Consider the following 144,179-nt stretch of genomic DNA (forward strand, 5'->3'; position numbering starts at 1 on the left):
AGTACAGTGGTGCAATCTCAGCTCACCACAATCTCTGCCTCCTGAGTTCAAGTGACTCTCCTGCTTCAGCCTCCCGAGTAGCTGGGATTACAGGCATGGCTAATTTTGTGTTTTTAGTAGAGAAAAATACACGCCTGTTGTATTTTTAGTAGAGACAGTATTTCATCATGTAAGTCAGGCTGGTCTCGAACTCCCAACCTCAGGTGTTCCACCCGCCCCAGGCTCCCACAGGGCTGGGATTACAGGCATGAGCCACTGTGCCTGGCCCACCTACACTTTTTGTGCTTATCCAAATTGTTCCTCCTCTGTAAAGACTTCCAGACCACATCATTCCAGAGTCACTTCTCCCTCTTCTGAATTTCTTTGAAGTACACGCTCTGCAATATTTGGAAACTGATAATTTATTTTATGATTGATCTTACCAATTGTTTTGAACCTTTCTATAATAGAAAGACTTTATCCTATATTTATTTGTGAGCCCAGCAATGTCTTATAATTGGGAGGAGGACAACATACACTTGTTGCTTATTATTAATTTATGAAAGAAGTGATGAGAAAAAAAAAGGAATAACAATAACAGTTAACATTTACTGAGTGTGTTAGTCTGTTTTCACGCTGCTGATAGAGAAATACCGAGACTGGGAAGAAAAAGCGGTTTAATTGGACTCAGAGTTCCACATGACTGGGGAAGCCTCTGAATCATGGCGGGAGGTAAAAGGTACTTCTTACATAGTGGTGGCAAGAGAAAATGAGAAAGATGCAAAAGCGGAAACCCAAGATAAAACCATCAGATCTCATAAAACTTATTCACTACCATGAGAACAGTATGGGGGAACCGCCCACATAATTCAAATTCTCTCTCACTACCTCCCTCTGACAACACGTGGGAATTATGAGAGTATAATTCAAGATGAGATTTGGGTGGGGACACAGAGTCAAGCTATATCACTATGTGTTTACCTATCTGTCAGATACTTACTGTTCAAGCTACTGTTTGCATAGTATTAGTTTTGTTTTGTTTTGTTTTTTTGAGATGGAGTCTGCCTCTGTAGCCCAGGCTGGAGTGCAGTGGCTGGATCTCGGCTTACTGCAACCTCCTAGGTCCTGGTTCAAGCAATTATCCTGCCTCAGCCTCTCAAGTAGCTAGGATTACAGGCACATACCACCATGCCCAGCTAATTTTTGTATTTTTAGTAGAGATAGGGTTTCACCATGTTTGCCAGGCTGGTCTTGAACTCCTGACCTCGTGATCTGCCCGCCTCAGCCTCCCAAAGTGCTGGGATTACATATATTGTACCATTCAATCTCCATATTCTATGAGAGCAGATATTCTTACTATCTTTATCTTGCAAATGAAGGATATAAGGCACTGAGGGGTGGAACATGCCCACCGTGGTCTGGTCCTGCAGCTAGTCAGTGGGGGAGCATTTGAACTCAGCCAAACAATTGACCCTAGCACCATATGCCTAACAGCTATAGGTTGGTACAGATAATTGTTTTGATGAGTTTTCGACCCCCACAAAACAAATATCTCAGGCATGCTGTGGTTTGAGAAACCTACCAGTGTTCAAAAGGAAGCATGTTCTCCAAGAAAAATTTTCTTCTCTACCCCACTGATTCCTCCCCATTACCCCACCCACCCCCAGGGTTGAGTTCAGGCTTCTGATGAATCCTGGCAGTTCTGCCCTACCTGAAAATCTGGTTTAACTGATTTGAACCACCTCAACCACTGTCTTATCAGTCTTGTTTCTAAACCTTGGGGCAAATACAAATAGCTGAGTCCTGCCTGTTCCCATTTGTTTGTGGTAAAGGACATAAAAATATCAATATTAACAAAAGGTAGGTAGAAAACCTCAACGTTTAAGATAATAAAACACTAAAATATATAAAACATTTTGCATAAGGCAAACTATTTTGACTCAATAAAACCAACTGCCAGGATAACCTCAACTTAAAAAAAAAAAGCAAACATTTATTTGGTTGAAAAATACCTGTCTATTTCCTGCAATACCAGATTATATCAGGAACTCCAAAGCCATCATTTTTGCTCATCTCACTTTGACCTATTCCCTAAAATGCACATAAGGAACTTAGAATATTCCAAAAAGCATAGTAGCAATCATTAACTATTTCCGTCTTAAAGATGGAACTATTTTAGGCTCCAAAAAAAACACACAGAGAAAGTGAAGCAAAATGGTAGCCATAATATATGGTTGCCAGAAAAGCCTCTAAAAAATTAGCTGCATTAAATGAATTGATCTCTCTAACCCTTCTTGAGGGGATATCTAGGACATTCATAACTTATAAGATAATTAATTATGAAATAATCCATCTAGGAGTTCCTCTATATTCACATAAAAAATTAACATTAATAGTGATAGTGTTCCCTCCCACGGCACCTGCCCCTGACTGTCTTAGTTAATTAAAGCTTACACAGTGGCGTTAGCCTTGGGCAATCCTTTGAATCGTACACTGTGCCATCATCCTCTGCACTCAGAGATGTTGTGCTGACGGTTTTATTTCCCTGATGAACTGAAGTGATTGAACCAAAGAATGCAGAACAAGCAGCCTTCATTCACCCTGATGTTTCCCCTCGCAGTCCGTCCTTGGGTGAAGATATACCTATTCTCTCTGCCCGGATTGAAAGTAAGAACCTGTAATAGGACTGTCTAACAGGAATACTGGTTGAAGTGATGACTCAGGGAGAGGTCTTGAGATACAATTTTAGAGCAAATATTTAAGTTTATGGTTAAATTGTACATTATGTTGTCAATTTTCTGGATGGTTAAACTGATGGCAAAGTTGCATTGGGAAAGAAGAGAAAAGGGAGGGAGGAGGGAGTAGAGAGGGAGGGAAGGATGGAGGAAGGGCCTCACAAAATGAGGGTTGCTGATGACCAGAATTCTCAGACTTTATTCCCATCATGGTTGTAATCAGCACATTGAGGCAGTGAGCCTCCCAAGCCAAGTCTATCCTCCAGAATTTAACAAGAAAGTCAGGAAAGGTCACATCTGCAACAAAATCTAAAAATCAAAAAAGGTGGTAGTGAAGGTGATATGGGTGGAAGGAGAGAAAGATTAACCATTTATCTAAGAGGAACCAAGTTAGAAATGTTTTGTAAGTATGGGACCAATGAGGTTAGTATAGTTTCTGACTCTGCTTGGGAAGACCAAACAATAACCATGATTGAGCCACAGTAACCTCCACTGTATCCTACCCAAGTATTGTGAGCTTTCTCAACTCAATTTGGCTGCTAAGCTGTTATCAGGTTCTTTTGGTTAAAGTTGGGTGATACCTGTGGTAATCATTGGTGCTGTTTACAAATATTCAGATTATCATCCTCTGAGACACACGTTCACACTGTACATCCTGGCGCTCACTTGCTGGGTTGAGTTACGTGGCCAGCTCACGTTGAGTTGTGAGGAATCTTTTTACATGACCAAGGCCATACCTGCCAGCACTCTTCCACATGTGCACTGCAAATAGTAATGCTCCAGATTGTGGTTGTTCCATCAGCCTGGGTCACAAAGCAAGATCAGCCATGATACAGAGCAGAGCCTCCAGCCAACCCATGGTGGACATGTTGTGCGAGCCAGAAAATAACGCTTTGTTGCTTTAACCCACAGCAAAACCTACCTCAGCAATTCTCAAAGAGTGGTCCTCAACCAGCAGCAGCAGCATCACCTGGGCCTGAACAATGCAAAGTCTCAACCTCTCACCCAAGACAGATTGACTCAGAAACTCGGGGTTGGGACTGAGCCACCCGTGTTCTAACCAGCAACCCCAGGTGATACTGATGCTGGTGGCTAAAGCTGGAGAGCCAAGGACCTAGTCATTCATCCTTCTGGAGCTACATGTTCCTGCTGCCAATACCGGGTGGTAGATTACAAAGAAAGTGGCTTCACCATTTTACATCCCATCAACAATGTGTGAGGGTTCCAGTTTCTCCCCATCATGCTCATCAACATTTATCCCTGTGTTTTTTTATTGTAGCCATTCTGGTGGGTGTGGAGTCGTATTTCATTGTTGTTTTTATTTGCTTTTCTCTGATGACACGTTATTGAACCTCTTTTCAATGTATACCTTAAATAGTGAAATGTTCATTCAGATCTTATGCTAATTATCTTTTTTATACCTTTTCCAAAACCAAAAATGTGAACCCTCCATGAGGAAAGGAATGATGTTTTTCTACTTCTTTGAACTCCATGTGGCTTCCTGGTAGGTGATAGGGTTGTTCCTGTAAGTGGTCCAAATGCCTAAAAGGATGATGATGATTTAATAGATTAAATGTAAAAAAAGAATTTAATATCTTATCTCATAGGCTCACACACTCAAATGCCCATAGAGGCCATGCTGGTAAGATAAATATGCAACTTGGCTCAATTTTAAAAAAATAGAGAGTGGTGGAGAGTGCATGCCCTACTTTAAAAAGACATCGAAGTTGTTTTAAAAATCATCACTGTGCAGGCCAAGAAAATGCATTTGCCATTGGATTTGACCTGTGGAGATGTCAGATTGACATCCCTTGGTTAGACGTCGCCAGACCCATCCCTTAAACCTAATTCAGGAGAAGTCAAGACACTAACAAGGGTGTGTTTCTTTCTCACTCTGGTGCCATGAGGATCTTCTAGGAGAGGTTCTTCGGTCTTCTCATAGGTCTTCTCTTCTCAAGCTTTCATAGTTCCAAAGCCGGGGACATCTTTCTGAGTGCAACCCTCTTGATATCTGCTACACTTAAAACCCTTCGAAGACTCCTACTGCTCTTTGGATCAACTCTGAATGCTCTAACATGGCCTCTAAGGGGAATTGACCTGAGCCTTTTTGGGTTGTGTTAATGCCCAGCTCACATTGTCAACACTAGCTCTTCGCTTCTGCAATTTCAGCTTCTGTAAGATTCCTCACCCCCTCGCTGACACCTTCAGCTGATAACTCCCACTTAGCCTTCTGTGCTCTCATATGACGCAACCTCCTAAAAACCCCCATAGGATCTCATATTACTCTTGCCAGAGTATATTTCACATTTTATTGTAATTTCATCTTTTCTCGTCGTTTCTCTGCTATTTGAGCATGAGGACTACGGGGATATTATCTATTGTTATATTCTGATATACCAATATATATTGGTATATTCTCAGTGAACAGAGCCTCTGGCCATGGAGAGAAAGATCTATAAGGGACTCTATAGTATCATCTTGAGGAATGGCATTATGGTGAAGCGCCACTAAGCCTGACGAGCAAGGATATAATAAAATCCCCATCTACTGGCCCACCGGGTTGATACATGATTTTCACTCACATTCTCCTCTGAGTTTGAAGCTTGGGAAAAGTTTAACATTTTTTCTGGAATTAGGCTTACTAGAGTAGCTCAGTAAGATATTATCTGGAATCTGGAGATAAAGCTCCAAGCTGTGGAGCCATCCAGCGTGTTGTCTGACAGGTCTTTTCGCTCTGTTTTATGGCTGTGCCTGGTTATCCATTTACTTCCTCCAACAGAGTCCCCAGGGAGTATTAAACACTTACCTGACATACTACTTTTTATGATATGCAAAGTGATGATTACCAAATCAGTTTATGGAACTTAATCCTTGCCTAAGGAAACTCAGGGCTAGTAGTGGTGAAGATCCGTATATGCCAAAAATTTGACTTCATCTTCTTGTTTTAAAGGGCTTAGGGTCATCTGTAAACTGGTAGGGTCATATAAATTCACCTTACTTTTATTTGGGAAAAAAGTCTATGCTTAGGGCTAAAGTTTTTAATATATTTTTTGTTTGTTTGTTTGTTTTTGAGATTGAGTCTCGCTATGTTGCCCAGGCTGGAGTACAGTGGCTCAATCTTGGCTCATTACAACTTCTGCCTCCTGGGTTCAAATGATTCTCTCCTGCCTCAACCTCCCGAGCAGCTGGGAATACAGGTATGCGCCACTACACCTCGCTAATTTTTCTATTTTTGTAGAGATGGAGTTTCACCATGTTGGCCAGGCTGGTCTCAAACTCCTGACCTCAAGTAATCTGCCTGCCTCGGCCTCCCAAAGTGGTGGGATTACAGGCATGAGCCATCATGCCTAGCCTTTAATAATATTTTATTGCTTTGTTTATTTAGCATAGTTAAGGAGTGAGAGGCTTCTTATTTTGTAAATCATTAGGTCATCTTGTGCCAATAAGCAATAAAATACATATTTATCTTTACTTCTCTGCCTTATTAGGATTTTGTAAAAACCACGATCTAATGCTATATTGATGACAGGTTTATCATGAAGAACCCCAAATTTTGCACTGTTATTAAACACACTGATGTGCCCAGAGCCTCCTACTGAGGTGGGTAGGACTAGTTGGTCCTTCACTAAATGGCCCCACCAGACTGCTGCCTTATTTATTTTTCTTTCTAAATTCTGAGGTCTATATTTTAAGGATTCTTCTCCCTCATTCCTGCTGTCAGGTTTGGATCTCTCTCTTCTTTTTGCTGATATGAGACCTCTTTCAGTAATTCACTCCCCATCCCCACTTTCTGATCTGTGGCTTCAGATCTGGAAGCCCATCTTACAATGGGCTGGACAAACAGATCACCGAGCTTGTTAGAACTTAGTGAGTAGGCACAGAGGTACTCTCCTAGGGGTCAAGTAGAAGCAATTCACTGAATGGAACGTGTTATATCTAATTTGGCCAGTTGTTACAATTCTGGACTTTGTTTTTGTGTTCTGTTACAGGCAATTGAAAATATTACGTAAACTCTACTGAAGTAATGTGTTCTTTTGTCATCTCTGAATGCTCAAGGGATACAATTCTAGAATGAATCCCTACTTTCTACTTTTTCAGGCTGTGAGGATGATCATGATGAGAGAGAGAGACAGAAAATGCCATAGGGCTTCATCATAATCCCAGGGCTCAGTTTCATCTTTCAGAAATTTAATCTTTTAGTTTATCCAAAGGTTATTAAATTTTGGAAAATTAAATCACACTAACTGTATTAGTTTCCCACTGCTGCTGTGACAAATTATCACAAACATAATAACTTTAAAAAAATACCTACACATTTATTGTCTTACAGTTCTAGAGGTTAAAAGTCCAAAATCGGACTCACTGGGCTAAAATGAAGGTATCTGCAGGGCTGGCTCCTTCTGGAGGCTCAGGACCCCTTCCTCCATCTTCAAAGCCAGCATTGCAGCATCTTCAGACCCTCTCCAACTATCTGACCCCTGCTTCCATCATCACGTCTCCTTCCCTGACTTTGAGACTCCTGGCTCCCTCTTGTAAAGGCGGCAGTAACTACTTTGAGCCCAAGCCAACAATCCAGGATAATCCACCCATCTCAAGATCCTTAATTCAATCGCACCTGAAAAATCCCTTTTGCCCTATAAGGTAACATATTCACAGATTCTAGGAGTAGGATATGGGCCTCTTTTTTGAGGGGTCGGGGGAAGGGGGCATTATGCAGCCTCTCACACTAACAATGTGCTGATTTAAAAACCAGAATGGCAATTTTTAAGTAATAATTTTAAGATATCTGGTAGGATAACTGGGACTGCCTTTTTTACTTAGGACACTCTCCTGCTGGGGAAAGTGAAGATACCAAATAAGAAATTGCTTGGTGAGCATAGAATTATACCAACAGATACGGACAAGAAACTGTACTATTATAGCTTGGCAAATTATCTTTTGTACTCTACAAATATTTCTACGCAGGTAGGTAGTAGTGGCTATTAGAACTGTTTTTCTGAGTAGTTCTTGAGTTCTTTTATCAATGATACAATGTATTTATGACTTGTTATATCAGCTGATACATTGATACTGATACACGGGCTCTTCGGTTTTCCTCTCACTATATCCCATGGAAACTATGGTTGGTTGTTATGATAATGTTTCCTTGTGTACACATAATGTAATGCGTCTAGTTAAAATTAACTTTACACCTTAAAGGCAGTTGAAGCACCATGGTCAGAATGGATATTCTAGGGTGAATAGTTAGCCTTTAAAGTGAGGAACCAACTCTTCATTTACTTATTACTTCATGTCTCTTGCAATTAAGAGATTTATTAAGTAGCAACTGGGATGTAGGGAATACTTTTTCAGTGGTGAAATGAGTGTTTTTCAAAGTCAGTGACGGGTTAGAAACATTGGATGGGACCCAGTGTCTTAAGTATAGGACCCAGGAAGCCCAGGAGGCTGACACAGTCAGTGTAGCGTTTAAAGTCTAGAGTCATATTAGTCCCGCCTTGCTCTGTTTCATGGAGGATGCTGACAACTCACCAGGACCAGGTCCTGTCTGCAAAATATCCTTTAGTCTGCCTAAGAGTGTAACTTTTAGGTGTGGCGCCGGTCAGAATGCCAGAGAGGAGACTTTCCTGAGCTATGAGAATAGGTCTCATGACTGTTCAGTGCCTGCTTGGTAGTAAATATTTCTACCCTTATCAGCAATTGAAATAAAACAGCTTTGCCACTTCTTAAAAGTAAAAGCCAGGCATGGTGGCTCATGCCTGTAATCCCAGCACTTTGGGAGGCCATGACGGGTGGATCACTTGAGGTCAGGAGTTCAAAACGAGTTTGGCCAACATGGTGAAAACCTGTCTCTACTAAAAATACAAAAAATTAACCAGACATGGTCGTGGACGCCTGTAATACCACATACTCAGGAGGTTGAGGCAGGAGAATCACTTGAACCCAGGAGGAGGTTGCAGTGAGTCAAAATCATGCCACTGCACTCCAGCCCGGGTGACAAGAGGAAGGCTCCATCTCAAAACAAAAAAGTTAAAGATGAAGTTACCGTATCACCCACCTATTCCACTCCTAGGAATTTATCCAAGAGAAATAAAAACATATGTCCATATGAATATGCATAGCAACGTTATTCATTCGTAAGAGCCATTTGGAAATAATTCAAAGGCCAGCAACTGGTGAACAGATGAACAGAATGTGGTATATCCATACAGTGGAATACTGTTCAGAAGCATACACAAATGAAGTATTTAGACACATTACAACATGGAAGAACCTCAAACACATATACCAAGTGAAAGAAGGCAGTCACAAAACCACATATTGTATAATTCCATTTCTATGCAAAGTTCAGAAGAGGCAAATCAATCTATAGAGAGAGAAAGTAGCCCATCAGTTGCCTGAGGCTGGGCATGGGAACAGAGAGTGACTACAGATGGACACAGAGGATGTTTGGGAGACAATAACAATGTTTTCAAATTCGATTGTGCTGAAGGCTGCATAACTCTGCATATTGACTAAAAATAATTTAATTGTATACATAAAGTGAAAGAATTTTATGAAAACAAATTACATCACAATAAAGCTGTTTTCTTAAAAAAAGATAATTACATACTGTGAAACACGATAAATGTCAAACCAATGGTAAAAAATTATAAAATGGTTGGGCACAGTGGTTCATGCCTGTAATCCCAGCACTTTGGGAGGCTGAGATGGGCAGATTGCTTGAACCCAGCAATCTTGAACTCAGCTCAAGACCAGCCTGAGCAACATGGCGAAACCTTATCTCTGTAAAAGAATACAAAAAAATTTAACTGGGTGTGGTGGCATATGCCTATAGTCTCAGTGACTTGGGAGGCTGAGGTAGGAGGATCACCTGAGCCCAGGAAGTTGAGACTGCAGTGAGCCATGATCATGCCACTGCACTCCAGCCTGGGCAACAGGAGTGAGATGCGGTCTCAAAAAAATCAATCAATAAATAAATTAAATGGTATCCAAGTTTTTAATATCATATTATCATGTACCCCTCATTAAAAATGTGAGGGTTGGCCAAGCGCAGTGGCTAACATCTGTAATCTCAGCACTTTGGGAGTCCAAGGAGGGTGGATCACTTAAGATCAGGAGTTCGAGACCAGTCTGGCCAACATAGTGAAATTCTATCTCTTCTAAAAATACAAAAGTTAACCAGGTGTGGGGGTGCATGCCTATAATCCCAGCTACTCGGGAGGCTGAGACAGGAGAATCACTTGAACCAAGGAGGCAGAGGTTGCAGTGAGCTGAGACTGCACACCACTGCACTCCAGCCTGGGCAACAGACTGAATTAGACTGCCAAAAAAAAAAAAAAAAAGATAAGGTTCATCTTTAATATATGTGTGCATTTATTTCTTTACAAATAATAACATAAACTAATGTATTAGTACCTCATATGCAGCTAAAGTAGACCCCAAAAGTAAAATTTTTTTTTTTTTGAAACAGAGTCTCACTCTGTCGCCCAGGCTGGAGTGCAGTGGTGCAATCTCAGCTCACTGCAAGCTCCGCCTCCCAGATTCACGCCATTCTCCTGCCTCAGCCTCCCAAGTAGCTGGGACTACAGGTGCCCGCCACCACGCCCCACTAATTTTTTGTATTTTTAGTGGAGACAGGGTTTCACCACGTTAGCCAGGATGGTCTCGATCTCCTGACCTCGTGATCCGCCTGCCTCGGCCTCCCAAAGTGCTGGGATTACAGGCGTGAGCCACCATGCCCGGCCAGTAAAATTAATTTCAAACATATAAATAGATAATATTTGAATTCAAAAGTATTGATTTGATCACAAGGATTTTAAGAATAAAAGGATGTAGGGATTAGAATTAGTGAGCAAAGTGAACTCCAGAGTAATAAGCATGTGAACGTGGGAAGCCGCCAGAAACGATCCGGACAAGGCCACCCATACATACTCAACCCTCAGAATATTCATCAAATTGAAAATCATGTTCAAAGAGATGCTGTGTTTGCATGATGAGCAATGGACATCAATTGAAATAAACCCAGCTGTTCTGAGGATGGCAAATATTCAGGATCATGGGACTGCAGACCCTCTTAAAAATAAATGTCAACAAGGAGAGTTCAAAAGAAGAAGACAGAGACAGAAAAACTGAAGGAAGGCATCATATGAAGATGAAGCTTCCTATATAATATAATCTGCTTCCAGGTGAGAGGGATTTAGTCACATACTCTGTCTTACCACCTATTGTGACCAAAACGTTCATTATAATAAGGACTGTGCCAGGTTCATCTGGAGTTATAACAGCTATGAAAACTTTAAGTAAGTTTGCTACATCCAGTGGTGTTTGTCTTTAACTCTTTCCCTGAGATTTCATTACAAAAATAATTATTTCTGTGGGCTTTGATGTTTACAATGTGATACATGCAGCGAGTTACAAACTATAAATGAATATAACTAAGGCAGAAGGGTTCTTATTAGTGAGTTATCAGAGACAGATAAAGTTGGATGGGGAATTGAGGGCCATAGATTAAAAAATAGAGAGTTAGGACTTTTTCTCTGTACCCACCATAGAGGCCATTCTATGCTTTTGAGTACAAGGCCATCTGAGCTATGTGGTTTTCAGGGGGATTGATGGAGTGCCACACACAGCACAGACAAGTGTAGGGAGAGCTGAGAGGCAGTATTCTAACTTGTTGGAATTTTAACAGAATACTAAACCAGAGCAGGCTGAAATTGAGGGCCCTGACCAAGATGGCAGCAGGGAGAATAGAAGCAAGAGCACAGTCGAAAGCAAAGAATTTACAGATGGTCGATGGTAATGGAGGAGTTTGTAAATCCTGATGCCAAAGACTCTGCAACACCAGGCCAGACACAGGGCATATTCCACTGAAGTGCACAAAGATAAGCTAATGCTCCACTAGACTGAGCTAAGCTAGATGTGTGGTGGAGGGCTTCAGAGCAGCCCAAGGCTAGGAGCTGTTCCATCCTATTTCTTTATTTACTTATCTATTTATTTATTTTGAGGACAGGGTCTCACTTTGTCTCCCAGGCTGGAGTGCAGTGGCACAATCAGGGCTCACCACAGCCTCAACCTCCTGGGCTCAAGTGATCCTCTCACCTCAGCTTCCTGAGAAGCTAGGATGACAGGCACCTGCCACCACGCCCGGCTAAATTTTTTTTTTTTTTTTAATAGAGACGGAGTTTTGCCATGTTGCTCAGGTTGGTCTCGAATTCCTGGGCTCAAGCGATCTGCCCACCTCGGCCTCCCAAAGTACTAGGATTACAGCCATGAGCCACCGTGCCTGGCCATCCTCCATCCTCTTTAACTGTGCAGTCTTGCCTGTCCTGTCCTGCTTCCTTGCTTCTCAATAGCACTTTTAAAGAGGCAGAGGAAAGAATCGAAGGACATGTCTCTAATTGTTTTTAAGTGGTAAACAAAATCACATTCGTTTGAAACAGGGACTTTCTCTCCATTCATATTTAAGAAATTTGGTAAGGAAGACTCAAGTAAGAATTAAAAGATCCATATAATCCCGTGATTTGAACTTGAGAGTGCTGTGGCTTACAATTGTCTTCAGCCACTCGGGAAGAATCAGGGCCATGTTCTTTCCAGGATCCTGAGACCTGCGTTTTCAGCATGCGCATGGAAGTGATATATAAGAGATTGAAATAAATGCGATAATTCCAACATCTTCTTTTTTAAGCAAATTTTCCATTCATGTATTCCTGTTGTCACTATGGAATCACTCTGGGGAAAGTGTACTTGGAAATCTGTCTTAATATTCCATTTTCTTACCTGAATACATAAAAACCCTGAGGTTTGGATTGTACTAGTAAACCAAACTGAGAAAACAAACATAAAAAAAAAGATATTATTTTCTGGCCGGGCGCAGTGACTCACGCCTCTAATCCCAGCACTTTGGGAGGCCAAGGTAGGCAGATTACTTGAGGTCAGGAGTTCAAGACCAGCCTGGCCAACATGGTGAAACCCGGTCTCTACTAAATTAGCCTGATGTGGTGGTGCATGCCTGTGATCCCAGCGACTCTGGAGGCTAAGGCATAATTGCCTGAACCCAGGAGGCAGAGGCTGCAGGGAGCAAGATCACTGCACTATATTCCAGCCTGGACAACAGAGTGAGACCTTGTCCACAACTGCCCCGCCAAAAAAAAAAAAAAGGCGGCTAATATTTTCTATATTACCTGGTAATAAAATTCAACAATTTAAGATAAAATTATCTACCTGCTTTCTAACACCAACGAATATTCAGGTTAGTTCATGGTAATGGTCATTCAGCCAAATGAAAGCCCTTGCCTTCCTTCATCTCAGTAATCGTCATTGCCAGACATGTAGCTTCCCACTGAATCTATTATAAAGATCACAACACAAAAGTAACCTTCATCTTTCACTTCCTTTATGGAACCCCCTTTTTGTGGGTCAAAAAAAAAATCCTTCTGCTCTGAAGATCAAGAGCAGAAGCCATTCTTCCGGTTCTCAGTCAGGGCACTGTTCAGTCTCCCTAGTTTGGATGGATGGAATGGGATGGATGAAGAGATAGAGAGACATACCAGATGGACAAGGGATGGATGGACAGATGGATACGTTGATGGGTGGATAAAGCAAAAGTAAGAAAATGTTAAGAATTTGTTAAATCCAGTTGGGTGCATATACAGGTATTCATGAGACTATTCTTTCAACTTTGTGTATCTTTAAAATTTTCGTTAAAAAGTTGCAAGAAAAAAAGGTCATTGGTATAAACATAACAAAGACCTTTTTCACAGTATTGCCGTCTTTTCTCCTCCCAAACTACTCACGCCTTCCCGCCGTCTCTTCACCTGATACTACTTCTTCTCTGCCCAGGCAACAAGGCAACAAGGAAGAAAAACAACTTCCTGCCCCTCACTGCGCACATTCAGAAAGTTGTTCTCTGTAGAGAGAACTGGGTTGTCTACGACAAAATTTTTACTAATAATCAACCGTGATTTTTGTTGAAATGTAGACCTCCGCTTGTATTCGTTGCCATTTGAAATTTCCATAGTGCTGTTTCTTCTACACCCTTTATTGCTGAATCCAGAACTCAAGCCAGTCCTTCCCTCCTTATAAGACACACGTTTGTGCACACACACAAACACACACACTCAGTTCCCCCTCCTCCACCCCCACTCGGCTACATGGAGTCAAAGCCCAGCTGGCCCTATTAGAACGGAACAGAAAAGCAATGCAACAGACCACACAAATATTCTAAGACTGGCTCCTTGGAAGGAAATTGAGAATTCATTGACATCTCCCCAGGGAAAAATAAGTGAAATTGTGTCATTCTCAGACACTCACATAATTAAATTAATGTGAAATTAAAATCAAAATGAAATATTCCTCTTCATGTTAAAAGTAGTTCACTTAAGTAGTCCATGTACAATTGGCTGCTCCTGCAGCCCATTATTAAGTGATTTAAAAGATTAATTTTAACACAGATCACAGTTTCCGTGGTTATTATGCTAGCAGTAAGCAAATAAGCATGCTGTCCCAGAAAGAAGCTGATGGTTGCAGGGCAGAAGTATCTTGTCTTGCCACAGGCAGTACAATTGCATTCATACTTCTTGCTTCAGTTTGCAGTGTGCCTATGAGCCTTTAATTCATGAAACATTAGGAGAGGATCTTTTTCAGGAAGTGAGAACCCGAAGTTGACAGACACATAACCTCATCTAGAATGACAACTAACGAGTTCCTAAACCACAAATATTCATTTCAACAATTTGCAACAATCTACCGTGTGCATGCCAAAGCATTCTAGACAGAACAAACAGTAGCAGGCCGGTCTTTGCCCCACAGCACGTTCCTCTAAAAACAGATCCATAATCAAATGCTAAGAAAATATATGTCCTAAACCCTGAAACAAAAAAATGTGAATGCAAACTACACGGGGTAATGTTCCCTCTGGACAGACACCAGTAAATCCAGTTTGCATATGAAAATCGAGGCTGCTTTGCTTCCCTGCACATGATGCTAAAGTGAAGGTCAGCAATCTCTTTGACCCTGAGTTCCAAGAAGATAGGAGACTATCAGTGACAATGAATGACACAGACTGAGTCCTGACCTCAGATGGGAATGGGTGTGGGGAGTGGTGGGCGTGCAGATAGAGGAGGAGGATGAAGGAACAAAGGATTTTGAGCTGCGTCAGCAAACTCTTTCTGTAAAGGGGCAGATAATAAGCATTTTAGGCCTTTGGGCCATATGGTGTCTGTTGCAACAACCCCATTTTGCTGTTGTAGTGCAAAGCTATAAGAGAATGGGTGCAATCATGTTCCAATGAAACGGTATTGATGGACAAACACTAAAACATAAATTTTATATAATTTTCATATGTCATGAAATACTATTCCCCTTTTTCTAACGTTTAAAAATATAAAAATAATTTCTTGCTCACCAACTGTACCATATCAGTCAAGAAGCTGACTTGGCCCATAGCCATAGTTTGCAGACCCCTGATTTAGAGCATCGATTCTCAGACTTCAGCATGCATCCGTCATGGACAGGATGAGAGCAAACACAAATCCTTAGGCCCCACCCCAGAGTTCCTGATCCCACAGGTCTGGGATGAGCCTATCCATATGCATTTCTTACAAGTTCCCGGGTGATACTCATGCTACGAAGAACACAAATGGAGAACTATGGTTTAGAGACAAAGCAACAAGATGGAGAAGGGAGGAAAGAAGTGCCCACGGCCGGGTGTGGTGACTCATGCCTGTAATTTCAGCACTTTGGGAGGCCGACGTGGCCGGATCGCTTGAGGCCAGGAGTTCGAGACGAGCCTGGCCAACACGGTGAAATGCCGGCTCTACTGAAAATACAAAAATTAGTCAGGTATGGTGGTGCATGCCTGTAGTCCAGCTACTCAGGAGGCTGAGGCAGGAGAATCACTTAAACTCAGGAGGTGGAGGTTGCAGGGAGCCAAGATTGTGCCATTGCACTCCAACCTGGACGACAGAGGAAAAAAAAAAAAAAGAAGGGCCCACATTGGCCAGGGTAAGTCAGCAATAATCATTTGTTTGGGCCATGTACAGCTGTTTCATGATCCCCAAGAGAGATTTCATTAAAAACAGCTTGCCTTGTATAAACATAAATAAATAGCTCTTCCTTCATAGTTGATTCTCTTTGGCACAGAAACATGAAAAACCCTATTTATAGTGCCTTTTGCACAGACACACATGAGCATTTAGCCAAATGCATCTTCAGATGGGGCACCCATCATCAATGTCAGAGTAGTAAAAATCTAGGTGAAGTAAATTAACTTTTCCTCCATCTGGGTAAGACTTCTTTAGGTAAATAATGAGTAAAACTTTTAGTCAAAGACACTTCATCTACTAGAAGAGCTGGCGCTGGTAGGTATAGACTACTTAAGTCACCAGGTTTTCCACATAAACAGATTTAAAGTTCTCCTGGGAATTGGTTTTACTCAGAGGTAATCTGACACCCTTCCTAAGGAAACACCCTAATTCTGGCTATTTTACCCCTATCTGTGTATTGCTCTCATGGCAATTGAGTGTTGCTTGTCACCACTTAGCTCCTCAATTCAGCCACAACAGCTGTTTAGTAGGAAGTCTCTTGTCTTTTCATTTACAAGCTTCTCAAGTGAGCATGATTAGAACAAACATGACCTCAATTAAGGATGTTACGTGTGGGGGTTTTTGTTGCGGGTTTTTTTTTTTTCTTCCAGTTTCTTAAATTCTAAGTGGTCTTGATTTGTGTTTGGTGTCATCCAGGTGACCCTCTCTCCTATTCTAGGCTGTTTCAATGTGTTTGCGACAGTTCCATTTCAGAAGTCACATCGATGATAAAATACAGAATACTAATCCTGTCCTTACAAGTGTAATTTGATCTCCAATTCAATCGCTAGTGGTAGGCATCCTCTCTGACAATCTCCCAATAGATGTGCCGGGGTCTTCTGGATTAATCCAAATCATCAGTTGATTTTTAGGGAATATTCAGCCTAGCAGGCAGGCATCCTTAATGCCTTATTACTTGATAAGATATAAAAATACTTCCCAGTTAAATATTTTATCTTAAGCTATCTCAGACTTATTATTAATTCAAGATCCCTTTTACAATTTAGCAGTTATATCTTTTTTTTTTTTTTTTTTTTTTTTTTTTTTTTTTTTTTTTTTGGAGGCAGGATATCTGTATTAGTCCCTTTTCACACTGCTGATAAAGACATACCTGAGAGTCAGGCGTGGTGGCGGCTCACGCCTGTAATCCCAACACTTTGGGAGGCCAAGGTAGGCAGATCACAAGGTCAAGAGATCGAGACCATCCTGGCCAACATGATGAAACCCCCTTTCTACTAAAAATACAAAAATTAGCTGGGTGTGGTGGGCACCTGTAGTCTCAGCTACTTGGGAGGCTGAGGCAGGAGAATCGCTTGAACCCAGGAGGTGGAGGTTGCAGTGAGCCAAGATCGCACCACTGCACTCCAGCCTGGCAACAGAGTCAGGCTCTGTCCCAAAAAAAAATAAGACATCCCCGAGAGTGGGCAATTTACAAAAGAAGGAGGTCTGTTGTTTTGTTTTCTTTGTTTTTCAGATGAAGTTTTGCTCTTTTTGCCCAAGTTGGAGTGCAATGGCGTGATCTCGGCTCACTGCAACCACCTCCCAGGTTCAAGCAATTCTCCTGTCTCAGCCTCCCAAGTAACTGGGATTACAGGTGTGTGCCACCACGCCCGGCTACTTTTTTGTATTTTTAGTAGAAACAGGGTTTCACCATGTTAGAGGCTGGTCTCAAACTCCTGACCTCAGGTAATCCACCTGCCTCGACCTCCCAAAGTGCTGGGATTACAGGCATGAGCCCCTGCGACCGGCTGAAACTCTGATTTTTAAAACCATCAGATCTCGTGAGACCCATTGACTATCACAAGAACAGCATGGGAAGGACCGGCCCCCATGATTCAATCGTCTCCCACTGGGTCCCTCCCACAACACAGGGGAGCTACAAGATGAGATTTGGGTGGGGACACAGAGCCAAACCCTATCAGTCTCTGTTGCTCTGTTGCCCAGGCGATCTCAGCTCACTGCAACCTCCTCCTCCTGGGTTCAAGTGATTCTCATGCCTCAGCCTCCCAAGCAGCGGGAATATAGGCACATGCCACCACTCCCGGCTAATTTTTGTATTTTTAGTAGAGACCAGGTTTTGCCATGTTGACCAGGCTTGTCAAATTCCTGACCTCAGGTGATCTGCCCACCTCGGCCTTCCAGAGTGCTGGGATTACAGGCGCAAACTCAGCCTCAGCAGCTACATCTTGCATGTCCACCCAGCAACTGAATAAACATTCCATATATGCTAATATAGGGCCCGCTTAATAGACTACCACCACTCAGCCATCTGTGTCATATGCTATCATTCTTCCTGACATCTCTGAATTACAAACTCAACCAAGGATTCCAGTAATGAATCTAGAAGGTTCCCTTTTCACATTTTACTCCCTGTATATTCTATAGAAAAAAAAAATGAGGCCTAGAGAATTTAATTGGCACAACAGAACAATAGTTGCAAAGATTATAATCCATTTCTCACTCTCATTCTGCTTATTTGATCCAAGCGAAGAACACTTATCCAATATTCACCCACAGTTCCTCTAGGTTGGGGTGGGAGGAAGTAGGAAGTAAATATTAGTACCAAGGAGAGAGGGAAAAGAATAATACAGATATATATATAATTGTAAATCGTATTTTTATATATAAAGAATATACATAATTTTAAATATTAACACAAGAAAAAGTAAGTATGGAGAAAAATAATCATGCGCATTTCAAAAGAATACAGGAAGTGGAGAGAAAATTACATTCTCTATGAGAATAAAGCAGAAATATTCCCCAAAAGGAGAAAAAACTAAGAGGGAGAAATTACTCATATATTGGTCACATTTATACAGTAACTTTTACACTTTTTTAAAAAGCCAACCCCATTTTTGTTTTCACTGAAAAATAGTATGTGTCCTGCAGTATACACTCAATAAATGTTTGTTGAATTGAATTTAAATTATTTTACTTTGGCAAGGTTATTTCTTTTTCATAGTGCTCAGAGGGAAAATCATTAAATAGATTTTTATTCTGCCTTTCATAAGTGTCTTCATAGTGCTGCCCCAGTAGATTTTTTTCTTTGAAGATTATTATGTTTTGCTTTTCTCTATTATAGCTCCCTTTTCGGCTCCTATACTAACACTGCAAACAAACAGACCTGCTAAATCCTACCATCACATTCCAAAGACTTCAGCAAACATGTCAAGTGTCTTGAATTCCACTAGCTTCTTTAAGAAGCCAGCTGAACTTTGATCTTTGTTAGTATGATGTTGCTGTTGTTTCATTTCAAACACCCCAGGCAAAGAGAAGCAGAGTTCTTGCTTAGACTTCAATTCTGTGTTTGTGCTTATGTGGAGTTTGCAAATGCCTTACTCACCTTTAGAAACAAATCATTCTTTAGAACTCCAATTGGAGAAATCATTGCAATTAGACCTTTCACTGATGTGTAGGCTTAACGATGCACTTACAATCCTATTCGCCTTTAGAATTTTTTTTTAAATACAGCATTAAGTTTCTTCAAAAGTTTACATCAGGCTGGGCGCAGTGGCTCATGCCTATAATCCTAGAAATTTGGAAGGCCGAGATGCGCGGATAATTTGAGGTCAGGAGTTTGAGACCAGCCTGGCCAACATGGTGAAACCTTGTCTCTACTAAAAACACAAAACTTAGCTGGGTGTGGTAGCATATGCCTATAATCCCAGCTATTTGGGAGGCTAAGGCAGGAGAGCCACTTGAACCCAGGAGACGGAGGTTGCAGTGAGCCGAGATCACGCCACTGCACTCCAACCTGGGTGACAGAGTGAGACTCTGTCTCAAAAAAAAAAAAAAAGAAAAAAGTTTAAAACAATAAGTCAAATTTCACGTACTCACCACTTTCCTAAATAAGAATTGTTTTCTCAAAAAGCTTGGGATATATCTTAGGACTCACTCTCGTCCACATTTCACAAAATTATACTAAGCAACAGAATTTCACGCTTAGAAGAGATTTTCTCAGCTTTCTTCTTCTTTTGACCTGTCACATGATCAGGGTGGAGGAAGAGTTAACTAACCCGACCTAGGAGGATTTTCTATTTATTTAAATGCACAGAGTTCTTGCCCTTTGCCAAACAAATGTGCATAATAAGTAAAGTTTAGAATGGGTCAGAGAAACCATCTGGTCTCACCTTCTAAATTTACCAATGAGAAAATTGAGGCCCACAGAGATGGAAATCCTCTCCTGAGTAAAACAGTCAGAATAAGAAAGGAAATCTAATGATTCCCAGATGGTTTTTTTCTTGCACTATAACATCATATTATTCTCCTGCACTCTCATCTTTTTGTTTACCTGTCTCATCTTGCCAACCAGATTGTCTTTAGTTTCCTTCCAAAACTATCTAAATGGCATCATCCATTTCCAGTTGGCAGTAAAAGATTAAAAAGTACCTCCTGGCTGGGCACAGTGGCTCACACCTGTAATCCCAACACTTTGGGAGGCTGAGGTGGGTGAATCACCTGAGGTCAGGAATTCGAGACCAGGCTGGCCAACCTGGTGAAACCCCATTTCTACTAAAAATACAAAAATTAGCTGGATGTGGTGGCAGGTGCCTGTAATCCCAGCTACTTGGGAAGCTTAGGCTTGAACCCAGGAGGTGGAGGGGTGCAGTGAGCCGAGATCATGCCATTGCACTCCAGCTTGGGCAACAAAACGAGACTCCATTGGAAAAAAAAAAAAAACTCCTTTTCTTTAGAAAATTCTATGCCTTTATGGTATCTGTGATGGTTAATTTTATGAGTCAATTTGATTTGGCCATGGGATGCCCAGATAGCTGACTGAATATTATTTCTGGCGCATCTGTGAGGACGTTTCCTGAAGAGATTACCATTTAAATTGGTCAGCTGAGTAAAGCAGATAATCCTCCCCAATGTGGTGGGCCTCATCCAGTCCACTAATGACCTGAACAGAATCAAAGGGTGGAGGAAGATTGGACTCCCTCTCTTCCTTCCTGATTGAGCTGGGACACTGATCTGCTTGCAGTGCTTCTGGTCCTCAGGCCTTTGAACTACACCTCTGGCTTTCCTCGGCCTCCGGCTTGCAGACAGCAGACCTTAGGTCTTCTCAGCCCCCATAGTCACATGAGCCAATACCTTATAACAAATCTCTTTATATTTATATGTTCTGTTTCCCTAGAGAACCCTGGCTAATATAGTACCCATGATGCCTGATGTTGAAAAAAAACTAAGACTCAATACTGATGTTCATCCATACATTGATTCACCAAATATGCACCGCACCCTTGCCCTGTGTAGGGCATTGTTTAAGGCACAGCAGTGAATAAAAATAATAAAATTTCTGGGTTAGGTGCAGTGGCTCATGTCTGTAATCCCAGCAGTTTTGGAAGCCAAAGTGGGAGGATCACTTGAGCCCAGGAGTTTCAGACCAGCCTAGGCAACATAGCAAAACCCTGTCTCTACAAAACAACCAACCAAAAATTAGCCTGTAGTGCCAGCTACTAGAGAGGCTGTTGTGGGAAGATCACTTGCGCCCAGAAGGCTGAGGCTACAGTGAGACCAGATTGCACCACTACACTCTAGCCTGGAGGACAGAGTGAGACCCTGTCAAGAAAAGAAAGAGAGAAAGAGAAATAGAGACAGAAAGAGAGAGAGAGAGAGAGACTTTTATTCTAGGTTTATTCTTTCTTTTTGTTTTGTTTTTTGTTTGTTTGTTTGAGATGGAGTCTCACTCTGTCATCCGGGCTGGAGTGCAGTGGCACGATCTCAGCTCACTGCAACCTCCGCCTCCTGGGTTCAAGCGATTCTCCTGCCTCAGCCTTTCGAGTAGCTGGGATTGCAGGTGCTGACCACTACGCCCAGCTAATTTTTTGTATTTTTAGTAGAGACTAAAAGTTTCACCATGTTGGCCAGGCTGGTCTCTAACTCCTGACCTCATGACTCACCCACCTCCACCTCCTAAAGTGCTGGGATTAAAGGCATGAGCCACCACGCCCGGCCTGTTACTATTATTTAGGTAAAATTCATATAACATACAATTAGTTTTAAAGTGTGCAATTCAGTGGCATTTGGTAAATTCACAATGTCATTCAACTACCCCCCTCTCTAGTTCTAAAATATTTTCATTGCCCCAAAAGAAAACCAAGTACCCACTGGCAATAAAGAAAAGCATGCAATATGAGACCTTTTGTGTTGCATTTTTTTCACTCAGAATGATGTTTTCCAAGTTCACCCATGTTGTAGCATGTATCAGTACTTCTTTTATTTACTACTAAATAATATTCAGTTGCACAGATATACCAAAGTTTGCTTATCAATTCATCCACTGATGAACATTAGACTGTTTTCACGTTTTGGCTATTGTGAATAATGCTCCTGTGAAAAGTCATGCACAGGTATTTATCTGAGTACCTGTTTTCAATGCTCCTATGAAAAGTCACGTACAGCTATTTATCTGAGTACCTGTTTTCAAGTTTATTCTTTTTGCTCCCCCTCCTTAATCCATTTCTGGATCTGTTTATAAGTCATATTCGAAATTTTAAAAGGGGGTTTTAGATGACCCCACAGCAGTGAAGAATCAAATATATTTAAGCCCCTAAATGAGTGCCTGGTACATAAGCAGTATGGCGATTCCTCAAAGAGCCAAAAGCAGAACTGTCATTCGACCCAGGAATCCTATTACTGGGTACATACCCAGAGGAATATAAATCACTCTACTATAAAGGCACATGCACGCGAATGTTCATTGCAGGACTATTCACAATAGCAAAGACGTGGAGTCAACCTAAATGCCCATCAATGATAGACTGGATAAAGAAAATGTGGTACATATACACCATGGAATACTATGTAGCCATTAAAAAAAAATGAGATCATGTCTTTTGTGGAAACATGGATGGAGCTGGAGGTAATTATCCTTAGCAAACTAATGCAGCAACAGAAAACCAAATACCGCATGTTCTCACTTATAAGTAGGAGCTAAATGATAAGAACTTATGAACACAAAGAAGGAAACAACAGACACTGGGGTCTACTTGAGTGTGAAGGGTGGGAGGAGCAAGAGCAGCAGAAAAGATAACTTCTGGGTACTGGGCTTAATACTTGGGTGATGAAATAATCTGTACAACAAACCCTGTGACACCTGTTTACCTATGGAATATCACTTGTACCCCCAAACCTAAAATACAAGTTAAAAAAAAGAGCTCCTCAATAGACGATAGTTGTTATTACCAACAATAACAGTTAACACAGCGCTAAATAGCATACACGTGAATGCACACTCCATAGAGAATTGTTGCAATCTGGAGGCAGGTGTCAGTGGGGACTGGTCCCTTGAATGAAGATTCGTACAGCCTTCGCCCTACAACCAACTGTTCACCTCACACACTCCCTGGTGGTTGACGAAATAGGCTGGACGTTTTTCTCAGCGTTTGTCTCTCTCTCTCTCTCTCTCTCTCTTTTTTTTTTTTTTTTTTTTTTTTCTTTCTTTCTTTAACAGCTGAGTCCTCTGAGCACTTATTACCATGGATCACCAGCAGCAACGGGGCAGGAAGGGAGGCACCAGACTCACCTGCCCCTCAGGTAGATCTTGGAGTCTGCCAGCCTCCAGGGGTTTCCTTCAGACCCGCCTTCTCGCAGATGCGCCTCGGGTCTCTCTTGAGCTTGATCGGCTTCCGTTTCAGGGGTCCTTCCGGGACCTTCCGCCGCAGGAACAGCGGCCTCCCCACTTCCGGTGCGTGTGGTGGTTCGTCTTCCGCTGGCGGGTTTTCAACACGTTTTTGTGCTGCATCTGAGGTGCATCCCAGGCCTTCTCATCCTCCTGCTTGGCCCCTTCCCCCATCTGGCTAGGGAGACACTCATAGAATTGGGCTGGAGCCGCAGTCCCTGGGGTCCGGGCATCCAGTCTGGGCAGGAGGCATCGGGCTGTAAGCCAGCTCTCCCGGAGACTGATGGACATCTTCCTGGGGACCAGCATCTCCTCGAGCTCCAGCTGGGTTCCCTTGCCAGGGAGTGAGGCAGCCCTACCTGAGCCAGTTGGCTGTGTGCTTCCATGGGGCCTGCAGGCGAGGCTGCTCGGCACTCCAGAGACAGGCCAGGGCCGACTGCAGCCTGCCCAGGAAACAGCCCTGAACAGCTGGGAAGTCAGGCGCACCAGGAGTGTGGTCTGTGGGTGGCGGCCCTGGTCTCAGGGGAGCATTCCACTGCCAGGCTCAGGGACTTACGGTAGGTGGTAGGTCGGAGCATTTGTCTCATTTATCTGCCATGTTAGAAAATAATCACTAGTCCCCGCTCCCCAGGTTTGCCAGTGGACTTGCTCTGGGTTTTGCCCTGAAGTTACACAAACGTTGTAAAAAGCAAATGGAAGGAGATTGTTGTCTTTCTGATTGCATAACTTGGCATTAAAGGAATCTCTAATTTATTTGTTTAACACGCAACTGCTGACATCATTGCCTGAAGCACTATCAAGCTGGTCTGATCCCAGCTTGTTCGCCACCCAAAGTCAACACCGTTTAAATGAATTGTGACAATAAAAATTCCATTTCTATCTAGAGCCAAATAGCTGCTCAAATCATACGAAGTATGTGGATGTGGGAGATGCACTGAGCTGGAGTTTAGGAGATCTTGAGATATTCCTAATCTTGCTGTGACTTCTTTTGTGACTTCCAAGAGCCCAAACCCCAGGCTTCATTCTACTTCCTCGTTACATGGAGGTTTTTTTTCCTGATACTGTGTACCTCAACAAAGGTTGCAAAATGTAGCCTGTATTTATTTATGTTATTATTGTCAATTGAGTCAAAATGGTTATAAGTCACTACTTAGTCACAACTAAGGTTGATGTTGATGTTAGGTTTCTACCGTTAACCATACCTTTTTAAAAAATTCTACGAAGGGGTCTTTCATTTATTACAATATTAATTATGTTGGTGAGAGAGAATTGTGACAACTGAATTAACTCTGCTACTTCTTGTTCCTACCAAATGCCAATCTAATACTCTCGCTGCAGTGTCAGTTTTAAGAAAGACATGTTGTCTTCCTTAAACAAACAAAACATTCCTCTTTATAATAAACAAGATCCTTATTCATGTATGTATAATTAGGGCTCCTCCACTTGTCAAAAACTAATTCAAACTCTGTTTTTACTCACTGTATAGCTCTACCTTCTCAATGCATCATTTTCCAGACAGATGAAACCTTTTAGAAAATTTTCCTGAATGGTAAAAGATAAACACAGCAACAAGAGATCTTTGTTATCTCAAAGCTGAGTGACCCAACTGAGTTATCGTCACAGCTTAGGTCAAACTTTAAACAAAACAAATACCATTATAAGCAACATTTCTTTACAAGAAAATATTTCCTAACTTTGCAGCCTTGTTGAACTTGACACAGGACACTGTATCATACAGACAAGCATGCAGTCTTTCACACGAGCCTGTGATGCTACAATTTCCAGCTTGCCATTAGAAGGTGTTTAAGGGCAAGGATTTGTATCTCTGGTGCCTAGTAATTCATAGTCTGATGCTGAATGAATATGGAAATGATCAGTTGCACGATTCATGTTAGCTGCTAAGTAACGAGGTTTGATATATTCCCCTTTCTGGAACTTGAAAACTCTAGGAACAAGTAGTTACCAGTATTGCCCAGACTACCAGGAGTATTTTAATGTATTGTGAGTATTGAGTGGATTTGTTCTGGGGAAAAAAAACAACAACAAATTGTCTGTCTGTCTGTCTTTCTTCTCCACTGAACAAGTTGTTTCCAGGAAGAAACTACGGTAGTACCCCCTTATCCATATTTTTACTTTCTGCTACTTGTTACTCACAGTCAACAACAATCCAAAAATATTACATGGAAAATTCCAGACATAAATAATAATTCCACTGAGAATGGTGTGTGTGAAACAAACTTCCACGCAGTGGAACAAAATTACACTCAGAATGGTATGCGTGAAAATTCCAGTTATGTTTCTATCTTTATGCTGGAATTTTCACACACACCGTTCTGAGTAATGTAAAATCTCATGCCATTCCACTCTGTCCCAAGAGAGACATGACTCATCCCTTTGTCCTATGTTTTCAAGCTGTCTATGCTACCCAGTGGTTCCTCACTTAGCTCAGTTATCAGATTGAAAAAACATAGTATACATAGGGTTTGGTACTATCCGTGGTTTCAGGCACCCACCGGGGTCTTGGAATATATCCCCCTATTGATTAAGGGGAACTACTATACATCTTATCCATTTATATAACTGTACTAGCTAGTAGAGTACCTAGTTCCATAATAATTTGTAAAACTGTTCTGTCATTGTTAAGTCAAATCTTTAAGGAGTTAATCATGAAATAAATAAAGTGGGATGAGGGCTCTACTATGAAAGATAATTACCAGGCGGGATGTCGTGGCTCACGCCTGTAATCCCAGCACTTTGGGAGGCCGACGGAGACAGATCACTTGAGGTCAGGAGTTTGAAACCAGCCTGGCCAACATGGTAAAACCCCGTCTCTACTAAAAATATAAAAATTAGCCAGGTGTAGTGGTGCACACATGTAGTCCCAGCTACTCTGGAGGCTGAGGCAGGAGAATTGCTTGAACCTGGGAGGCGAAGGTTGCAGTGAGCCAAGATTGCACCACCACTCCAGCCTGGGTGACCGAGCAAGATTCCGTCTCAAAAAAAGAAAAAAGACACGTAATGACCTCCCGACTGACAGTTTTGCACGAAGGAGGCTTCATTCCTTTCGAATCCTTAGTTGAAGTCACTCTTTCCCACCCAGTGTAAGTGAAACGGAGAGGACCAGGGAGATTTGGGCCACCCCAATTTAGAAATAGTGAAAGTCTTTCCCGAGTCCTGTCCCCATGACATACACATTCAGAGTCATTATGTCCTCTATTAGTTTTTCAATGGTATGAAAGTTCCTCATTGGAATTCCAACAATTGCCTTTGAAATAATCACATTTCTTTCAAGTGCGAGAGGATCTGCTAGAATTTCTGGAGCAAAGAATGCTGCCTGCTGAAATGTTTTCAGACACCAACTCACCCCTTCAACCATTCTCAGGTGAGCATATTAGACCCATCTCAAGGCAGTCTAGTCCCTCTGGGCCTACTGAAAATGGGTAAGAGCTACAGAGACAGCACACGGGCCCATCCCACACCAGAGATCCCAGAAAGGGAGCAGAGCTCCTTTGGGGTATGCTACTGAGTAGTTTCTGGAAGATAAAAAATTAAATTTTCCTAAAGTTGTGGAATAGTAGAAAGAACACTGGGTGAGAAAGAAAGGAGGGAGCGAGGGAGTTGTGTTTGGAGATCTAACGGTGATAAAACCCTCGTAAGTAAAGCAAAGCAAGAGATTTGATTTCCATTTTACTTATGAGGAAATTGAGCTTCAGACAAGTTGTTTTGTCCAAATCTCACAAATTAGTAGAGCTGAGACTTGAACCCAGGTCTTCTGATTCCTGGTCCCATAGCCTTTCTGCTATGAATACTACAGCATCTTTCTTTCTTCGTTTTACTTAATTGTGTCAATTGAAAGTTTCTGAGAAAGATTTATTGGCACACGGGTGAAATAGCCTGTATGCAGGGACATTTGATGTAGCAGTGTCTGCGATCAAAAGTTTGAACATTTCTCAATAAGGAAATGGCTAAATAAATTATAATACGTAGTCTCTAAAAATATGAGACAGTTTGACGTGCCCTCATATGGCACGATCTTCAAGATACACTGTTAAGTGTAAAATAAGCATGATGCATAACAGCCTGCACAGTATTCACCCAAAGTTCCCAGGGGAGAACAGGAGGATTGCCTCCTGTAAGCTGAACTAGAATCGGCAGCAGCTGCTCTGCTCCACCCTCCCACCCAGCCAAGCTACAAGGCTGTGAAAATCACTCAGTATTGCTTTTGGAGCAGCTCTCTGCAAGTCTGGACTCTGTCTCCTGAATGAGAGGCCTTCCACATAGAACTTCTACATGGAGTAATTTACTCCAGGTAGGTGCCGTAGGATAATGATAAGAAAAGAGGACTTCTCAGCCCCACTACAGAGAAACAATTCAGGGTTTTGAGATGCAGCAGAGAAGAGCAAGTGTACACAAGTCTACGCAGAAACCGTGGGGCCAGAGCAGAAGTGTGGATCTCAGTTTTTAAGTGGCAGTACCAATGGCGACCTCAAGCCTGTGGCTCAAGCTGACAACTGGCTGCTCCACTAAGAGCATGGCAAATTTGCCTCAGGCCTATGGTGAATCATTTGAAATACCCAGAGTTGCAAGGCTGGTGAAGAAGTGATGACCCAAAGCTGAGAGGGATCCAAGGACAAGTCAAGAGAGTGTGACAGCAGTGAGCAAGGACCTCCTGGGATGGCACACCCAGATGCCACGCAGTGACTCAAGGTGGGGACAGTCATCAGGGTAGCCTGGGGTTGACATCTAGGAATAAGGTATTTTGAGTTCCTCCACCCTCCCCCAGTCTGTACAGTTAGACTAGATTGGCATAAAGCTCATGCCACAATGCCCACTCAAAGCTGTTAAAGGATCCCAAAACAATCTCAACCTGAGAATTTGAGGCTACCCAAGGGTAAATTTGGGGTTCTTGAGGTATACATCAAAGGGAATAAAAGGAAGTTATTAGTAGCCAGGGTGACTATGGGACTCTTCCAGGGTTTTTCGGAGCCAGGAACTTCACAAAGGACTTCCTATGAGACTCATGCATTCATTTTTACCAATAGAAACTGTTGACGTATTAAATCATGTTGTACATCATAAATATATACAATTTTTAAAAATAAATAAATAACTCTCTTTGAAAAAGAAACTTGATAGACCAAACAAAATTGCCTGTAAAATATTTCTCGTGATTAATATAATCCTCATGATTAATAGAATCCGTTCTGACTTTCCTATTTCCATGGTTTGATTAAAATGCATGTTTGCTGTGCACACGATAGTAGTTACATTTTACTTGATCAGAATTATCTTTCTTCCATCCTAAATGTGCTCCCAGCTACATCTGAACAGTTTAAAGAGATTTTCAACCCCTGAAGAATACTAACTAGAGCTTTATTTTGTTCATTATGAATTCAACTTTTTAAAAATAAATTATGTATAAACTTTCTTTCCCCTAATATGTCATTTATAACTGAAGACTATATAATCCTTTTGAGAAATACATTGCTGTCCAGGGTTCTATTATTATGGTATATTATCACATTATAGATTATATTACTGTTCTATTATATATGATATGTGATTATATAATATTATTATTGTAATTGAGCTTGAAGTTATGTCTTAATACACGTCTTTGTCCTTAATACATTCTTGATTGGACACAGTTCAGGGATGGGAGAGACTCAGAGATGGGATGAATTTTAAAGACAGATAAGGCTGATATGGCAGACTCAAACCTATGGGCTAGATTGGTCCTACAGAGTGTCACATTTGACCCACATATTTTTAAGTATTACATTAACATACGTATAAAAATGTATAAGTTTCAGGCCTGGGGCGGTGGCTCATACCTGTAATCCCACCACTTTGGAAGGTGGAGCCAGGTAGATCCCTTGAGGTCAGGAGTTCGAGACCATCCTGGCCAACATGGTGAAACTCCCCCTCTACTAAAAATCCAAAAAATCAGCCAGGCATGGTGGTGGGTGCCTGTTATTCCAGCTACTCAGGAGCCTGAGACAGGAGAATTGCTTTAACCGGGGAGGCGGAGGTTGCAGTGAACCGGGATCCTATCACCACACTCCAGCCTGGGCGACGTCTCAAAATTAAAAAAAAAAAAAATTAGAAATTTCACATAAAAATTCAAATTGGGGACTTCTTTTAGGTAGAAGGTCTGGAGACTACAGTCCTCCATTCACTTACAGCAGGCAGAATGGGAAGGGAGCCGCAGCTGGCCCAGAGCACTTTGCCCCAGTCCCCACACAGCCCTACCTGGCTCTGGCAGGCACCGGAAATCTCCACCCCACCCCTAGTAAGGGAGTGTGAGGGCGAATCAGAGCTAGCGATGGAGGTGATCTGGGGATGAAGGCAGTCACGGCTGAGAGTTCTGTGCATGTATACACTGTGCATAGCACCGTGATGTTACCATTTGATGCAGCACCAGAAGGTTCTGCTTAATGTCAAAGATTGCTCGGGGCTTTGCCCCGGTATCTGGGAACTCAAGGATGATCAAAGGAAGAGGAAGAAGGTACTCATAGCAGCATGACCAAGGAGAACAATGAGTGTCTGGTGGGTGAAATGAAAAGACATTGACCTGTGAGTGACCTTGAGCATAATTTAAGCTTCTCTTTGTGATTTGGTCATTTTTATGCATGTCAGATATTTTACTGTGCACCTCCGCACAAGGATGTTTTCAAGAGTTCCTGAGACCTGTGGCACCTCTCGCCTGTGCTTGATGGACTCAGACTCCGTCCTGTCTCCTCTCTCCATGACAACCATTACCGTGCGATAAGCTCGCTGTCTTTCTCAACCACTCCCTTACTTACAGGCATTTCTCAAAGGAGGGTCTGGGAACTCCTGGAGAGCAGCACCTAGGCTCCATGGCAGGGATTTTCTTTGCTGGTTGCACCTTGTTTTCTTTGACTTGTTCCTGGGTTCACATCTCATGAGTTTCCATCAACCTAGTCTCCATCCCCAACCTCCATTCCCAGATAAGAAGGAAACTACATGGTACCCAGTGTATCCATGAAGGGTGCTCTTTGGTCTTCAAAAACTATACTTACCCTGTAGCACTGGTCATAAAAATATATATGTTTTTTGTATTTTTGAAAACAAAAAGCATTTTTTTTTTTTTTTTTTTTTTGAGACGGAGTTTCACTCGTCACCCAGGCTGGAGCGCAGTGGTGTGATCTCAGCTCACTGCAACCTCCACCTCCCAGGCTCTAGCGATTCTCCTGCCTCAGCCTCCCAAGTAGCTAGGACTACTGCCATGTGCCACCACGCCCAGCTAATTTTGATATTTTTTGTAAAGATTGGGTTTCACCATGTTGGCCAGGCTAGTCTCAAACTCCTGATCTCAAGTGATTGACCAGCCTCGGCCTCCCAGAGTACTAGGATTACAGGCATGAGCCACCACGCCCGGCCTAAAAAGCAAATTTTTACTATTGGAAATGTGCATGGCTATGGCTACCAAAATGCTTCAGTTCATAAGTGTTTACAATTTTAACTCCAAATATCTACTTATGAAAGATGCTTCCCCAATTTATGAATAATTCAAGATAACAAATACATTTTCTTTAAGGGCTAGGCGAATTTGTAATAAAAACAACTTAGAAGATTCAATCCTATTTCCATTCTTTCTTCTACTCTTTTTTTTATGGAAAAAATGTAAACTGGTTCTTGTCCAAACTCCCCTTAGCATGGCAATACTTCTTAGACTGCCCTACCTGGCTCCGGCAGGCACCTGAAATCTCCACACCCCACCCCTAGTGAGGGAGTATGAAGGCGAATCAGAGCTAGCGATGGAGGCAATCTAGGGATGCAGGCAGAGTCACGACTGACTTCTAAGAGGTGGCACTTTTTAGACCTCTTAGACTGGGCCCTCAGAAAGGGAGGGAAGAGAGTGACAGCAGCTGCAAATGTCTTCCTGTCCTGCGCTATCAGTTCTTTGACAGGATTGCTGCCATCTCATGTTAATTGTCTACATCTCCAGTATGTTCATTTGCTTTCTACCTATTAATACTTACATGCACATCCACACACATGCAAACGTACATATGCTTTCCACTCATTGTCATTTGTTTGTCCTCATATAAACTTAATCTAAAGTGTGTGTGTCTGAATCAGCAATGTCTCCAACCAATTTCTCTTTACACTTTCTATCTCTAATAAATGTGGACGTATCAGCCATGCCCTTATCTGAACCCATTAGCTACCAGTAATAACCCCTCCCAAACCATATTAGTACTTCCGTAGGAATGTTACCCTCTCAGAGGTCTGATTAACTAGACAAACAAGGCACGGAACTCCAGCCCATATTTCCAACACAAACAGTAGCCGTTTTTTCTGAATTATGACTTTTGCCTTTGAGAATAGTGAATGTAATGTATGAAGACCAAAAGCATTCCTCAAGACAGGGATTTGGTAGCATCTTATTCTGGAAGCATAAGCCATCTTGAACACAGATATGAATGCAGAAGTGAGTTAGGCATTAGTATGGAAACATCAAAGGATTATTAAGTCAGAAGGCATACCTGCCATCACACTCACGTTCTCAGCTGCTTGCTGAGTGCATACTGGGCATATTTATGCCCAGAACTCATGGCTTTCCCCCTTGAAGTAAATCAGGGAAGAGAAAAATTACTTTTCAATAAAATGGCTACCCAGTCAAGAACAAGAAAGGGTTTTTGTTTTTGTTTTTGTTTTGGTGTTTTGTTTGTTTGTTTGTTTTTTGAGATGGAGTTTTGCTCTTGTCGCCCAGGCTGGCATGCAATGGTGCAATCTCAGCTCACTGCAACCTCTACCTCCCAGTTCAAGCAATTCTCCTGCCTCAGCCTCCTGCGTAGCTGGGATTACAGGCACCTGCCACTATGCCCAGCTAATTTTTGTATTTTTAGTAGAGACAGGGTTTTGCCATGTTGGCCAGGCTAGCCTCGAACTCCTGACCTCAGGTGATCCACTCGCCTGGGCCTCCCTAAGTGCTGGAATTACAGGCATGAGCCACCACGCCCGGCCCAAGAAAGGTTTTAAGTCAGATTTAAACTGAGACATGTTTATGTACAGCCATAAATCCATAGAAAGGACATTAGAAAACAGCAGCATAGGCCAGGCGCAGTGGCTCATGCCTGTAATCACAACACTTTGGGAGGCCGAGGCAGGAGGATAACTTCAGGTCAGGAGTTCAAGACCAGCCTGACCAACATGGCAAAACCCCGTCTCTACTAAAAATACAAAAAATACCCGAGTTTGGTGGCCTCCAAGGTTCAAGAGATTATCCTGCCTCAGCCTCCTGAGTAACTGGTACTACAGGCATACACCACCATGCCTAGTGTATTTTTTGTAGAGATGGGGTTTTGCCATGTTGGCCAGGCCGGTCTCAAACTTTGAGCTTAAGCAAACTGCCCACCTCGATCTCCCAAAGTGCTGGGATTACAGGCGTGAGCCACCGTACCCAGCCCACCATGCCATTATTAACTTCAGTGTTGAGCTAGGGCTTCCTAGGTCCTCAAACTCTCTGAGATCAAGAATGGTCCTCTATCCTGGGGGCAAAGATGAATCTTTATGTGAAAACAAAGTGTTCCCAGAGGCAGATAGAGCAGGATTCACAGGATGAGAACTGGGCAGGGGCTGTCTATGCTATGGACAGTGACAGTGCCATCTTCCCATTCTTACATGGAGCCATATCCTTGTAAGGTCCAGTGATCCAACATTCTATATCTAAATCAGTGAGTTCTGCTCTGAATCTAGGTTATTCTTCAGGGGCAGGGATTACATTAGAATTTCTTCTCTTTGAAAAGATAACTCTTTTCAAAGTGATGAAGATTCGCACATACCCCAGCATTCTGTAAGTTCTTCCTTATGAGCAAATCAAAGTTGTGTAGCCTTAATTTAAGCCTATTTCTATTTCAGTCCTATGTGAATAGAGGGAGACAGAGGGAATTATCAACCATTCTTTGGGAAAAAGAAAACAACTCTAAAAGCACCTAAAGATACAAAAGCTGTCATTTAGCTTTATTTTTGGAGGCCAAGTAATATCCATTCAACATTTCACCACTTAAGCCTACCATTATTCAAATATACACAGCAAAGTATAAAGCCTAGAAATATATATATATATAATTTTTTGTGTTTTTTTTTGAGACAGGATCTCACTCTGTTGCCCAGGCTGGAGTGCAGTGGCATGATCTCGGCTCACTGCAACCTCCAGCTCCCAGGTTCAAGTGATTTTCCTGCCTCAGCCTCCTGACTAGCTGGAGCTACAGGCGTGCATCACGACACCCAGCTTACTTTTGTATTTTTTGGTAGAAACTATGTTTCACTGTGTTGGCCAGGCTGGTCTTGAACTCCTGGCTGTAGTGATCCACCTGCCTCGGCCTCTCAAAGTGCTGGGATTACAAGCGTGAGCCACCACGCCCAGCCCTAGAAATAATTTTTAATTACCAGGCTGGAAGAAATTAGATACATACCTATGACATATATTTTAAGAAACAAATAACTTCCAATTACATAGAATAATAATAATAATTTGAAGTCCCCTAAAACCTTACTACTCAATGTGTGGATCAAGGACCAGCAGCATGAATGTCCCTTGGGAGCTTTTTTAGAAGCAAAGCTTAATCCAAACCTACAAAAGCTGCATTTAACAAGAGCTGCAGGTGATTTGTATACATATTAAGTAAATACTCTCAGCTATACGCCAGTCCATTTGCCTCTTCAGTGTACTCAGTAATGATCAAGAACTTTTGAAAATTACATTTATTTCTATCGCAGAAAACTCTCCATCATAGTTCTCATTAGTTCCCTTTAAATATAGTTATTAAATGAAGGTAAGCCACTAATCCCTATCTCTACCCTCCAGCAGCCCTCTCATCTCAAAAAGACGAAATTTTTTTTTTAATTATTTTTTTTATTTTTTTAGACAGAGTCTCTTGCTCTGTTGCCCAGGCTAGAGTGCAGTGGTGCAATCTCGCCTCACTACAACCTCCGCCTCCTGGGTTCAAGCGATTCTCCTGCCTCAGCCTCCTGAGTAGCTGGGATTACAGGTGCGTGCCACCACAAACAGCTAATTTTGTATTTTTAATAGAGACGGGATTTCGCCTTGTTGCCCAGGCTGGTCTCGAACTCGTGATGTCAGGTGATCCGTCCGTCTCAGCCTCCCAAAGAACCGGGATTACAGGCGTGAGCCACGTGCCCAGACAAAAATTATTTTATACTTGGCAAACCTGTTATGACAAACACAGCTGGAATGAGGAATGGTGCAGGCAGCAATGGGCAGCCCACATGTTCAAGAGAAGCCCTGGAGGACTGGGGAGAAGCCTGAAGGCAGAACTACACTGGGGAAAAGTTGAATGTACTGAGTATTTACATCAAATGCACATGTAGTTGGCTGTTCTGCCTCACAAATCATAAAGATCTCTGATTTCTGACCTTGCCTGTTGACGGGGTGCTCACATGGGTTACCAGTTTCTGCGTTTGAGTTGCTGGTTCCCTGGGGGTATGCTCCTTTCTGGGCCCTGCTGGTTTTCAGGCATCTAACCTGTCAAGAAACTATTGCCCCAGGACCCTGATCTTCCTGAGTCCTCAAAGACCACACAAGACTCTCTTTTAACTCTTCCTGTAAACCCAAAACCATCTCAAGGAACAACATGGAGTCATTATCTAAGACAAAAAAGGAGGTCAGGTGCGGTGGCTCACACCTGTAATCCCAGCACTTTGGGAGGCCGGTGCAAGTGGATCACCTGAGGTCAGGAGTTCGAGACCAGCCTGACCAACTGGTGAAATCCTGTCTCTACTAAAATGCAAAAATTAGCCAGGCATGGTGCCACGTGCCTTTAGTCCCAGCTACTCAGGAAGCCGAGACAGGAGAATCGCTTGAACCCGGGAAGTGGAGGCTGCAGTGAGCCAAGATTGCACCACTGTATTCCAGCCTGGGCAACAGAGGGAAGTTCTGTCTCAAAACAAAAAACAAAAAAAAAAAAAAAGCAAAATTCAAGTTAAAAGTATCTTTAGGCTCAACACAACAAAGCTGTGTCTGATTCAACAGCAATACTTGGTGGCCTCCTCTTGCATTTGAGAGAGGCTTACAGGTGGTGTGAAATCTCTCCTAAGTGTGAATTTGTGCCTGCTTTAGAGAATCAGATGATGGGGGAAATCTACAGGAAGAATTGTGATTCTTTCTAATGTCAGAAGGACTTTGAGTGAGTGAACCTGAACTCACTGGTTGGGCAGTGAGATGGTTGGGCAGGTATAAATAACCAACCAACAAGATGGTGGCCTCAAAAAAATCAACCAAGACCAAATCTGGCCCACTGAGAATTACAGACCCCTGCCAGATGCAAATGTTTCCTGGAAGACCAAGTTTATAAGAAAGTACAAATCAAACTAGGTAGATAGCACAACTGCCCAGAATGTCTCCCTAAAATCAAACTCCCAGTTTAAATGAAGCCACTCCCAATGGGAATGTCTTTTAAAAAGTACAACGTTCTTGTAGCATCTTTTTGTATGTGTTGTGTAAATGAAGAATAACAATTTTTAATTACTAAAAAGAAAGAATCCCATTATTTTACATAAGCATGCTCAATAGTACAATTTATAATACAAAGAAAATAATCTGCATAATTTTATAAAATACAAGATTGTTTTATTTTTAAAACATATTCACACAAAATAACAAATTGTGTTGCTACCAAATACAGAATTGGCCTTATTAAGAGAGGAGTCAGAAACGTTCATAAGTAATAATGCAATTTCAGTGATTCTAGGGTGACTCCCACCAATATAACTGTCCCTTCTCAGCAAATCACCCTATTCTTCCCCAGATACATACTTTCTCCTCTGCCCGACCGTTGCCTGAAATTGGACAATTGAGTGTCTTTTATTTTTCCCAGACAAGGTCTTACACTGTCGCCAAGGCTGAAGTACAATGGCGCGATCACGACTCACTGCAGCCTTGACCTCCTAGGCTCAATTGATTCTCCTGCCTCAGCCTCCTGAGGAGCTGGGACTACAGGTATGTGACACTAAGCCTGGCTAGTTTTTTAATTTTTTGAGGAGATGGGGGTCTCACCCAGGCTGATCTCAAATTTCCTGAACTCAAGCAATCCTCCTGCCTCAGTCTCCCAAAGTGCTGGGTTCACAAGCATGGGCCACCTAGCCTGGCCAAAAGTCATTTTTACTTAAAGTTTTTGTCTCCTTGTAAAAGACAAATAGATCTGAAGAGAAAAGACAGTCCTGTTACTTAAGTATATACATCTCAACAGATATTTTGAAACTCTGAGCATGAGGCAATGTTCAAGGTACTGGGGATAAGAGAATGAGGAGGGTCCCTGCCCACAGGTCAGGCACAGCCTAGTGAGGAGACCCTCGTGCTCATGAATCGATGTTGGTAAGTTGATGGTTGCTAGGAAGGAACTGGAGTGAGTGACAGAGGAGCACCGGAGTAGTTACGTGTCAGCACTCCCTAGTCAGGAATGGATAGAATGAGTAGAAACTTATAGACACACAGAGAGCCATAGTGAAGTCAAGAAGGCAGAGGAGACTCATGAAGGAAAGGAGTTCCAGGCATGTTCAAAAGCATAGCAGGAAGAATTGGACGATGGACTGGAAAGTGTCCCATACGGTTGGAATCAAGGGAACAAACCAGGAAGTGAGAAGAGATGGGGCTGCACTTTTTCTTTGATCTCTTACTAGGTTTTAGATACTGTGCTTTAGACCAATGACGTCATTTGATCCTGGTGACAATGCTGTGAGTTGAGCCAGATTATTACTCCCAGTTTACAGATAAGGAAGATAAAGCACAAAGAGGTTATGTAACTTGCCCCAGAGTCTCAGGGCCAGGCTTCAAGCCAGGGGTCTGCTAGCATCTTCTAGTCATGAGAGAGGGAGGGTCAAGAAGCATAAAGCCATGGAATTCTTCAAAAAGATTTGAGGTGACAGAACAATGTGTGCCAACCCGAGTGTAAAGTGCGCCTGCCCACTCGTGCTTGGTTTGAGGGCAGCCTACTGGGTGGATTGACACAAAGTAGGGGACAACTTAGAGAAAATTCAGGGCTTCCTCCTTTGCGCTTATGAAGATAGCATCAACCTCCAAGAAGTTATGACCCAGAGCTGTGTAGGGGTGGAATGCACTTCCCTACCCAGAAGCTTAGAAGGACCTCTCCCCAGGTCTTGTGATTCGAAACCTTTAGCCATTAGGCCAAGGGCTCACCATCCCCCATGGGACTGCGGAAATCGAATCTCTGTGTCCCTTATCTCCCATCACCAAACATCTGGAGTAAACTGACATGAACAAATATCTCGTGCTGCAATACCAGCAAATCTCATAAGGTATCATATGGTTCCTTGCCCCAGATTCAGCCGAGTTCTCTGCTTACCTCCTGAGTGCTGCCACGTCATCCTCTAAAACCGCTGCCTCATCACGTGCAAACTCCTTTTTACCCTCAACCTTGTTTTTGGAGGATCCTTCCCACCTCCTTGCCTTAACTGAAGCCCCTGAGGACATCACTTTGCAACAGGCTTTTCTCTTTTTTTTTTTTTTTTTTTTTTTTTTGAGATGGAGTCTCGCTCTGTCACCCAGGCTGGCGTGCAATGGCACATTCTCGGCTCACTGCAACCTCCACCTCCCAGGTTCAAGCAATTCTGCTGCCTCAGCCCCCCAAGTAGCTGGGATGACAGGCACGCGTCACCATGCCCAGCTAATTTTTGTATTTTTAGTAGAGTCGGGGTTTTGCCATGTTGGCCAGGCTGGTCTCAAACTTCTGACCTCAGGTGATCCACCCGCCTCAGCCTCCCAAAGTGCTGGGATTACAGGAATGAGCCAATTCTGTGTTTTTTACCACCTAAATAAAAGCTCCAACAGCCTGGTTTTCTCTATCTTTTCTGCCCCCTCTGCCATCCAAGCAACTGTCACCCAGCAGTCTGCAAATAACTTTCTCTCCAGTCTCCCTGAGGCCACCCCCATCTGTTCTCTACATTGAACCTAGAATTATCTTTTCTTTTCTCTTATATGCCCTTTCTGTCTGCAGCCCTCCTGTCACTTCTAATCATCCCAAGGATGAAGGGTGGCATCCTCAGCATGGCTTGCAAGGGTCTGCTGGCTCAAACCTCAGCCAGGTGCCCACACTCATCTTTTCCAACTTTGTGTTTTCTCTGTGCATTCCTGCTACTGTGACCTCTCTCAGTTCATCAAGTGTTCCTTGTTTCCTCAGCACACAGGCCCTTTGTCCAGCTGTTCCCTCTGCCTGGACACCTTTCCCCCTCCCCAGGTGGCTCCTGGTTGGGGTTGTGTCTTTTGTGGAACTAGGTTACTGATATGGTTTGGCTGTGTTCTCACCCAAATCTCATCTTGAATTGTAACACCCACAATTCCCACATGTCATGGGAGGAACCTGATGGGAGGTAATTGAATCATGAGGGCAGGTCTTTCCCATGATTTGGTTCTCGTGATAGTGAATAACTTTCATGAGATCTGATGGTTTTAAAAACAGCAGTTTCCTGCACGAGCTCTCTTTTTACTTGCTGCCATCCATGTAAGATGTGACTTGCTCCTTGCCTTCTGCCGTGATTGTGAGACATCCTCAGCCATGTGGAACTGTAAGTCCATTAAAACATTTTCCTGTTTAAATTACCCAGACTTGGGTATATCTTTATTAGCAGCATGGAAACAGACTAATACAGTTACCTTCCTTCTAAGTACATAATTCTGGTTTAATTGTGTATTGTTGGATGATTGTCTAATTGTTACATCCTCTGCTACTGACCTACTCATCTCTTCAAATAAGATGTATTGACAATTACTCCATCCTAGGTGCTGGAAGTAACACTGAATGAAAAAGACAAAAATCACTGTCCTCTGGAGTTTATAGTCTATGGAAGGAGACAGAATAACTAATTATTTAACAAAAAGGTCTCATATCTTGATGACTAGCACTATAAAGGAAATAATTAGGGAATGGGGAGGAGAGCAAGGTATGTATGTGAAAAGGGGTGTGCAGTGGATTGTAATTTAAAATAGGATCATCGGGATGGCCTTGTGAGAATGTGACATTGGAGCAAAGTTATGAGAGGAGGGAGGGAATTTGGAAAAGCTCCAGGGAGAGGGACTAGCAAGCACAAAGGCCCAAAGGTGGCAAGGTGCCTGATTTCCTCTTGGAGGACCGGTCTGCTGGCCCGCCTGGTTAAGCAGAAAGAAAGGAAGAAGATGGAGTCAGAGATAGCAGAGGGAGGTATGGGAAGGAGACCCCGTGGAGATCTTGCAGAGAGGACCAGCTTCATGGGCGTTTCACCTGGACAGTCACAATGGACCCCACACTCAGTCCTGTGTTGGATCTAATGCTCTGCTCTCTTGAAATTCTTAAGAGTTTAAGCAAGGCCCAGCACATTTTGCAGTCAGTCCTGCCTGTAGGACCTAGTGAGTCACTGTTCCTTCTGCCAGGTCTAATCTAGTGGAGACCTTGGCTCTCCCTCTGAACAAGACAGAGAGCCCATTTAAGATTTTGAGCTGAGGAGTAGCATGATCCCACTTATACCTTAGCAAGGTCCTTCTGGCTGCTCTAATGAGAAGAGTTGAGTTTTAGTAGCAAGGGTAGGAGCAGAGAAGTTGGTGAGAAAACTCTTGCAAATAATCGGAATAAGAGATTCCGGTGGCTCACATCTCTAATCCCAGCAATTTAGGAGGCCGAAGAGAGTAGATCACCTGAGGTCAGGAGTTCAAGACCAGTCTGGCCAACATGGTGAAACCCCATCTCTATTAAAAATAAAACAAGACCTGGCGCGGTGGCTCATGCCTGTAATCCTAGCACTTTGGGAGGCCGAGGTGGGCAGAACACGAGATCAGGAGTTAGAGACCAGCCTGGCCAATAGGGTGAAACCTCGTCTCTACTAAAAAGACAAAAATTAGCCAGGCGTGGTGACGCTCTTGTAATCTCAGCTACTCGGGAGGCTGAGGCAGGAGAATCGCTTAAACCTGGGAGGTGGAGGTTGCAGTGATCCAAGATCGCACCACTGTGCTCCAGCCTGGGCAACAGAGCGAGATTCCATCTTAAAAAAAAAAAAAAAAAAATTAGCTGGGCATGGTGGCACACACCTGTAATTCCAACTACTCAAGAGGCTGAGGCAGGAGAATTGCTTGAACCTAGGAGACAGAGGTTGCAGTTAGCCAAGATGGTGCCACTGCACTGCAGCCTGGGCAACAGAGTGATACTCTTCCTCAGAAAAATAAAGAATAAGAGATTCGTTTGACCTGGGCCAGGGTGGCAAGACTGCTTGTATCCTGGTTATGGGGGACATATAGAGTGAACAACCTTTCCTGACACATGGAATATCAAGTATAAGAAAAGATGAGTCGAGGGTGGAGTTAATGACTTGGGGTGAGTATCTGGAGGATGAATTTACCCTCAGATGAACCCTGAAAGGGTGAAGGAGCAAGGTCTGGGGAAATCAGAAGTTCATGTCAGGATATATTACCTCTGAGATGCCTGTGGGTCATCCAAGGGCATCGGCCAAGAGGCAAGTAATGTTTTGGAGTCCACAGTTGAAGTGGGAGTTGTGGGCTCTGGGTCTTTTAATAGACGAATTATAGTTGTACATATTTACTGAGTACAAAACAATGTTATCATTTTTAAATATAATATGAAATTATTAATGAGTGACTTAATTTATCCATCACTTCCAGTATTTGACTTTTTTTGGGGATGAGAGCATTTGAGATTTACTCTTTTAACGGACGGAAATGTGCAGTACTCAGTTGTTAGGGATAGTCACCATGCTATGCAATAGATCTAAAAAAAAAATCAAACTTATTCTGCCTAAGTGACGCTTTGAATCCATTGATTATCACCTCCCTGTTCCCCCCACCCGCTAGTCTCTGATCACCATTGTTCTACTCTCTGCTTCTGAGAACAGTTGTTTCAGTTTTCACGTATAAGTGAGAGCACGTGGTGTTTGTCTTTCTGTGTTTTGCTTATTCCATTTAGCATAATGTTCTCCAATTCTATCCATATCATCACCAATGACAGAACTTCTTCCTTTTATAAGGCTGACTAGTATTCCATCATATATATGCCATATTTTCTTTTTCTTTCCTTTTTTTTTTTTTTTTTTTTTGGAGATAGGGTCTCACTTTTTTTTCCCACTGCAGTGGCACGATCTCAGTTCACTGTAACCTCCACCTCCTAGGCTCAAGTCATCCTCCCACCTCAGCTCCCCAAGTAGCTAGGACCACAGGCATGCACCACCACACGGAGCTAAGTTTTTTGCATTTTTTGTAGAGATGGGGTTTTGCCATGTTGCCCAGGCTGGTCTCAAACTCCTGAGCTCAAGCGATCCGCCCACCTTGGCCTCCGAAAGTGCTAGGATTATAGGCGTGAGCCACCGCACCTGGCCTGCCACATCTTCTTTATCCATTCATTTATCCACTGATGGACCCTTAGGCTAATTCCATATCTTGGCTATTGTGACTAGTGCTGCAATGAATATGGGCATACGGACTTCTCTTCAACATGCTGATTTCAAATTTTGTGGATAACCCAGAAGTGGGATTGCTGGATTATATGATAATTTTATTTTTAGTTTTTTGAGAAACCTCCATGCAATTTTCCATAATGGCTATACTAATTTACACTCACACAAGCAGTGTACAAGGGTTCCCTTCCTCCACATTCTCACTAACACTTGTCATCTTTTGTGTCACTACTAATAGCCATGCTGACAGGTGTGAAGTGATATCTCATTGTGGTTTTAATTTGCATCTCCCTCATGAGCTCTGTTTTTGCTTTTTGTTTTTTAAATAGAGATGGGGTCTCACTGTGTTGCCTCAGCTAGTCTTGAACTTCTGGATTTAAGGGCTCTTCCTACTTTAGCCTCCCAAAATGCTGGGATTACAGGCATGAGCCCCTGAGCCCAGCCGGTTCTGTTTTTATGCTCAACATATTCCTACTTTTGTGGGAATATAGTGCCTGGAAGATAGCAGATGCTTAATAAATATTTGGTGAATGAATGAACGAAGCAATGTAGAACACACTAGGAGAGTTGACATATGGGAAAATGTTATATATACAGAGTGAATAAAAGCTAAACCACAGCTAATCCGTAACATCAGAATTTTCCTTTAAGAGAAATTGCTCATAAAAATTGGTGAGGGAAAAGATGAGATTGCATCACTCATGATTGCTCTCTTGTTTCAGAAGGAAATGAACGTCTTGCTCTTGCATCCATTTAATGAATGCTTGTGTACTAGGCTGTGTGCTAAACACAGCCTTCTATCCTCTCCACAGCCCCTGAGGCAGATATATTCTCCAGTTCTTTTGTTTGTTTGTTTTTTGATATGGAGCTTCGCTCTTGTCACCCAGGCTGGAGTGCAGTGGCATGATCTCGGCTCACTACAACCTCCGCCTCCCGGGTTCAAGCAATTCTCCTGCCTCAGCCTCCCGAATAGCTGGGATTACAGGCGCATGCCACTGGGTCTGGCTAATTTTTGTATTTTTATTAGAGTCAGGCTTCCACCATGTTGGCCAGGCTGGTCTCGAACTCCTGACCTCAAGTGATCCGCCCGCCTCAGCCGCTCAAAGTGCTGGGATTACAGGCATGAGCCACTGAGCCTGGGCTCTCCAGTTCTTGAGTAAACACACCGAGGCTCTGAGAAGAAATCTGTCACCAGGTTACAGAGGTAACTAAGATATGAAGGTGGGGTTCCAACTACTTCGCCTCCCATACATAAAGGCAATTTGTTCTTTTTCCTTGGTTCACATCTTGTTATCTCCATAATCTAATTTGAATATTCTCAGGAAAACAATCTTGGATTTTGACTCCCCCCCTCCCCCTAAAAAGATTGCCATACATTTGTGTTTTCTTTTTCTCCTAAAGGGGGGTTGTTCTCTGTAGGAAAATTTGGATCTCAATTCTGTGGTCCTTGTGACTCTATTTTCAAGGAAACCTTAAGAAATTCCTTCGCAATTGAAGTAGACAGACAGGCCAGAGCTTATGACCCCAGCTTTTTTTTTTTTTTTTTTTTTTTTTGGAACTGAAGCCTCCATTGGAATAGCTGCGGTTCACTGAGTGTATATCACAAGCAATTACTTCCAGGTCTTATTGAAAATCCTCACAGCAACTCTGTTGTTATTATTACCATTTTATTTTTCTAGTGAGGTAAACTTAAAATCAAAGAATGATCCACCAAACCCTGATTCTAGTCCAAGCTTTTTTGTTCAAATCTTGTGAGTCATACTATCCCAGGAGATTCCCAAAGAGGAGCTTCAGGAAACTCTTTCCCTGCCCCTCTACCTTCCTTAAGAACTACTGAATCAGGCCAGACGCAGTGACTCATGCCTCTGACAGCACTTTGAGAGGACGAGGCAGGTGGATCACTTGAGGCCAGGAGTTCGAGACCAGCCTGGCCAACATGGTGAAACCTTGTCTCCACTAAAAATACAAAAATTAGCGAGGTGTGGTGGCGCACACCTGCAGTCCCAGCTACTTGGGAGGCTGAGCAGAGAATTGCTTGAACCCAGGAGGCGGAGGTTGTAGTGAGCCAAGATTGTACCACTGTACTCCAGCCTTGGCAACAGAGCAAGACTCCCTGTCTCCAGAAACAACAACAACAACAACAACAACAAATCAGGATCACAGCTTAGGGGCTGGGATCTCTTTATTGAGACATCCAAGAAAATTCTTATGTAGTCAATTTGTATGACATTTAGGAGCTGATGCCTTGTTTTCTGAAACAGAGTTTCTACTGGTAGAATCTTCAAGATTCTCTTTTAATAAGCACTGTACATCAAGGACTATTTCAAATTACCTCGGATCCTGAATATGGTCTCTCTTAATCTTTATTATTCTTATAGATAAATGAGGGGCGGGGGGAAGTGGAGGAGGAAGATGAGTAAAGTAAAGTTCCAAGTAAATTATATTTGTTCTTCCCAAACAAACGAAGAATGAGGGTTATGCAGTCAGAAAAACTAGCAAGCTTAAAAATGTAAGAACTATACATTTAATGTGTGTAGTTCTGGCCCAATGTAAGTATTTGCCTCAATGTGCAGTGGAAAGAAAGAAGGAAGGAAGGAAGGAAGGAAGGAAGGAAGGAAGGAAGGAAGGAAGGAAGGAAGGAAGGAAGGAAGGAGAAAGGATGGAAGGGAGGGAGAGAGGAAGGAAAGGAAGGAAGGAAGGAAGGAAGGAAGGAAGGAACGAAGGAACGAAGGAAGGAAGGAAGGAAGGAAGGAAGGAAGGAAGGAAGGAAAGAAGGGAGGGAGGGAGGGAGGGAGGGAGGGAAGGAGAGAAGGAAAGAGTGACACTATCACAATAGAAATTATGTACTTGAACAACAACAAAAAAAGAGGAAGTAGGGAACTTGATGGGAAAGACAAAATGTAGAGGAAAGAGAATAAGGGAGGAAATAAACAAAAGACAATAAAGTTATTATGAAGTTCTAATTAGCACCCCAAATGTAAGCAGCTCTTTCTGATTCACTGTAATTAGGATTGTCTTCTATTTAATTGATTTTGATTTTGTCATTTCTATATATACTATAGTGTGTGTGTGTGTGTGTGTGTATGTGTTTTATTTTGTAAAGGTAGATTTTGCTCTGAATGTCAAGGCAATTTCAGCTCCTGAAAGAGAAGGTAACTGAATAGATAGCAAGGAAAATACAGTTTCTATTATTCTCAGCTCTTAAAATTGAAAAAAAAAAAAAAAAAAGAAAGAAACAGAAAGAAAAGAAAAACTCCACCCTCTGGGGAATTTGCATACTAGGCAGACTTGGGTGCACAGCAGTGGGTGGTTCCGGCTGAGAGTTTGTCTATTCTTAGATGTCTGTGCTGAGGCAGAGTGGGATGGAAATTGTTCACTGCTGCTGTAGGACCTTAGAGTCATTTTTTTTAATGGGGTTCAACTGTCAAATCAAATCTCCCAATCTGTGTAAAAGGCTCTTGTAATTACACGTGTCATCTCTTTTCACGACAAAACTCAAAACTGGTTTGTTTCTGAGGTACTGAAACACAGTCTTTCTTCTGCATTAAGAGGATTGCTTTCTTTTTAGAGGGAGAGCTGGGGGAATTTTTTTCCCCCACTTTTTTTGTTAACAAAAGCATGTGACAAGTCAACCGATCTTCCTCAAGGTAAAACAGGGGCCTGTTTTTCTTTGAGTAATTATGTGATGTGCCTGACTTTCAGGTGTGTGACTTTTAAATACAACAAATCAACATTAAAGATTAATTCACTCTGTTACAAGGCAAGAATATTTGTTGTCTAGTCAAACATATTTTCTACTTGAATAAATTCATAGCTTAAAAAGCCAAAAGATAGTGAGATCACCAATAATGAGCCTCTAGTGTTTGCAACTCAGTCTGTAAGATCATTTTTTAAAATTTATCAAAATATATATGTAAGTTTTAAAAACCACACACACATATATATATAAAGTGCTGTCTAAATGATTCATATATATGTGTGTGTGTGTCTATGCATGTGTGTGTTTATTTTTTATTTTTCATTCTTAGACCGTCTCATCCTGTTGCCCAGGATGGAGTACACTGGCATGATCTCAGCTCACTGCAGCCTCCTCCCCAAGAACCTCAAGCTTCAGCCTCCACAGTAGCTGGAATTACATGTGTGCGTCACCATGGCCAGCTAATTTTTGTATTTTTAGTAGAGACAGGGTTTCACCATATTGGCCAGGCTGGTCTCGAACTCCTGACCTCAGGTGATCCACCCGCCTCAGCCTCCCAAAGTGCTGGGAAGTCATGAGCCACCACGCCTGGGCCAAAATATATTTATTTTTAAGCTTTGGTATAAGTTTCTATACCCAGATACTCGGGGAAGCCTGTAGACTACCAATGTTTTGTTTTTATTATCTGAAAGTCTGATTTGGAATTCATGAAATATATGTAAAAATTATATTTAAGATGAGAATTCCTAAGACAACATTTTTATTGAGACCGTTTTAGTCTCTTAAATCCTGGACTATATAAGCAATAAAAATGAAAACAAAACAAAACAAAGTGCCTGTGTTCTCTAAATGATTCTAAATAAGTGCTTATTAACCCATCATTTTTTCATTTAACATTTTAACACATTGACCTCAAGGAGTTTCAATAAAAGGAATGGGTACATTATACAAAGCCATTAAATTATAAATGAATGATATTAATGACAAATTTTTCTGGACCCAGAGGGAAACTCAGGGAAAATATAAAATTACCTTCAAAGACAACAAAATGAAAAATAAATGTGACATATGGACCTTAGGAAAAAATGAAAACCAAGTTCACATGAGATAAAGAGATAGGACCGGGTGTGGTGACTCATGCCTGTAATCCCAACACTTTGGGAGGCCAAGGTGGGCAGAGCACCTGAGCTTAGAAGTTTGAGATCAGCCTGAGCAACATGGCAAAGACCTGTCTCTACCAAAAAGATTATACACAAAATTAGACAGGAATGTTGGCGTGCACCTGTAGTCCCAGTTACTCTGGAGGCTGAGTAACTGGAGGATCACTAGAGCCTGGGAGAAGGTTGCATAGTGCCAAGATTTTGCCACTGCTCTCCAACCTGGGTGAAAGAGTGAGACTCCATCTTAAATACATAAATAAAAATTTTAAAAATAATAAAAAGAGATAAGGAGATACACATGAGATTTTTGCTTGGTTTATTTATTTCAGTGTGTACAGTTGCACTGAGTATTTTTTTTTTATGATCGTAGTTCTTTTTCAAAGTTATTTCCCTTAGAAATGTCCTTAAATATGTATGTGAATGGAAGCATACAGCTTCAGAATGAATAATGCTTTTAATAAAATGAAGATTGAGTGAAACTTGGAGAAATGTACCAAATCAGTGATTCCCCGGACTTTGAGATTTTATACACTACTAATAAATTTTGTCCTTAAAAAGGTTGAGGCTGGGCATGGTGGCTCAGGCCTGTAATTACAACACTTTGGGAAGGATCACTTGAGCCCAGGAGTTGGAGACCAGCCTGGACAACATAGCAAGACCCCAGTTTCTTTAAAAAAAAAAAAATTAGCTGGGCCTGTTGGTACTTGCTTGCAGTCCTAGCTACTCAGAAGGCTAAGGCAAGAGGATCACTTGAGTCCAGGAGTTTGAGGTTGCAGTGAACTATGACTGCACCACTTCACTCTAGCCTGAGTGACAGAGTGAGACTCTTAAAAAAAATTTAAAAACGAACAACAACAACAACAAAAACACAGTAGAAAGCATATAGGATCGTGGTAAGAGATAGCATTTATAAAAAATCAAAGAAATATAACCTCATGAAAAACTCCCTACCTTGCCCTTTAAATTTTTCTGTGAGGAGATAGCATTGAGAAGATACATGACACTCTGGCCAAATAGCACTCTCTGAGCTAAATATTTAAAATATTAACTACTTAGTAAACCAAATCAGTGTCAGTTACAAATCAAGCAAATTGTGCCTCTTTTTATGAGGATAAATGTAAAAGCTCACCTGATTAATCTCACAACTACTAGCGGTACTGCCACTTGGTACATTTTTAAGATTACCTCCTGAGCATCCAGTTTTCATTATTATGCAAATTAGCTAAGACAAAGCTCAAAATAACTCCAGTTACTTTCCCAAATAGCAGAATAGAAATCAAAAGGATGGAGATTTATCCCGTCAATCTGGAGACAAGAAACCGGAAAACACCAAATTGGAAATTTCATAAATAAGTTTTTTTCGTAGATGAAACCTGACTAAAATGTGTTGGTTGTGTATATGCCTTCTATCTATGAAAGAATCACTTAAGATCAGTGTCCTACAGTTAGCTCTGATCATGGACACAAACTAGTATGTGTGTGTTTCAATGAAGACACTGTGTTTCATCATACCATGATGTTTCATTCAAGGAAAATTAAAGTCCCAGGATGCTTTATGAAAACAAACTTCCTGTTAGCAATTCAGTAAGTACCCTTAGCTATGCTGGTACCTAATAATTTACCCAACTTAGGTAAAGAAGTTCCCCAGCTAAAGTATGTTTAGGTCTTGTCAGCACAAGTAGTTGACAACCAAGTCCTTACCGTCCACTAGACCTACATCTTGATTCCAGAAGGGAGATTCTCCAAGAATGGGGAATGATGTTCCTGGAGTGCCAGTGTCGCCTCTGCTTCCATATGGCCAGGAACAGGCTGAAGATGGCCTTCTCTCAGGGTTGAGGCCAGGAAGGGCCACCCTGGGATGCATGGCACATGCCAGCTCTTGGGGACCAGAGTCCATTCCCATCATGCAGAGGCAGCATCAGCTACCGAAAAGGATCTTCAAAGTCGGGGGACAAACCAGGCATCCCTGTACAAGTTCCTGTGGATTCCTCATGGTTTCCTCCTTGCAGTATGCACAAAGGCACCCATAAATGAACGTTAGACCCTGGAACCCTTCATTCTTCATAGAGAAGAGGAACATCCCTGAGTTAGTGAAGCAAATATGTGGTAATTTCCCCAATGGTTCTGACTTGCCTGTTCAGCACAGCCTGTGCGGTCTCTTCTCTTAAATCATTCATGAGGCAAGAACAATCTAGGTTAATCCAAATTAACATGGTACCCGACATTGTTCCCTTCCTGGCTGAGCCAATTACTCCCACACGTACTACATTTTCTGCTGCATATATAACTTCAAACTACAGCTCAAGTTTTTTTCTTCAGTATGGTAAAATTCAGTATCATGAACCATGGCCGGGTTAAAATTCTGATTTAAACATTTTGGTGATTACATTTCTAACACTTTTTAATTGCTTCAACACCTAATAGAGTTAGAAAAAAGAAAAAGAAATATATATAGCTCAGATTTTAATTCTCCTACTCTGCAACTCCAAATACATTCAGAAAAATGTCTGTTTCGTTTATTCAAAAAATAGCAATTTATAGTAATAAATGCTAAACTGGGAGGCTGATTTGATTGTTCTAATCACCAAAAAGCTTAGCTTTTTTTTTTTTTTTTTAAGAAGGGGAAGTGGGAAAGACAGTAAATATATAAAATATTACTTCCACCAAGCACATTTTTCTGCAACAAATGCATGGCATTTAATCCGTAACTATATAAATGTCCCCCATGGTTCACTGAATCTTTTGCCACTCCATCACCATCATCCGGCCCCCCAAGCTATTTTGTATATGCGAGGACACACGGTAATACCCTGGACATTCCCCTTCTTTTTTCTTATGTAAAACAGTTGCCTGGTGGTTACTGTGTTTACAGATTTCTTGTATGCTGTGCTTTCAAGCATTAAGAATTCAAATTTATCTCACTATAGAAACAAGAACCCAAAGTGCCAAAAAGTGATCATAAATGCCAATTGAACCCAACGGGTATAATATTTACATAATACTCACTTTCGCCACTTTTTCTTTCCCAGTGAGGTGAGAGCCAGACTATTATAGGCTACTCTCAAAATACTCAAAGATTTTTTTTTTCCTTTTTTATTTAACCATGTGTAATGTAACCCATAATAGAACCAGGTTTGTCTGAATCCATTGTGTCATTAATGTCCCTTTGAGAATCAATTCCACTGCACTGGCCTTCACACATTCCACAGGACATTTCCTATATCGGAGCTTTCTAAACTATGAAATTGTTATTCATTACTCTGTGAGCTTTGGAGAATCAAGACATGGAAGAGACATCCCATGACGCATCATGGCATCACGACATTAAATTGTCACCGGGTGTGTACCCAAACCAATTAAATGGGACCATGAGATCATAAAAGCTACACCCTTTGGTAGGTAACACAAGGAAGGTCTGGGAAGGTTGGAAGTGACTTAAAAGCCAAACAAGTCACCAGTGGCAAAATCAGGACCGAAATCCGGTCACCATAAAGGCCAGTTCCATGCTTGCTTCCGCATCACTGCTGTCTCATGGCACAATTCTCAGGTCGCCTTTCCTGGCTCTACTATGAATATGATAAAAATAAAAGTAGGGGATGGGATAGAACAGAATAACCATTAGTGGTGCCACAATTTACAAACAGAGGTTTCTGTAAGAACCTGTCATTCATTTTTTCCTAGCCTTCAAGATCAAATCTATTGTCTTTTAATGTAGTTTATTCAAAATCTTTCTTAAGTTGAATAGTCACATTTTTAGAGGGTGCATATGCAGACACAGTAAGTTTTCAGTTTAACTTCTTCTGAGATAGTTTACTGACATTGCCCTAGCTACTTTTTTCAACAAATAATGTTCACAATTTTTTTTAATAGAGGTGGGGTCTCACTATCTTACTCAGGCTGGTCCTCAACTCTTGGGCTCAAGCCATCCACCCACCTCAGCCTCCCAAAAGTGCTGGGATCACAGGTGTGATCCACCGTGACCGGTCTGTTTTTTACTTCTATCCAAATATATTCAAAAAAATGGCCAATACAGTGTTCTGTTCTCTGACAAAGTAGGTATTGAGAGGGACTAGAGAAGTAAAACAAACAAACAAAACACCCAATAGTCTTTATTACTTCTTTTTAATTGTTTAACTTTATTACTGTTGCACCATTTATACAATTACATATAATTTCAATGCATCCATTGTACATTTTTTTGTGTTTTTGTTTTTTTTTTCCATTTTCCAATGAGTGGTGTGTTGGTGTCTGTGACACAGAATGGAAGAGAAACTGGAACTGCAATGAACGCAGACTTTTTTTTTTTTTTTTTTTCATTTCCACTGACCAATAAACAGAACTACAGGTGCACCCAACCACGGACATGCATTAACTCGTCATGAGAAATCTAGGTAGGCTAAGTAGGATGAGAGAATGTTTGTCACTCCCAAAAATATCTGGAGAGGAAGAATGGAGGATTGGCATTGAGATCCATGTGGACAAGCTAAGTGGGCTCTGTCTGAAAGCTGGCATTCATCCACAACATTAAAAAAATATCAAAATAAGAAAGGCTGTAAATTAAAAGGAAAACACAGAAAATACTGCTCTCATAAAGATCTGATTGCCTTGGCACAGGCCCTGTGGGCAGAATCAAACGCATCACTCCCAACTCCCATTGCAGAAGAAAAGCTATTCAACTCTCAGCGGTGGAGGAGTGCATGTGACGGCAGTTTCAGGTACAAACGATGTACTGCACTTTCAGACGCGATCTTGGAAATCCAGGACTTCTTGGTAAAGTTGACTGAAGGTATATTAGATATTTCCCCACAAAAATACTATTTGGATTCTCCCACCCCCTCCCTCCCTTGATGGGACAACATCCTTTATTTTTCCTTGGGCAATACATATCATTACTTCCAATTTGAAACAAGTTAGTATAGGAGAGAGAGAGAGGAGAGATAGGAGAGGAGAGAGAGAGAGGAGACAGAGAGAGAGAGAGTGAGAGAGAGAGAGGAGATTGTTTTAAGTGGTATTATTTTTCCTATAGGCTGTCCTTGTCACTCTTTCACGGCTACGGTTTGATCGGAATTAGCTGCCGGGGCCTCCACCGGCTTGGGCTCTTCTGCGGAGGCTGCGGGGGCCTGGGCCTTGGGTGTGGAACTAGGCGCTTCCGTGGCTGCGGGGGTCTCCTTGGAAGAGGGGGCAGCCTCCGAGCTGCCGGGTTTTGAGTCTGAAGCGGGGGCCCCGTCACTTTTGGTCTCCTGGGCGGCAGGAGCTGCGGGCGCCTCAGTCTTTTTGGGTTCCCCTTCCTCCTTGCTGGGCTCCTCCCCGGCAGCAGGGGCCGCGCTCTCGGCCGGGGCCGCGGCGGCCTCGGCAGCTTTGGGGGCCTCGCCGCCCGCAGCGGGGCCGGGGGCCGCCTGCTCCTGCTCGGGCGCCTTCGGGGGCTCAGCCTTGGCCTCCGCCGCGCCCTCCGTCTTCTCGGGCTCCGCCTTCGGGGCCTCCTCCTTGGCGGCCGCCGCGTCCTTCTCGCCCTCCTTCTCCTCGGCCTTGCCCTCGGCGTCCTGGTCGGGCTTCTCCTTGCCCTCCTTGGCCTCGGCGGGCTCCGCGGCCGCCTGGGGCTCGCTCTCCTTCGGGGTCCCCTCCTCTTCCGTCGCCGCGCCCTCAGCCTTCTTGTCTTTGTCCTTGGCTTTCTCGTCGTTCACATTGTAGCCCTTCTTCTTCTTGCTGAGCTTGCCTCCCATCTTGGAGTTCTGGAAGCAAACACAAAACAAAACAAAACGGGGGTTACTACCCAAGTGTGGGGGCCACAAAAAGCGGTATTTTGCAAAGCATGGGGTTCTGGGCCGGCTGCACTGCACACCCCAAAGGGGTGGCATGGTAAACTGTAGTTACGCACAGTTAAATTCAATTTATTCATGTATTTACTTTTGAGACAGGGTCTCGCTGTGTTACCCAGGCTGGAGTGCCGTGGTGAGAGCTCGTCTCACTGCAGCCTCCACCTCCTGGGCTCAGGGGATCCTCCCGCCTCAGCCTCCTGCACAGCTGGGCCCACAGGTACACCCACCACGCCCGGGTAATCAGTTAAACTATTATATTACACAATTGAAAGTAAAAAAATTAAAAATCAAAAACATTAAGGAGCTCAGTTAAGTGGGTTCTGCCATAATTTTAAATGAGTTTTTAAAACAATGAGTCAAGAAATTAAGGAGCTCAGTTGTGGAGCTTCTAATCATAGCCAGTTGAGGGAATAATAAGCTGAGATCAAAGAATCAGTGATTACAGGCAAAGCTTGTCAACCCTTGAGAGGAGGAGCACTATCGGTTTCTCATCTGCCATCGCATGTCTGATGCAAACACCAAGCCTGGAACAGGTGTGTGCAGCATGGCAGGGGCAGCCATCTTAGACCCAGGCTAGAGCTACAGAAAGGCGTCGCAATTTTAAAATGCTTGCTGGAGAAACTGCACAGCTGTAATAAAGCACAAATCACAGATTTCTAGAAAATAATCTCCAACTACAAACTCTGCTACATATGTGTGTGTTTTGTATCAGCAAACACATCTTCAAACACGTAAGGTAAACAGGATTCAGTCTATCTTCTTACCAAGCAGGGGCAGTTATGAAAACGCCAGTGTCTCCTGCCGGCTGTGTCTGACATAAATTCATTTCAAGGTATTTTCAGCTTAAAAAAAAAATAGTTCCGTAGTAACATAAAATTGTTCTTCATTATCAATTTCCTGGTTAGAATTCAAACTATAAATGCACGTTCAATGGTCATTAACAACCGTCTTGAGGCTGCCGCTTTCATTCTGGCACAAGAAACCCTATTTGTATTTGAATCTTGAATTTCTCTCCACTGAAAACCAAGCATTAAACCAGATAAATAATAAATTTCTTCCAGAACCATGGCCATAGCTAAACAGGCTCTTGGTGTCTTTTTTTTTTCCTTCAAGTCCATTTTTCTGTCACCACACATCCGTGAAAACCCGCTGAAATGTTGCTTTTGCAAAGAAAATTGGTTGCTTTTCCTGGATGAAGTATGGCAGAAATCACATTATACTATCCTCCTTAGTCCCACAAATGAGAAAAGCCCAGGAGAAGGCGTCAGCCTCACCCTAGACCCCAAGGGAGGTTAGAAAGAGCAGGGCGGACCACCTGGTTGTGCCCAGGTCAGGTCCACTGGCAGAACTGTACACATTCCTTTGCCAGCTTTGCAAATATACACATCCCTCATTTAGAAGAGAAAGATTTGCTATTTATTACCTCTTTGGAATCAAGATTCATGACAGTGAAATAACCTACATTTATCTTATTAAAAGTCAAGTTTTGGGTGGAAGAAAATGATTCTTCAGTCAAAATTTTTCTCACCACTTTATATGCTAATGTATCCGGAATGACTTCAGTAGTTGGGGAAAGAGAAAAGCAATAAACTGAAATTTGACTAAAATACTATTCATATTCAAGAAAGGTCTTTATGACTTTACCTAAGATTCTTACATGTCCTCCTTTTTAGAAAAGGGAGGGGCAATTAGTCATAACCTGCTTCAGACAGGCTCTATTGGAGTTCACTTTTGATTATTTCTCCCTCGAAAGGAGAAACAAACATATGCGGCGAAAAATACAATTAAATATACTTTCATCCTCTAAGCAATCACACAGCAGTACATGAAAATATAAAGACATAAACTGGATCAGTATTTTAAACTGTAGTTTATAACTCTTCCATGGAATTCTTGTCATTATGCATGAATGGCCTATACCAAAGATAATTTCAGCTCCGATATTTCAAGATATATTTGGGTCCCTTAGGTTGAGCTAAATAAGAAACAGGAAACCTAACAGGTCTGCCTTTAGGATCTTCTCTCAATCCAGTAATAGAAACCAATACACCAACTTAGAAATTACAGATGCTAAGATAAAGTGCAAACATAGGGGGTACTGTAAGTATAATATGGGTGCTGCTTTCCGACACCCACAGCAATGAAATTCTATACAGCAATCCCCAGAGGTTTAAAGTCATGTTGGGTTACAAACCTAAAATCTGAGTTACTAAAATTGGCTTCTCTGACACACAGTTAAGGCCACATTCTAGTCTTTGTTTTATGCCCAGCTGCGATTTGTTTCTGGGTCAAAAATGAACACACATAATCAAGTTATAAGTAAGAAAATATGTCTCAATCCAGTTTGTTTTTCAAATAAAGTTAACAAACGCCCCTGGTGTTTTGCTAATTTACCTCTACTGGTTATATTGAGGTATCAGAGGGAGGCTCATAGGACCCACCTGAACCCTGAAAAGGCAGGATTATCTCATTATTTCCCAAGACCATATGGGTGAAGACCTTGCCTACAACATCTATTAACTGTTTCCTAGGTATCAAGCACAATCCTACTCACAAATATATTACATACAATATGTAATCTCAACAGCACCATGGAGTAGTATGCTGTTCATTCACCTTCTTCTTTTACCCATAAGGAAATCTTACTAGCTGAGTTCGTGGAGCTGTACTACAAGCAAAGGCCAAGTCCAGCAAAATTCAGTAAGGCAGGAAGGCACCAGAGAGGGGGTAGAAGGAACTCTGCTGAGAAGCCGGCAACGGGGCAAAGCGCTCAGCCCAATAATGTTACACACCTGGGTTACAAGGATGGTGCCACCTGGGTAGCTCAGAAGTTGAGGGAATAAGGAAGAAATTCAGTATTTCGAGTATCCTCTGCCTCTCAACATTTCATCTTCCTATTTGCCAGAGGAGCTTTTTACCAAGAGAAAGCAATGAGCACACAGTTTAATGATTTCATTCCTTTCTTTCTTTCTTTTCTCTTTTTTTTCTTTTAGACAGTCTCGGTCTGTCACCTAGGCCGGAGTACAGCAGCAGTACAATCTGGGCTCACTGCAACCTCCGCCTCCCTGGTTCGAGCAATTCTCCTGCCTCAGCCTCCCGAGTAGCTGAGATTACAGGAGTCTGCCACCACGCCCAGCTAATTTTTGTATCTTTAGCATAGATGAGGTTTCACCATGTTGGCCAGGCTGGTCTTGAACTCCTGACTTCAGATGATCCGCCCACCTCGCCCTCCTGAAGTGCTGGGATTACAGGTGTGAGCCACCATGCCCAGGCGATTTCATTCATTTCTGTTACTTCTAATTTTGAAAGAAATCATTTGGTACAGAAAGTTAGACGTTGGAACTTCTAAGATTAAAATAAAGCAGTTAAAAAAAATATGGCAACAGGTAATCCATGCTGAGAGTCACTAAACCAAAGCTCTACTGAAAGGGCCGAGACTGACTTTGCATTTCTCCACAATTAGGAAATTCACTAGAAACTGAGCAGCACAGCAACAAAATTCAGACCAATGCTGAATGCACTGACCTCAGCTCTACGTGTTTATGTATTAACCAAACACTAAAACTGACCTCTGCTATGACATCTCAGAAAAAAGCAAATTCTGAAGCTATCCTTTAAAGAGCGGGTGTGGTGGCTCACACCTGTAATCCCAGCACTTTAGGAGGCCAAGGTGGGTGGACCACTTGAGGTCAGGAGTTCAAGACCATCATGGCCAACATGGCAAAACCCCGTCTCTACAAAAATTACAAAAATTAGCCAGGCGTGGTGGTGCACACCTATCATCCCAGCTACTCAGGAGGCTTGAACCCGGGAGGCGGAGGTTGCAGTGAGCCGAGATCAGCCACTGCACTCTGACCTGAGCCGCAGAGTAAGACTCTTGTCTCAAAAACAAACAAACAAAAAAGCTGTCCTTTAAAGAAAACTCGATGCCACAAGGGCCAAAATGACAGGCTTACTGATTAATATTGGCATAGAAAATAACCATAAACAGTAGGAGAGAGAGGAATTTCACTGAGTTCAATCTGGTAAATATTGGACAAGAATTGAATTTCAAGGAGACTTTGGACATTGGGTCATGGCAGGGTATAAAAATCGCACCTCCACAGCACACCCACCCAGAATCCTTGGGCAAGTTATTTAATCTCATTGTCCTTTCGTTTTCTTTAAAATAAATTTTTTTTTAAAACGTCAATTTCATGGGAATTTAATGTGAGGCCATGTGAGTACAACATTTTACATTTCCAGGGCCTGCAAAAATGTTAGTTCCTTGCCCCATCATTTAATTTGAAAATTCTTAGGTAATTCTTTGCTTGTAAACTCCAACAGAATAGTTAGAACACAGGTTCCACACACCAAGTTCTAGAATCAGGAGCACCACAATGAAAAGAACATTTAACAGCTTATAAAAATGTTATCAGAAAGATGTTTGGTGTGTGTGTTCCATGCATGCCCCTGCTGGTTCTATTTGCAAAAGAAGTTTTTACAGTTAGTTATCTGTTGTCACCATGCTGTAAAAGTAAAATCTCTATTTCTTCGATCTGAATATTTTACCTACTTAAGATTAATATTTTACCTGTTAAATATGTTAACAGTCCATTCTACCAAGAAATCAGTTTCTACACAGAGATTAAAAACCAGACTAGTTATATCCACTCCTCCCAGTTAGAACGAGTATTGGAGTGATCAGAGAAACAGAAGAGGGGGCTGGTGCGGTTGCTCACGCCTATAATCCCAGTACTTTGGGAGGCCGAGGCGGGCGGATCACCTAAGGTTGGGAGTTCGAGACCAGCCTGACCAACATGAAGAAACCCTATCTCTACTACAAATACAAAAAATTAGCCGAGTGTAGTGGTACATGCCTATAACCCCAGCTACTCGGGAAGCTGAGGCAGGAGAATCGCTTGAACCCGGGAAGTGGAAGTGGTGGTGAGCCGAGATTGCGCCATTGCACTCCAGCCTGGGCAACAAGAGCAAAACTCTTGTCTCAAAAAACAAAAATAAAGAAAGAGAAGAAACGTAATTCCATTTTTTGCTGTCCCCTCACCACCTCTTCATCACTTGCTCCAAGGAAACAAGAGAAAAGTGTTTTGATCACCAAGATGGAAAAGGAATCCCAATACTTTTACTCATTTAATGCCTCAAACTTCATATGTAAAGGGTAAAAACCTGGTCTGCACCTTATCTTGGCTAATAAGCTGAACACACCAGGTTTATGATAGAAGCTAACACTGTCAAATATCATTTTGTTTTGCCACTTCCAACAGAAGAATATTGTTCTTTTATCATATGTCAAATAGCTTAATAAAGATACTAACTTACATCTTTAAAATCCCCCACAACTATCTTGTGACTAGTTTTATTCCCTTCCACCTTATAAAACCAAGCCTCCATCTAATTAATCTCATCTGGCTAGAAACAGATATTCTGGAAGAACTGTGTTAAAGTTCTGCTTTTTGGTGAAGAGAGAAGAGAATGTGCTATTCGAGCACCGTGAGTTGATTAGAGCAACCTGGGCTGGAAAGCAGGAAAATCAGAGGGAGGCCTGGAAAGGTCAGAGGGAGGGTTGGAGGTGATTACTCATCACACCAGCCTGGTCCTTTTTTGCCTACACCTGCCAGGAAACTCAAAAAGCGTTTGCATCCGTGGAATACATACCTATCACCTTCTGAGCCTCACTTCCTATAACTGATGTTAGCTTAGACTACACACTCAGTCCTGACACAAATCTTTCTTTGCTTATTGGCAGCAAATCCTGTTCCCTAATAAATGAAAGCATACATTTATGAACATTCGTGAAACTTCTAAAGACGAGTTTCTCTAACTTCTTTACGCCTAGGAAGGCACATAAAAGAGCAACTTCATCACTAGGTAGGCAAGGTAAGGTGAAGTTTTTTTGTTTGTTTGTTTTTGTCCTCAGAGACAACTACACTTTAGTATCTTCAGAGGACCTGGTTAAAAAATAAATAAAAATAAAGAACGAACATATGGCCTAAAAAATATGTTTTAATTCTTCCTCCAAAGCAAATTAAAATAATTCCGTTGAGTCTTAGAGCTAACAAGTATTTCTTATTTTACAGAAGAAAATCCTATTTATAAGATTAATGTTCAACTTCATAGGAGGAAAAAAATGTGGTCCTATGCATTTCTATAATAGCAAACCAAAAAAAAAGAAAAAAAGTAAATTCGTTCTTACTATTGAGAGCTTAAATTTAATATGAAAATTTCTTTGGGAGAGTAAAGGTGAGAAATAATTTGAAATCTGATGTTATAATGAAGACACTCTGTAATAAAAACAATCTCCTCTACCAAGTTTTCCAATTGCTTGTTCCTTTTTCTCCAGGAAGTCTGTCAGGGAACACAGAAGATACTCCTTATCCATTCAAATCTTCTGCTGTGTTTATTTTGTACACAGAATCCACAGGATGCACTGGGTCCAAATCCCTTCTGTACACGCTTAATAGCTAAGAATTTCACTAAACCACTACAGTTCTTACAAACTATAATAGGATCCCCTCTGTACACACTTAATAGTAAATAATTTCACTAAACAACCATGATTTGGCTGCTGACATGACCAGTTCATCCAGAACTTTCCTAATACGCACTTACATTTTTTCTTACCTTAAACCACTCCAATAGCACAGCCTACCATATTAAAATTCAGCCTTTCGGTTTGAGAAAATAAAGGTGGAAGAGTAGATAGCAAAATGCCATATAAGAAAAAAATAAATTATGAAATATTTTATTTGTAGCCGGGCGCGGTGGCTCAAGCCTGTAATCCCAGCACTTTGGGAAGCTGAGGCGGGTGGATCACGAGGTCAGGAGATCGAGACCATCCTGGCTAACATGGTGAAACCCCGTCTCTACTAAAAATACAAAAAACTAGCCGGGCGTGGTGGCGGGCGCCTGTAGTCCCAGCTACTCGGAGGCTGAGGCGGGAGAATGGCGTGAACCCGGGAGGCGGAGCTTGCAGTGAGCTGAGATCGGGCCACTGCACTCCAGCCTGGGTGACAGTGAGACTCCGTCTCAAAAAAAAAAAAAAAAAAAAGAAATATTTTATTTGTTTGACTTTTGTCAAAAACAAGCCACCTAGCACTCAGTATGAAGTGTGCTACAAATGGTAGGTGTGCTGGGGGTTGGTCTCCACTGTCAACAAACTGCTATGAGACTCAGTGGTCACCCTCTGGATCTCAAATTTCCTAATCAGTAAAATGAAGATACTTAAGGAGCATTCTCTTTCTAGGGGGAAAAATAATTTTATGAATGCTTCTGGCACTAAATAAAATGCAATGCAAGATTTTTTAAAAAGTGGTATTATCAATAGAGTTCAATATATCTGCTAATCACTATCATAAAAACCTATCATCTTACACCCTAAAGATTAAATTGACAACCAGCTGCTATTACTATGATTAGAAGTCTTCATACATCATTTCAATATGTGAAGCTTGCTGAAAATTAGAAATAAAAAAATAATTTTAAAAAGCAAAAAAAAAAAAAGGGCTGGGAGCGGTGGCTCATGCCTGCAATCCCAGCACTTTGGGAGGCCAAGGTGGGAGGATCACAAGGTCAAGAGTTCAAGAGAAGCCTGGCCAACATGGCGAAACCTTGTCTCTACTAAAAATACAAAAATTAGCCAGGAGTAGAGTGCATGTGCTTATAATCCCAGCTATTTGGGAGGCTGAGGCAGGAGAATCGCTTGAAACCAGGAGGTAGAGATTGCAGTGGGCTGAGATGACGCCACTGCACTCCAGCCTGGGGCCTGGCGACAGAGCCAGACTTCGTTTCAAAAAAAAAAAAAAAGCAAAAAAATACAAATAAAAATGGTAACATGACATCCAAATATTTATTAAAGCATAGAATGTTTTTTAACGTTTTCAATTATATTTAGAAAATATTTTCAGAATCATGTGTCAATTCTGTAAGGAATGAGTCAGGATGGAATGGCTCACTGAAGACATCTCAGATAGACTCATAACTGTCAGAAAAGTCAGATTTCATCAGCTTCGCTCACGCAGAACTAGTTCACAGTGCCCTGTTTGTGGAAGACACTCTGTTGTTTCCCCTTTACCTACTTGGATGGGTCATCTGCCAGCCACTGGTGGTCCTGCCTTGCAAGACCTGCCCTGTGCCCAAGCTCTTTGAGCAAGCATGCTTCCTGAAAATAACCAAACCGTCTTTTCCTTTTATGCGATGCTAAGTAATATCAGCCTACAGATACTTTAAATTATCCTTTCAAATACAGTTTAAATCAATCTCACAAGGGCTAATCACAATTCTCGAAAACTAATGTGATATTCAGTTAGTGTCAAGTAGAAATGTTGAGAAAAACAAAGTGCGAAAAGTTCTCAGGCCCAAATTTCTGGCACAATGCAAACACTTACAAAACCAGGCTATATCACCATTTTTGCAGAGCTATCCACAGGCAACATTTTGAAAGATTATGTTTGGAGTTCCTGCATTGGGAAAGAGTTCTAGGTCAGATATAGCCTTTTTTTTTTTTTTTTGAAAGACAGGATCTCGCTGTTGTCACCCAGGCTGGAGTGCAGTGGTGCGATCTCGGCTCACTGCAACTTGCACCTCTTGGTTCAAGTGATTCTCGTGCCTCAGCCTCCTGAGTAGCTGGGATTACCTGTGCACCACCACACCTGGCTAATTTTTGTATTTTTAGTATTTTAGTAGAGATGGGGTTTCACCATGTTGACCAAGCTGGTCTCAAACTCCTGACCTCAGGTGATTCGCTTGCCTCAGACACCCAAAGTGCTGGGATTACAGGCGTGACCCACCATGCCCCGCCCCAGATATAGCTTTTAATGCCAACTTTAGGAGTATCAACAAGGAGGTCACGGTGAATTCAAACACAACAAGCTGAAGATTCATTACTCTTATATGAACAAGAGCAAGAGTGAAAATGAGATAAGGAGGGAGGGAGACAAAACAGAGCAAGCAAGGGAAGGAGAGGTGGGGAAGGAACAGAGATAACGCCTCTCATTTTGAATAAATTCTCTTTTCATCCTCCTTAAAACTGCTTTTTCTGAAAATCTACTCCTCCACCAGACATAATCTTTTTCTGCATTTTTAGCTTATGGAAATTGAAGCCACATATACTGTTTCTTAAACTTCTCTAGCAGGACACTGTCAGAGGCACACCACAGTGAAAATGTCCCGCACTGTAGGATTTAAATCATACCTCCATTCTGCCCCAAAGTGACAGCAACGGTGTATGAATTGGGAATACCAAGCGGGTGGTGTCCCTTGCTCTCTGATGCTACCAGTGGAACCCAATTTGACCCACAACTGCTGTGGCAAGTGGGGTCCCTGAACTGACCTGGTCTTCAGCAGGACTTATTATGTCCTTAATAGAAGACACTTCTACCCCTTGCAGTGACTAAGGGTTCTCAAATCCCTTTGCTGGTATCGAGTGAAAACACATGGGTCAGTCCTGCTGCCTATGCATTCTTTGGGTTTAGGTCAAGACACCTGCAGTATTTAAAGACACATAAAGGCACAACCCTATATATCAGAATGGTATCTAATTAACATTTGGGCTGGAAGTTGTTCTAACAGCTTTCCAACGAAATGTGAGCTTTCTGAGAGCTATCATTTATTACTTCCTTTCTTTAGTCTTTTAAATAGAACACTTATTAAATAGGTTGTTTGGACATAGGAGAGCAAGAAAGGGAGACATGTGGCTCAAAAGGAGTATCAAGTAGGAAAAACAATAGTGTTACCATTACCACCTTTAAGAGGATTTCAGTGCTTTGTGGCACATCTAAGTGATGACATGGCATCAGGCTTCCAAAAGATGCCCTCTAGAGACCAGGGTCATCCAAATAGCTCTCAAGAGCCCTTCTCCATTTTGATGGTAAGCAAAATCATTGGTAATGAAATGTTAATGCTTATCTCAGCCTACATACTTAATTTTAGAAGGTTTGATATGCAGACACTCACCATTTGTGAACTGTTGAAACTTCATTTCAGTAGCACTTTGTTGGTTATATCCATTACTTAATATGTTATCCAAGTCGTTGCATTAAATGGGTTTTTAGATGAAAAATGCAAGTCCCCAATATACCACTGCCCTTCTTCAGAAAATGCAACCTTGCACAATGACACAATTTCCAGGAGTTATCCACCCCCAGGCCAAGGGGGTTACCTGCACTGTGTCCTTCCCATAATTACCACATACTCCACGACATCTCCAATTTGATTTTTCATTAACACGTTTTGGACAACAACATGGTTCTGTAATGTAGTAAGAATCATTAGCATACATTAACGGCTATATAAAATAAGAAAATGATATCAAATTTCTCCATATGATCTGAAAGTTACTATGTTCACTACTTTACATGCCATTCCTACTTACATCTTCTTTCCCTGGATTATTATAATATCTAAGCACTTCCTATATAGGGCAGTTTGAATCATACAAAGGTCCTATCCACTACAAAGTTTTCTACTTTGAAAATGCAAATTTAGATTTATCACCATTTCATCTAGAACCAGCGGAATAAAGTTATTAAGGATGAGATCAGACAGATGATAATGGAGAAGATGGCTCCAAGTCTATAGCAAAACCCAAGATAAATATGCAACAATATGTATCAGAGACTGGAGTGTTATTTCTGGTTTGATTGCAGCTTCCTCATGCAATCAAGACAAGAAGTCATCTCCTTTTCATTCTGTTTCCCTCTTATAACCAGAAAAAAATATATCTGCTTACAAAGATGCAGAGAATGAATCAAAGTTTCATGATAAAGTTCAGTATGTGGCTGCAGCATATTAACTGTGTACCCTTGGACAAGCAACTGTCATCTACTAATTCAGAGCTGCAAATGTTAACAAGGATTATATATCAGCCAATTGACTAACAATTTTTTTTTAAGTAACACATAAACTTACAACTGAGTTGCATCTACATGCAAATCCATCACCAACAAGTTGGGTTTATAATTATGCAAGTGGAAAGAATGTAAGTTATTGGTCAAACCTACCTGAAGCAAATGTTGGAGAGGGAAAAAAATCTTTTTTATATACAGAAAAGAATTTACAAAGAATAAAAAAGCACAACACATACAAAGTATTTTCAATACTATCAGAAGAAAGAAATCTAAAATATTTATGTCCAGCAATTTCTATTTCCAACAAATGACTGGCCCTTTTCTTTTAAAAGGTTGAAATTTTTATTCTAAAAGAGGAAAGTGAAATAAAGGTAATGTAGCCCATGTGTATTTTTAGTATTCCAACCAGTATGTGCTCTGTCGCAGTGACTTGTCAAGTCTTCAGTGCCTGGTGGCCATTTCCATTGTTGAAATTATTGTTGTCGGTGTCTGATTCAGCCAAGGCTCATACTTAGCAATTCTAATAACATCCCCATCATTTAGAGGATGCGGATGTCCTCTGGGGAGAGGACACTATCTTAAGAGCTGCTAACCCATGCCTAAGTTTCTAGGTAAACCTTTGAAATATCATGAGTAAAAACTGAGAGAAAACATTCAAGACAATTTATTACCTTGTCACAATAAAAATGTTCATCAGTGTAAAAAAGTATGATAAAGATATGCAACAAACTTGAGGGAACAAAGTACACATACACAGAGAAACACACACTCACACTTTTACAACCAAATTTTCCCAAAGAGGTGATTCAGAAGAGTTCCATCTACAAAATCAGAAAGTCCCTGATACAAAAGAAGCTGAATCACAAGAAACCCCTCCATTATTCTTCATGAAGCCCAGTCTAGCCCTGCACACACACCGGCACAAGGGTCTTCGGGGATCTTTTGTCAAAAATCCAAAATGCATAAACATCTGAGGTGAGAGATGTTCATTACTTTTATCTTTCCACATTTTATTCAAAAATTGTAATACCAGGTGGGGTGCAGTGGCTCATGCCTGTAATCCCAGGACTTTGGGAGGCCGAGGCAAGAGGATCACTTGAGCCCAGGAGTTTGAGACCAGCCTGGGCAAAATAGTGAGACCCTGTCTCTTTTAAAAAAGGAAAGAAAAGAAATGTTAAAAAAATATATAATACTACTTTGTACCCCATAAAGATACACAATGAGACTCTGTCACAATATAATTTGTAGAAGTCAGTATCCAGAGTGATTTCAATTAGTCCAGAAAAATAGACTTGATCGGGGTCAGGTGCAGGCGGGTCACGAGGTCAGGAGATCGAGACCATTCTGGCTAACATGGTGAAACCCCGTGTCTACTAAAAATACAAAGAATTGGCCAGGCATGGTGGCGGGCGCCTGTAGTCTCAGCTACTCGGGAGGCTGAGGCAGGAGAATGGCGTGAACCTGGGAGGCGGAGCTTGCAGTGAGCTGAGATCGCGCCACTGCACTCCAGCCTGGACGCCAGAGCGAGATTCCCTCTCAAAAAAAAAAAAAAAAGATTTGATCTTAGTGAGAAAATATCTTTTTTGAACTGTGCGCTAGGTGTAAGACGTGACAGGGAACATGAGTGAGTGAAGAGCCTACTCTAGCAAGAGGGAGAAGACATGAAGACAATTAAAATATAAATGAGAGTAAGTCAGACGCTATCAGGAGAAGGAAAAGCAACAGTTTCACCGGAAGAGATGACGATTAGTTGAGATCAGGATCAGAAAGGTTTATAGAGAAGGTAGAGTCTGAGGCAGTAGAAATATAAAAAATACTTATTCATATACACTCAGCATAAGACTGTTTTGATACTTATCTTTACACATATCGACTCATTAGTTATCTCATCAGTTTTACGAGGGAGAAATTATTACTATCCCCACTTTAGCATGAAGAAACTAAGACACATAGCAGGTAAATAACTTACCCAGGATCAACCAACCAGTTATTTGTGGAGGTGTGAGGTGAATACAGGCACTCTGGCTCACTCAACCAGGTTAACATGAAGGTCTCTTAGCCATCATCATAAGTTGCCCTGAAGAACAAATAAGCTTTCTGCAGATGAGGATGCGGAAATACAAAGTGTTTATGTCAAAGGGAACAAAAAGGGCATGTCCAATTGAGATTATCAGAAAACCCTATTGATATTTAAGAGGAAGGAGAGGACTCTCATATACTAGGAGTAAGAAAAGATGGACTCCAAATCTATAAAGATTGCCTCATAGGGAAAATATCTCTACTTAGATGACAGAAAGCAGAAAAACAGCTCTTGTAGGAGTTAGAAAGCAAAAGATTATGTCTCAAAAATCAAAAGAGAAAATTTTACAAAGCAGCTTGGAGGGGGCACATGCTGCTACAAAAAGGTTACGAAAGATGAGAACAGAGATGGCGCAAATTGATCCAGTGAAGGGCTGTCCACAACGGACCTGAGAGTCACTTCGATAAAGGAGTGAAGACACCTGCCTCTTTGAAAGGGCTCACAGACCACAGAAGGTGCCAGAAGAGAAAGCTACAATGGTCCATACCAAAGAGTGTGGTTAATGGCAGAAATGTGCCATTTTGGCAAGACTTTTATTTGTTTACAAGGATTTGCAAGAACTGAAAGTATCTATGGGAAGATGGGATGAGACAAAGGATAAAAATCAAAACTAAAATGGAAAGTTGAGGGAGGAATCTTGACAGGGCAAAGTTCTGGGAGACTCAGAAAGACAAGTCTGGATGGTTGTTGAAGTGGAACACTTTGTTATGCAGATGGGGGAGGAGAGAAGCCAATGAGATCAATTCTAAATCGGATGGTTATTCCAACTCAACATGCTCTCTTTTACATGAATATGGTTAAATCTGAATTATTCCGGAGTAATGGCTCCACACGATCTCCACATAGTAAACGTTAGATCATGTGTCTTTGAAATAGTCCTTTACCTTACAGTGTTTCATTGTGCAGTCACTTACCTTCTTAGTACTCTCTATTACGACACTTAGGATTTCTTAAGTACTGGGAAAAGGGGAGACATTTCAACAACTAAAATGCTGAAGAACTGCCACAGTGACCACTAAACCTGGAGAGGTCTTATTGTGAAACAACGGGTATGCAACAGTAAAGGCAACAGGCTTGCTGCATTATAAATGGTTTTAGGAGCTTCTGAGATAAGGAAATGCACAGTCAGCATCCACATACGTATTCACTACATAAATGTAAAAAAACAAACCTTAATTCTTCTGTCCTTACTATGCAATCTGGTCTTAGTCTTTAGATAAACCATCCATCTTTGGTCATTTATCTAAATAATCATTGCCTAAGCCTTTTAAATTTTATTTATAAAATAGATTTTAAAAAAATTTTTAGAGATGGGGGGTCTCACTATATTTCCGAGCTGGTCTCAAACTCCTGAGCTCAAGCAATCCTCCCACCCTGGTCTCCCAAAGTGCTGGGATTATAGGTGTGAACCACCTGACCAGCCAGGCCTGCTTAACCCTTTTATATTGTTGTATTGTGTTCGAAGTTCTAGCAGTAAAATAGGCTTGCCTGACTTCACTTGAATCTTGACCTAGGGTGTTTCTTCAATATTTATTCAACATAAATCTGAGGCTTCAGAACAAAGATTTTGCTTCATGGGTGTTAATGCACAATGGGTACTTGATAAATATCACAGACTCACTACAGACTGAAACATCTAATTTTCAAATTATAAACTTGTAAGATGAAAGAGTCCATGACTGTAAGTTGGGTTATGTAACTTACCTTTCACTAGCAGTAGAAAAAAATAAATAAGCTAAATTATAATGGAAATTTCCATTGCATTAAATGGGACATGATCAAGTTCCAGGTACCATCCATGACCACAAACTCTCTGCCACTGGGACTCATCACATAATTAAAGACCAGAATGCAGAAATCACTGCAATGATATTGTCAAGATTTTTTTTCTTTTGTTACTATGTGCATATTGTAGAGACCAATTTTTAAAGGTGAATCTCCTAATTGATTCTACAAGATTTAACCATAAAACCCTGACTTGATAATGCTACTTAGAAGTGGCAGATAATAGTTAAGCTTCTCCTTGAATGGGAAGGTTGACTGCATAGACACTAATGCAGAGGGTTTTTCCTTCTTTTATATACATCCTCCCACATGTAGCAAACACTACCACAAAACATACATTATTCATTCTCATCAATAGTCTAATATGCTTTTTAAAGTCTGCTGTGTGTTCGCATTGTTATTTATTTGCACTTAAAGGGTGGTCTTTTCAAAAGCCCCAGTTACTGCCGCCTAACATATGATTTTACATGAATCACCTGCTCTTTTGGTCAATAAAGAGAGTAAGTGAACCACAACCTTCTCAGGAAATGCAAACTGCAGAGATCATTTCTGTTCCATTTCTCTCTTTAATAGACTAGGAAACCAATATATCATATCACCACAACTAACTTAGAATTCTCCAAACAGAACTCAAAATAAGGCACAAGGAAAATATTTAGAGCAGTTGAGATATTTCTGCTGCTGCTTAATGGACTAGACAGACCATGATGGGCTTGCAGCCATTACAGGCTCAATCGATGTGGCCACCTAACAAAGACAGACTGGTGATTAGGGAGAAGAGGGGAGGCCTGCCTACTCCAGAAATAACTGCAATTTATTTCCTGTAATTCCTGTCTCCAAAAATAAAGGGCTAGTTCACACATTTTATGACCACCTAAAATTCTTACATATTGACATTTTAATGTATCAAATTTTTTTGGCACCAACAGCAAATGTAGTATTTTTAGTCCTAAAGCTATTTCATATTTTAATGATTTTCAGTGAAAACCACCCTAAAATCCTTTATGTATGTCCCTGACACACTAAACAAAGAATCTGCTTTTTCCTTTGTCATGTTCAGTACTAACAGGGGTTTGGTAAATGTTTGCTAAATTAATAAAAGAATGTATTCAATCCAAAGATGAATAGTATGCTGATATGGTTTGGCTGTGTCCCCACCCAAATCTCATCTTGAATTGTAACTCCCACAATTCCCATGTGTACTGGAGGAACCCGGTGGGATGTGATTAAATTATGTGGGCAGGTATTTCCTGCACTGTTCTTGTGATGGTGAATGAGTCTCACGAGATTTGATAGTTTTAAAAATGGGAGTTCCCCTGCACAAGTTCTCTTTCTGCCTGCCGCCATCCATGTAAGACATGACTTGCTCCTCCTTGCCTTTCACCTTCCCCCATGATTGTGAGGCCTCCCTAGCCATGTGGAACTATAAGTCCAATAAACCTCTTTGTTTTGTAAATTGCCCAGTCTCGGGTATATCTTTATCAGCAGCATGAAAATGGACTAATACATATGCACTGTGCCATTTCCAGATTCTACTGCCGTGTTGAGTTCAAACAGCATGGTGTGACTTTCAATGACATCTGTCATCTGGCCCCTCCTTATAAATTCAAATCTCCCCAGATTTCTCAAGCAAATGCTTCACCCCAAATTGTCCATGCTCACTTTCTGCTCCACACTTTTGCCTTCTTCAAATTCAAGCCTTTTAGCTACCTAAGAAAACAGGCACTGAGCCACAAGGCAACACCCAAGGTGTGAATCCCAGAGGGCTGTGACATTTAAAAACATAACGGAGGGTATTTGTCCCCACCCGTGGAATTCCAGAGATGATGCATTTCATCCCCAGACTCGAGAATGAAACACAAACTAGAATTCAATACCAACTGCCCCTTACTCATGATGTGACTCAAAACAAAGTCACTTCAACCTCTTTCCAATATTTCTGTATAATGTGTCTAATAGTAGGAGTGAAATTTATGTATATAGGAATCATCTGAGAAGCTTGTTAAAAATACAGATGGGGGGAGTGTTATCTCTTTCCAGAGAGTGGGCTCAGCATGAGTCCTAAGAATCTATTTTCTACCAAGTTGACCAGGTAACACCGAAACAAGCAGTGCAGGGGCCACATGTTGAGAAATACACATACATAGCATTTGCAGTGTCTTTGAATCAATGAATGCTTTTGCATCATCTGTAAAACCTGAAACATGAAAATCCCGAAGACCAGTGTGATTACTGCTGGTTACAAAGCTAAAAACAAGCACGGCAGAAAACCTAGCCAGGTCTAACTGAGAAGTGAGCGTGCACAAAACAGGTGGTGTTGGCCTCAGTGAAATCTCATCAGTATAGAGATGTACTGCCTTTGACCTCTCTTTGCTACCAGAGCCATAAATAAATTAGAATGACCCAGGCTTACTCTCCCTATCAGAATTTCCCCAGCAGCCAACTGCCACCTTGTTAGTACCATAGTTTAGCCAAAGGAGGCAAGATATAAGCAGCCTGTATGGAAAAGCAAGAGCAGTGTGAGCGATTTCAAGAACCCCCCGATGCCAACACCAGGCCCTGAGCAGTCCCCTTGCTACCCCAGATGCTCCTGTCACTGGCGGGGGAAACACAGGAACAGTGCTGTTTGGCTCTGTAAGCTCCCTTCTTACACAACATGAAGCTTCCATTGTTTCAAGGTTTATAGCCTGCCCTGTGAGACAATACTGTTTTCAGAAGCCTCCATTTTAAGTAATTAAAGTTCACATTTCAGAAAACAGGTTTTCCTCTTTTAGTTCAAGCAGAACTTTGATGGCTTGCCAATAAGTTTTGGATCTTGACCCAATATATTCTGTGAAAAAAAGCACATAGGCAAGGGGGTGAGAGACCACGTTCAGCTATGTGACCTGGGGCAGGGAGTCAGCCTCAGTGAACACAACTTTGCCTACAGAAGAAAATAGAAGGGGAGGAGGTTGTTAGCATTAAATAGAATATTTACAGTAAAGGATATAGTTCAGCTCGCCACACACAGTAGGTATTCAGCACATTTTACCTTCCTTTACCTAAAACCATTTCCCAGCTCCATTCATGTAGAATAGAAAGTAACTCTGAATTTCAAGATTAAGTAAAAGATCGGTGGAACCAATTACTATATTCAAAGCAAGTAAACAATAGGAATTGATTCAATTACAACAAAAACAATCACTCTTCTTTTTGTTTTGTTTTTTAATCACTCTTTTTAATATTTAAATTCTAGGTTACAGCCTGCAATATCCATTATATAATCTGTAGGTTCTAAGAACAAGTAAATGTTACTAAATCTCACAATGATAAAAACAGCCTCCTCACACTGGTAAAAGATGAATGCCAACCAGGAATACAAGTGCCTGCATCCACTACAGAAAAATGTCTCCAAGAAACCATCAAAAGGGAAAATGGGCCTTAAAATGTGTTCTAAGTCCCAGGAGAGACTCTGTTTAAAGCAACCTCAGCAGACAGTGTCTCTTCCAAACTATTTCCATCTTACTGGCTTTAGGTTAGGTAGAAAAGTTGTGATGAAGGACCATGTGCCAAATTCTGTTTCACCCAGTTCACCTGTTTGGGGTTCAGTCAAATTATCAGTAAATCTTTTCCCTAGAAATATTTTCTTTTCTCCACCCACAGCTATAAAATCCTATATTCAAACACAAAGTAAAGAATTACTGGAGATCCTTCCTCAACCTTAGCATGCAATTCAGGCCACAAGTCAGCCACCACTATTTTTTTTCCTATAGGCTTAGAGAATCACTCTCCTTAGAAAAGGAGCCAACATCATTCATCGTACATGATTTTTAAAACTTGAATTTTTAAACAATTTCTGTTCAACTTGGGATTGAGTCTCATTACAGCCACTAAACTAGCCGCTGACCTTAAACAAGCCACCGTTAACTTCCCAGGGTTGATTACTTCATTTGTAATACAGATGACTAGAATTGTATCCTTTATGTCTATAATTTATAGTTTTTGCATAAACGTGCAGTAATAATGTATACACACGACTAGATTCTATTGAGCACTCAAATTCACTTATTTATTTGAGAAATGACACAAACATCCAGGCACTGCGCTAGAAGCAGGGCACGCAAACGTCGACTCTGACTGCCCATAGATCTTTCCATTCTACATCATAGAAAAACTATGACTCTTAAAAGGGTCAAAGGTAGCAGAGCCAATGCTAGCCTGTGGGCTAAATTCTGACAGTGTGGCTTAAACAATTTTAACAAGTAAACGACAACAGAAAAATCAATCTATTCTGCAAGAGTTAGAGTAGAAAAGAACTAGGCAGACTCCTAAATCTTTCCTAATGAAGTTTTCTGGACTCTCCTTGGAATGTCCTTCAAATTGCTTGTGCTCTAAGATATGGGCCAAGGTAGAAGCTGCAAAAAAGTGGGGTGAAGGCAAGTCATGTAGATATCAGACAAATGAGGAGCATGTGAAACCTCAGATGTCAACAGGAGGACAACTCAAGATTCCCTCAGCTGGATGCAAATTCCTTCTGATTCAAAGGCCAAGTTTCTACCCTACACACTCAGCCCATGCCTCCTTCCTGTGGGCATCTGGAGTTCCCTGTCTAGAAACCTACTCTGGTGTGTAGGACGTTGCTAAATGAAACATACTGGTGACAGCATTAGTCTTAAGCAATCATGAAATTGCAACAGATATGTTTGAGGAAAGGCACAGTACCTCAATAAGAGTCAAATGCAAACATACTGTCAACTTGAAACAGAAGGTGGAAGTGAAAGAGATGTATTTAATATGAGCAAATTTACCTGATTTATACAAGCTGGTGAAATCAGCCTCAGTGAGGATTCTGAATGTTCTATTATTTACGTCCACAGCCAGCCTTGCACCCCCACAACTTCCTACCCTGTAACACCGTCAAGAGTGGTGAGTGATGTGTTACATGTTACAACACTTCCTGATCGACACCAGGCATCCAACATGGGGCAAGAGGTTTCAAAATACGTAGTGGCTTCAGATTAGCACAGGTACCACAGATTCCACATGATTCTAACATGTTAAGGAAAATACAGAATAAAAGCTTGGAAAGTAATAGTAAACTATGACTCATGAGTCTGCTTTAATGGGAAAAAAACCTAGTGAACTTATTATAGTATTAAGTGGGTAGATTACTATGTCATTAACATGAGATGGAAGGACCTAAAATAGATTAAAAATTGAACCAAAGGGAAGGAGGATTTTTGTTAGAACAGCATGTCCTAGCTCTTGTGAACCTACACCTGTCCCTCACATCTCTGAGATTTCTTCTATAAAATAAATGGATTGAGCCACTTCATCTCTAAAATTCCACGTATCTCAAACACTAATACAATAAACACCAATACAGAAAGATTTGCAGGTCCAAGACAGTTTACATGTTTGGAACAATGGGTCCAAATAAGCAAATAAATAAAATGTTGCCAGTTAGAATAAATGATCATGTAACACAAGGAGGGGAAAATATCAAAGCTACACCTTCCTTAGTTAGAAGAAAGCAGAGGAAGCAGAGGGTGAATTGAAATTATCTACGACCACCTGCAAAGAGGGAACATTTACCAAGATACCCGTCAGTCCCAGAAAATTCTTACTTCCTTTGGTGTCAACCAAAATCGTCTGTCCAATGTGGGATCTGTCGCAATAAGGATATCCAACATAGATGGTGCTTTAAGATTTATTCTCGGCCGGGCGCGGTGACTCAAGCCTGTAATCCCAGCACTTTGGGAGGCCGAGACGGGCGGATCACGAGGTCAGGAGATCAAGACCATCCTGGCTAGCACGGTGAAACCCCGTCTCTACTAAAAAATACAAAAAACTAGCCGGGCGAGGTGGCGGGCGCCTGTAGTCCCAGCTACTCCGGAGGCTGAGGCAGGAGAATGGCGTAAACCCAGAGGCGGAGCTTGCAGTGAGCTGAGATCCGGCCACTGCACTCCAGCCTGGGCAACACAGCGAGACTCCGTCCCAAAAAAAAAAAAAAAAAAGATTTATTTTCTCTGTTTTTATATTGGGCCTCTTTTTCTTATTCAAACCTAAAATGTCTTCAGATCAGTCCATACTAAATTTAAGTATTCTAGATGACAGGATTCATACTTTGTAGTGATTCAAAGCTGGGTTCTGCAAATCTTCTCCAATTAAAATCTGATAAATAAATGTGATTATTCAAAAATTGTATTGGGTACCATAATACACTGAAGATCCGTTGCAAACTGAATGCTTTTGTCACCTTACCTGCCTTTACTCATTCACACAGACTTATTCCATTTGTAACATAGCTTTGAAAGTGACAGAACTGCATTTCCAAAAAAACTACGCTAAAATCCGGACCATCATCTAAGTCAGGCAAAAGTGTCTCCCTTTACTTGGAATTACTGAATCTTGACTGTGATAGGTCATCCTAATAGTTTCATAGCACTCCCCAAACTCAGTCCACAAGCTCCTCCTTGTAACACTGCCATGCATGAGTGCAGCTTGCCTGGAAAGGAAAAGCCACTTTAAAAATGAACACAAAAGATGAATTACAATTATGTTAGCAGATATTTGTTTTGTCAATTACAAATAAATGAGAACTAACGGCTAAAAAGAAGAGAATCTGCTTATGACTATTTGCAATTTAATTATTCTCATTTGTCATAATCAACACTAATTTACCTTCAAGATGCTAAAGTTTTCCTGGTTTGTTCTCTGAGAAAAGAAAAATATTTTCCCTTAAAGATCTAGTCTGGTTCAAATTACCAAAATCTCTCAAGTATAGTACAAATGGAGATTTGTAATCCAAACACATCCTAAATCTATCAACATGCAAGTTCTACTTATAATGCTTTTCCAAAATAGCTATGTACATCTTCTGCATAACACAAATAAAAACACTAGATATAGTAACTAATGTTAAAGGATTTCTCTGTTCCATAAAGCCTCCCGAATGTGTCGGTGGTCTTCTCATCATTGGTGAGTAAAACACATGTAAATTAGTTAGGCCGGGCGTGGTGGCTCACGCCTGTAATCCCAGCACTTTGGGAGGCTGAGGCAGGTGGATCACGAGGTCAGGAGATCGAAACCCTCCTGGCTAACACGATGAAACCCCGTTTCTACTAAAAATACAAAAAGTTAGCCGGGCGTGGTGGCGGGTGCCTGTAGTCCCAGCTACTCGGGAGGCTGAGGCAGGAGAATGGCGTGAACTCGGGAGGCGGAGTTTGCAGTGAGCCGAGATCGCGCCACTGCACTCCAGCCTGGGTGACAGAGCGAGACTCCGTCTCAAAAAAAACCCAAAAAAACAAAGAACAAAACCATGTAAATTTGTTAATAAAGCGAGTATCCAAGCTCTCCCTTGATCACAGATTGCAGTCTGTAACCCCAGGTATTGGGATGCACACAGGTGTGGTCAAAGCAACATAAACTTCTCAATTTGGTAACTGAGGGTCTTCATGATTAAGACGATAGTTTTGAAAGATATGGGTCATTCTGAGAGACTGGGAAGGACCATGATTAATCAGAATTCCAAAAAGACTACACAGAAAAAAACAAAATAGAGAAGAAAGTGGGGAATCTAATGTCACAGTTTGCATCTGTTCTCCTGAAACCATCATTACACTTGAAAAAGATAATTATAAGCCAGACATGGTAGCTCATGCCTATAATCCCAGCACTTTGGGAGGCCAAGGTATGAGGGTGACTTCAGTCCAGGAGTTCCAGACCAGCCTGGGAAACATAGTGAGATCCCCATCTCTACAAAAAACACAAAAAATTAGCTGGGCAGGGTGGTGTACGCCTGTACTCTCAGCTACTGGGAGGGCTAAGGTGGGAGAATTGCTTGAGCCCAGGAGGGTGAGGCTGCAGTGAGTCATTATCATGCCACTGCACTGCCTGAGTGACAGAGAGAGAATCTGTCTTGAATAATAAACAAATAAATAAATAATCATTATAGAAATAAGTCCTTTTTAAAGTAACTAAATATTTTGAACTTTGAAAATAACGAAAAAGAATTGATTTTATGATTTTGTCAGATTATTTTACTTGCCAGATTATGAGCTAGACATTCTAGAATTAGTCTTCTCTTCTAGAGCAGAGGTCACTACACTGGGCTGCCGGAATGTTTTTGAAAATAAAGTTTTATTGAAACACAGCCATGGCCATTCATTGACCTAATTATCAGTAAGTGCTTTCACACTGCAAGAACAGAGTTGAGGAACTGCAACAGAAACTGCATGGCTGGGAAAGTCTACAGTACTTATTATCTAGCCCTTTAAGAAAAACTTGACTGACCCCGGCCAGAGTCTTAGACGAACGTACTTCACCAGTGACTCAGTTCCTATGATCAGATGAGAGTGTGATTCAGGTCTAAAGGATGCTGCAAAGATTAATCGGGCACTTTTTGGTTTGCAACAATATTATCAGTGAAAAACAATGTCACATGGGAACTTTTTAAGATGGGGAAACAAGATAGTCTTTTTGTTTCTTAACTCTAATTCCTTCTTCTATGTATTCTGCCTGAGAGCAAACAGACAGGTTGCTACACAGCACGTACCAGGTCAAAAACTCTGGACAGGCGGTTAAACTCCCCAGGAGGTGTGGTGCCAAGGCACAAAATCCACAGAGAACAGCTCCAAAAAACATGCTTGGGTGTCAAGCAAGAGTTCCATCCCTTTCTGCTGCACGGCACAGAGCAAGTCACCTACCCTCTGAGCCTGTTTATTCACAATTACGAAATAGGGATAATAATACCTTTACATGAGAGGGGATTTACAAAAATTAAATAAGACAATAAAGACTTAAAGAAAACACAGCTGTTTCTTATCATGAGTTTAATCCCCAGTCACAGCTCTATTTAATTCTCCCCAGACCTAGCTTTCTCATCTCCAAGTCCCAGTCTAAGCTCCTCTCCTCTGCCCTCTGCCCATGACTTCCTCCAAAGGTTTAAGGGGCTGTCACCCTTGGCACTCATCAATTCCGTCCTGGTGTATTTCCTGGGAGACCCATCCAGTTAAAGGGTTTTGAAAGCCCTCTGGGATGCTGAGGATTCTTTGTCTACACTCTACAGCCCACTGGATTATTTCTTGAGCTTCAGACTCATGCACACAGTGGTCTACGACTGATTCAACAGGATATCCTTCGAACTCAACATTTCCCCAAGTGAGCTCATCACTACCTTTCTCACCTACCCGAACCTTCTCCTTCTCCTGTGCTCCCTCCCAAGAGACTAGAACCACATCCACCCCACTGCCTGGCCAGAAACGTGGGGGTCTTTCTGAACCAACTTTCACCACTACCACCACCACTACCCTCACATCCAATGCTTATGTTCTTCTTCCACTAAAGTATGTTCGTAACTCCACTGCTAGGTCCTAGAAAACATATGAGCTGAAATACTGCACGGCCTTCTGAGAAAGCTTTTGTTCTTCCCTATCGCCTCCTGCTGCTAGACAAAGACAGTTGGAGCTCCAGCCACTGTTTTGGACCCTAAAGACAGAAACCAACACTGTGGAAGGAAGAGCTGAGAGATGAGTCTGAAACCTTTTTTTAACATATATTTAATGTTTTTGTATTGACATATAATCATTTTATATATTTTGGGGGTACCTGTGATATTTGGATACTTGTCTACAGTGTGTAATGATAAAATCAGGGTATTTGGGATATCCGAAATCTGGAAACTTGATCACACCCCTCAACTGCCAGATTAGCCCTAGAACCCATTTCTGGAATTTACTATAAGAAGAGTTAACCTTTTCTCTCACGTAAGCCATTGTAGTTTTAGGTTTTCTGTTCTATGTAGCAAAATCTAAATCTAACAGAGTGTAGATTTCTCAAAACCACTCTTCAAACACCAAAAACTTCAGGTTAAAATATTTCAGTACATTTGATGATACAATATTCATGCGACCCCTTCGCCTACGATCATCTCTCAAACAAACTTTTCTCAATGACCAGTATTCGGAGCATAGGATCACTTAAAAATGCCAAGTCTGCTCACTGACTTCTCCACATAAATATTAGGCTGACTGTTAATAGTTACCATAAAGTCAACGCAGAACATTTCAGAAAAGAATAGATAAGTTCGACAAAGAACACACTTCTTATGAAGTGCAAAGTTTTTATAAAGAACAAAGTGACCTTTTAAAGCCAAGTGGAATATGCCTCAAATTAAAACCAGGGCCTGGCGCGGTGGCTCACGCCTATCACCCCAGCACTTTGGGAGGCCGAGGCAGGCAGATCACTTGAGGTCAGGTTGAGACCAGCCTGGCCAACATGGTGAAACCCCATCTCTACTTAAAAAAACATACAAAAATTAGCTGGGCGTGGTGGGGCATGACTGTAACCCCTGCTACTCGAGAGGCTGAGGCATCAGAATTGCTTGAACCCAAGAGGCAGAGGTTACAGTGAGCTGAGATCACACTACTGCACTCCAGCTTGGAAGACAGACTAAGACTCCAGTCTTTTTTTTTTTTTTTTTTTTTTTTTGAGATGGAGTCTCGCTCTGTCGCCCAGGCTGGAGTGCAGTGGCCGGATCCCAGCTCACTGCAAGCTCCGCCTCCCGGGTTCACGCCATTCTCCTGCCTCAGCCTCCCGAGTAGCTGGGACTACAGGCGCCCACCACCTCGCCTGGCTAGTTTTTTGTATTTTTTAGTAGAGACGGGGTTTCACTGTGTTAGCCAGGATGGTCTCGATCTCCTGACCTCGTGATCCACCCGTCTCAGCCTCCCAAAGTGCTGGGATTACAGGCTTGAGCCACCGCGCCTGGCGGACTCCAGTCTTAAAAACAAAAAGAAGAAAAAAAATTAAAATCAATGGTGTACCTCAGTATAGGCGGACAAAACAGCACTAGCAAGAAGGGTGTCAGCAATAGGTAAAAATAAAAGGAAATCCTTAAAACACATTAGAATAAGAAGCCTTACAAATGGTCAAGAAAAAGACTTAGGTCAAGTTGTGGGTTGAAGAAAAATTAATAAGTCGGAAGACAGAAAGATAGACAAATGTTACTACAGACAAAAGAATCATTTATAGAAAAAAATAGAGTCTAAATTGAAGTTTAAAAAAAGGTAAAAAGGTTGTGGTCACTTACTAAAATCTAGAGGTCTTCTTTTTTGTATTTTGGTGGCACTATTTTATTTTCTGAGCTCTCAAACTCAAACGGTTTTAACCCTACCTAAAAAGTGATTTTAGGTAGGGTTAAAAAAAAGTGTATGCCAGGAAAATGACTTAGCATTGACTGAATGTGACTGGAAAAGCCTCATGGTTGAACAGTAACTGCATCTGGCTTCTGAAATTCCTCACCAGTTAATCATACCCATCCAGACTGTTGCTGGCCCCGAAGCTCAGGAGGGATCTACCACACAGAAGGCCCTGAATGTTGCAATCCAAGGAGATAAAAATCCTGACTTGCTGCTACAGGCATCCCCAAGAGAGGAGCAGATGGCTCCTGTTCTGACCAAATTTGCTTCTGGATGAAAGCAAGAAGGCTGCAAGAAGACTCACATTTACTGCACCCCACACAGGACAGGCCCACCATCAGTGCAAGGCCAGCAACAGGGATGGTTCCTGCGTTGGGCCCTGCAGGCACAGGGTAAGGGGGTCTGAGCTCACAAGGGCCATGAAAGTGTAAAAGTTTGAGATCTCAGAAATAAAATAGTGCCACCAAAATACAAAAAAGAAGACCTCTAGATTTTAATAAGTGTTTGTCTATAGTAATACTTACGCCAATTAGTTTCTACAACGTGACACATATATAATTTTGCAAACTACAATTAACTGGGGATGGAAGTGTTTGTTGATGGTCACTATGACATGGAGCAGGGCCTCCATACTTAAAGGATGCTGGAGCCCGTGGAACGGTGGTACAAAGAGACGGAAATCAAGGAGCCTTAGAATAGACGCACCACATGTAAACGTGCTTTTTAAACTATCAACAAGCACAATGGCAGTGTGGTACATATCTTTTAAGATATTATGGTGTTGACTCATTCTGTGCCATCTTGTAGGCACCCAGAAATACGCATGTTTTAGGACACGGTGTTATAGTACGGGCTGGAAATCATTCACATTCTACAGGGGGCATCATTCAGAGTTTAAAAGAATACTGAAGTGTCTTGAGCCTGGTTTTATTAACCCTCAAATGTATGCAATGAGAATGTCCAGTCTGGATAAACACTGAACTGTCTCATGTAACGATTATTAAACAACAGCATACCCAAGAGTCATGTCCAGTTGGGGCTGAAACAGATATTTTAACTACGAAAGTCTTATCCAGTACATAGTGGTAGCGCATGCTGAAAAAAATTCTTTTATTGTCAACTATGACACAATAGTTTTCACATCAAATGAATACCTCCAGCTACCGACAGAGGCTACTCCAGATAACGGACATTAGGTATCAGCTAGGTCCTTTAATTTCAACACTTTACAAGCACTGGGTTAAATTTAAGTGTGAGCCAAGGGACTGTCACATTTAGAGCTGAAGTGAGAATTCTGACAGTATGACTGACTACAGGTAACCCTTGAAAAGATATTTACTAGAAAACTGAATAGCATGAAACCATCTGCCCACTATCCCAGATCTGGAATATTCGAGTGTTTGAATGGAAATGATGATAAGCAACTGAGAACAAGACAGAGAGAAGAGGAATGGCCCTGGGCTATGGCCAGTCTACACATAAGACAACTCCGTGGTGGCCTGGGATGCACACAGAATCACAATTTTTCTGGTCACCAATGTCCTTTTCCGGGAAAGAGGGAGGCACTGCTGAAGAGAGACCACAAAAATGCTAAATATTTTCTCATCCTCTGTAGTGCATTTATCCTCTGATTCTCATAACATAAAGTCTACTGATTTTTTAAGTTAAAGATGCAACATAAATGTACATACGAAGCGCCAGAACACGGATACGAACACACTTCATTCCTGTCGCTGTCTCACACTGAAAGAGATGCAATTTCTTAAATCTAGCTGAGGGGTTATGTCCTGAAAGGCAGGCCTAAGTGCTGGCCTGGGAACTTTATAGGCCACATCAAAGTTGATCCCCAACCACTGGCACCTTTTGAAGAAGCAGCATTTGTGGTTAAAGGCACAACTTCAGATCGATCCCAAAGTCGCAAAATACACAGAAACTACATTCATTGAGCAGTCTGGTATTCAACCGATTTCTTTCGTAATTGAATGAAGGCATAATAACACTGATGGTTCCCCATCCTCTAAACCAGATGAAAACACAGTAACATAGTTGTTGACCTGTATGAAGTCAGGATCCACGTCCTTTATAGAACCTACAGGTTATTTTCTCAGCCTCTGGTTACCTGGATAAAAAGCTCTGAGATCCAGTGGCCTATACTTTACATGTTCAGAACTTTAAGAATCCAACAGTCAGAAATCCAGATGACATTTAAAAGATAAACCTTGCTTTCAGATATCCAAATGGCATTTATCTATTTATTTCTTTATTTAGAAACAGGGTCTGGCTCTGTCGCCCAGGCTGGAGTGCAACAGTGCAATCTCGGCTCACTGCAGCCTCTGCCTCCCAGACACAAGCAATCCTCCCACCTCAGCTTTCGGAGTGGCTGGGACTACAGGCGCGCCACCATGCCCAGCTAATTTTTGTATTTTTTTGTAGACACAGGATTTCGCCACGTTACCCAGGCTGGTCTTGAACTCCTGTACTCGGGCAATCTACCGGCCTCAGCCTCACAAAATGCTGGGATTACAGGTGCGAGCCACTGCAATGGCCCAATGACTTTTATAAGGTGACACAAGCTAACTGATGGAAGGCAGGGTGATCCTCAGCGGTCACGGCCAAAGCATTCAGAACCCCAGAGGCTGAGAGGGAGCAAGCATGCTCTTTTCAAAAAGACTTTCCACAGAACGATTTGTAAAGCAAACTGGGAAAATGGGCAATTAGAGAATGAGGTCCTTCCAGATTTCTTCAAGTTACAAATATCCCAAGAAGCCTGCATCTAGTCACAGAGATGTGAGTTCACACAAAACACAGCACTATTCATTCCTCTACTCATGAGTTGTATTTAACAAAGTTCAGTCAGTTTTCAGGGCAGCCACATCTCCCACAGTCTAGAGTCTCCCCCTTTCCAGAGGTCTTTTATTTATTTATTTATTTGTTTGTTTGTTTGTTTGTTTGTTTATTGAGTTGCAGTCTCGCCCTGTCACCCAGGATGGAGTGCAATGGTGCGATCTTGGCTCACTGCAACCTGTCTCCCAGGTTCAAGCGATTCTCCTGCCTCAGGGTCCCGAGTAGCTGGAATGACAGGCACGCGCCACCACACCCAGCTAATATTTTTTCTTTTTAGAGACAGGGTTTCACCATGTTGGCCAGGCTGGTCTCGAACTCCTGACCTCATGATCCACCTGCCTTGGCCTCTCAAAGTGTTGGGATTACAGGCGTGAGCCATCGCACCCAGCCAGGTCTTTAATTTTACAAGGAGTGTTGAGTTCTTGTCAAGACAGTCTCAACCGTCTTTTAAAGAGGTCAAGCCCACCCCACAGCTGGGACAAGTTGTGGCTATTGTTTCTGGCTGAAAGACTTCCTCCAAATACCCCAGAGAAGCCTTCTCCAATAATTATAGAAGATTCTAGAAAACATCTAACCGTGTTTTGTTGTTGTTGTTGTTTCCTGGAATTCTCTTGATTTTTTTTCTCTATCCACGCATTGATATTATTCAACTTACTAATAGTAATGCACTACTGTCCCCTAGTTTTACGTTTTGACTCCATAGAAGCCAGCATACAAGCTCAGGTATTATACAGACTTGGTTCTGAATCCTGGGGCTTCTGCTAATCCTTGAGTTATCCTGAGCAATGTATTTATTCACTGTGACCTCAATTTCTTCTTCTATCTTTCTTTTATCCCTTTCTCCATTTTTCCTTTGGCCACTCCAGCAATTTTTCTCTGTATGTTTTTGTTTTTTAAAAAAGTGGGCCAAACAGCAAAAACTGAGATTTTCTGCCTAGAGAAAAAAAGGTAACTTTCTACACAGAGCTAATTTACTAATTTGTAAAGGCCTATAAAATTTACTATCATTAATCTCATATTAAATTGCTGAGGTAAGAGTACTTTTAAAAAGAAATTAACCATGGAAACAAAGTGGTATTGATAGATTTGGTCTCCTGAATACAATTATATCATATATTTGGCATTTAGATTTAGCATTTATAAGATGTCTGTTACAATATCAACAATTATAACATAAAGCGCCATCTTCAGAATGGGAGAAAGCAAAAATAATTTTAAATATAAATTACTTGACAGTCACTACGGGAAAAAAAAGTCCCACTTCAACAGTGAAGTTTAAGTACATTTTTTAAAACTATAATTATAGTATCAGCCAGGCATGGTGGCTCACACCTGTAATCCTAGCACTTTGGGAGGCCAAGGTGGGTGGATCCCAAGGTCAAGAGATTGAGACCAGCCTGGCCAAACTGGTGAAGCCCAGTCTCTACTACAAATACAAAAATTAGCCGGGCATGGTAGCGTGCGTCTGTAGTCCCAGCTACTCAGGAGGCTGAGGCAGGAGAATCACATGAACCCGGGAGGCGGAGGTTGCAGTGAGCCGAGATTGCACCACTGCACTCCAGCCTGGCAACAGAGCGAGACTCCGTCTCAAAAAAAAAAAAAAAAAAAAAAACTATAATTACAGTATTTTTGATATACATAAACACAAACATATATTCAATGCCTTCCCTCCTATCAAGTCCCATGGCTAAAAGAGAACTCTTAAGTCTGACGATGTACACAACGGCAATGTGCTTGTGGGCCACACTCAGGCTCTCTGTCACGAGCTCCCTCACCCCTAAAATGCAGAGTTGTAAACGATGTCTCCCGGGATTCCTCTGGTCGTGCCCAGTGTCAGATTCTCAACTTAGTAGAGTTTACTAACTAGAACCTAGGCCCCTAGACACTCATGCATCAGGGATCCTTACGGAATCTGTTTTCCTGATACTGGAAAACACTATTATGTTTTATTTATGTTTGAGGTTTGATATCATTGTTACCTATATACACAAAACAAACAAAAAGTGACACCACAGAGAATCCAGTCTGATGTTAAAGTAGATCACTTATAAGCAGATCCCGTTACACTGGCATGGACTAATTTACTTGTCTGAAAAAGCACACGTGGTGTTAAAGCCACCTTTCACTTCATTATTGTGTCCTCCAGATTCCGAGAATGTACAATGCGTATAATCTTATCAAGAAGGTATACAAAGGAAATATTTTCATGTATAGACTCTTACCAAATTAAAAGTTCCCTTCCAATATTTAAGAACCTAAAATATCAATTAGAAAACTTCAACCCTATCTGATAGTTTACAATGTAAGGATATATTTACAAAAAATTATCTTTATCCAGTTTCACATAGTAAACTTATTTTACTTATTGCACTTGAAAAGTCACACACGATGAACATTCTGGCAAGAGCTGCAGTGCTTTGCAGGGACACAGCAGTGCTTTGTTTTCTGCTGGCAGTGGACAAGCATCCGGTGAGAACCAAGGTGCAGGGTGTTAAGGAGACAGACAGACACAGGACCTGCAGGCATAAAGCTTTCATGACAGACTAGGAAGGGAAATGGTTAGTCACACATAAATAAGACAAATTCGGCTGGGCACGGTGGCTCAAGGATGTAATCCCAGCACTTTGGCAGGCCGAGATGGGCGGATCACAAGGTCAGGAGATCGAGACCATCCTGGCTAACATGGTGAAACCCCGTCTCTACCAAAAAAAATACAAAAACAAAAAACTAGCCGGGTTTGGTGGTGGGCAACTGTGGTCCCAGCTACTCGGGAGGCTGAGGCAGGAGAATGGCGTAAACCCGGGAGGCGGAGCTTGCAGTGAGCTGAGATCGCGCCACTGCACTCCAGCTTGGGCGACAGAGCGAGACTCTCTCTCAAAAAAAAAAAAAAAAAAAAAAAAAAAGACAGGTTCACCAACAATAAGATCATATGGTAAGACACAGTCCACAAACAAGTAAAACAAATTCACAAATAAAATAATGACCATGTGTTGTGAATGCTGTAAGGAAACAGAGATCTAGATTAGAACAGGGAGAATGGCAGGAACAGCCAACCCTTATAGGGGCATTACTCTGTGCCCGGCCAGTCCTCACCCTCCGCTAATTCAGAGCGCAAGGCAGACATCAGTAGTGCCAAGTTAGACACAGGAAACTGAAGTTAAGAAGGTTGGAGGGGGCCGGGCGCGGTGGTTCATGACTGTAACCCCAGCACTTTGCGAGGCTGAGGCACGCAAACCACCTGAGGTCAGGACCTCGAAACTAGCCTGGCCAACATGGCAAAACCCTGTCCCTACTAAAAATACAAAAATCAGCTGGGTGTGGTGGTGGTACACACCACGCCTGTAGTCCAAGCTACTCAGGAGGCTGAGGCACGAGAACCGCTTGAACCCAGGAGGTGGAGGTTGCAGTAAGTCGAAGATCGCAGCCCTGCACTCCAACCTGGGAGACAGAATGAGACTCCCGCTCCAAAAAAAAAAAAGCAAGAATTTAAGTCTCAGCGGCTTTATCATGATGCCCTTTTGTCACCTACCATGTTAGCATGTCGACTTGCTGGAGGCAACAGACTACAGGTGTTCCAGAATGTTCCCTTTCCCTTTACACACATGATCTGGTTTCATACCCAGATTTTCAGAAAGGCACAGACTTGCAGGGATGAGAGCGCTTAAAAAACATTTTACAAGCACATGTTCACTTATTTAAAGACATGTCCTCCCTGCCCCCACACACAAAGAAATCTTTTTAGAAGGAAAAAAAATGCTTATGATTACCTTCTTTTTTTTTTAAACTGAGGTGACTTTCTCTTCCTAGACTTACTTCGACTCCTCAAGCACATTAGCAAGCAAAGATGTACTGTTACAAATAACAACCTTTTCTGTTGTTTAAAGTTATAACACAAAGCATTACAGATACTTTAAACAGATTATTAATAAGCACAATGACATAACAATTGCACTTATGATCATTTAATCCCCCTTAAATTAAAATAAGAAGCCCTGACTTGAACATTTATAAAGAGATAAAATTATGCTACTCTAATTGTAGATACGTGTCATTATAAATTTGTCCAAACTCATAGAAGGTACAACACCAAGAGGGAACCCTAATGTAAACAAAGGACTTTGGGTGACAATGATGTGTCAATGCAAGTTTATCAATTGTGACAGATGTACTCTGCTAGGGGATGTTGATAATGAGGGAAACTACGCATGGGCGGGGGCAAGACTTGTATGGGAAACCTCTGTACCTTCCACTCGATTTTGTGTGAACGTGAAACTGATCTAAAAAATAAAGTTGAACAAAAAAGAGAAATAAAGCCACAGGACCATTCTCAACCACACTCATCACAGGTATATATACACAAAAACTTCTACTGTTTCTTGCATTTTAATAACAACTGAGTCATTGATCAAATTCAAAAGAAAACAGGAGTTACACATTCACCGTGGTTGAGAGTAATTGCTAAAACTATTAATGGTGCATCAAAGAACTCCTTCCTAGTCGAAGGAGGGGCATGAAAGGAGAGCATGATTTCACTCCTTTCTCAGCCAATCAAGAAAGCATACAGAATAGACGTGAATGAGAGAGGTGTTTTCTTTTAGAGATATTCATTCACCCTTAAAATGTGGGACACTCGCATTTTGTAGAGACACAGTGCAGTTCAGTATCTCAGTTGAGAGTCCCCTCCCACCCCCATTTAATTAAACGCTGAAGTTTGCGTTTCAGAAAGCCCTGAGTTTGCGTGCCAGCTCCATGTACTTGTTTTGCAGCCTTGTTCTTAAATCCTGCAGCTCTTGGTTGGAGCTTCTATTTTGTTCCTGTGAACTGTCCCCACAGGCCTGACTCCCACAGAGCACAGCTGAAGGGGCAAGAGGAGAGGACATCGAGGGACACCCATGGTGGCACACACTGGCTCACTCCAGTTCCTGCACAGATCTACGAAAGCTTCAGGGCCTCGTTCACTCCCAGCAAATGCAGCAAATATACAGCACTTAAAGAAGTCACAGAAATATTACTCAAACTGGAAGCAAAACATTTTTTTTGTTGTTGTTTACTGATATGCTTCCAGCAAATGAGAGAAATGCAACATGAACTAAGATGTTCTGGGTCACACTGGCTACGTAACCTGTTATTTATTTCTCTGTGCCACAGTTTCTTCATTTGTACAGTGGGATAATAAAAGAATCCACCTCATCTAGCTGCTGTATTTTACAATGTCCATCTTTGGGCCGGGCGCAGTGGTTCATTCCTGTAATCCCAACACTTTGGGAGACTGAGGCGGGCGGATCACTTGAGGCCTGGAGTTCGAGACCACCCTGGCCAACATGGCCAAACCCCATCTCTACTAAAAACACAAAAATTAGCTGGGCCTGGTGGTACATGTCTATAGTCCCAGCTACTCAGGAGGCTGAGGCACAAGAATCGCTTGAATGTGGGAGGCGGGAGTTGCAGTGAGGTGAGATCACATCACTGCACTCCAGCCTGGGCAACAGAGCAAAACTCTGCCTCAAGAAAAAAAAAAAAAAAGTAAAATGTCAATCTATGTAAAGCTTAGAATGTGGCCTGCCTGGCACGTGGTAAGCACTAGACAAGCCTGTGCTCAACAGACTAAAAGGTGTTATTTTGTAATGTTATAATTAAAAGAGACTATTAAATATTTTTAAATGCCATTGAAAAAATAAATCTTGGCCTAGTTTTGCCATCTCTGTAACGATGGTTTTATGTTTCCAACTTAAGATCAAAATCACAACAATTTTGTCTTTTTGTTTAGTAGGTGTCTTAGTCCATTCCTACTGCCCTAACAAAATACCTTAGATTGGGTAATTTATAAAGAATCGATACTTATTTCTCATAGTTCTGTAGGTTGGGAAGCCCATGATCAAGGACAAAAGGGGGCTAGGGCACTCCCTTCAACCTTATTTTATTTATTTTTTGTTTTTCAAAATATATGGAACGCTTCACAAATTTGCACTGTCATTCTTGCATAGCAGCCATGTTCATCTCTCTGTGGTTCCAATTTTAGTATATATGCTGATGAAGTTAGCACATTATTTCTCTTTTTTTAAAGAGTCAGAGACTCACTCTGGTTTTTATTTTATTATTTTATTGAGGAGTCTCACTCTGTCACCCAGGCTGGAGGGCAATGGCGCAATCTCGGCTCACTTCAACCTCCACCTCCCAGATTCAAGTGATTCTCCTGCCTCAGCCTCCTGAGGAGTTGCGATCACAGGTGCCCGCCACCATGCCCAGTTATTTTTTGTATTTTTCAGTAGAGACAGGATTTCACCATGTTGGCCAGGCTGGTTTCCAACTTCTGACCTCAGGTGATCTGCCTACATTGGCCTCTCACAGTGCTGGGAATACAGGCGTGAGCCACCACGCCCGGCCAGAGCTTCACTCTGTGGCCCAGAATGGAGTGCAGTGGCATGATCAAGGCTCACCCCAGCTTCAAACTCCTGGGCTCCAACCTGTTTCTTTTACATTTATTTTTTTGTTTTTATTTTTATTTTTTTCCCAACATGTTTTATAAGAGCACTAATCCCATTAGTGAGGGTGGAACAATCATGACCTCAGCGTTTCCCAGAAGGCCTCAGCTGTTACTCAATACTATCACACTGGGCATTAGGTTCCAACACAGGAATTTTGGTGGAACACATATATTCAAACCACAGCATAGGGTCACTTTAAACTTACAATTCTATAAACAGTTCTGACTACAAAACTAGACGAATGAAGAGAAGAAGCAACGCCTCCATGCTACCAGGATAAAATTTCCAAAGACCTCACTACAACAGTTACCAACAAAGAGGATTTTGAATTAGTACAAATTCACAGATTTTGGGGGTAATCCAGACTAAAAGAGTTTTACTTCACTAATTTAAGCCTGTGTTTTCAAATGAAGGGCAGTATCACATGCAAATACGACACATATATCCAAATTCCTAACTGGGTCCTAAGTAGGATTGGCTTTACTTTGCAAGGCTCTAGAAGAAAGATAGCCAAAGTTGTATTACAAGATTGACAGCCTAGGCTTTTAAAACACATCCTGACATTGACACGAAGACCCCAGGGTGAGTGTGGGGTCAACAGTTATCACCAAAAATATGGCCTTCTGTTCCATGTACTAACACATTGATCTGTTTTATTTAGATCCTGAGTTTAGTGACCTCAAGAATTATTTACCATAGTGAACAAGGAAAATTTCCATATTTGCCAAGGCTTTCTTTAAGAAAGAGCTGGGCCGGGCACAGTGGCTCACACCTGTAATCCCAGCACTTTAGGAGGCCAAGGGGGGAAGATCACGAGGTCATGATATCGAGACCATCCTGGCTAACACGGTGAAACCCCGCCTCTACTAAAAACATAAAAAATTAGCCAGGCATGGTGGTGGGCACCTGTAGTTGCAGCTACTCGGAAGGCTGAGGCAGGAGAACCACTTGAACCTGGGAGGCGGAGCTTGCAGTGAGCTGAGATCTGGCCACTGTATTCCAGCCTAGGTGACAGAGCGAGACTCCATCTCAAAAAAAAAAAAAAATTTACTGAAGATAACCAAAGTTGAACAGAAAACAGGTGATTAATAACTGACACTCAAAAGGAATATTCCACATATTCTTTGAAAACGCATGGAGTCATATCAATATTTAAATACAGTTCACTATGAGTCATGTTTAAATAGTCATATAACTGATGCCATACATCAGATATTTATCAGAAACTATGAACCATTCGTGGTGCTGGAAAATAAGATGACAAACTAGGGAAGAGATGGCAGGAGATGAAGAGGAAAAGTAGGTCAGGTTCAGATTTGGAACGAATGCGGTGATGCTTCAGTACATTCAGATGAGACTATTTGGAGATCAGACGAGCAGTTTTATCCCAGCTTCCGTGGGTTCCGCAGAGCACTTGCATCAAATGCTAGACACACAATACTAAAGGTTTCTCCTCACTGTTCTGAAGCTTGACGTTATCTCCCTTAACACTTAACTACAGGTTTCATCAAATAAACATCAAATTATTTCCAAGATAAACATCAGTAGGTGTTAGTTGAAAGGAAGGGGAGGGAGGCTCAGCTTCTTCATTTCTTTGAAGTTTTATTTTGGTTTCAATAAAAAAAACTCAGATGGCCAGCTATGTAGACTGAACTGACTGAACAGTGACCACTTTTCCCGCATAAGACAGCTGACGTAAGGAAGACAACCAAATGAATCTGGAAGATTTCAAAGAAAACGTCCAGTGCTGTACTGAAAAAAGAGAGCAGTTTAAACAGAAAAAAAATATATTAATAGAAAGGCACCTAGACAAACAAGTCACAAACCAAATAAAGTGTCAATAGGAGTGCCAATCAAATTGTATATATCCATCCAAAAGAGAAAAGGTGACTGAGAACAAGAATCCCCCAAATAAGCATTTATGTAATTAAAGAGCCTCTTAACATACGTTGTGTTTCATACATGCTTGGCGAACACTGATAACTACAGGTAATCTTATTTTAGAAAGCAATGTCAGGGGGCCAGACACAGTGCCTCATGCCTGTAATACCAGCACTTTTGGAGGCCAAGTTGGGTGAATCACCTGAGGTCAGGAATTCAAGACAAGCCTGGCCAACATGGTGAAACTCTTGTCTCTACTAAAAATACAAAAATTAGCCAGGCGTGGTGGTGCACGCCTGTAGTCCCAGCTACTCGGGAGACTGAGGCAGGAGAACCACTTGAACCCGAGAGGTGGAGGTTGCAGTGAGCCACTGCACTACAGCCTGGGTGGCAGAGCGAGACTCCATCACGGAAGAAAAAAAAAAAAAAAAAAAAAAGAAAGAAAGCAATGTCAGGGGACACTCCCCTAGCAAGAATCAGATTACAGAACCTGTTTAAGCATCTTATTTCCAGAGACCTGTAATGTGTGCAAGCTCAACCATAGATTTAGGCAGTTTTCTTTCTTCAAAATGAGCCATACCCAAGTCACTAATGTTAAGAATGGGTTTTCAGTCTGTGCTTTAATCCAGGAAAGCATTCTGGGTGAGCTCAGTGAGAGTTCTTTGGGTCCTTCATTAGATAGCCTTATCACCTTTCTTTTGTTTTGTTTTGTTTTGTTTTGTTTTGAGACAGAGTCTCACTCTGTCGCCCAGGTTGGAGTGCAGTGGCGCAATCTCGGCTCCCTGCAGGCGCCCGCCACCAAGCCCGGCTAATTTTTTGTGTTTTTAGTAGAGACGGGGTTTCACGTGTTAGCCAGGATGGTCTTGATCTCCTGACCTCCTGATCCACCCGCCTTGGCCTCCCAAAGTGCTGGGATTACAGGCTTGAGCCACCACACCCGGCCCCTTATCACCTTTCTTTACAATACCTCCATCAAGAATTCTTGGTTGTTTACTACCGCGTGGGCTGGTAGATTTCATTAGCTTTCAAAGTATACAGAAAAATCCCAGCTTTTGAAAATTCCAGAGGAATGACACAGTAGCACAAGCAGCTTTTTAAATATACAGAATTGTGATTTATTTACATCAAGACTGCCTATTAAGAATTTTTTTCTGAAGATTAGAGGATACCAAGAAAACTACTAAAAACATTTTTTTCCCTTAAGATATGGGTCTAGTTAAGAGTGCATTGCTCACCGTATTTGAACCACTCAACTTTCAGAGATCAGGGTCTTCATATCTTTAATTCCTATTATTAAAATATTAGTTTTTTTTTTTTTTTTTCCAACAATAACATGAAAAACAAACTCTTAGGACCTGCTCTCAGGATATATTCAGTAGCCATCTAACTACACCGGAGAGAATATCAACAAGAAGTGAACATTTTATCAATCAAGAAACTAGCTCTCGGCTGAGCATGATGGCTCACGCCTGTAATCCCAGCACTTTGGGAGGCGGGTGGATCACCTAAGGTCCAGGAGTTTGAGACCAGTCTGACCAACATGGTGAAACCTCGTCTCTACTAAAAATACAAAAAATTAGCCGGGTGTGGTGGCGGGCACCTGTAATCCTAGCTACTCCAGAGGCTGAGACGGGAGAATTGCTTGAACCTGGGAGGCAGAGGCTGCAGTGAGCCAAGATCACACCATTGCACTCCAGCCTGGGCAACAAGAGTGAATCTCCGTCTCAAAAAAAAAAAAAAAAGAAAAGAAACTCGCTCTCTGGATAACCTGCCCAAGATCCCTACAAATGTAAATACTGGTTTAAATACACGTAATAAAAAATCATTTTTGCTTTTCTTCCCCAAGGTAGTATAGTCTTAAAGACTAAACGCAAGTCTGGGGGTGTCCAGTCTTTTGGCTTCCCTGGGCCACACTGGAAAAAGAATTGTCTTGGGCCACACATAAAATACACTAACAATAGCTAATGAGCTAAAAAGGAAAAAAGAAAAAAAAAGTCTCATGTTTTAAGAAAGTTTACAAACTGGTGTTGGGCCACACTCAAAGTAGTCCTGGGCAGAGGACTGTAAAAGCTTGGACTAAAGCAGTGATTCACAAAGAGCAATTACTCTGGGCCAAGTAGTGTCTGAAGGTCTAGGAAAACAAAAATCAGGCAGGGTTCCTACATCCAAGGAGTTTCCCTATGGGGTCATGAGAAACAATCATCAAGTTCAGATGGTGGGTAGTATAAATCAGGCTGGAGGGGGAAGGCTAGAAGAATGATAAAATACTAGTTACCAGTCCTGCCCTATGTTTGTTGACAGATTTCATTTCAAAAAACATCATGATCAAGAGTCCAGCTACCTAGGTAGGCTATTTGCAACTCAAGAGAAAGGAGCGCTTTTGAGCAAAAGTAACATCTACATCTGAATAGGGATGTAAGGACATGTAATTCCTACGAAAAACATAAATAGCAGGCCAGGCACAGTGGCTCACGCCTGTAATCCTAGCACTTTGGGAGGCCAAGGCCGGCTCATCACGAGGTCATGAGATCGAGACCATCCTGGCTAACATGGTGAAACCTCATCTCTACTACAAATACAAAATATTAGCCAGACATGGTGGCGGGCACCTGTAGTCCCAGCTACCCAGGAGGCTGAGGCAGGAGAATGGCGTGAATCCGGGAGGCGGAGCTTTCAGTGAGCCAAGATCATGCCACTGCACTCTAGTCTGGGCGACAGAGTGAGACTCGTCTCAAAAAAAAAAAAAAAAAAAAAAAAGAAAAAGAAAAACATAAATAGCAGATGGGAGCAACAGCAATTCTTCCTGTTTCTCAAGCTGAGTGGCCCATGTTAATGCAGTTAGCCTGCCAGGTGAGAGCTCCAGTGGGAGACACTTCCCCAAGGAGTCAGACAGTAACTACAAACACTGTTCAAGAGCTAAAGCATATTCTTACTGCGTTTTAAGAACTAGCTATTCTTGGAAATATTTTTCTTCAGTTTCTAATCTCCAAATACCTTCTTTTCGATGGAAATTTAAGATGTGTAAATCTCTTATCTGTCTAGTGATTCAGACCTTTGAACTAAATGTAATCAATGCTGAATTCTTCCATATTCTCTACACAGATATTTATATACTTTAATAACAGCCAATTGAACTGGAATATCTCACATGGCTTAGTCAGGCAAAAGAAGTGGATGGAGAGACAGACTGAAGAAAAAGAATATAACTGATCCGAGCAGTAAACTTAGTGACTATCTGCTGTATCTCTACCACCTGTATGCACAGAACAACACTTGCCTCGCTGTAATTACTGATTCCTTTGTTTGCTTTCACCCATGGTAGGCTACTTAAAGGAGCTGCATCTCCCAACTTCATCAATAAACAAACGTTAATTCTGCAATATTTTAATGTGGTTTGTATGTTCCCATGTCGCATTCATAGGGTAGAAAAACCTCATGTCAGCTGTTCATTTGTATACAAAAAAAACAAGTTTTCAACATATTCTTAGCATGTTGAAGCCACTTGAACCACTTTGACAAAGTTTTACCCGAGAAATACATGAACAAATGCCACTGATCTTTCATTTGAAGAACAAATTCATCACAAAAGCAATTATTTGTACCTTTTAACTATATAATTTTTTTTTTTTACTCACGGCTTCAAACGTGTAAGTGTATATCTTACTCGTCTAATCCAATAACATATTTATAGAGCAGAATAGAAGAATCTTCATACAGTTGAAGTATGATGTGTGCCTGCAGTAGCAGAAGACTGACGCCCACACGGAACATTGCCTAAAGTTGAGAAGTGGTAGAATCTAAACATCTACCAATCACTCCTTGGGTTTTTTTTTGCATTTTCCAGTTTTGTTTTTTTGTTTGTTTGGGGGTTTTTTTGTTTTTTGTTTTGAGACTGAGTCTCACTCTGTCGCGCAGGCTGGAGTGCAGTGGCGCGATCTCACCTCACTACAACCTCCACCTCCTAGGTTGAGGCGATTCTCCTGCCTCAGCCTCCCGAAGAGCTGGAACAACAGGTGTGCGCCACCATGCCCAGCTAATTTTTTTGTATTTTTAGTAGAGATGGGGTTTCTCCATGTTAGCCAGGTTGGTGTCAAACTCCTGAACTCATCAGGCAATCCGTCTGCCTCAGCCTCCCAAAGTGCTGGGATTACAGGCGTGAGCCACTGTGCCCAGCCTGTATTTTCCAGCTCTAAAACCAAAATGACACCATCACCATCACTAGCAAATCACATCAGAAGGTTAAAAAATATATATATATCTACCTATTTGGAAATACACATCAAAAGGCATATCAGTCACCCAGTTACTCATCTGTGTCATAAATTGCTGTTCAAACATCGATACTGTGTCATTCCAGCTAAGTACACAACCTACAAGATGAGCCAAGGCTTCCAAACAAAACATACGGTACAGTCTGTGAGACATCAGGAGGCAGTATGGTGCATTAGGAACATTAAGATAAAAAAATGAATTGCAAAGAACTATCACTGCCCTTCCCATTCTACTGCCCGACTTAAATCACACTGACATGGCCCTCCGGACTAGAGCCACAGCCAGCCCCTTCAGCTCTTACCCAGGGAGTATCTGCTGTATGTTAGGGGAGGAATACGAAGAAGGGGAAGGAGATAAAGGAGTCTCAGTTGAAGAGGATGCCACTGGCTAATTCATGAGCTGAATTCATTTAAAATGAGACAATTTTCAGACCAAGTATTGATTTAATAAAGTGCCAAGTGTTTATGGCATAGATTATATCAAGGGTATGAGAATGTCTTATACTTCAACCCAGCTCACAGGTATAGACAATAAAGACCCCTACCATCACCTCAACTACAACTACAGTTTTAATATGCAAACCAGAAGCCTATGAAAATGAAAATTTTGCAAATAAAGGATCAACATCCAGAAATGTTTTGGAATGAGTAAACTATATTGCTAGAACTAGACATGCTTACGGGAACCCTGCATTATTATTTAACTACAGGTTACTTTGGAAATCAATTTCATGCCATTGTGAAAAGTTACAATTTTTTTTTATTTAATAAGAATTCTATCAATAAGAATCAGCTAAAGAAAACTAGACACTGATCTGAGGAGAGATCTCAAGATGGACACAAAAATATTTCTCTCTAATAATCCTAGTTAAAACTAAGGCCGATGGCACTCAGAAATGAGACAGCAGAAGGTGAATGTTGACCATCTAAGAGGTATGTGACATGTAAGAGGAGGGGAAATAAATCACAAATGATGTCTTAGTTGTGCCCCTACCTCCTCCTCCTCCAAAAAAAGAAAAAAGAAAAATCCACTGTAGTATTTGCCAAAGGTTCATTACAAGCTGGTTCCTAGATGTGAAAGTAAAGAAAAGGACAGCATTCTGAAATGTGCCTTATTTGCACAGCGTGATGTCACATGGCCATGAAACATGCCCTTCCACGTATCCAGCCCTTTACTGGACCACAGGTTCAGTTAGGTGCTAGAAAGTGACATCCAAAGATGAACAAAGCAAGGTCCTAACCTCGCAGAACTCACGATGCAGAGTAAGTAGTCACAGCGCAGAATTAGGGCTAAATTCATTTTTACTTCGTTAGGTTTAAAATTGACTAATGTGTAAAGATTTCAAGCCACCAGCTTCTCTAGGGGCCTGATATTCGCAACTTCACAAAGGCTGTTACTAAAATGCATTCAGTTAAGTTGTTCAATAATGATTGATCCAAAGCATACCAACAGCATTCAATAACCTGGAAGGACATCCTCAGCTTTCACTCATCGTGTTGTGTTTCTGAAAAGTTCCCACAATGTAATACTATTTGTCTCCCTCAAATAATACACAGTTTCATTTTTCATTTCAGACTCTACCTTGGGAGGACGCTCAGATGCATGAGCCATCAGTACTCATTACTTGTAATGTCTCAGGGCTTTAGGACAATTACTACTAAGGTTATTGCCTGGAAACAGAATAATTACTCTAACTGGAGTTCATCAGCTACTCATCTTCATAGTAAGCACAACGGATGAGGTGAAATTTTGGCCCATTTATGGAAGTCATCTCAGCTGCCAAAGGCAATGTTCAGAAGACACATGCTCTCCATGAACATAATGTCCTGGAGACAACCTTCAACACTGAACAGACATGGGGTGCTTGGTATGGATCAGAACCTGTTATAGGGCACTGTTATGGGTCCACAAAACAGACACATCCCTGCCTCCTGGAAGTTTTAATCTAGAGGAGCAGAGACATTACATAATCTCATCAATTCTGGTAAATGCAGGAACAAAAATGCCCAGCGTCAGAAGGTGTGGGAGCATCTTTGCAAGAGTGACATTTAAGCTGAGACCTGAACTAAGAGTAACTTCAACAGTGGGGAAAAGAATATTCCAGGCAGAAGAAACAGTAGGCACAAGCTTGGAGCCCTGGGAGACCTGAGAGGCTGTTGGCATGGCTGAAGAGCGTGGGTGAGAGTGTGTGTAGATACAGAGGTAAGAGAGGAAAATAGAAGGTGAACATGCTGAGAGTTTGCGTTTCATTCCAGGTGTAATGGAGAGTTAGGTCTAATATCTTATGCAGAGGAATGTCATGCTTGGATTTAGGAGAGTATTCGGGCAGTGATCCAGGAGAGGATAGAAGCTTCTACTAGATTCAAGGCTTCAAGTAGAGGGAAATGGACATGTGAGTTTCACTACCCAAGAAGGCGGCCATATGGGGAATTCCAGGAGACAAGCCTACTTTTCTGGCATGATTGGAAGAAGGCGCTGTCTACCAGGAAAGTCAGTGCTAAAGGTCCTCCCTGACATTGAGTTGAAAATACATATTGCATAAATGTTAAGAGTTAAAATGTTTAAATTCTACAATAATTTACATCCTATGCTTTATGTAGAAAACCATTCACCAGTGAAAGTTTTTATAAAAGACATTACACAGCATCAAGTTTCAATTATTTTTAAGGCCAGTGGTTTGTTTATCTAGTGTAGTAAAATTAAATTGTTATTCCCAATTTCACTGGGGATTCATGAGGCAGTATTTGTATTGCCATAGTTAACATGATGTGACCTTAAATTTGAGCCAGGAAAGCAATCACTGAATTAATTGACAGGGTACGCCTAAAAGTCGTCAACTGTTTTAAAAAGACCCTCTCTGGCTAGGCACAGTGGCCTGTAATCCCAGCACTTTGGGAGGCCAAGGCGGGTGGATCACTTAAGGTCAGGAGTTGGAGACCAGCCTGGCCAACATGATGAAACCCCATCTCTCCTAAAACAAAAGACAAAAATTAGCCGGGCATGGTGGCGCACACCTGTAATCCCAGCTCCTCGGGAGGCTGAAGCAGGAGAATCGCTTGAACTCGGGAGGCAGAGGCTGCAGTCAGCTGAGATCGCACCACTGCACTGCAGCCTGCGTCACAGAGCAAGCCCATCTCAAATAATAAAATAATAAAATAAAATAAAATAAAAATAAAAAAGACCCTCTCAAAAGGGCTAAGTATAGACATACCCACATCCACACTTGTTGAGAATGCCCCTCCAAAGAATCCCTGTAAGTATCACTACTTGTTTTATTGCGTGGAAAGGCCCCAAAATTCATTAGCCTTGGTTTCTATAGTCATGGAGGATTTCCATGATTCCTGACACACACTTCCCTTTCCTCAGTGTCCCACTGATTCATAAACTTTCTGTCAAAACCCCCACCACTCTTCCTCTACTTGCTTCTATTCAAGCCTCTGCCTTCTGTCTTCAACCCCAAGTCTCTATCCAGTAAAATCTGTTCCACCGTTAAGAGTCTGTCTGATGAATCCTTAACAGAAAGCACAGATGCTGGAACAGGATTTTCAAGTGGTCTAGGCATCTGATCAACTCTTTTGTCTAGAACAAAAAGGGCTCTCTACCATTGCCACTATGGGGAGGAGATTTTAAAATAAGCTTCCCCAGGATCATTCCATTCTGATTTAGAAAACTCAAGTCTGGGCCAGGTGTGCTGCCTCACGCCTGTAATCCCAGCACTTTGGAGTTTAAGACCAGCCTGGCCAAGATGGTGAAATCCCATCTCTACTAAAAATACAAAACAATTAGCCAAACGTGGTGGCACACACCTGTAATCCCAGCCACTTGGGAGGTTGAGCAGAGAACTGCTTGAACCCGGGAGGCAGAGGTTGCAGTGAGCCAGGATAGTGCCACTGCACTCCAGCCTGGGTGACAGAACAAGACTCCGTCAAAAAAAAAAAAAAAAAACAAAAAAAACCAAGCCTACCAACACGTTGATCTTGGACTTCCAGCCTCCAGAACTATGAAAAAATGTATTTTGGTTAAGTTATCCCATCTGTTATTTTGTTATGGCCGCCTGAGTAGAGACAGGAGCAGAGCATTGGTGCCTCCCCAACTTGTGTTAATGCAGGTACATCCTCCCAGCCTCTCCCAGTCTTCCCTTCCTCTTCTCCTGCTCTGTGCTTTCGTCCCCTGAACACACAATGAGGAGGCAACAGAGGGGCTCAGAAACAAGAGGTCACTGACTGCTGACCTAGAGCAATGCGGTTTTGCTTCCTGTATTGTACTTACCAAAAATTCTGCCCACATAAGGGGAATCTGAACACTTCTTGGAGCAGAAAGGAAGGGCTTTCTTTCCCCTACCCTCAGCCAGGAGCAAGGCTGCACAATTACTATGCTCAAACGTCCCCAAATACAGCCATTTCTTCCTTCTCGGAAGGGCTTTCAAACCTTATTTAACAAGACACACCACTGCTCACAGGTGCCTTTTCCTCTCTCAAGCCTGGAACTGTGTAATTAGCTAGTGAGGCAGTTAAATGTGTTATCAGAACCAGATTGAAATGGAAATGTGTCCCCAGCCAATTAAACCTCACACTAACCACAGTGCATGTTAGCATCCTCAAACATTTGGTTCTATCTGTTGGATGCTTTCTCTACCTGGTAAACTATGCAAACAACTGCTAACAGGTCAGGGCTTGCTCATTTGCCACGCTTTGTGATACCCTGAGTTTTTTTTTTTGTTTGTTTTTTGTTTTTTTAATAGGTATACATCTCTGAATTCTCACCCCCTTCCAACAGGAAGCACACTCAACTCAAAACTGGCTTGGGTTTCCTCCACCCCCCTTAGAAACAGCAGTAACATTTTTTGCCGCATTACATCATTCTGGACTTCTCTGCCCTTTTTCGGAGATTCCTGGTTAGCTTACTGAAGAAATGACACAGAATCCCCCTTTAGTCGTATGCTTAGCCAATGGGGATCAATACAGAAATGAGATTCACAGGTAGGAACTACGGGTCTAAAGAAAGCAAGTTAAAGGAATAGTGTGTGTACATGTGTTACAATCTGCCAACTGGTCCCTCTATCCATCGCTTCCTTCTCCCCTTAACATGGCAGTTATTTGTTGCTGGAAACAAGAATATGGTCAAAGAATACATTGCTAATCACAGCATTAAAGTTCATCACGATGATTTGATTTAAGCAAGAAGGGCTAATTAACACAGGTCTGGGGTGAGGTGGAGAGATATGAAACTTGTTGGCTTTTAAAATTCACTTCTTTGTTAAATTCACTTTTTAGTTAAATTCCCTGCATTTAAGAGTTAGTTAAGTTAAACATAACAACTCAGGAATATTCACAGAACTTCCTTCCCATTAAGAATTCATTTCATTTAGGCCAGGTACGGTGGCTCACGCCTGTAATCCCAGCACTTTGGGAGGCCGAGACGGGCGGATCATGAGGTCAAGAGATTGAGACCATCCTGGCCAACATGGTGAAACCCCAGCTCTACTAAAAATACAAAAAAAATTAGCCGGGCATGGTGGCGGGTGCCTGTAGTCCCAGCTACTCGGGAGGCTGAGGCAGAAAGGCATGAACCCAGGAGGCGGAGCTTGCAGTGAGCCAAGATTGCACCACTGCACTCCAGCCTGGGCAACTGAGAGAGACTCTGTCTCAAAACAAACAAACAAACAAAAAAAGAATTCATTTCATTTAATACTACAGTTCTTACCTTAGTGGAACCACGTTACCATTCCATTGGATAGTTACCTCTCTCTGCATTGTGGTCAGTTGAGTTCTCTTATGATGACCCCCTGTACGTGCCCACCCAGAAAACTTTGGTACAGATGAAATCAAAGCCCAAGTTCTCTGTCTGGATGGCAGAAATAAATCCAGTTACAATAGAAAAGTAGAGGTGAATGGAATGAGCCAGTTATGTTCAGTTTTTGTCTATTCTACCAATGAAAGGATCACCAAACCTTCAATGAGACCTTCCATCAGTCAATCACCAGGTCAGATGAGAAACTAGTAACATGCAGCTGTGACTCAGAAAAAGAAAACACATACCTGGGAAGCATTATCAATCTTGTCTTAACAACCTTCTGGATAACACTGGTGCAAACACGTGTTACTATTTGTCTGAAAACCAAACATTTGAAAATTCTGGAACCAGATTTCTAAAGTCCAGTTGAGTGAGCCCTGGGAAATCTGAGCTTGGGTTCTCAACAACAGATCACCAGGGCTACTGAGGAAAACGCAGTGCCACAATAAACCTCCTGTCAATAGGGTGGCATTCACCGTGTTTACCTGAGGTTGGGTGATTATGAGAAGCCTTGGGAGGCAGCGTCATCACCAATTGTTAATTGAGATTCTTTCTTCCTTAGACAAATGAGTTATTGGGGGCCGGGCAGGGTGGCTCACGTCTGTAATCCCAGCACTCTGGGAGGCCAAAGCGAGCAGATCACTTGAGGTTAGGAGTTTCTGATCAGCCTGGCCAATACAGTGAAACCCTGTCTCTACTAAAAATACAAAAAAATTAGCCGGGCGTGGTGGCAACGCATGTAGACTACTTTGAAGGCTGAAACAAGAGAATTGCTTGAACCTGCGAGGCGGAGGCTGCAGTGAGCTGAGATCGTGCCACTGCACTCCAGCCTGGGCGACACAGTGAGATTCTCAAATATTATACACACACACACACACACACACACACACACACACATTAGCCGGGCTTGGTGGCGCGCACCTGTAGTCCTAGCTACTAGGGAGGCTGAGGCACGAGAATCGCTTGAACCCGGGAGGCAGAGGTTGTGGTGAGCAGAAACTGCGCCACTGCACTCCAGCCTGGGCAATAGAGTGAGACTCTGTCTAAAAAAAAAGAAAAAAGGACGGGCGCAGTGGCTCACGCCTGTAATCCTGGCACTTTGGGAGGCCAAGGCAGGCGGATCACGAAGACAGGGGTTCGAGATCAACCTGACCAACATGGGAAAACCCCGTCTCTACTAAAAATACAAAAAAATTAGCCGGGCATGGTGGTGAGTGCCTGTAATCCCAGCTACTCGGGAGGCTAAGGCAGGAGAATCGCTTGAACCCAGGAGGCAGAGGTTGCAGTGAGCCAAGACTGCGCTACTGCACTCCAGCCTAGATGACAGAGCGAGAGGAAAAAAGAGAAAAAAAAAGAAAAATGAGTTATTCAGAGAACATTCCAGGACACCTTATCTAATCATAGTAACAATAGTTATAGTAAATACCCAGATGGTCACCTAACCTCACTCACTTCTGGGTGCACTGCAGAATTAAGGAGTGGGAAGTCACTTCAGAACTCTGTGCCTGTCCATCTAAAGTCAATCTGATTTCTCTGCATTTTCCTTTTCTCCAATCATCTTACACCTAAGGCAAATAGAGACACTGTTATCCTCTACTGAAATAGCTGAGAACATTCGCAAGGGTTAAAGACAGCAAATACTCTACAGCCTCTACAGTTTCCAAGGCAAGCTAGAGAAGGCCAGGAGAGCACCCTATGAAGACCCAACTCCCAGGAAATCTTTCTTCTCTGTCTCTTTAAGAAACAGCTAGTTCTCTCTGTCAGTGGATACTGTTTTCCCCCATTTGATACACTGTTTCCCCAATTAGGTCTTGTTACTATTTACCTTGGTTATTGTATTAGTCTATGTGGTAATGGTGTTTTGAATAGACTGTCAAAGGAAAAATGAAGTGGGTCTTTTCAAAATCACTTTGCCAAGCAATTCAGGAAACTTGTAATTTAGAAAGCTCAACGAGGAAAAGTTTTCATCTAACATCTCTTTCTTCATAAACTTAAAAAAGAAGTGTTTTTCTCTAATAGAACCACAGCTTTTCTTTAAAAAGAATAAGAAGTTTTAATTTGGGTTTATTTTAGGAATATATCCATTTCTGAATCTACATAACTAATAATTAAAAGCATTATGAAAACAAAAGTTACCTATTAATTGTGAGTTTCTCTGGAAACTGTAAATTCAAAGCTCCTCTTAGTGACCTAAACATATCACTTTAAATGTGAAATTAAAATTATGTCTCATCAAAAACTAAACTTATCACAGATTATCCAAATACAAATGCACACATTTACTAACATCAGTTTCAAACATCCCAATAGTATGCTTTAGAAAGTGTTTTAGCAACTTAAGCACTTAAGTTCCATATTTTAAGGACCACTTCAGAATCGAACAGATTTTTTAAATCCTCTAAATCACCCCAAATACTATAAATAGTAATTTTAAATAAAAAAGATTAAACATCCCGTTGGCTGGGCGCAGTGGCTCACGCTTGTAATCCCAGCACTTTGGGAGGCCGAGGCGGGCGGATCACGAGGTCAAGAGATCGAGACCACGGTGAAATCCCGTCTCTACTAAAAATACAAAAACATTAGCCGGGTGTAGTGGTGGGCGCCTGTAGACCCAGCTACTCGGGAGGCTGAGGCAGGAGAATGGCGTGAACCCGGAAGGCGGAGTTTGCAGTGAGCCGAGATCGCGCCACTGCACTCCAGCCTGGGCGACAGAGCGAGACTCCGTCTCAAGAAAAAAAAAAAAAAAAGATTAAACATCCGGTTGTATGCAGCTCTCAACCCAATAAGCCAGATAACGCTAGAAATCGGCATAAAAGCTCTCCATCCACCCCCTGCCATAACGTGCACACTGGATCTGCCAAGAGCGCCCTGAGCATTCCAGGGGTGGGTGCGATGCCTAACTGCTCCGCTTGCTCTATAGCCCCCAATAAGTCTAAAACCAGCTGGTGGTGTTTTCAAACGCATACCCACCATCGCCAGCTCCCCAGCCCCCAACCACTGTGCATTCTGGGAGAAAAACAAGGTTTTAATTTAAATTTTAGAAAAAACTAAAGTTTAGTTTTACGAAGCAAGCTACTTTAGTGCATGCCATATACTTTTTGGCATATAAAGGAAACCACATGCACATAATGTAAGAAGCAGAGAGGGGTAAGTTGAGGGGAAGATGGCCTGTGGATGAAGTGGCAGGAGGTAGTGACTGCAGCGTCCCCCTGAGGCATGTGTGGTGTATTAAAAGGCCGAAGAGGTCTCCTCTGAGGAAGATGGCCAGACGGATATAGGATCCAGACTGGATATATATATACACATATATATGTGTGTATATATATATATATTTTAGTGGTTCTAGGGTACACAAAAAAAGGTAGAAAAAAATGTTTATGTTGCAGACGGTTAGTAAGAGTGACACAATTAGACATTCTCCACTTCTCTCTCAGAAGAGAGGGGCAACAGGAGTGAGGCTTTATGGGGAAATAACCTGGGTTTCCACGCAGCCCATAAGCAGCTCATGGGACCTTGAGCAACCCACTAACTTCTCTAAGATTCTTTTGAGTTCCAAAATGAGTGTTTAGTCATGAGCTTTTACACCTTCTGCTCTAAGGAAAGTATTTACAAAGGGCTGAGGTTTGGATAGTGGTTAAAAGCAGCCACTGGCTTTCTGTCAATGAATCCTGTGTGGACGCAGAATAAAACAGATTGACAAATTTAGGTAGGACTTGGTTTATTTCTAATCAGGCAACATTAACTACACGGTGGCAGAGGGTCTACTAGAACCTGGTTCGTATCTCAGAGCAGAATTGCAGATAAGACATTTGGAGTTATGACTTCCATCTGCAATGGGCAAGGAGAAACGTGAAGGTATCGACCAAATCTACATTTACAGTCCTTAGTAAGAACAACCACAATCATCATACTAGAAAGGAATGACTTAAGGTATTAGCCTCCGTTCACATGACAAGAAGCACCTCTAATCTACAAGCAATTTAATGTAATACTGATGAAATATTAAAAGTACGCACTGGATCTCTTCCATAATAAGTAATTTTTCATTCAAGAAGTTAGTGTCACTCTCTCTACATTAATACTGAAGATATCAATATGTGAAAAGGTTACCCATTTTATTCAAGAGTCCCCCCCCATTTTTCCCCCTCAAGAGTCCATATTACCTACGATAAAATGGCCAAGGCTTAGGAGAAGTACAGTGTAGCTCCATCAGACAAGGATTGAAATCCTAGGAAACCTTTTAAAAGACATAACCACTGTATCTAAAATCCTCTTCCTTACAGCGAACACCTGACAGATGAAGTAAAATATATGACTTCCCTCCAGAACCCATGATTCAAAAACCTGTTTAAAGAAGCTGTTAAACAACAATTTACCCAAAATAAGAGTGAAGTCACCTTTGCTCAACAGCAAAAAGTGTCCAGAAGGACAAAAGCAAATCCCTTGGGCATATCCCTGAAGTAAATGTCTGAAATGTTAAGACCAGTTCCAGAATTGATCCACCCCAAATATCTGAAATTCCAAAGAATTTTTTTTTGTTTTGTTGTTCAGAGTTCCTGATTACTAAGGTCCCCATGGGGATAATTCCTTCCAAAGATTTGTCAGTAGATCACAACATCTTTACATTCCTACATAATACAACCTTCAGTTTTACTCCAGGTATGGAGGTGGTGGGCATGTGATCCCTGTTTGGCAAGGGCGGGGTGGAGGTAGGGGGACTAACATGGAATGTAAAATACCTGAGTTAGCTTATCAACCTCAGTACTAATGACTTAGACTTCTTTCAAATGCTAATGATACATCTGATTCAAGACACAACAAAGCTAAGGATTTTCAGGAATCTAAATGAATTATATCTACACCCAAGGTCATACAGCTAATCAGGGTGAGTCCAGGTCTCAACATATCAAAGCAGTAATCCTGTCTCTGAAGTTCCAAGGACTTTCATTTTTTCCTTCCATTAAAAAAAATACAAATTCAGTATGGAGGCTGGGTTGTATTAACCTACCCACTGCGGACTTTTGAAACTTAGTCCACATGAACTGCTGACGTTATTTAGGGTATTCCTAACCATACCTGGAGGACTTTCCTAAACCACAGACTTCTATATTCTACCTACTGAGCAAGGCACCACCATTAGCCTGTCTTGCAATAATGGTCTCTTAAGATGCACTGAATATAAGGAGGTATGTCCTAAGTGCATGACAATTTCGTTTAATCCTTACAGTAACCATGCATCACAATCCCCAGTTTCTAAATAAAATTGAGGCACAGAGAAGGTAAGAAATTTACCAAAGATCGTACAACCAGTAAATGGCTAAGAGAAGAGTTGAACCTGGTGCTGTGGCTCCAAAGTCCATCCCCACCACGCCTAACCCTCCAAATCATGCTTTCTAAATCTCATGCTCCCTACACAACGTACAAATTGCTGAAATATCTACTTCAAACAGAAGTTCAAAACACAAACCAATGAAGTCCAGTCCTGCTTCCTTCAAAATGAACCAGCAAAAAAAAAGAAAGAAAGAAAGAAAGAAAGAAAGAAAGAAAGAAAGAAAATGAAAAAAAAGAGCTCATAAAATGCTTAAGTGATAAGGGGAAAATATTGTGTAAATGCTTTGCTTTCTCCACTGCACACCATTTTCCTATATTATCCTGAAGTGTTTCCTTATGCCCTGGGCCCCTGTGGTGCTTGCAGATGGTTTCTATTTCTAAATCTCTAAAGCTTTCAGGAATGTATTCCTAGACTTCCAAGCCTGCTCAATCACCACCTCTCAGCACTGATGGCCTTGTTGAGTCAAAAAATCTCAGCTTTCCCTGTTTTTGTTCAAAAATGTACTGAGTGTGGAAAGTCTGTAAAACATTAAGAAATAATTTTTTATGCTATTTAAATCCTTAGAGTGCAGAAGAAAAACACACTATTTCATTCTCTCTGCCTCCCATTTCATCCCATTTCTGACTTCTAGAGGGAAAAGAAGAATGCTGTTTTAATCACACTGCTTCCTTCTTAGGCTTGTGGCTCCTCAAAATTACAATTGAACTATATTCTGGTGAGAAATGGACTCTGTATGGTTGATTTTTACTCTTGAGAACATTTACCAGACATTTGCTCTCATGTGACACTTACCTAGACGTCTGTCTCAAAGGCTGTGGCTGGAAAGGCATTTCACAAAAGCCTTCCTTTGGCAGGCTGGGCACTGCTGTGGTTTCAAGACTACCCTTGTATTTTCTCAAGAGAACTTAAATGCCACCTCTTAAGTTACAAAAGTATAAGCAGACCTGGGGAATTCAAGGAAGGTGGCCATCCTGATATCATGAAATACACTTTCAGGCTAATTCCCATACAATACAGAATTTCAAATATCTACAAACACAAGGACACAAAATAGGAACCATGACATTTGGTCCCCTTTAGGATTGAGACATCCTACACTTCTAACTTAATATTCCTGGGGTCCCCCGGGCTTCATTAATCAAGCTGGAACAAAAATACAGCTGAATATACTGAAATTAGCTAGTGATGTCAATTACACTGAAAGTGTTGATTGACACTTTCAGTTGTTGAAAACACTTTCAGTGTAATTGATATCACTAACTAATTGAGACTGAGAGGTTGAGGAGCCCTTAAGAGCCAGCCATTCCACACTTAATCATTTTTAGACATCATATGTAGTTCTTACTATAACCGCAAAATAGGAATGATTAGATTCTTCAAATCCAGTGTCTACACGATTTCCTGAGAAACCACCCCAAAAACGTTACCCCAAAACACATAGAGTACTTTATCTTTCAAAATATTCTATTTGCAACCTCACAGTTACTTCCTAATATTTGTCCACTATAATTAAGCCAAAGAGAAAAGCTTATGTTCACTGGCTTATCTAAAGTCTTAAGAGATACAATAAATCTAAAGGATTAGATATAATTAGAGAAAATTTGATATATAACAATAAAGATTCCATACCCATTCTCAGAGAATATTCAAGTTGTCTATATACCTACTCAGCGTTTTTCCCCAGCAGTTACCTGGTTTCCAGGGTACCAGCTAAGACCATCATTAAGAAGAGAAAGAAGATGTGAAATGAGTAGGTACAAACTATATTAAGATAAAGGCCTGGATAAATCAAAGCATTTCTTTCAACAGAATCAGATACCAAGGGCAATTGCTTTTGACAAATAATAGCTCACAGGTCTTCTTTGGATATTTTTGAAAAAAACATTTACAAGAGATCACAAAAATAAGACAGAACAATTTTATAAATCTTTTATTTAGTAGGCATTGTTTATTCCAGCTTGTAAAGTTCAGTAGTGCTTGATGTAAGTTTTTATGCCTGTAGATGAACGTCTTAGTTTAATGTTCCAGGTACACTGGGATAAATGGGAAGCCAGCTTATTAATAGACTTGCTAGGCTTTCCCTTTCAAACACATTTAGAAAGACAGAAATTGATTATGTTCCAAAGACCAATATCAAAGGACTATAATATTCTATACCAACCAGTATGATTTCAAGTTATTCATAAGATTGTATAGTGTGTATACACACATATGTATATGTGTGCATTTGTATATACATCACACCTTGTTTTTAAAAATGGATATGGATTTTGCAATTTTTGCAAAACTACCGTGAATAACACAGACATCATTTTAGAGTGATCAAATCTCCCCCAAATGAAAGTTTCTCTCTGATGTCATACTCCGCTTATCTTGACCATGGAATGAAAATGGCTTCAAATTGTTCTTAATTGTGAAATTAAAAAATAAAGAGACAGAACGCATCGCCTCTTGCACTGTGAGATCCAGGAGGATTATGGATCCTGGTAAAGTCAGGATTATGAAGAGGCTTCCAAGGATAGACAGCCTAAATGCTTAGGGCTCTCCCATTGGACCTTTAAACTAGGGTGATGTGGGGAGATAAGGTTCTCTTCTACACGTCACAATGGCAGACTGAGTACCAGTTAAAGAACGGAAATGCCACTGTCATTGTTGGTGCATTTTATCAAAAGGCTCAATATTTCTCTACCTGCTAAAGCTTGGCAAAAAAGCTAACTGGCTAAAAGAATAAGCGAACTGATAGAAATTTTTGGTAACAATTTTTAAAATTCGATTTAAATATTATCTGACTCAAAAACCTAAGATTTACTGAATTCGGGACATGCTGGTATACATTTGCTATTGAATTTGTTCTATATTCCAACATACCCCTCGCCAAAAACACAACCTAAAGGAAAAGAAAAAAGAAAGAAACCTGTACACATAGCTCTCCAAATCATAATGAACTACTAAATACTAAGGAGTACAGTCCTTCTATGTACATGCCACATAGAAGACAGCTAGACAGCCACCCTGATAGATTGAATGTGGTCAATATCAAATTCTCATCAAAAAGGACAAAAGAGATGATTTCCATTGCTCCCACGTGTTATTCCACCAGGATGTACTGACAATACTTAAGCATAAAACCCTGCTAAACATAACCTACCACTGCAAAAAATATCATATTTGGCTCCTATTTGATATACACAATAAGTCCCTTTTTGGGTGGTAAAAACAAACTAGCCTGAAAAGAAATCTAAATGGCCATAACCTGGAAAATAGATCACCTGAAAGAAAATCAGCCAAAGGTATATCATGGCTTCTGTTAGGTAACGGGAAAAAGGAATCATTGCGAACCTAACCAACCAGCTTCACCCCAACCACTGCCTTCTTTCTCCCCCCACCAGTAGATTTCCATCTGGACGCCATTCGCCTTTTGGAATCCTTAATGAAACAATGAGGTCGGAGTCCAGAGAAAACAGAAAGGGTTAGGATCCTGAGAAGGTAATCATTTTCTTCTCTTCGGTTTTTGTAGGCCATCTTGTTCGAATAAACGCCAAGATGTCTTAATTTTCCCCAAGTGGTGCCACTAGAGGCAACGCCCACGGACAGTTTTGAGGCCGCCGTCCCTTAATCAAATGACCAAAAAAGATCTGTCAAACGATTAATTGATGCAAACTAAGAAAGCCACCCTCAGTGCAGTAAGATATGTTACAGGAAAAAGAACGATGAACCGTACTAGCAAGGAAAATAGCAGTGTGCGGGTACGAAATATTTAATCTACAATTTGCCCTCATCATCATCACGGCAGATCTTAATTTTGGTCAACTGAAATCAGTAAGAAAGCAAAAGATGAGAGACAGCCTGGAAAAGAATAAACACACACACACAGGCGGGAAAAACTGTCATTGCTGTCCAAGGGTTTCCCGCAACATTTAGGGCAAACGCCTTTGTTCCTCGGCTCGGGAGGGGAGTGGGTGGCTGGATGATGGAGATGGGATGGGGCTGCCGGGCCCTCCACACCCTGCTCTCCGGCGCATGCGCGAGGCCAAGACAAAGGAATAGGTAATTACAGTCCCGATTCATTCATTTTGCCTGCAGTACTGGGGGTCTGTTCGCCCGGGCTGTAATCCCGGGAGGTGTGGGGGGGAGTCGGTCCACACCCCTATAGCAGAAGACCATTTCGATGCTAGCGTTGGGTTTTAGCCCGCCCCACAGTGCGAGTGGCCGCGGGGGAGACAGAGGTGTGTCAACCCGGTACAAGGTACTAAAAAATGCACCCATGTGCGCTGTGCTAATTTCAGCAGAGTGAGAATTACACGAGCAAGGGCTGTCCACCAAGCTCGTTTCAAGGCGGAAATGTCTCTGGGGAAGCAGATAAGGAGCCTGGCCAAGCGTTCGATGAATATTCATGAAAAGAATGCGGTTTGCAGCCGCGCATTGTGCGTGCGATCAGATCCAGTATTCCGCAATTTTTATTTTTCTGGAAATGGAGGGGGGACGAGGGCGGGGGAAGCAGGAACCGGGCACCGGGTTTCAGCTTTAGCGCTTTGGGCAAAAACTGCTCAACCCCAACCCTGAGCTCCCAGCGGGGCTGAGCCCCGTTAGGGCCGCGCGCTGTCAGGTTCAAGCCCACACCCCCCGGGCCGGGGCCCAGGGCGGAGGCGCCCGGCGCATTCTTGGAACCGAAGGCTCGAAAAAACAAACCGCTCCGAGGCAGCCCACAGGTTCGTGGGAAGGCAATTCCGCCACGGACGAGGCTGGGGCTCCGATCTGCTCGGGAGGTGCTTCTGAGTGCACGTCGCCGTGTGAACCTCGTATTCCTTGGCCCCAGAATCAAGATCCAGGAGTCCCACGGGTCGAGAAAACCCGTTTGCCAAAGCAAAAAGCCACCCCCTTCCTTCAGATCGGGCCAGATTCCCGTCTTCTTTCTCCCCGGACTCCCGCCCCACCCCACCCCCACCCTCATCTTTGGCTGCTGCGCCCCTCGCCCCGAGCGCTTTCTCCCAGGCTGGTAAGGGCTCCGATGACGGAAGCGCTCCCTTCAGCCCACAGAACGACCTCCCCAGGACTCAACGCACTTAGGGGGTTTCGCAATCGGCAATTCCTCCCGTCACCCGCAGCTTCTCTCCCCGACAGCCCCCTCCCCCCCAGCTCCGGTTACCAGCCTCGCCGCCCCCCTCACCCCTCCACCCTGCGAGCGGCCGAAGCCTCCCACTTCTGGGCCTCCCATCACCCGGGATCCCCAAAGTGCGACGGAGCCCCCACAGTGGGACCCCAGGCCCTTGCCGTCCAATCCGGGACCACATCCCAGCTGCCCGCTGCACGAACGGAGAGCCTGGGGGCTGCGGGGCGGGGCGCGGCTCGATGGGGGACGGAGGCCCCTGGGTCCGCGGCGGCGCGGGGCCACCGGGCTCGCCTCCTTACCGGCTCTGGGTGCCTGTGCAGCCCCTGGGTGAGCGCGGTGCCGCCGAGAGGCCGGGGTCGCTGGCGTCGTCTGGCTGGTGCCTGGCCGCTGGCGGAGGCTCTCTCCCGGCTCGACGGCAGAGCCCGGAACGAGGAGCCAGTTGGAGCGCTGCCGCCGCCGTCGTCGCCGCTGCCGCTACTGCTGCCGCCGCCGCCGCTGCAGCCTCTGCATTTCTCGCGCTCGCTCCCCCTCCCCTTCCTGCCCAGTGCCCTCCCCCCGCGCGTCCGCCCGCCCAGCCTCCCTCCTCCCGCGCTCCCCGCCCGCCTCTCTCCCCTCCCTCCAGCCCGGCGCCCCGCCCTCCTCCCCTCCACTCCCTCCAGCTCCGTGCTCCCCACCCCCTGCACTCCCTCTCCTCCCCTCCCCTCCCCTCCCCTCCCCTCCCTCCGGCGCAGACCCTCCCCTCTACCCTCCAGCCCGGACACGCCCGCCTCCCCTTGACTCCCCCCAGCTCTGGGCCCCCACCTCCCCTCCCCTCCAGCACAGTCACCCCCATTTCTCTGCTATCCTCCATCCTGGTCCCTCCCTTCCCCCCATCTCCGTTCCCCTCCAACCCTGTGCCCCGCCAACGTTTTCTAACTGCCCTCTATTCAGATCCCCCCTCCGCCTCTCCTCTCCTCCCCTCCATTCCCGTGTCCCCCTTCCCCCGCCGCGCCGCCTGGGCTGTCCGTGGGCTTGTCTCTCTCTCTCTCTCCTCATTTATTTGGAACGGTTGGATAAGAAGTGCTCGGGCTCTCGCTCAGACTGAGGGAGCTGCCTCGAGGTGATATTTGAATGACACCCCCTGGCACCAGCTACCCTTCTCAGACCCCCGTCCAGCCGGCTCCCGACGTCGACTGCGATTCCGCTACCTCGGCGGGCAGCGAGGTTGGGGTGAGCCCCAGCTGCAGGCGCGTCTGGGCGGCGCCGCTGCAAACGAGTTGCGCACCTCGGGTGGCTCCGCACCTGCACCCGCACCCGCGGGGCTGAGCCCCGAAGGCTGCAGCTTCGGGGGAAGCGCGGTCGCCGAGGTCCAGCTGGTGGGGCGAGCGAAGTCGCCCCTCGGAGGATGCTCTCGGAACTTGGGAGAGGAAGGAGGGAAGAGAAGAGGGGAAAGGGGCCGTCGATGTTTTTGATGTCTGTGCTTTAATGGAGCCCACCAATATTGAGAAGACGGGGTTGGCGGAGGCAGCCGCACGCTGCTGCTAGCGAGCGCTCCAGTCAAAGCTGGGGCCAACCACGGCGTGTCCGGGTGCCCTGCGGGGTGGACACTTGGCTTAGCACCGGGACACAGAGTAGCCACCGGGGTTGGGAGATGGCGTTCACTTTGCTTACCTGTTGGCAAGAGGACATACAAAAATAACGTAATGTGACATCGTTGACAACGGTAGCTCTTTGATTAGACAAAAGCCAATTTTACCTTCCCGCAAAAGCCAGTTGACGCCGTTGGAACTTTTATTTGCGGCATTTTGGCGCCCTCTGGCTGTGTTTGGATCGCTTTCATGCTCGCCTTGCGTCCCAGCCAAGAAAAAATCGATTGAGTTGCAGGTTGTCCTCAAAATGGTTCTGCCCTCATGACCTGGGCGCGAATTCAGGGACAGGGTCGCCCTCCATAACGGGAGTGACAAACTGTAGCCATACTTAGGGAGGCAGACGTCAAAGGCAAGTACATCTGTATTCAGCCGGGGAAAGGTAAGTGCATTTTCACTTAACAGGAAAATTAACTTATCATAACTTTAACTTACATATTTAAATTAAGCAAAGTGACCATGTCTACTCAATGGGACTAGCTATTTTGCAATGGAAACACTTGAGGACCCTACTGTACACATTTACAGGTCATAGGAGGCAGCACCAAATTAGATGAAAATGTTCAAATTTGAACCAAACCAGCTGGAAATGTTCAAATTTAAACCAAAGGTAAGAAAAAAGCGGGAACTGTTTGTTTTTTTCTTTTTCTCTTTCTGCCATTTAAAGTGAAATAAAAGTTAGTGTAGTAAAATACCAGGGAAGCAAATTACAAATGAGCTTGCCTCCAAAACATTGTATTCTTTTGAATATTTATTTCCCTCACACCAGTACACCATCTATAAAGGCTAAATGGAGGATGCAGGTTTTCCCACCTCCTTTTGGAGACAGATATGTCTTTGTTGTGGGAGGCTGTCCTATGCACTGTAGGATGTTTGGCATTCATTGCTGGCCTCTGCCAGCAGCCAGTATCACCCTCCACACACACCACCAGCACCAGCACCAGCTGGGACACCCAAAAATGTCTCCAGATATTGCCGAATGTCTCCTGGGAGGCAAAATCACTCCAGGCTGAAAACCAGTGAGCTACATTTTCTTTCAACCTTTATGAGAAAGTCTCTAGGTTTTTACCCTATCAAATTAGATGAATATTTGCAATGTTACGCTCAAGACATTTCCTGAGTTTGTTAGAGGGGCTGCGTACTTGTTCATTTAGCATTCAGGGTTTTTATCCTTGTGATCTTGCCCGCATGTAAATCATCTTAAAATTAGCAAATAGATTTTCTCATTGTATTTGCAGTATAAGCTTGTGGGTGTTATCTTCCTTCTCCATTCTCTTTTTCCAATTTTCAAAAAAAAAAAAGACACATAAAAATTAATGTTCAGTACCTTCAGCGCTTCCAGCTAAATTTTCATGATGGAGAAAACAAACCTTTCAAAGGTGTGATTGGAATACAGATCACAGGTTACCATAGAAACCAGAGGCAAAAGCTTACACCAACAAGAACTACAGGTCTCCTTAATTTTGTCTTCCATCAGATTTAGTTGTTCTCTTAAAAGGTTGATTTTTTTAAAGGGGGGTGAGAATTCATCTTCAATGAGATAATGATGCAACTGATTGATAGTGCTATTAATCTTTAGAAGCTTTTACAGGATTTGTAGGTTTGCAGCAAATGGTTGCCAAAATATTACCTCTCAATGTAACTACATTACTATATAAAATCCAATGTGGTGATTTTTTAGTCAATTTTAGTTTTTCATCTAACATCGTACATTTTTAACGTGTATGCTCCTTAAAACATTTTTTTAAACACATACTTGGGGAACAAATGAATAAACCTTTAAAGTTCTGAATTTTAGAAAACTGTTTAACTATTGTGAATGTGTCTGTTTAGACTAATGAACTTGGGAACAAATGTTAAGGGTGTAATTTATGGTAAATTTAATTAGCTTTCACCATTACTCTCATGAAAAAAAAAGACTGCTTTACTCTCCAAATGGAATGAATGCATTTCTTTTTGAGAAACAAAGCTGGATTTCATTGGTTATAAACTGAATTCCATTGTCATTTTTAATTGCCTGCGTAACTTGCTCCAGGGAAGCATAACCTGCATTATGAAAATCATTATCCAAAAGATAAATTATTCTGTGATTACTAATTTTTTTCTAAAAGATTTGTCATTGCTTGCAATATAATGCACTCATTGTCACTTAAATTACTAGTCAGTTTACAAAAATTTCCATGTGCGTTCAGCTTTTCAAATCATATCTATTGTGTCAACTAAGACATCTACAATAGATTATTACACAGACCTCACCAAGCCTCAAAACCTCTTATCTTCCCTCTCCCCACCTCCCACATCACCCACCAAGGCCTAGCATCTTTCTCAGTTCCCCATCCTTTCCTCTTAAATAGTAAAAAGAGGATTAAAATCTCAAATAAAGGATGTAGAACAAGAATGAATCAGAAGCATGGTGACAGTGATGTCACCGAGTGTGACTCTAGCCACCTTTGCTTGACATCTTTCTGGATAGCTCCTGTTCAAGGCCACTGCATTAATCCAAACCCTCAGAAACCCATTTAGAGAATTTGAAAGTAAATTCAGCTCTACTGGTAAGTTTTTGGTGGAGGAACAACTTCCTGCCATTTGTTTACAACATCTTATCTGCAAATTGCAAGCAAAAGGCCAGACAGTACTACAGATGAAAGTGTACAGCTTTTTTTATCCCTTAAATATATTTATAGTTTTTTAACCAAAAGAAAATATTGGAATCTATATATTTGTCGTTCTTCCTTCCTGCCCCCAACCCTACCCCATTATTACAACCTCACCTTTCACACAGCCAAGTGCAAAGACTTCCTTTGTTTAAATCAGTGGTTCCCAATCAGAGGCTATTTTGCTATCCAGAGGACAATTGGCAATATCTGGAGGTATTTTTGGTTGTCACTATGGTAGGTGAAAGGGTGAGGAGGAAAAAGTGCTACTGGTATCTAGTGGGTAGAAGCCAGGGATGCTGCTAAACATCCTACAATGCACACAGGACAACCCCATGACAGACATTCTGGGCCAAAATGTCAGTAATGGCAAAGTTGAGAAACCCAGGTTTAAATGAGCATAAAGATGCTACCCAGTTGGAAAATGCCTGATTTTTTTTTTTTTTTCCTAAGAGCGCATGCTGCAGAAGGAAGCTGCCTCTTGCTGTGGTTTAGGGTATCTTCAGCAAGGCAAAAAGGCTTGGAGGCACAAAATTTAATGGAGAAATTTTAACAAGGGCCTGCAATGCACAGTGCATGCTGGGTCCTTCATTAACCACCATTCTGCACTCTAACACAAATTGAGGCAATAGTTTCAAGAGGAATGTCAACTATTAAAAGTAGGGATTTTGAATTGCATTCCCTGTTACTGCACACTGAGTAACTGGAAGAAAATGACTTAACCTTGCTTCCCTATTTAATTTCCTCTTCATGTACTGTAAAAGGATAGCTGGGAAACCTGAGCAAACATTTGTTTACTACGAAGCATCGGACTTGAAATGGAAGGGACAGCCTAGCCGTGGTGCTACATCAGGAACATTTGCCCAAGATGAGAGGCAGATCAAAACAGTCCTGTCTACTTGAATAGCTCTCATTCCCAATCCCCTTCTCCCTTTCATAGACTGTAATTCCTCCACTATCCTTTCAGTCCCAAAGTTCACTGGCATTTTCTTTCTTTCTTTCTTTTCTTTTCTTTTTCTCTCTCTCTTTTTTTTTTTTTTTTTTTTTGACAGAGTCTCGCTCTGTCACCCAGGCTGGAGTGCAGTGGTGCAATCTTGGCTCACTGCAAGCTTCACCTCCTGGGTTCAAGCGATTCTCCGGCCTCAGCCTTCCTAGTAGCTGGGACTACAGGCGCCCGCCACCACTCCTGGCTAATTTTTTTTTTTTTTTTGTATTTTTAGTAGACACAGGGTTTCACCATGTTAGCAAGGATGGTCTCGATCTCCTGACCTTGTGATCCACCCGCCTCGGCCTCCCAAAGTGCTGGGATTACAGGCATGAGCCACAGCGCCTGGCCCAGCATTTTCTATTAAGAAAATACATAAAATTGTCAGATACATTTAAACCATTACGACTCTATCTTGAAAAGGGGCTGGGTAAAGTAAGGCTGAGACATACTGGGCTGCATTTCGAGGAGTTAAACATTTTAAGTCATTGGATGAGATACAGCAAGGTCTAGGAGACCTCGCTGATAAAACAGGTTGCGGTATAGAAGCTAGCCAAAGCCCACCCAAACCTAAATGACAACGAAAGTGACCTCTGATTGTCCTCATTACTCCCACCAGCACCATGACAGTTTACAAATGCCATGGCAACATCAGGAAGTTACTTTATATGGTCAAAAAAGGGAAGAAACCCTCAGTTCCAGGAATTGCCCACAGTTTTCCCAGAAAACTCTTGAATAATCCACCTCTTGTTTAAAATATGATAAAAAAGTAACTGTAAGTACCCTCAGCCAAGCAGCCCATGCCACTGCTGTGCCTACAGAGTCATCCTCTTTATTTCTTTACTTTCTTAATAAACTTGCTTTTGACATACTGTATGGACTCGCCCTGAATTCTTTCTTGCACGAGATCCAAGAACCCTCCCTTGGGGTCTCGATTGGGACCCTTTCCTGTAACAAACCAATGATAAAAAGGTGATAGCCTCCTAAGCAGCGAGGGCTTTTTCCATGCAGTGCCTCCTTGTTCCTACAGACATCAGGGAGGGGGTTATGGCATAGCAAGCTCAGTCTTGGGAAAACAGTCCTCGATTCCTTGGCTACTCTTCCCCCATAATCACCCATGAAGCCAGTCAGAGAACAAGTTACCTTACAGTGGCATAAAGAACGTTGTAGAACAATTATGCACGTGGCTCCACCTTTGAATAATGGAGACTGTAGAGATCCTAGTGTTAAACAGTGTGTGCCACGTCCACTCCTCAGCACCACCTGCTTCTACTCTCGAATCAGCCCTTACCATAATTAGAATATTTCTACTTTAACTTCAATGCAAGGAATGCTGCCCGAAATAAATTGGTAAGTGCAAAAGCAAGTTGCTAAACAATGCAAAGGATGCACATTTTTACTATAAGTAAATAAATGAAGGGATGCTGCTTTGCCTACTTCTCTAAAGTGCAAATATGGACCAAATTCCAGTGTCTACCTAACTGTGCCCTTTTGATAAACTCCCTAAGACTCCCAAACAGATAACATAACCCTCTTGCGTTTCAAGCCTAGGAATCTCCTACTCAGATAAGTTCAACTCAGTATCAGAAAGAATGATTTCTTTCCACAGGAAGAAAGTAAGATGATAAGAAATAAGAGAGCCAAGTTTGAACAAACGAGTAAAACCCAGCTACTGTGTCAGTAGTTTTAAGAGAAACGGAATGGCATGTATGAAAATGTAGTAGATGAACATATGATGTACCAGAGTACTTGATGTGACAAGAAAATCATGGTCACCATCTTGAAGCCTCAGTGTTCCTGGAAAAACTTGGACAGAAAAAGAAAAGCAATTTCATGGTAATTAAGATATTAGTTTTATCAAAATCAAACACAAGGGAAGTTGTCAAAAACTTCTTAGATGCCTCTAGCAAGTTGCTAAACAGTGTGTAGAGACTGTCCCATTGATGTTATAAACAAAAACATGGGAAAATACCCCAGACTGCTAAGAGTGGATCTCGCTGGGTACTGGTGTGATTTCAGAGGTGGGATAGAGGACAGCTTAGCTTTCATGCCATGTTATAACATTTTATGTTGAACAAATGTTTTTGCAATGACCATTTGTTACTTTGGTAATCAGAATATACAATTTTAGGAGTTGCTCAGGTTTCCTGTTCAGGGCTAAGAAATCACTGGTTGAAGCCTGCCTTCTTATCAACTTCCCCTGGGCTGTTTTTTGGGGTTTGTGTTTGTTTGTTTTGTTTTCTCTTGTCTTGTTTTGTTTTGAGATGAAGCCTCTCTCTGTAGCTCAGGCTGGAGTGCAGTGGCACTATCTTGGCTCACCTCAACCTCCGCCTCCCTGGTTAAATGAATCTCCTGCCTCAGCCTCCCAAGTAGCTGGGATTACAGGCACTCACCACCACACCCAGTTAATTTTTGTGTTTTTAGTAGAGACTGGGTTTCACTATATTGGCCAGGCTGGTCTCGAACTCCTGACCTCAGGTGATCCGCCTGCCTCGGCCTCCCAAAGTGCTGGGATTACCGGCATGAGCCACCACGCCCGGCCCCCTTGGACTCTTTTTAACACCATACATCTGCTTCCTGCGTCTTTCTGCTTTTTCATCTTACAATGAGTGACACCATGTGAGTGAAGAATGGGGCCAAAACCCTGGCACTTCTCCTTTGACTTTGTTGCATTATTTCCACTCATTCTGACCTCAGAGCAAATAGAAAGATATTCCACTCCTGGTGCAGGTCTCCCATCCACTTCTAGTGCAAAGGAAAACCCTGTCTAGTTTTATTCATTTTGAGATCATTGATCAAATGAGTATCACTTACAGGAAAAGAACGTTTTAGCCTATATTTAGCCCCTACCTTCTTCCTTCATATATTAACCTACTTTTTGTATTGATGAGCCCATAACACTAATACAAAGTTCTGTTTTTCATATGACATTGTTTTTTGTGTTTTTCTCAGTATCTCCGAGTGATCTTCTATGACACAGCATTGCTACTGAATCAGGGCTATGCTGATTTTTATGACTTTTGCCCTTCAATAAAAAATAAAATTAAACAAATTCAGCGCAACCAAGAGCTTCAACATCAAGGCATCCTAACTTTTTTTTCTTTGGAGACGGAGTCTCACTTTATTGCGCAGGATGGTCTCAAACTCCTGACTTCAAGCAATCCCCCTGCCTCAGCCTCCCAAGGTGCTGAGATTTCAGGCTTGAGCCACCATGCCTGACCATTAAAATTTTTTTTTCTTTTTTTTTTTTTGAGACGAAGTCTCTCTCTGTCACCAGGCTGGAGTGCAGTGGCGAGATCTCAGCTCACTGCAACCTCCTCCTCCTGGGTTCAAGCGATTCTCATGCCTCAGCCTCCCGAGTAGCTGTGATTACAGGTGCCCACCACCACACCCAGCTGATTTTTGTGGTTTTAGCAGAGATGGTGTTTCATCATATTGGCCAGGCTGGTCTTGAACTCCTGACATCAGGTGATCCCCCTGCCTCAGCCTCCCAAAACGCTGGGATTACAGGCGTGAGCCACTATCCCGGCCCTATTACAACTTTTTATAGGTACAAAATGGTTTTAAGGTGCATATATTTAATTGCTGATAAGATTAGACTTTATTTTGCCATTGTTGGTACACTGTTTAGGTTTAGTCTACTGTAACCATCTCAGTCTCCTTTAATATCAGTTCTATGGATAAAAGTCCTCTAGCTGTCCATCTTTTTTTTTTTTTTTTCTTTTTCTTTTGAGACAGAGTCTTGCTCTGTCGCCAGGCTGGAGTGCAGAGGCACAATCTTGGCTCACTGCAACCGCCACCTCCCAGGTTCAAGCGATTCTCCTGTCTCAACCTCCCAAGTAGCTGGGACTACAGGCGTGCACCACCACAGCCAGCTAATTTTTGTATTTTTAGTACATACGGGGTTTCATCATGTTAGCCAGAATGGTCTAAATCTCTTGACCTCGTGATTCACCCTCCTCAGCCTCCCAAAGTGCTGGGATTACAGGTGTGAGTCACTGCACCCAGCCAAACTGTCCATCTTTTTAACAATCATTTTTTAAATGGGAAAATTGATTTGGTTCTTACAGATCAGTTCTCTTCCACACATGTTGAATTCCACTGGAACACGACTAGGGAGATAGTACATCTTAGTGGTTAAGTGGACAAGTTTGAGAAGATACCAGTGGGTTAAAATCCTAACATTCTAACGGAGTTAAAATCCTCTATTTTCTATCTTGGTGAGTTTGAGCAAATTCCTTCATCTCTCTAACCTTAATCTTTTCATCTAGAAATCAAGAATATTACCAGCTTTCTTGGGCTGTTCTAAGGATTGTATAAGAAAATGTATGTAAAGCCCTTAGCCAATCCATATAATACACTCAGAAAATGTACCCTGAAGCTGATTTATAGCACCACCAATAGGACCATTAAGGAAAGGATAAAACAAGAACTAAGTACTAAATCTGAGGCTGGCACGGTGGCTCACACCTGTAATGCTAGCACTTTGTGGGGCCGAGGCTGGAGGATCACCTGAGGTCAGAAGTTCGAGACCAGCCTGGCCAACATGACAAAACCTCATCTCTACTGAAAATACAGAAATTAACTGGGCATGGTGGCTGGCGCCTGTAGTCCCAGCTACTCGGGAGGCTGAGGCAGGAGAATCGCCTGAACCCAAGAGGCAGAGGTTGCAGTGAGCGGAGATCACCACTGCAACTCAACTCCAGCCTGGAGACAGAATGAGACTCTGCCTCAAAAAAAAAAAAAAAAAAAAAAGAACTAAGTACTGAATTTGAAAGGAGAGAAGGCACAGAGACTTATCGTGGAAAACCTGAAGTATGTTGCTATGTTTGCCAAGGAATTTAGCTCTCAGCTTCCTGGCAGCCAAGAGAAAAAAATTAAAATGTGGACTATTTAACTCCTATTATCTAATAAAAGAAAATATTTCCAATGTGTCAGGAAGGGCAAATCTTATCAGTTAACTTTGAGAGGGATGTATTAATGTATCCCTTTTTGTAAGGGATACTGAATTTCTTTTTCTTTTTTTCTTGAGATGAAATGTCGCTATGTTGCCTGGGCTGGAGTGCAGTGGCGTGATCTCCGCTCACTGCAACCTCCGCCTCCCAGGTTTGATCGATTCTCCTTCCTCAGCCTCCCGAGTAGCTGGGCCTATAGGCATCCACCACCATGCCCAGCTAATTTTTTGTATTTTTAGTAGAGACAGGGTTTCACCATGTTGGTCAGGCTGGTCTTGAGCTCCTGACCTCAGTTGATCCACCTGCCTCAGCCTCCCAAAATGCTGGAATTACAGGTGTGAGCCACCGTGCCCAGCCTGAATTTCTTAAAGTCAATTTTTTCGTGAATATTTTTGCTAGAGATAAATACATTTTCTCATCAGGCCATATATTGATGTGATTTGGCTTTGTGTCCCCATCCAAATGTCATCTCGAATTGTAATCCCCAGGTGTGGAGGGAGGGACCTGCGGGGAGGTGACTAAATCATGGAGTGGTGTTCCCCATACTATTCTTGTGATAGTGAGTGACTTCTCATGAGATCTGATGGTTTTCTAAGTGTTTGGTAGTTCCTCTCTTGCTCTCTGTCTCTTGACGGCTGCCGTGGAAGATGTGCCTGCTTCCCCTTCCATCAGGACGATACGTTTCCTGAGGCCTCTCCAGCCATGCAGCACTGTGAGTCAATTAAACCTCTTTTTATAAATTACCCAGTCTCAGGGAAGTTCTTTATAGCAGTGTGAAAATGAACTAATACATATATCAACCTCCAAAGGGCAGAGACTATCATATCATTCTTCTAAAGCGTTTTTCTGAGAAGGTAAAAATAATGTTGTCCAGATAGGCTGGAGTTGACAGTGAGATTCTCCCTCCATGGGGTGGAGAGTGGAGGGAAGGAGCTGGAAGCTTGTCCTTGGTCAGTGTCAGTATTTCCACTGGGGAAGGAAGGTGTCTTCAAAACATACACATCTCAGCTTCTGATTCTGCCTCCCTTCTTGCGTCTCAAGCAAAACTTTTCAACCTGGGGACCCCAGTCTCCTAGGGAGGTTTGGATGGATATTAGGGAGTTCTTGCCCCCCTCCACCCAGATTCCTTTGACTAAATGCCATTTTGGGCTGAACTTTAAACAAACACTGCAGAACAAAAATTGACTTTTCAAGTATTGTGTTGGCAGAAAAACAATAAGAAATATTTGTATTTTAAGGGCCTCCTGCTCTTCCTCCTTCTGCTTCTGAGTTTAAGACCCTAGTTTATATTTGACCACCAATTCTTTCCTTTTTTTTTTTTTTTTTGAGACAGAGTGTCTCTCTCTCTCTCTCCGTCACCCAGGCTGGAGTGCAGTGGTGTGATCTTGGCTCACTGCAACCTCCACCTCCTACGTTCAAGCAATTCTTCTGCCTCAGCCTCCTAAGTAGTTGGCATCACCATGCCTGGCTAATTTTTGTATTTTTAGTAGAGACAGGGCTTCAACATGTTGGCCAGACTGGTCACAAACTCCTGACCTCAGGTGATCCAACCACCTCAGCCTCCCAAAGTGCTGGAATTACAGGCGTGAACCACAGCATTATGGCCACCATTTCTGCCTGGAAGGGCACTGTGGGACCCTAACAATGGATACCCCATGTCTTGTTAGTAGCTGTTTCAAATCTGTTGAAGAATGAGATGACTTAAAATCTATTCTCTTAGCAATTTTCAAGTATGCAATATATTGTTACTAACTGTAGTCACTATGTGAGGCCATGCCTATGTTAAACAGTTTGATGTAGCCATTTCACATTTTCTGTACACATCAATCAAAACATCATGTTGTATACATCATAAATATATATAATTTTACTTGTCAATTTAAAAAATGGATTAATAATACATTGAAAATCCTATTTTAAGAAACCTGTGCAAGGTTTCTTCCCCCCTGCAAATTGCTGGGGGGAAGCACCAGAGGCAGGAAGCACAGAGAAAGGAAGAGGCAACCTGGGCCAGGAGGACTTTTGAGGACAATTGTTCCACAGCAACCCCCTGAGCCCACCCAGAGGCACCCTAAGTGGCTCCTGGGGAACACCGGGAGGAGATCCGAACTGGAAGATCAGGCACCTGACATCTGCACCTGACCTCAGGTGACCCACCCACCTTGGCCTCCCAAAGTGCTGGGATTACAGGTATGAGCCACCACGCCAGGCCCTGACATTTTTTTTTTTTTTTGAGACGGAGTCTCACTCTGTAGCCCAGGCTGGAGTGCAGTGGTGTGATCTCGGCTCACTGCAACCGCCACCACCTGGTTCTAGCAATTCTCCTGCCTTGGCCTCCCAAGCTCCTTCTGGGATGGGGATGCTGAAGACCCCACCTGAGGGTGGGGAAGTAGAATGAGCCTAAAGGACACATGTAACTACTGGTATAAAAAAAATGCCACCCACTGCATAAACTTGTGTTTGTCACTATATTTCTTTTTCTTTTCTGTTGGGAGCGGGGGTCCGGAACAGAGTCTCACTTTGTCGCCCAGGCTGGAGTGCAGTGGTGCAATCTTGGCTCATGCAATCTCGGCCTCCTGGGTTCCAGCGACCCTCCTGCCTCAGCCTCTGGAGCAGCTGGGATTACAGGCGCCCACCACCACACCCAGCTAATTTTTTTGTATTTTTAGTAGAGATGGGCTTTCTATATGTTTGCCAGGCTGGTCTCGAACTCTTGACCTCAAGTGATCTACCTGCCTCAGCTTCCCGAAGTGCTGGGATTATAGGCATGAGCCACCAGGCCCAGCCATGTCATTATATTTTTTAATGTTGTCATTAACTGATAATCTCAAAAGTACTGACTTTTTTTTTTTTTGGACAGAGTCTCCCTCTGTTGCCCAGGTTGGAGTGCAGTTGCTCGATCTTATCTCATTGCAACCTCCACCTCCCACGTTCAATCAAGTCTCATGCCTTAGTCTCCCAAGTAACTGGAATTAATTTTAGTAGAGACAGGGTTTCGCCATGTTGGCCAGGCTGGTCTCAAACTCCTGACCTCAGGTGATCCACCTGCCTCGGCCTCCCAAAGTGCTGGGATTACAGGTGTGAGCTGCCATCACTCCCAACCCTAACTTTTTTTTTTTTTTTTTTTTTTGAGATGGAGTCTTGCTCTGTCGCCCAGACTGGAGTGCAGTGGTGGATCTCAGCTCACTGCAAATTCTGCCTCCCAGGTTCTAGCAGTTCTCCTGCCTCAGCCTCCCGAGTAGCTGGGATTACAGGTATCTGCCACCACACCCAGTTAATTTTTTGTATTTTAGTAGAAACGGGGTTTCACTGTGTTTCCCAGGCTGGTCTCAGACTCCTCAGGTGATCTTCTTGCTTTGACCTCCCAAAGTGCTGGGGTTACAGGCATGAGCCACGGCACCTGGCTGACATATCTTTTTAAAAGCAGTTGAAAACTAAGTTTAGGCACAGAGAGTCCATGCCTTCAAAAATACAGAGTCTATAGAGATGCTGATAATCTAGAGCAGAAGTCAGCAAAATTTTTCATAAAGGGTCAAATAGTGAATATATTTGGCTTTGAAAGCCATGAGATTTCTGTTGACACTATCCACCACTGCCACTGTACTAGGATGCAGCCACAGACAATGTGTTAACAAATGGACATGGCTATGTTCCAATAAAACTTTATTTACATAACACGTAGCAGGTTACTCTTGACACAAGGGAAGCAGTTTGGCCATTCCTGATCTATATCATTAATAATTTGTTCCTGCTAAAATAACTCCTAAACTATAATAATGTGGGTTTGAAGGTTCCTTTTGAATAACTCAAATTGCTTTAATATGTGTTATCTTATCTACCTTAGGAAATTATCTAGGAGCAACAAATAAATGGAGAAAAAAAGAGTTCTCTAATTTTTTAACATGTCATGTACAGAATTTCATGTGAATATTTTCACATTCTCAAATCATTATTTTTTCTTTTCACTAAGGTTAACTCTGTACATTCTTTCATTTATTTAAATACATTTCATTGTTTTTTACATCCACTCAAAACATTTATGACATAAGGTGATGACAATTTGAATTTAATCCCAATTTCCATTAGGAGAGGCTTATACTCCCTTCTGAGGTTTATTTTATTTTAAACTCATGAATTTCACAATATCCTAGTAATTGAAATATAGCTTGAAATATCTGCCAGTGTAGTCTGGAATTATCTCCTTGTAGAGAAGCAAAATGGGGGGAAGAAAGCAAGTAATGTCAGCCAACTAAAAGGCACAGAGATAAAAGGAAATGAAATAGCAAGCAGCACAAATGCCAGGTTTAGTGCAGGACATTTTTCTGAATAGGACATTTTTTAATATTCTACAATATAATACTTTTGCCTCATGATATAGGATAGCAGATGAATCCTGGCTAAATGAATAGATGCAGATCTATTTTCAGTTATCTTAGATTAATTCCTGAAGACTGCAGTTTAATAATTTTGAGTCTGGATTTCATTTTTATTATATCACTACATGTTGAGAACCCTTCAAAAGTTGGTCTAATTCAAATCTAAAATTCAACTGAGGCTGGGCGCAGTGGCTCATGCCTGTAATCTCAACACTTGGGGAGACCGAGATGGGTGGATCACCTGAGGTCAGGAGTTCGCGACCAGCCTGGCCAACATGGTGAAACCCTGTCTGTACTAAAAATGCAAAAATTAGCCAGGCATAGTAGCACATGCCTGTAGTCCCAGCTACTTGGGAGGCTGAGGCAGGAGAATCACTGGAACCCAGGGGCAGAAGTTGCAGTGAGCCGAGATCGCACCACTGCACTCAAGCCTGAGTGACAGAGTGAGATTCCGTCTCAAAAAAATAAAATAAAAAAGTAATTCAGTTGAAACAACAAAGTTTTGAAAAGTTTTTTAAAACACTCTTTAAAATTTAGAACTGAAAGAAACCATGTTCAAAAATACACAGCCAAGTCCCCTCCACATTCGGGGTAGATATTGATAACCAATCAATATTAATCAATCAAAACTTTCTTTCTGTGGCTAAAAAGTTTTTCGTAATACTATGCCCCAGATTCTACTGTCAATTAATCTGATCTCACCCCAAAGCTGATATGTCATTGTCATCTCCACTGTAGTCCAATTTCCTCATATTATGCATTGGAAATCTAGGACACATTGAGGTTAAAGGGTCTTCTCAGTGCCAAACATGCTGCTCCTGTCAGTTCAACGCCTTTCTGCCTCTGTTTTTGAAATGCCAGATTACCCCTACGCCAGGATAGGATGGGGTGGCCACTATTGCAACATGAATTTTAAACATCTGCAAACTAAACATAATTTGGGTCACCTACTAAACGCTGGAAGCTATTCCTGAGTGCTGCGAATTCAGCAATCAACAGGGCAGATGCAGGGCTTGCCGGCATCAGGGGTAAAAAGAATAAGCTCACCCCAGATAGCGCTTCCTCTCAGAAGGGGCCGCTTTCTAATGAACGCTCGCAGAAGGCGTGTAGGAGGAGGAGAGCTGAACCGTGAGAGCCAGCCCTGAGACCATGAGGAGAGGATGGTAGTGGGTACAGGGCGCCGCTAATTGAGACCCACAAAGGCTTGCTGGAAGGAAGCAAGGGCAGCCATCTGCTGTGTTCAGTGCTGAGGGACAGAGTGAGGTGAGGACCGAGGGGCGCTTTGGGGATGGGCGTGGTGTGTGGCCCCGGCTGTCCGGGTTGCAGGGGAGTGGTGATAACAGATGCCCTGGGCTAAGACGAGAGGAGGGGAATGGAGGCAGTGAACACAGACGAAACTTTCCAGAAGTTTTATTGGTTGTGACAGGAAGCAGAGAAGTGCAGCATTAGCGAGAGAGAATTTTGGATTACGGAAAACGTTTTGTAATGAAGGCTTTGAGAGCGTGTGTATATGCTGACAGGTATGCAAGGGCCAGAAAGCTGAATGTTGGAGGAAGAGGGGCCTGATACAGATGTGAAGTCCTGGAAAAGGCAAGGTGTGTTTGGGTCCAGGGAATAGAAACAGGGAAGGGATGGGCTTCATAGGAACGGGGGCATTTTGCCCACCTGCAGGACAGAGAATGATAGGGAAGAGGGGCTCACACGTAGGTAGGCTGTTAGGTTAAGAGGTTGATGAAGGTGGGATACGTTTCCAAATGCTAACTTAGATACACGTGTTCTTATGCTGTGAGACACAAACTCCAGAATGGTGTGGCTCCTTGTCCATTTCATTCACTGTTGTAAGCTCAGAGCCTAGAACAGGGCTTGCTGACTGTGACATTAGGACACTCAATAAGTACGTGGGGAAGCAAAGGCACTGCAGAGCCCTGATTTTGCCAGTCTGGTTTTCCAGATAACCACAAGGTGGCAGGCTTGTTCAAAAAAACACTGTCACCTGCTTGGCTAATTTCCGCTGTGTAATAAGTAATAAGCCTAGGATGACTTTTAAGTGATTTATTTATTTATTTATTTATTTATTTATTTATTTTTTTTTTTTTTTTTTTTTGAGACAGAGTCTCGCTCTGTCACCAGGCTGGAGTGCAGTGGAGCAATCTCGGCTCACTGCACCCTCTGCCTCCTGGGTTCAAGCGATTCTCCTGCCTCAGCCTCCCGAGTAGCTGGGACTACAAGCACGTGTCACGACGCCTGGCTAACTTTTGTAATTTTTGGTGGAGACAGGGTTTCACCATGTTGTCCAGGTGGGTCTCCTGATCTCAACTGATCTGCCCGCCTCAGCTTCCCAAAGTGTTGGGATTACAGGCGTGAGCCACCACACCCAGCCTTAGACTGGCTCTTTTGAAAAGAAATCTCTTGGTGTTTTTCCTTACAGAGAATTTCTCAACATTTGATTTTTTTTTTCCCCCTAACTACATCCTGGGATATTGAAACTTCAGGTGAAAATTAATTTTTGTTCTTTTTTTAAAAGTGGCATATAGGCTGGGGGTGGTGGCCTACGCCTGTAATCCCAGCACTTTGGGAGGCTGAGGCAGGTGGATCACCTGAGGTCAGGAGTTCAAGACCGGCCTGGCCAATATGGTGAAACCCCATCTCTACTAAAAATACAAAAATCAGCTGTGTGTGGTGGTGGGCGCCTATAATCCCAGCTACTCAGGAGGCTGAGGCATGAGAATTGCTTGAACCTGGGAGGCAGAGGTTGCAGTGAGCCAAAATCGTGCCACTGCACTCCAGCCTGGGAGACAGAGTAAGACTCTGACTCAAAAAAAAAAAAAAAAAAAAGTGACATATAGGGTTTGATTCTGATGCTTCTGTGTGGTTATGTCACTGACACTGTATTTTTGTTCTGTTTTGCTTTGCTTGCATTTGAATTAGATCAAATCTATACAGTCTTTTAGGTGTTCAGATCAATTGCTTCATTTATAGAGTTGGAGAATGGGATGCCATCCTTACCCTGCTTCATTTTCCTCACCAGTAAAGTGGGAGAATAACAGTATCTATCTGTGGGGGTTTGTATTACCCATTTGTTGGCCCTCCCTGGCGGAGGATTGTGCTTTCCCCACCTGCTGATATCACACGTGGCCATGGGATTTGAGATGCCCTTCCACGAAGTAGGATAAAACCTCCCTGGTCCATTGAGGTCAGAAGGGACTCTGTGACTTGCTTTGGCCATTGAATTGAGGGGAGATGTGATGTGTTTCACATCTGAACAGAAGTTCAAGAGCTAGCTCCTGGCTTGCCATCGCTCCTTTCTGTTTGCCTCGACACTACCAATCTCCACCCACGTGCTGCCCTTTCTTCCGTGACACAGCCCCACGACGGACACGGCATGTGGGCGAGAGGTAAACATGAATGGCTGTGAGCCTCTGAGAGCTGGGGACTATTTTTTAACTGAGGCATGACTTAGTCCAAGTTAACTGACACAATATATGGTGGCTGTGAGAATAAGTGAGCTCATATCTGTAAAACCCTTAGCCCCATGTGTAGTGTATCTTAAGCAATGAATATATATTAAGTTATTAATATCCTTGATCACTCTTCATTCATTCAGTTTATCTGCCATATTGAGGATAAAAGCCCATGTAGGACTATCTAATTTCCCTTACAAGGTGTTGGCAAAATTCAGAGGTTTGAAATGAGATTTAGAGTCCAATAAAGAGGCTACGATATCTTCTCCATGGAAAGCAGTAAGAAGTGCAGAGGATGAAGTGCCCATTTGTGGGACGCATGTGCTCCAGAATATTTCTCGGGCCACTAGCACTCATTTCCCTGGCACTGCAGCTCTGCCTTTGTGGCCTCTTGTAGTTAAGAAGGTACACATTTCTTTGCTCAATACAACTAAGAAGAAGAAATTACTCAACCTAAGATACTCTTAATTTTTTTGATTCAATTCTATTGAATGATTGTCTTCTTCCACTTGTGATAGTGAGCTCTTGGCACCTAGGAAAGGAAAATGCACCCTCCCCTATCTGTGCTAGGGAAGGGTAACAGAGCCAGGCCCATTTCGTGCCAAATTAGAATTATTTTGAAATCCCCTTGACATAGCTGAATGTCAAGAATGAAGATGCATTCTAAAGTCCCAAAGAATGCAAATGTACTTTCAAACTGATGTCAACTTAGTGCTCTTCATACAGTTTTGAATGTTTGCATGCTAACAAAAACGTCTTGAGTGATGTCGATTCTGAGTCGCAGTTCCCACAGATTCTTTCCACCCAGATCAAGCACCGCAGACTCCACCCATTCAGGTAATTCACAGCAATATTCCTTCACTGGGGCCCTTCAGTGAAGAAGAAAACAGTTTACACTGTAATTCTTTCACTGGAGGGTCTGAAAGCCTGTCACCTCAGAAGCTCTCCAAGGTCCAGGACGTGGAGGCAGGGGATATCAAAAAGTTGCAGGGGTTCCCTCCAAATCATTCAAGAGGCAAGCACCTCCAAGCTCCCTGACTCCCACCCTTGTCTGCAAACATGTCTGGAGAAACTGACTCCAAGAGGCGCCAGTCCAGTTGTTTGTTACTGATAAGCACAGAGGAGGGAGGTTGAGGCGCAGACCTGGAAATGGGGAAATTAACCTTAGTCAGCATATTGATGCAAGAGTGCGCATTCCATTTCCCACAGTTTGATCCCAGAAGTCTGTAAGCAGGAAAATACCCACCAATAGGAGACTGGGGGCTTCTCTGCAGACCAGGTTCCCTAATGAAGAGACCAGCCGGCTCTCTAGCCAAAATGTGTTTGGCACCTACTGGGAAACCCACTTTTTCACAAGCTCTGCCCAAACTTGCAAATTGCTTTTACGTATTTTAGTCTTAATTATAAAAGGACAGACAAGGATTACCAGGCATTTAAGAAAACGTATGGCTGGGTGCAGCGGCTCACGCCTGTAATCCTAGCACTTTGGGAGGCCAAGGCAGGTGGACCACCTGAGTTCAGGAGTTCAAAACCAGCCTGACCAACATGGCAAAACCCCAGTCTGTACTAAAAATACAAATAATAATAATAATAATAATAATAATAATAATTAGCCAGCCACGGTGGCAGGTGCCTGTAATCCCAGGTACTCAGCAGGCTGAGGCAGGAGAATCACTTGAACCCAAGAGTTCGAGGTTGCAGTGAGCCAAGATCACACCATTACACTCCAGCCTAGGCAACAAGATTGAAACTCTGTCTCAAAAAAAAAAAAAGAAAAGAAAAGAAAAGAAAAAAGAAAAGATGCAACCTGAACTAGAGAAGTCTGCTGGGAAGGACTCCAAAGGAAGTAGATGATGCAGGAATTGGAGATATATACATAATATCAATACCCTCAGAGCTATTCAAGAAGAAAGTATATTCATAAAATAAGAACAGGAAGACATGAAACAAGTTCAGAGAGCAAAAGAAATTCCTTGTAAATTAACAATGTGATAATCAAGATACACATTTCAGTAGAGGATTAGAATATAATATGGAAGAAATGCTAGAAAGGAAAATGGAAATATCAAGGAATAGAAAACAGAAGTGAAAAGAAGAAGCAGAGATTCAAAACAAGAGGTCCAACATTTCTGAAATTCCAGAAAAAGAACAGAAGAAATTATTAAAGAGATTGTAGCAAACTTTTCCCAGAACCGAGGATCACAAGTCTCCAAATTAAAAAGGCGCACTCTGTGCCAAGCCCAGTGAGTGAATAAAAAGACCATAAGAAAGCACACCATCTTGAAATCTCAGGACCCTAGAGATAAAGAAAAGATGCAGAAGACTTCCAAAGAGGAAACAAACAAATGGAATCAGGAATCAGAATGGCCACAGTAGATGTAAAAAGATAAAGACTCGCAAAATTCTAAAGGAAAATTGCTTTCAATCTAGATTTTTTTTTTTTTTTTTTTTTGATATAGGGTCTTGCTCTGCCCCACCCTGCAGTGCAGTGGCATGATCATGGCTCACTGCAGCCTCAACTCTAAGGCTCAGGTAGGTGATCCTTCCCCCTCAGCCTCCTGAGTAGCTGGGACCATAGCATACCACCATGCCTGGATAATATTTTGTACTTTTTGTAGAGATGGGGTTTTGCTATGTTGCCCATGCTGGTCTCAAACTCCTGTGCTCAAATGATCTGCCCACCTCAGTGTCCCAAAGCACTAGGATTACAGGGATGAGCCATCGCACCCGGCCAGTCTGGTATTTTATACCCAACCAATATATCTACCCAAAGAAAGGATAGAATAGACATATTCAGACTTTTAAAGACTGTCAGAATGAGGGTCAAAGCCAAGGAGAAGAGAGACATAGAATCAAAAACAAGGGTGTCCAACACAAGGGAGCATCAGAGAGAAGTCCCAGCATAACAACAGCACAGGCAATCCAGACAAGAGCTGGTCTGGGTCAGATCAATTAGACAATTAGATCTAATTGATCAATCAGATCAATTAGAAAGATTATGATGCTTTTGAGAATTTGGAAACTAATACTGATAGACACTTGGAAATCAGAAGTAATTACGCTTTCAGAGACAACAAAACACATGAGAAAAGGTGGCAACTTCAGGAACAACAAAAGTTTGTAAAAAGGAATCAGCTTATATACCCTAGTTGGCTCAGTGGTAAACCATATATATATGGTCATAACAATGTAAATCCTGACTAGTAATTTAACAACAAATTACAACATATTAGGAAAATGCAAGGCTGAAAAGCCGGGAAGGGGAGATGAGAGGGAGAGCTATCGGAACACCCTATGCTTATATTGTATAACAGAAATTCAGTCAACAATGTCTATAGGTGACAAATCAAAAATTAGAAACTAAGAGTAGTAAAATATAGAGAAACTTGCCAGGAAAACCAACTAAGTGTTGCAAGGCCATACCCCTAAGGAAAGCACAAAGAAAGATGGGAAGGAATGATCAAGGGAATGATGTTTTCCTTGATAAGCTCTTTTGTACTGATAACATTTTAAATTACATATACATATTACCTTGATTTTTCTTAGCTAATTTTTTTAAAAAAAGAACGAGAAAACATAGGTTCATCATCAAGAAATTACCAGTCCAGCCGGGGAGATAAGACACCAGCATGTAAAAAGAGAATAAGAATAATAAAAGTTTAACTTTTAAGGACAAAAATAGAACACAATTCACTAGGCAGTTTGACTAATTGCCAAAAATAATAATTCCAGAGTCAGAGAGAAAAGAGCTCCTTGCCGCCTTGAAGTTACAGGGGAAGACTTCATGGAGCGGGAAGATTTGCCCTGGGTTTCCTTGGGAAGGCAGAACTTTCTACTTACACACGGCAAGGTCAGGTCAGAGAATTCTTAGAGGCAAAAACAAGACGTGCTGACAGGGAGGACAGGGAGCAGTCCCTTTGGACTGAATCGCTAAATTGCTTTTGTCCAATTCGGGTCCTACAGGGGCTGTTCAACCATCCAACCAGGAAGGGTCGATGGAGTCCAGTCTCCAAAATGTCTTAGAAGTCAGGTTACAAAGTTTTTGAGTGTTCCCCAAAGAAATGCAGGTCCACGCTGAAGGTGCACAAAATGACAGACAGCAAGAACACGTTGGGCCTTCTGTTTTGTCAACATGAATTGTGGCAATTGACATTATATCTTCACTCAGTCTGTATGTAAGACGGTCAGTGAGTGTATGAATCTATTCCAAGGTGGTGTGGGTGACGGGAGTGGGATAAGTTTATACGCTCACTGACCATCTCCCATACAGGCTTTCCCACCCCTCACTTCCCTCGTATTGTCCTGTTTTGCGGTACACAGGGCTCATATGTTAGCTTAATTAATCCTCAAAAAATAGACAAGTGGCTTAAAAAGATTCCTGGAAAGAAATTACAGATTGAACTTAATATTAGTACTAATAGAGCAAGAACAGACAAGCAACAGGAAAACTGCAGAGCTGACTCACCTACGTCTCAGCCTGAGCTAAAAGCAACATGGGCTGGGTGCAGTGGTTCACGCCCGAAATCCCAACACTTTGGGAGGCCGAAGTGGGTGAATCACTTGAGGTCAGGAGTTCAAGACCAACCTAGCCAACACATTGAAACCCTGTCTCTACTAAAAGTACAAAAATTAGCTGGGCCTGGTGGCCAACACCTGTAGTCCCAGCTACTCGGGAGGCTGAGGCAGGAGAAGCGCTTGAACCTGGGAGGCAGAGGTTGTAGTGAGCCGAGATCACGCTGCTGCACTCCAGCTGAGATGACAGAGCAAGACTCTGTCTCAAAAAAAAAGCAATAGTGATCACCTTACCTGTAACAATATGCCGGGAAAAAAAATTAAATTACCAGGAAGATGCATTGTAATGAGATTTGTATCCGCTGTTATTAAAGAGCAAACCCACCCTAAGTGTAAAATGTGCCTTGAAAGGGTGGCTGATGGTTAGTCTTGGCACCATGACTACAGACATTTGGAAATACTTCCCATTTCAGCTTAAACTCATTTCCCCAAATTTTCTACCGTGATGTGTTTTATCAAGTACATATGATTAGTATAATAGCATTTGTGTATTATTTATATGGCATGTCACTTTTTTCCCCACTGACTGTATGCAGAATCAAAAGAGCTTCGAGGCCATTGCTGTAGACTTGGGGAATTTCACAAGGTTTGGGGACTACGGATGCTGTGCTCAAAATTCTGCTGAAGGGAAAATAGTTACATGGGGATGGGTTCCATGAAGATTTGCAGTAGTGCTAGAATGAGGTAATAATGGGCTAAATGAGATGAGTCAATTCGCCTTTGAATTGAAATGATGGAATAGATTTGAGAAATACTGCCAAGGATTAAGGAAAGAGACAGGGCAGCTGGTTTAATAAGGGAGGGCATCTGTCATACTGCCTGCTAACTATAGCCATCAACAACATAAAGCATAATTAATACTGGCTTTATGAGCATGTCATTTCTTACTCATCCAAGTATGTATGATTCTACTTAAAACCCTACTTTCAGGGTTACCAAGGATTATATACCTAGGAACACTTTCTTGATTCTTTTAGCCTAAGGAAATAATTTAAAGTTTTAAGAGTTCAGATCCTCCCATTTTTAAGGAGTTTTACACTAGTTAGATGTTTAAGCATAAACACATGAACACTAGTTAACACCTCTGTGGTGTTCACTATGCCCCAGGTATCATTCTAAAAACTTTACATATATCACTTCTCTTAATCCTCACCAAATAACCCTGCAGTTTGGTACAATTATATTGTACCCATTTCACAGATGTGGAAATCAAGGCAGAGAAAATAAATAACTTGCTCACAGCCAACGGATAAAGCTGGATTCCCACCCAACAAGCCCAGCTCCCAACCACACACTAACTGTGACAACAGTACAATGAGTATAAATGCTCAAAAACACCCTCATATGACTCACATTTCCTTCTAAGATGTCAAACTCTTCAATTCTATAAGTTTTCTAGGGTTTTGCTTCAAAATGTGTGAATTAGAAATAAACCTTTTTTTAGACTGGGTACCGTGGCTCACGCCTGTAATCCCAGCACTTTCGGAGGCCGAGGCAGGTGGATCACGAGGTCAGGAGCTCAAGATCAGCCTGGCCAACATGGCAAAACCCCATCTCTACTAAAAATACAAAAATTAGCCGGGCGTGGTGGTGGGTGCCTGTAATCCCAGCTACTCGGGAGGCTGAGGCAGAGAATTGCTTGAACCTGGGAGAAGGAGGTTGCAGTGAGCTGAGATCACGCCACTGCACTTCAGCCTGCACGACAGAGCAAGACTCCGTCTCAAAAGAAAAAAAAAAAAAAGAAACCATTTTTTTTGTTGTTGATTGGTAAAGAGACAGAAATCTCCAATTCTAGACGTAGCCCATAAGCTGGCCAATAAAATGTAATGAATAGAATATTCAAAATGACCAAGATCTGCTACCCCAAAGGCAGAGTAAGAAGTTATTAAATAAGGGAATAATGACTGACTAGCACCTTATAGGAAATGTGTTGAACACAGCCTTGACATGTTGGAGACTTAGCATATTAGTTTTCTGTGGCTCCCATAACCAAGTAATACAAACTTGATGGCTTAAAATGACAGAAATGTACTCTTCTGATGTCCAAAATCAAGGTGTTGGCAGGCTGCACTGCCTCTAGAGGTTCTAGGGGAGGATCCATCTCTTGCCTCTTCTAGCTTCTGGTAGCTGCCAGCCTTTCCAGCAGTTGTCAGCATTCCTTGGCTTGTGGCCACATTGCTCCAATCTCTGCCTCGTCTTCACATCACCTTCTCCTTGGCTTGTCTCTCCTATGTGTGTCTCCCATAACGACACTTGTCATTGGATTTAGGGCTTGCCGGGATAAGGCATGGCGATTTCCTCATCTCAAGATGCTTAATTATATCTGCAAAGAGATTTCTTTCAAATAAGGTACCATCCATATGTTCCAGGGATTAGGATCTGGACATATCTTTTGAGAGGGTGTCACTCAGCCCACTATAAAGACATTATCCAAAACCAACAAACTAAGTTAAATATCCCAGATATACAACAATTCAAAGGTTAGGAAGACAAAACAAAGCAAATTGAAAGGCATACAGCAAATGTATACAAGTAAGATGATGCGACGTGTAGACTTTTAACATGTAGAGTAGGATAATGCATGCATCATGTAAATGCTCAGTATCAACTGGGCATTAGAATATTGTGCATATGTGGAATGACACATTAAAATGGAATTAAACTTGAAAAACATCAAACAATTAAATATTAAGATAAGGCCTTAGGCCAGGCATAGTAGCTCACGCCTGTAATCCCAGCACTTTGGGAGGCTGAGGTGGGCAGATCACCTGAGGTCAGGAGTTCGAGACCAGCCTGGTCAACATGGTGAAATCCCATTTCTACTACATATACAAAAATTAGCTGGTTGTGGTGGTGCACGCCTGTAATCCCAGCTACTCGGGAGGCTGAGGCAGGAGAATTTCTTGAACCAAGGAGACGGAGGCTGCAGTGAGCTGAGATCATGCCACTGCACTCCAGCCTGGCTGAGACAGAGTGAGACTCCGTCTCAAAAAAAACAAGATAAGGCCTTTAAATAAAGGATTAAAAGTTCAAGCATGATTAAAAGAAAGCTTGGAAAATAAAATAATGTGTCCAAGCCCATCAGGTGAAGGTGCTTAGGAAAGGAAATGTTGACTTTTCTTCAGCTCAAATGTGGGGCACAGGGGATATTCACCGGTTAGAGCTGCGTCTCAGGGGGTGGGGTTAGGTGTGAAATTACGCATCGCTGTATTTCAAGGGAGCGGGGTTAGGTGCGAGATGAATCACTGTATCATCTCAGGGAGTGGGTTAACAGTGATTTTACATCAGGAGGCCTGAACCTAGCCCGCCCATCATCTGAGATGTGTGTCCCTGTTCAAGGCTGCAGTGTTAGGCTGCGTGGGTCATACAGAGTAGTGTTGGTCTCTCCAAAAACAACTTGATTGAACCTTTGCATGTCCTTTGTGTCATCAAGGCTGATTATCAACTTTGTAATATAAGGAAATTCAAACAAGTGATGTTAGGCCCGTTCTGGCTCTAAATGGCTGTCTAAGGGTCTATAATTAATTTTCTCTGTGAGAGCCAGCATTCCTGAGCGTTAGAATGCAGTGTCTAGGGAGGCTTTGGAATCCTTCCTCTGAGGTTCTGAACATACAGGCACATTCCCATCTGTCTGGATTAATCATGTACAGTTCTGCACAAAATTAGGAGGATTAACCAGCAGACCCCTTAGGTCCTGTGGTTCCCAAGAGCCTCTCAGTTCTGACCTTCTCACATGTTCTCCACCACAAGCCGAGGCCAGCAGGGAACGAGTTCTGTAACTCAAGAGGGCAAAAGCTCTCCTTAAGCAACAATGTAGTCCTGAGTCCTGATTTCAAAGAAATAACTTAGTGGAGGCACTCTCCGAGTCACACCAGAGAATGTCAAAGTTCAGGGACAGAGTTCTCATATCAGTCTCCAAATGCCAGTCCACAGACAACTGCCAGTTCACAATACACTATTCTTTGCTTCATGGTGAAATAAAAGAAAAGTAAGGACAAATGTGTGTGTGTACGTGTATAGACACGTATATTCATATATATTACACATGCATACATACCTTATACATAAAACATATTCTCCTGGGAAGAAATGTCCTTGCTTTTAAAATTATGCCTTGTCTTTTGTGTTAAAGTGTTCTTTCTTTTATGAACCAATGATGGTAGGTGATGGTAGTTGTTTCATTATTCTATTTTTTTTTTTTTTTTTTTTTTTGAGATGGAGTCTTGCTGTGCCACCCAGGCTGGAGTGCAGTGGCGCAATCCTGGCTCACTGCAACCTCTGCCTCCTGGGTTCAGGTGATTCTCCTGCCTCAGCCTCCCGAGTATCTGGAATTACAGGTGTGAGCCACCACACCCAGCTAATTGTTGTATTTTTAGTAGAGGCGGGGTTTCAGCATGTTGGCCAGGCTGATCTTGAATTCCAGACCTCAGGTAATCCACCCGCCTCGTCCTCCCAAAGTGCTAGGATTACAGGTGTGAGCCACTGCACCCAGCCCATTATTAGTTTATTTTTAACGCTATTACAGGGGAAAAAAAGTTTTTGTTTTTTTTTTCTTTAATTGGGCAGCTTTTAAAAATCCCCCATTAAAAGCTTTCTTTATTTCTTGACTCATTTATAACATCTCAAAGTCGGAATCTCTGCCATAGCTTTACAGTCACTTCCAAGGAGCCTTCAGAACCCTCCAAAGCTGTGCCCCGAAGACAATCCTTGCTCGAATCACTTGACTTTGCCACCCTGCAGATTCCTGAAGCTACAATGCCAGTAAGTGAGGTGAGGACTTTCACCTGAACCCTAATTACATCCACAGTGAGATGGGACATGCGGGCAACTGGAGAGCCTGAATCATCTGGGGATAAAGTCGCAGGCAGGACACCTCTATGCAAAGCAACAAGAAAGTGGTCTTTATCTGGGGACTGGCCCTTCTTCCCCACATGCTTGCCACAAGCCCACTAGAATGGAATCGATGTCAAACTCTTGCTGAATGAGTTCATATTCCTACCCTGCTTTTAAATGTTTAAGTCATAATCATCTTAGTTTTAAAGCCTCATTATCGCAGTATTTTTAGCATTCTAGTTTTCCAGATACATATATCATGTTAGCAACCACAGTTCAAAAGCTCTTATGGCAACTTCCTCATGCGCGCATTTTATTCTATCTTCATTCTCTCCTAAAATGAGGAAGAGGGAGGTGTGGAAAATTTCCTGTGAACAATCAGAAGATTGTACATAGACACAATTTGGTCATGTATTGAACCTTAGCTGGGGAAAAATTAAAACCTAACAAGAAACAAACCAGGAACCCACTGTAGAAAACAATGAGTTTGTTCAAATGCATTCTTAACATTTCTGTGAAAATTGATCAACCATGAGAAACTTGTATAGCATAAAAGCGTCCACTAGGAGGCACTGTAGTCAAAGCACACAGAAATAGACGCAAAACCCTTAATTTATGTAAATTCACGTGTTTTCATATTGTCAATAGTGAACTGTTTTTGCAAAATGAGAGGTCACTAGTTTTCAGACCTGATTAGGCAAAAATTGCACAAGGCGCTTTTTGCTGAAGAAAAAAAAAATCCATTTTCTGGCAGCAGAAGTTAGCTGACTCAAGGCAATCCAGAGTTGGCCTCTTACGAAGGTCAATATGCATGTGCTCAGGAAACTTGAACCCACACAAGAATGTGAACCAAGACGGTCAGGCCAGAGATAACATGCGGGTCTTGTAAATGTCAAACTTTGCTTCCGCTGCTCAGCTGAAAACATCCTCTTCTCTTTCCCTTATTCTCCTCCCACCCTACCACTCCTGATGATATCCATAAACAAAAAAAATTTAATGACTCCTAGAAGCTTTAAAATAAGATTTAAAAGTGGAGGACATTTAATTTCATAATGCATCTGCGGTCACCAGCTGACTGCATCTGAGTGAAGACATACCTTTAGCAGTGCTCCCTGACTACAGGTCAAGCGGATGCTCTCCTTGTGACTGTAGCAGATGGAGGAGGAAAGATAAAGGTGAATGCAAGATGCTAGAAACATACATTGTGATCCCTTTTTTAAAGTCTTTGATTTTTAAGATTAAACTAACCCATTTTTTAAAGTATTTGATTTATTCATTAAACTACAAATACATTTCTTGGATTGCCAGCTGAAGAACAACTGAGAGCTAGGAGAAGGCGTGATGAGACCCAGGAAAGAAACTACAGCAAGTCACCCTCATGTCGCTTACAATACAACGCAGGTCCCTGTAGCTCCTGCTTCCTGAGCCTCCAGGCACGCCTGTTAAAACAACCACTCGGTTGGGAGGCCAAAGCGGGCGGATCACGAGTTCAGGAAATCGAGACCATCCTGACTAATACGGTGAAACCCCGTCTCTATTAAAAATACGAAAAAAAAAACTAGCCGGGCGAGGTGGCGGGCGCCTGTAGTCCCAGCTTCTCGGGAGGCTGAGGCAGGAGAATGGCGTAAACCCGGGAGGCGGAGCTTGCAGTGAGCTGAGATCGCGCCACTGCACTCCAGCCTGGGTGACAGAGCGAGACTCCGTCTCAAAAAACAAAAACAAAACAAAACAAAACAAAAAACAAAAAAAAAGAAACAACCACTCGGAAGCCTTATCCACGCAGAGAACTTGCCATGCCGGGGTCGCCTAGGGAAAGTGAAGTTTTGGTCAATGTTTTGGGTTGAATTGTATGTCTTCTCCCAAAAAAATGTGTTGAAGTCCTAACCCCTCTTTACATGTGAAAGTGACATTATTGGAAGGAGGGTCTTTGCAGTTGTCCTCAAGTTAAACTGAGGTCACTAGGTGGCGCTAATCCAATATGACTGCTGTCTTTGTAAGGAGAGGAGATTTGAACACTGAGATGAAGAGAGAGAACGTCGTGGGACGACAGAGGCAGAGATGGGGGTGATGTGTCTACAAGCCAAGGAAGACCAAGGACTGTCAGCCGCTCGGAGAGATGGAAGGAGCTCCAGAAGGAACCAGGCCTGCCCACACCTTGTTTTTAGACTCCTGTTCTCCAGAATTGGAGCAAATAGACCTCTGTTGTTTTAGGCCACCCAGTTTATAGTCCTTCATTATGGCAGCTCTAGGAAACTCATGACCAAATTTGGAAAAAGTAGGCCAGGCACGGTGGCTCACACCTGTAATCCCAGCACTTTGGGAGGCCAAGGTGGGTGGATCACCTGAGGTCAGGAGTTCAAGACCAGCCTGGGCAACATGGCAAAACCCTGTCTCTGCTAAAAATAAAAAATTAGCTGGGCATGGTGGCGGGCACCTGTAATCCCAGCTACTCAGAGCCTGAGACAGGAGAATCGCTTGAACCCGGGAGACAGAGGTGGCAGTGAGCCAAGATCATGCCACTGCTCTCCAACCTATGCAACAGAGCAACATTCCATCTCAAAAAAAAAAACAAAAAACAAAAAACATGAAAAAAGTAGAATGGAATTCTGGGAATGACAATGAAGAGAAGTTGAACTGATGAAGTACAAAGTTCTAAGGCTTCTTTTTCGGTGTCGTCTCCTTTTCTTCCCTATTTTCCTGTCTACTCAACCCCAATATTCTAATTTCTCAATATGAAATATGATTTTTATTTCTCTTTAAACGCACAGCTGTTGGTGATTTCTGGAGACATGCCCATTATTATTTTCTCCAGTCCATTTTGTGGGTCTCCTCAAATACCTACAAACTTCACAGTCCGGTTGGCGTTTTTAAAGCACGTTGCTCCCTTGAGTTGCTCAAATTATTTGACATAAATATTCCCTTATTATTCATGTCAGTTTAAAGGAAAAGATCAGTACAAATCTTATTTTAAACCTCATGAAATATAGAGCAAAGTTAAGCATCTTATAGTAAATCATGTTGCCTTTCAGCGAGTGAGCAGAGCCTGGTGGACAGATCTCCCAACTCCTTGTAGTCTTTTAAAAGTATTATACAATTATATTTTATTCTTTGTTATCCACCTACAAGACAAGAATGAATAAATCCTCCAAAATAGTAGTCAATCAAGAGTTGCCTTTTCAGGACCTTTCCTTTTTTTTGTTTAGTAAAAATGCCTCTGATGTTTTGAGAATTCATAAAACCTCAAACAAAATGGAGGAGTCCCTTGTCATGTTCTAATTCTCCAATAACCACCAGAATCTTCCTTCCCCTCCATTCCATTCTGAGAAACAGCCACTTCACCTCTCAGAATGATGGGAAAGATAAGGCACATACCAAGCTAAATCTTCTCCCCAGATTCCCTCTCTACACGTCCCTGGGACAGGAAGGTCTCAGCTGGCTGACTTGGGCATCCTCTCTGTGCCACAGGTGGGGGATCACCATAGGGAGCCCTCCATCGGACTCCTCTGCCCCTGGCATTCTGCCTCCCAAAGGTAACTGTCATCTTGAAATCGGAGCCACACCAGGGCAAAATCCCTTATCCTTGCTGTGTTTCAGCAGAAGTGAAACAGACTGGGATTTTCAAAGGTACTAAAGAAAGGAGAAAGGGAAATCAAAGAAAATCAAGAAAATTTAACAAGCCTAAAAGTCGGAAGCACAGAAACCCGGCTGAGCATGTCCACCACTCACAGGCCCTGTTCCACCCCTCATCCAAGATCACAGGCTTGATTCACATGCTCAAGACCACCTCGTGGCCTCCTTGCTTCCCAGCCCCAGAGTCATGGCCACTGAAAAGTGCCACCTCACCTCCCTGCCAAGTCTGTGTCCTAGACCACTAACTCCCTGGATCAGGGGCATTGCTGAACTAAGACCAAATCTCCAGATAAGAGGGAGATTATCAGATTCTTCGCATGCGATCCGGCTTATGGGAATGCGGGTGGGGTGTAGGAAGTGGTTCAGCCCCATATGGATCCTTATAATGGATGAATTATGAAAAATATAACCACAGAATAAACATGCCATCCACACAAGATGAATCAGGTACACACCACAAACTGTGGAGGTCTCAGTGAAATAGACTATCTGGCTGAGGTGGGAAGGTCCTAGGCTAGTGCTATGGGAAGACAAGGACATGGTGGACAGGAAGGAGGTGACCGAGGCAGGGAGAAGGAGGTTGTTGCCAGAAAGTGGGGCAGGCCTGCGGTAGAAACACACGCCCCAGAGTTAAGGAAGCTGTGAACTGTAAGGAGCAGGCTGTGTGGTGCCAAAGAACATTGACATTTTTCAAGATGGTGGGGGGATTTGAAAAGAAAAGTGAGCAGCCCAAATGTGATCATAGTTAACATCAACTGAGTTCTGCCAGAAATGCGCTGGACACTTTATATGGATCTTCTCATGTAATCCTCACGACAACCCCATGCTGTAGAAGTACTGCTGTCCACATTTTATAGAAAAGTTAACAAGCCTTGAAAAAAGTAGCTTGACCAAAGTCGCAGACTAGTGAGTACAAAACCAAAATTAGAACCCACATCATTGGATATTGAAGTTGGAGCACTGAACACTATATATGTACACACATACGAGCACCCGTGCACACACACACACATGCATCTTAAATATCAAGGACTCAACAGAGCAGGGATATTTTCCAAAAGGAGGAAGAGTCATAGATTGCAAGTGATCATGGAGTATTGGTGTAAATGAGTCCCCAACCCAGTAGATGAAATGTGAAAAGGGGGAAGCGGGGATACTCTGGAGGGAGTGGGACCTCAGCTAGGGTGCGCATTCTTTGAAGACAGAGGACACAGAAGGAAGTATCCACTGAAGAACAGGAATCCCAGACAGCCTGATGGAAAGGGTTGCCATGGGAGTAAAAGAGGAGTCAGGAGTCCGTGGGAAAGCCCCACAGAGCAGCAGGGGGCAAGGGTGTGTGAAGGAGACAGATTACCGGCCTGGCCAGAGCTTGAGTGATCCTTGGAGATGACAGGATGGTAGGCCAGATGGGATAGACTCCGGGGGGCCGCAAGTGTGCTGCCGTTTCCGTGTCCTCTGAGCTGCCAGGGCCTGGAGCACTCAGCCTGTGGTCAGTTGGTCGCTGGCCCCGGTGGAAGGGGAATCTCTGGGGCCACAGATGGTGGAGGAGGAAGGAGCTCTGCCTGGCCCGCTGGCAGCTGGGAGCTGGGAGCTGCCAGACCTCGAAGGAGAATTAGTTGGTCTAGGAAGCTTACCCTGGCATGACTAGGGAGGTAAAATAATCTGCCTAATGTACATTCCTCTTTTCCACTGGAAAATCTGAAATAGAGAGCAGTCTGCTCTAAGCATGGTTGTACATTCTGTTTATTTGGAAGAAGCCGGGCAAGGAGTTCCCCCACGCCCCGCCCCCCAAGCAAAAAGACATGTAGGAACTATCATGTGGAAGAACCTAAAACTCTATTTTTGGTTCTCAGGTAAAGTCGGTCATGTATGGCAGCCATGTGACTAATGTCAGAATCACTGCTTTCTGTCTATTTTTCTAGTCCTCCAACCATTTATATTTGGAAACTATCTCAACCAGCCACTAACTGTATGTCATGGACTTTCTCAACCGTCTTGTACGCCAGCCATCTCTGACTCCTGCCAGGAGGAATCATGTTGAAACCGTTTGGGAGTGTGGTTTTTAGGTTCCAGCAAAATACTTCTTAAAAAAAAAAAAAAAAGCCTCCTAGGAAAATGAGTTTGAACTGTATGTAATTTCTGCTTCTGTTGAGTTTTCTGCAATGGTTCTTTCAAGCTAAGAACAGCCCAATTCTCAAGCCAGGATCATTTCTCTTGGCCACTGTTTCATTTTTCCTTTTTTATGATGGAAAGTTTCAAATGTGCAAAAATATAGAGAAAAGAACAATGATGCCCTGTGTACCCCTCACCTGGCCTCAACATTCGGCAATTGTCAACTCATCTTGGCCACTATATTCAGTGGATGATGAAGGAAGGAAGGAAAAGAAGAAAGGAGAGAGGGAGGAAAAGGGGGAAAGAAAGGAAGGGAAGAGAAAAATAAAAGAGGAAAAGAGAAAAGAAATGAAAGGGCTAGGCCTGGTGGCTCCTATCTGTAATCTCGGAGTTTTGGGAGGCCAAGGCTGGAGGATTACTTAAGACCAGGAGTTTGAGACCCACCTGGGCAACATATTGAGATTCTGTCTTTATAAAATTTTTTACATGAGTCAGGCTTGCTGGAAGGTGTCCGCATTCCCAGGAAGCTGAGGCAGAAGGATCACTTGAGCCCAGGAGTTCGAGGCTACGGCGAGCCATGATTGTGCCACTGCAGTCCAGCCTGTACAACAGAGCGAGACCCCATCTTTAAAAAAATAAATAGAAGAAAGAAAAGAAGAATATGTTAAAATGTGTGGCACAAGATTTGGAGCATATTCCTCCATATTTCCTCTTACTTTGGAACTCAAATTGAAAAATGTTTTTAAATTTCTCAGTACAAATTACATACAATTGGTTTTACGAAATTCCTCCTAGATTCAAAATTTCCATTAGATTTCAGGGAAATCACTAGAAGCCTCGTT

At 42.4% G+C, this 144,179-nt stretch overlaps 1 protein-coding gene, 1 non-coding gene and 1 pseudogene across 3 annotated transcripts; all 3 read right to left on the minus strand.

Moving 5' to 3' along the window:
* Window positions 1-23,317: 23,317 nt before the first annotated feature.
* Window positions 23,318-30,176, minus strand: LOC103215041 (small ribosomal subunit protein mS38 pseudogene; annotated as a pseudogene).
* Window positions 30,177-50,815: 20,639 nt separating this feature from the next.
* BASP1 (brain abundant membrane attached signal protein 1) lies at window positions 50,816-110,536 on the minus strand. 2 transcript variants are annotated; one of them, XM_007961254.3, is made up of 2 exons: window positions 110,434-110,536; window positions 50,816-52,441 (listed from the first exon to the last, which is right to left on the minus strand). In XM_007961254.3, exon 2 carries the CDS (start codon window positions 52,430-52,432, stop codon window positions 51,749-51,751), a length of 684 nt encoding a protein of 227 aa, XP_007959445.1. In that variant the 5' UTR covers window positions 52,433-52,441; window positions 110,434-110,536; the 3' UTR covers window positions 50,816-51,748. The 2 variants fall into 2 exon arrangements, with proteins under 2 accessions (XP_007959445.1, XP_072870930.1); XM_073014829.1 differs by lacking the exon at window positions 110,434-110,536 and adding an exon at window positions 78,309-78,378.
* On the minus strand, window positions 87,200-87,304 carry LOC119620835 (U6 spliceosomal RNA). Its single transcript, XR_005237401.1, has one exon. It is a non-coding gene; the product is annotated as a U6 spliceosomal RNA (small nuclear RNA).
* Window positions 110,537-144,179: the final 33,643 nt, after the last annotated feature.

Source organism: Chlorocebus sabaeus, chromosome 4 (assembly GCF_047675955.1).
Source record: "Chlorocebus sabaeus isolate Y175 chromosome 4, mChlSab1.0.hap1, whole genome shotgun sequence".
Taxonomy (NCBI): domain Eukaryota; kingdom Metazoa; phylum Chordata; class Mammalia; order Primates; family Cercopithecidae; genus Chlorocebus; species Chlorocebus sabaeus.

Bases quoted from the DNA above. Each gene is read 5' to 3' on its own strand.
- BASP1 (XM_007961254.3), bottom strand. From the start codon at position 52,432: ATGGGAGGCAAGCTCAGCAAGAAGAAGAAGGGCTACAATGTGAACGAC.